General features: G+C 31.6%; 3 protein-coding genes, 3 long non-coding RNA genes and 1 pseudogene across 7 annotated transcripts; 3 read left to right on the top strand and 4 right to left on the bottom strand.

Moving 5' to 3' along the window:
• Positions 1-8,724: 8,724 nt before the first annotated feature.
• On the bottom strand, positions 8,725-16,963 carry LOC107934239 (LON peptidase N-terminal domain and RING finger protein 1). The gene is made up of 18 exons (XM_016866616.2): positions 16,689-16,963; positions 15,670-15,765; positions 14,788-14,870; positions 14,531-14,615; positions 14,355-14,441; positions 13,993-14,054; positions 13,712-13,905; positions 13,564-13,624; positions 13,110-13,287; positions 12,521-12,559; positions 12,353-12,414; positions 12,197-12,233; positions 10,851-10,900; positions 10,668-10,734; positions 9,911-9,983; positions 9,344-9,423; positions 9,186-9,254; positions 8,725-8,984 (listed from the first exon to the last, which is right to left on the bottom strand). The coding sequence occupies exons 1-18, from the start codon at positions 16,758-16,760 to the stop codon at positions 8,925-8,927; spliced, it is 1,455 nt and encodes a 484-aa protein (XP_016722105.1). The 5' UTR covers positions 16,761-16,963; the 3' UTR covers positions 8,725-8,924.
• Positions 16,964-31,654: 14,691 nt separating this feature from the next.
• On the top strand, positions 31,655-35,878 carry LOC107934223 (uncharacterized). Its single transcript, XR_001693830.2, has 3 exons — positions 31,655-31,711; positions 33,521-33,612; positions 35,639-35,878. It is a non-coding gene; the product is annotated as an uncharacterized lncRNA (long non-coding RNA).
• Positions 35,879-49,067: 13,189 nt separating this feature from the next.
• On the top strand, positions 49,068-50,491 carry LOC121232103 (uncharacterized). Its single transcript, XM_041117530.1, has one exon. The coding sequence runs from the start codon at positions 49,151-49,153 to the stop codon at positions 50,138-50,140; it is 990 nt and encodes a 329-aa protein (XP_040973464.1). The 5' UTR covers positions 49,068-49,150; the 3' UTR covers positions 50,141-50,491.
• Positions 50,492-56,441: 5,950 nt separating this feature from the next.
• Positions 56,442-57,568, bottom strand: LOC121232102 (uncharacterized). 2 transcript variants are annotated; one of them, XR_005930307.1, is made up of 2 exons: positions 56,919-57,568; positions 56,442-56,729 (listed from the first exon to the last, which is right to left on the bottom strand). It is a non-coding gene; the product is annotated as an uncharacterized lncRNA (long non-coding RNA). The 2 variants fall into 2 exon arrangements; XR_005930306.1 differs by having other exon boundaries at positions 57,017-57,568.
• Positions 57,569-71,135: 13,567 nt separating this feature from the next.
• On the bottom strand, positions 71,136-82,572 carry LOC107944033 (formin-like protein 20; annotated as a pseudogene).
• Positions 82,573-102,601: 20,029 nt separating this feature from the next.
• On the top strand, positions 102,602-103,449 carry LOC121232101 (uncharacterized). Its single transcript, XR_005930305.1, has 2 exons — positions 102,602-102,891; positions 103,152-103,449. It is a non-coding gene; the product is annotated as an uncharacterized lncRNA (long non-coding RNA).
• A 119-nt stretch (positions 103,450-103,568) lies between these two features.
• LOC107953462 (eukaryotic translation initiation factor 5A-2) lies at positions 103,569-105,576 on the bottom strand. The gene is made up of 5 exons (XM_016888777.2): positions 105,168-105,576; positions 104,629-104,751; positions 104,465-104,521; positions 104,307-104,381; positions 103,569-103,849 (listed from the first exon to the last, which is right to left on the bottom strand). Exons 1-5 carry the CDS (start codon positions 105,288-105,290, stop codon positions 103,748-103,750), a joined length of 480 nt encoding a protein of 159 aa, XP_016744266.2. The 5' UTR covers positions 105,291-105,576; the 3' UTR covers positions 103,569-103,747.
• Positions 105,577-119,493: the final 13,917 nt, after the last annotated feature.

Genomic DNA, 119,493 nt, shown 5'->3' with positions numbered 1-119,493 from the left:
TTTATGCTAAACAAGTCAAAACTTCTTTTTGTTTGTATTAAGATCAATACCATTGTGAAAAAAATAAAATAAAATAAAAATAAAAAAACACACATATTTTTACATGGAAACCCTTTCGGGAAAAAACCACGGGCAAAGGAGAAGAAAATTCACTATGTCAAATTCGAATTCCAATACAAGAGGAATAGACTATGTCTATTTATAGGCTTGTAAAGCCATATTCTAGTAAGACTGAAACACCTTATTCTAATCAATATCAAATAGATAGAATTTAATAAGGTTTGAAAAACCTTATTCTAAAATAAAATAAAAGAAGTGTAATTCTATGTGGATTCTTTTTTTATTTTATTTTACCACTGTATTTTACTTAAATAAGGATTCGAGTCACTTAATTCTAACAATCTCCACCTTGACATGAATTCTCAATGAACAAGTTCTTCATTGCGAACTCTCAACGAACAAGTTCTCCACCTCTTCTACAAAACCCCTTAAGGGTTTAACTTCAACAATGAACACCAACCAAGTCTAAACAATGCTTAAACTTGGTTATAGGAAGTGACTTAGTCAGCATATCTGCAGGATTTTCATGAGTACTAATTTTGCTCACAACAATATCACCACGAGCAATAATATCACGAACAAAATGATACCGAACATCAATGTGTTTTGTTCTCTCATGAAATATTTGATCTTTTGTAAGAAAGATGACACTCTGATTGTCACAGAATACTGTGCTGATTTGAAGGTCTTCATTGAGTTCACTAAAGAGTCCCTTCAACCAAATAGCTTCTTTACAAGCCTCAGTAATCGCCATGTACTCAGCTTCAGTGGTAGACAAAGCGACTGTAGTTTGCAAAGTGGCTTTCCAACTAACTGTATAACCTCCGATTGTAAAGACATAACCTGTGAGAGATCTTCTTTTATCAAGGTCTCCAGCAAAATTAGCATCAACATACCCAATAACTCCATCTCTAGTTCTTCCAAACTGTAAGCAAACATCAGTAGTACCTCGTAAGTATCTTAGACTCCACTGAATTGCTTTCCAGTGTTTTTTATCGGGATTTGCCATGTATCTGCTAACTGCACTGACTTCATATGATAAATCTGGATGTGAACAAACCATAGCATACATGAGAGATCCCACTGCACTAGAGTATGGAACATGTGACATATACTCAATCTCATCATCTGATTGTAGAGACAAAACCGATGAAAGTTTGAAATGGGCTGCTAAAGGAGTACTAACAGGCTTAGCACTCTGCATATTGAACCTGCAAAGAACTTTCTGAATGTACCCTTTCTGACTTAGGTACAATTTACTTGTTTTTCTATCTCTGAGAATCTCCATTCCAAGTATCTTCTTTACTGGTCCTAAATCTTTCATCTCAAATTCTTTACTTAGTTGGATTTTTACCTTTCTTATCTCTCATTTATCTTTTGCTACTATCAACATGTCATCAACATAAAGAAGTAGATACACAAAAGAACCATCACTGTTTTTCTTAAAGTAAACACAACTGTCAAAACAATTTCTTTTGAAATCATGAGAAGTCATAAATGAATCAAACCTCTTCTACCACTGTCTTGGTGACTGTTTCAAACCGTAAAGGGACTTTTTCAGCAAGCAAACATAGTCCTCTTTTTTTGAGACTATAAAACCCTCTGGTTGTTGCATGTAAATATCCTCTTCAAGTTTTTCATGCAGAAATGCAGTTTTTACATCTAATTGCTCAAGCTCCAAATCATGCATGGCCACAATACCAAGCAAAGCTCGAATCGAACTATGCTTAACAACTGGGGAGAACACATCTGTGAAGTCCACTCCTGGAATTTGACTGTAACCCTTTGCAACAAGCCTTGCTTTATATCTGGGTTCTTCAACTCCTGGAGTCCCTTCTTTCTTTTTAAACACTCATTTATAACGAACAGTCTTTTTACCTTTAAGAAGTTTCACAAGGTCCCATGTTCTGTTTTTGTGGAGTGATTCCATCTCTTCTTGCGTAGCAAACATCAACTTTTCTGAGTCTTCACAGCTAACCGCCTCAGAATAATTATATGGCTCTTGATTCACATCTATATCTTCAGCCATATTTAAAGCATAAGCAACTAGATCAGCCTCGGTATACTTCTTTGGAGGTTTAATTTCTCTTCTAGTTCTGTTTTTGGAGATAAAGTGTTGTGGTGAAGAAGCAACTCTATTCTCAATTTTTGTTCTGGCTTGAAGAGTTGACTCTGTATTAATCTGATGCTCCACCTGCTTTTGATTTTCTTTATTGGAAGAGTCTTTAAGAGATAAGTTAGGTAGCATAGCAGTTTCATCAAAAACAACATCTCTGCTAATCACAACTTTTCTATTTTCAGGACACCATAACTTATACCCTTTTACACCAGCTTTATAACCAAGAAAAATGCATTTAATGGATCTCGGTTCCGATTTTCCATTATCAACATGAGTATACGCAGGACACCTAAAGATCTTTAAATCAAAATAATTAGCAGGATTACCAGACCATACCTCTTGTGGAGTCTTTTTCTCAATGGCAACTGATAGAGATTAGTTGATCAAAAAACATGCAGTAGAGGCTGCTTCTGCCCAAAATGATTTTGGTAAGTTGGCATTTGACAACATACATCAAACCTTCTTCATGATCGTTCTGTTCATTCGTTCTGCAACGCCGTTTTGCTGTGGAGTATGACAAACTGTCAAGTGTCGCATGATCCCTTCTGGCTTGCACAATCTATTAAACTCATAAGAACAAAACTCTAAGTCATTGTCTGTGCGGAGATATTTTATCTATTTTCTCGTCTGTTTTTCAATCATAATTTTCCAAGACTTAAATGCGAAAAACACATCGCTTTTCTGCTTCAGGAAGAACGCCCAAACTTTTCTGGAAAAATAGCTCCACCTCTCGAAGGCACTCTATGGCCCCCACAGATCAAAATGAATATACTCTAATGTTCCCTTCGTGTTATGGATTCCTTTAGTGAATCGAACTCTCTTTTGCTTTCCAAAAACAAAGTGCTCACAGAAATTCAGTTTGCAAATTCCTTACCCATCAAGAAGTCCTCTTTTGCTCAATTCTACCATGCCATTCTCACTCATATGCCCTAGGCGCATATGCCAAAGTTTAGTAATATCATCATCTGATAAGGAAGAGGAAGTGATAGCTGCATCACCAGTAACAGTAGAACCCTGCAAAATATATAACTTGGCAATCTTTCTCTGCCCTTTCATCACAACAATGGACTCTTTGGAAATCTTTAAAACTCCACTTTTAGCTGTGTATCTGTACCCTTTTGAATCAAGAGTACTCAATGAAATTAAATTTCTTTTCAATTTTAGAACATGTCGTACGTCACTAAGTGTTTTGACAACTTCATTAAACATCTTAACTTTAATTGTTCCAATACTTGCGATTTTACACGAAACATTATTTCCTATCAAAACAACACCTTCAGACATTGTTTCGTAAGTTGTAAACCAATCCCGATTGGGACTCATGTGGAAGGTGCAGCCTGAATCAAGTATCCACTCCTCGCTTACTTTAGAATCATTGACAGAAGCGGCTAGAAGTTCACCATCGCTGTAGTCTTCTACAACATCAGCTTCACCGGAATTTTTTAGTTGTTTTCCCTTTTGATTTGCAGCCTCTCTTTTAATCTTATTTTGTAGCTTATAGCACTCAGATTTAATGTGCCCTTTATTCTTGCAAAAGTTACAAGTTTTACCTTTGTTGAAGATTTTGATCTACCCTTAGATTTACCGTGAGGATTCCGTTCCTGTGTCCTTCCACGATCATCATCAGCATTCCGATCTTGTCTCTCACGAACAATGAGACCCTCTCCTTGAGAGTCGAGTTTAACCACAAGATGCTTCATCTTATCATACGAGGTCAAAGAATCATAAACCTCATCAACTGTGAGAGACTCGCGGCTATATAAAATCGTGTCTCTAAAGGTTGAATAAGACGGGGGCAACGAACAAAGTAGAATCAACCTTAGATATTCCTTATCATACTGAACCTCCATGGCCTCCAAGTTTGAGAGAATTTCTTTAAACACTGTTAAGTGTTGGTGTACAGACGCACTTTCCTTCAAACGATGAGCATAAAGATGTTGCTTCATATGCAACTTGCTTGTTAGAGTTTTCGACATACATAATTGTTCTAGCCTCTTCTATAATGCAGCGGCGGTCTTCTCTTTCATCACATCCTGCAAAATTTCGTTGGACAAATACAGATGTAATTGTGTTAACGCCTTTCGATCATTACGCTTCTTCTCTTCATCTGTTAATGTCGAAGGGATTTTATCTATCCCTAGCAGGACATCCTCCAGATCCATCTGTACAAAAATAGCTTACATCTTAATTTGCCACAACGCAAATCTGGTGTTACAATCCAACAGCGGAATTTCATACTTCAAAGACGCCATTACCGTGATCGAGATGAACAACCCAGAAACTCTGTAACCAATTTGTGAAAAAATAAAATAAAATAAAAATAAAAAACACACAGATTTTTACGTGGAAACCCTTTCGGGAAAAAACCACGGGCAGAGGAGAAGAAAATTCACTATGTCGAATTCGAATTCCAATACAAGAGGAATAAACTATGTCTATTTATAGGCTTGTAAAGCCATATTCTAGTAAGACTGAAACACCTTATTCTAATCAATATTAAATAGATAGAATTTAATAAGGTTTAAAAAACCTTATTCTAAAATAAAATAAAAGAAGTGTAATTCTATATGGATTCTTCTTTTATTTTATTTTACCACTGTATTTTACTTAAATAAGGATTCGAGTCACTTAATTCTAACAATCACATAATCCAACACATGTACCAATCAACTTAAACCCATATAATACATATATTTATTAACAAATACTTTTTTAAATCATCATATAACAATTACTCACTTAATGTCCCGACAATACAAGAGGAATAAACTATGTCTATTTATAGGCTTGTAAAGCCATATTCTAGTAAGACTGAAACACCTTATTCTAATCAATATTAAATAGATAGAATTTAATAAGGTTTAAAAAACCTTATTCTAAAATAAAATAAAAGAAGTGTAATTCTATATGGATTCTTCTTTTATTTTATTTTACCACTGTATTTTACTTAAATAAGAATTTGAGTCACTTAATTCTAACAATCACATAATCCAACACATGTACCAATCAACTTAAACCCATATAATACATATATTTATTAACAAATACTTTTTTAAATCATCATATAACAATTACTCACTTAATGTCCCGACAATTTCATTTAAACTTCTCTTACATATTAGCAATTTCATCATTTATATCAACTTCTTAGCATTACAACTCTTCTATTATTTTCCTCCTCCTCCTCCTCCTTTCCATTTCACATCCTATATGTACATGTATATATATAAGAACATTTGGCTTCTAGTATAGCATACCTATATGTAATATTAATTATTCTTTAAATAATTACAAACATATTTATCTACTTGAGTAACAGTCACTAAATTATTTATATATTAGCCTATAGAATTCAAAATTAAGATTTGCTTATTGTTTTTTAAACTAGGCTCAACGAGATTTTTACCATAAAAATTTCAGAATTTTCACATATGCCAATTAATACAGTTCTTTTCTTCACTTCTTCCTCTGGTCTACTGCTAGGCAGCTCTGACTCTTCAACACTAAAAATTATTTATCTTTCAGTACATAATTCCTATAATGTTTCTGCTTGTTTCTCTTGAAAATAGTTTCATTAAGATTTTAAACATATAAATTTTATCTCCAAATTTCATCTCTTAAATATTTTTGTACAATTTTTACCAACTTTTCAAATCCAGAACAGGAGAACCCGAAATCAATTTGATATTATCTCACTTAAATTTATTTATCTCATAATCTACAATTCCATTGTTTACATTGTTTCTTCTATACAAAACTAGACTAAATAGGATTTTATTTCATATTTGGTTCAACCTCTAACTCAATTTTTGAAATTTTTAGTTAATTCTCAAAATTGAGCTACGGTTGTTATCCAAAAACTGTTTTAGTGAAAATATTTACTTATCCATGGTTCTTTGTATTAACTTTCAGTTGAATGTATATAATCATTATAGTTTTAATTATCACTCAATTTAGTCATATAAATTACTATGTTAGTAACATGGTCATTTCTTTACCTTAAAATTTCTCATGATACAAATCATCTCTCTTTTTTTCTCATATAACCTTAATGTCTTTATATATCATTCATTTTAAAAATATTTTCTATCTCTAGTATTTTGATTAAATCTACATATCATACATTCCAATCAACAACAAATCTAATTCAATTCTTTGAAATACAAATAAAGTTTATATGAAAGTTTACCTCTTTTATCAAGAATTTTCTTCCCTTTTTCTTTTCTTCCCTTTTCTTCCAATTTTTTTCACTCTCATCTACTAATTTCTTACTTTTAAATTGATGAACATATTTTCTAGAGTCTCTAATTCATTTTTCCTCTACTATGGAAATTTCCAAGAAATTTGAGAGAAAAAGTGGGATTACATGACAAGGAACCAAATTGTAAGAAAGACAAAGTTTCCTTTCTATTTATAATGATGGTGACGTTGGGATAAAGAAGAAAATTCTTCATGTTTCTATAAAAATATATTTATTAATTAAATAATAATAAAATACTCTAACAAATTATATTTTGATACCATTTTCACCAATTATTATTATGATAATTCATGCTAATTATCTTGATTGAGAAATGATTATTTGGTCCTTGTAATATCTCAATATTCACTTTTGTGTCATTTCTCACTTTTGGTAAAGTTGCAATTTAGTCCCTCTTATTTTTCTACTTATTCAATTTAGTCCTAATTCTCAAATTATTTTACCCTTTAGTCTTTCCCCTTATTTGGGGTATTTACACTCTTGGTATTTTAACTTTTCCATATTTATATTTTTACCCCATAAATTTTGAATATTTACAATAAGACCACAACACTTTTCATGTTTTTATGATTCGTCCCTATCTTAAATTAATGTGTCATGTCATACTTCTTGATTCCACTTCTTTTGGTATCCAACAACCTTCACTTTTATTAATCTTATACATTATTTCACTAAGAATCTATCACATTGTTTACAACCAAGGGATTTTGGAATGTTACAAAATATGCTTATAGTCTTTGTATTTTTAACATTTTACTTTTCAAATTTCAAAGTTCAAATCCAACTATTAATATTGTTAAAGTTTTTTTTTTTTGAACTTCGTGACGACTTTTGGACTTCTTAAACCTTAAAATCGGTTTTAGAAACCTTAAATTAGGTTGTCTGTTAGGCTTCCTAAAAGCTAATTAATTTAAAAGCTTAAACAAATCAAGATCAACTCGGTTAGTTAAGAATAATAAATATCAATAATTTAGTACCAGAATGTGTTTTGACCGAATTTTAGAAGTTGGAGTAGTTGATTTGTGATCAAAATCAAACTGTGTGTAAGAAATTACACTACTTTACGAAAATGATCATATCTCGAGCTACAAAATTTAGAATCTGACATCACGATGCTAGGAGGTGGTGTCTATGGATGCATGGAACACTTAAACTTGGGGGCAAAGGAACTCTTCATTTGTAGTAAGCTTCTACTTCTAAGACATTAAACCGAATCTATTTCGCATGAATTATTTAAACTAGTATAGTTGATGGTGTTACTAAATCAACAAAAATTTTAATGTAATCACCCATAGATTTTAATTTAATTTATAATTTTTATAATATAGAATATAATTTTATATTATATAAAAATATATTTTAAAAAATCTAAAACACCAATGAAAGAAATCAATTTCAACCAACAAAATCGAATTATGATGAATTTGAACCAACAATATTCCATATTAACTACATTTCTTCTTCTTCTTCTTTTCTATAACCCGAAAAAATTCAATTATGATAGCTTTAATTTTCTGAAAATTAAAAATTGACTCAATTAGTCATAGTTATGGAAATTGAATTGGATTCACTAGATGAATTAATTGAGCTGAGAATATATCAATATATTAATTTGGAATAAATGAAAGAATCAGTTGAACCATAAATCGGTATGAACCAATTGAATTGGGATAAAAATTGGTTGAATCGACCGATTGAACTGAATTTTATAATTTTTAAATAATTTTTTAATTTTTAAATTTATATAAATTTGTTTTGCAAAAGTTGTGAATTTAGTCTTTGAACTTTAATTTGACCATTTTTAGTCCCTATATACTTTTCAAAATTTTCAATATTAATGATAACTATTAAATTCATTCAGTTAAATTTTATTATTTCTAAAATCTGATACAACAAATATATTATTATAAATGTAATGCCATATGAGTTTATTATTTTCAAATTATTACTCAACTAAAAATTCAATTAACGAAATAACGACTATCATTTACATCAAAATTTAAATTTCAAAAATTCAAAAAGTAAAAGAATTTAAAGTGATCTATAGGAGAATATGAAATAAATCTACAACTATACACATAATATAAAACTAGTAATTGAACCGAACCGAACTACTATAGATAACATCATTTGTCGAATTCCAAAAAACATAATTATATCCAATTCTACGCATTCGATAATGAAGCAAAACCGCAGCGTAAGTGGTGTGAAGAAGATTGATGACAGTTTAGAGTTACATTCTCAACAGATACAAAATTAGAACTTATTGTTAAGAGTTTAAAAGTAGACAAATAATCATCATACTATTATTTTTAGTACAACTGATATTAGTGAAATTGGGTTCAAAATATAGTGATTTTACAACAAAAAAGAAGGGCTCCACACACCATCTTTTATTATGCGGCCCCAAAGAATATTGAATGGAATTTAAATTAATAAGGTAGAATATTGTGCGAAATGTATTGATAGAAAATTACAACTTACTTATTGTACTCTACAACCGGGTGATTCTGCTCCCAGGTATATTAGACCCCTCCTTATCCTCTGCAAGATTTAAAAGAATTTAACTGGTTAGCCCGTCTTAACAACTTCAAAGAAATTTAAATGTAAGGGAGCGGAACAACTAATTTACCAAAACCATCAGGCATCAATTTTTCAAATGCATATCCTCATTTTCCAAATATACAAAATTTAGTAAAGCAAACCTGGTTTTACCATATAAGATTTATAGTTGAAAATCATTACCTCTGCTGTGTCTCTGATTCGAAGGAGTTCTAATCTCTCTGAAGGCCTCCGATTAGACAAAGTCGCCAGCTGCACCAGTGGTATAAGTTACCTTAAATTGTAACTAAATCCTAAACCATAATTATCTAAAAGAATGTTTGATGGGAGAAAGAACTTACCCAGAAACTGAACCGCTCTGGATCTTGTGGATTGGGCATCATTGCTTCGACATTATAAATTGCCTCAAGCTTTCTTCGATCTGTGTCAAGTAATTCAAATCAACTTGCAGTAATAATAAAGAAAAATCTTTTAACCATAACATTTCAAACATCACTTAAAAACTCCGAAGAAAGTGGATTATCAACAAGGTGAAAACCTATGTCACTTCGATAAGGGTACTAAGATATGATCCTCAAGAACCCTCCAAATACATAGAAATCACGGAAAAGATTAAGCATATCCAAATCAGACACGCATTGCATAGATAAAAGCATCATTAAAAAAAAAAAAACTAAATCTTAATTTTGACACAAGTATTTGAACTTTTGCCCATCTTAATACATGATAAGAAGGTAAAAGATCGCATAAATTGCCACAAAAAACGGGGTAGAAAATGACAAAAGACCATAGCCCAATTTCCCATAAATTTGTATTTAAATGGATTGTACTGGAGAACTAACAATAATGAAATGACAAATTGATTTAGGATTTTTAATTCTAAAAATATTATATGAAAAGAGTTTTACCACGTGTTGATGCTTTTACTGTACTTAACCATGATCGAGCATGTGCTGCTGCATTATTTGTTAACTCCTGCAACTGCAAGTATCAAAGAACGTTTCACTGATTCTGAATATATACATAGTTTAAAATATAAATCCAATATGAATAACACAAGGTGAGTGTGTTTGTATCGAGACATTAAAGGTTATCATAATTTAATGCATAAAATGACATGACCTCATCCTAAAACCAATAGTAACAAATCAATATGAAAAATATATTTACTTTCAAATAGTGAAGAGTTAAAATAAGGCATCAAACAGTTATTAATTCATGTATCTAAAAGCTTTGCTAAGCAATACTCTATCCCCCAGCAGATGCTCTTCTATGTTACTTGGATTTGGGAGCAAATGTCATCTACCACTTTAATTCGGTATGTATAAGCATCAACCATTCCAAGCCCTAAACCAACCACTACCATGAACTAAGACCACAACTGTCTCACCATGAGGCTACTGAAAAGAAGATGGCGAACAATTGCACTGCTACCTTACTTACAAGCTCTATTAAATACAAATCCACACACCTTTGGAGGTAAAAAGTGGCTACTATTCCTCCCAAGATGCTTCCCTAATGTAAAAAGAGCAAACTGAAAAGAGGAAAATTTCACCTCTTGCAGTCTTGTTTTCTGTAATTTAATATTCTTTCTTCATTTTATCATTTCAGAAACTAATTAGATAAAATAATACAGGTGGGAAACAAGAACAGAGATAATATTACATCATCTCTATCAGTTGCGTCTCTTGGTGGAATGTCTTGTACCCACTCAACCTCTGCCATGCGATATCTGCATTTAAACATTGCAAACGTATGAAGTCTGACAACAAATTCAAGTAGGCATGAAAATTGGAAATTTTGATTAAAGGCATGCAATATACATGACCCAATGATGAGAAAACTAACCCATCTTGATCCCAGGATCTGAGGATGCGAAATCTCCGTCGACTTTCAATCTGCATACCATTTGGTTTATATAAATATGAATATGCTTGTATCATTTCTTTTTGCCAGAATATAATATGAACATTTATTAAGAGCAAGAAACTTCTAAAGAGTTCAGATCCAATCATCCAACATAAGCATGGAAGAGGAGACTGTTCTGTCACAAGACTGAACCATCAATCGTTTTGCAAAAGAACAAAAAGCTTAATTTTACAGGCTCAGCTACTACCTAAATAATCTAGAGAATCAGAAAGATACAAATATATTATTCGATCTATCTTTGGAACAAAAAAAGAATCACGATTTCTTTCTGATTCTCATCACTAAAAGACCTTAATGATCTAGTACGCCTAAATCTATAGTAGTAATGTGTTATAAAAATGAAAAGACAATTCTAGGAGACAAGTCTGCTGTTGTAGGACATGACTATCTAATCTAGCTGTCAAAAAGCAACATAGGAAGTGTTTTGACCTGCAAAAATTTCTAAAGCAGGCTGTAATATGTAAAACTCCATGTATTTCCTTGGTGAATATATCCATTAGAGCCAAACTAGAATATAGTTTATGCTTCCAAGCACCCTTCAAATAGAAGCAATCAAAATTTTTCACCCTTGTTGGGAAAGTTGTAGAGGCTACAGAAGTTTGTATCTAGTAAAACACAATTGTAGCTTAGCTTTCCAAAACAATCAGCAGATTCCATGATTCCCCACATAAATCCTGGCAAATGTGCAATGGCTAATTGGCTATGGTTATTGTTACATCAAATGAAAGGAAAGTGACTCGTAGAAAGCATCAAAAGGAAGGAAATGGCTTATCGTAATTATATAAGTAAATACTCTTATGAATTTAGAAGAAAAAAGTTTGTCACGATGCAGAAGTAAGAACTAAAAACAGAAGGAACTTCAATTTTAAGAACTTGATAACTGAACCAAAGCTAGTAAGCAGCCAATATACAAGCGCAGTCATCCGATTTGAAGTGATGCTCTCTTTTAGATGCATGAAAACTAATACAGCATTATTTGCTCATATATCCAAAAATTACTTGTCCACAATGAGGAGTCATGAAACATTTATTTAACAACTTTTAAACATTTCTCCTATTGTGGACAACATAAAACCCCATCTACAACCAAGCTAGAATTAACATCTTATTTATGGACTTAATTTTATTATTTTTAAAATTTATTCCTTACCAAGGTGAACAAGATTTTGGGATGGAGGAATGTACATAAATAAAAGTTGTATGTACACATAATGCAGAAAATATGTCTTTGAATCAAAGGCAAACAAAAGTTGAAAATGCTTCACCTCCAAAACAAAGCGTCCATCAGGAAGAGGTTCACACCTACATATTTAGAGCATGTGACAAGAGCATGAGGTTAAAAAAACAAAATATTCTCCAGCATAACGAATGTAGCAAGGGTCATTATAAAAAGAATAAAAAAGGGCCTACAAGCCACCTACTCTGTGATCTCCACTTCACAAGCAAAATCAGCAATTGCATCTGTAGCAGGATCACGGATGACCTACAAATATAATGGACCAACAAAACATAGGGAAAAAAATGTGAGGAAGTTTTGGCCATTCAACATGCCTTAACAACAAGAAAGAACCAAAAAGAAAAGAGCCCACCATTCCCATCCTGTGATTCCCTTCCATTATTCTCCTGACCTGTTTCCAAGCAAATAAAAGTAAATCCAAATCCAAAAGCAACCCCTAGGCACAGGAACTAAATCATCTTCAAATGACCTTGTGATTAAAATTGCTAACTTATACTTCCGCTAACCAAAACACGCATACAGCTTATTACTAAGTTGAGCATCTACCTAGACAGAAGGCTATTGCTTTCCTCCAGAGGAAACTAGAAAAACAGAACAATTAAATATATCATAAAGAAACTACTACCAGGCTAACTAGGCAGTAAGCCTTGCCATATTAAATATTATATAATTTTTGACAAATTTTTTCCTTCCAAATGGTTACATTCAGAGTTTTTCTCATATCTTTAAAATTGCCAAAACATGTTAAAAGGAAAGAGGCAATGGTTGTGAGACAGACAGAACTTGCTAGCAAACACAACACAACTTAAATTTAGAACAAAGGTAACTCTGCCAAATGGCTCATATGCATCAAAGACATTTTGCACTACCAACATGGTAACATGCCCATTTTTCTTGAAATTATAATGAACAGTTAAGATTAGAAAGTCTATGAAACTCACCATAAGTCTGTAGCGTGGTTCAAATATGTGAAGCGGAAACTTCTGACAAGGGATGACAACATCCATGACAAAAAGAGGAATCAGATCATTACCAAAATTTATCAGACTGTCCTGCTCTGACCTCCTTTCAGCATATTCTTGAGGGAAGATTCTTTGTATTATGTTGTTTAGTGTTACACTATAAAAAATTATTAATAATAGTCAAACAAATAGAAACTTTGGTAAAGCTGTATTGACACCTTATGCGGATATGACCAGTAATTAAATATATGAGAAGAACAGCAGCCTCCACATAAAAGGGAAATATTAAACTAGTCATTACATAGAAGCATTAATGGTTGCTTCTCAACAAATTACATGAGCTAGCTGCAAACAGCATCAGAAGGAGTTCATGGTTCCTTCTCATTATTCTAACAAAGGCACTTCAATCAATAACTGCAGGGGAGCAGCTTACCTGATAGCACATGTTCTAGGACTAATGAAGAGCACTGTTCGGCACAATGGACATTTGTTGCCTATCATTTTAGTACAACGTCAAGTAATATAGAATGGTCATAAAAAAAGTACTGATAGATTCATAATCAACAACTGCAAATACTCACTACGATCCATTGTCTGAAATAAACATGAACGACAGAAAGAATGCCCACAGGGTGTAGTTATAGGGTCATATAGTAACTTCAGACAAAGTGTGCAATCAAAGTCATCAGTACGTTCCAGCCGATCATGGCCTCTAGTCCGAATCAAACTGGATGGCATTCTCTCTAAGTTCCGAAGAGAAGCCTGGAGAATATTACTATGCATTACCAGGAAAATTTTCATTCAGAATCGCAAGTAAAATTTCTAGTCAATAGATGTCAAATTTAAATATATTGTAAACTACCTGGAAGGATCAACTTGAAGGCCAGAAAGAATAATATCCCGTGCCATCTCGTATCTTTCCAACTACATGGTAAAAACACCAATTGCTGAGAAAACATAGACAGCATAAGTTAAGCAAATTAGAAGAAAATATAGAGGCCCATAGGACTTTTAGCCTGGACATTCCCGTATGTGCATGTCTAAACTACATGGTCAAAACAAAAAATAAAATGCTGCAGAAACCAAGACAGAATAGGCATATATGTGTATGCATGTGTAAATTAAGTATAACGAGATGTAAAGAAGAGGCCCTTATGACTTTATCCTGGACACTTTTTTATACATCTTGTCCCCGAAAAAATAATAATGCAATCTATCAATTACCAAAATGAGAGCATTGGCCTTTAGGATGTAGGACCTCACTGCATCATTCTGCAAGCTCATTAGCTTCTCAGCATCCTTAAGAGCAAGCTGAAATACATGCCAAAAAGTTCCACTCTTTCAAACTGTCCGTAATAGTGATATAATCCAAAATACCAAAAGAAATGCAACAGGCATACTTCAGCTAGTGTGGTCATATCCAGCCCACTCAATGGTCTATATTCAGAAGCTGTCGGAGATCTGTGTTTCAGAAATAGACTAATCCTGCATTCTCAACCGTGATTGAGTAGGTAGGACACAACTTGTTAAAAGAATGCCAAACAATATCGGATAAAAATAAAAGGGAAATGTATATACATGCTTATTCTTGTATAATGTATCTATTTATGTAGACTTCTCTGGAACACAGTGATAATAACCATTGAAAAAACCTAACCTCATGTAGGCAGCACTTCTGTTACCAAGAATAATAGGATCACCAGGTTTCATGTTACTGGCCCTTGTGTAATTGTTGATTGCCTATATGAAGTGCACTATTGTCAGAAAAGGAATACTAATAATAATAACAACAACAACAACAACAACAACAATAAGAAGTAAAGAGAGATATAATTCTTATTAAAACTTAGCTATTGTTGTTTTAGTCAACAACACTGAGGGCACTTCATGAGCAAACTTTTAATGTCATATATATGCAGATTTTTATTCCAAATGATGATAAGAAAGAAGCCTAATGGAAGAAAAATAGAAGCCAACCCATGGTGCTTAACATATCTGCAGTTTATGTTACCAGAGATCTAAATGAAACTCAAATATAGGTTTTTTTATTTTTTTTGGGGGGGGGGAGGGTTATTGTAGGCAATGGGCTCACCCACCCCCCCCCCCCAAAAAAAAAATCCAACATAGAAATAACAATGGTAGATAGTCACAAGTTAAAGATTCTAGTCCAAGCAATTCTACAAATCTTCTTTATGAAAATTTAGAAAATCTATATTTTCTATAGCAGCAACTTGTAACTTTAGAGACGTGAGACATTCACAACAAGATACAGGCACAAGTCCATATTTCAACAATCATACCCAAAGACATGCAAAACTACATGAAAGCCCTTCAAAGTTCAAACTATTTGGTTTTGCATGTCCACTGTCAAGAACTGAAGAGATAAAAGTACCTTACTGGAGATATCTTTTAGTTTAAAATGCAAAGAAACTCAAAGAAGGAAACAACCATGCCAGATGAAATAAATTTAATTAACCATCAACAGGATGGAAGAAAGCAATTAAAATAAAATGAGTCATTAAGCAAAGAGAAATTTAACCTCTTCAAAACGATTCTCTCGGAATGCTTGATTTCCATTCTCCACATGATCATAAACATGACGATATCGGTCCCAAAACCCCACTCCTTCATTGGCCTACATGTCAGTCAATGTTAATTTAATTCGCAAATATAGTCCTAAAACCAAAAACTCTCTGCAAATATGCACAATACCTACAGTATAATTTTCATAAATTGTATGAGAACACATAGATAAAACTAAAACCTCAACTCCTATATTTATCAAGGTCTGCCAACCAAATGCAAACATCAAAGGAGCAGATCATCACTTTTTTTTTTTTGGCTATGGCGCAGTCATTACAGCCATTGTAACCTATAATAAACCTTTTTTTTTTACCAAAATTTAATGTGTTAATAATGTTAAAACATATTTCCAGTTGAAAGTAACATATTCATAGAGTAAATAAACGAAATTTCAATTACCATGCCAGTTTCATAGGAATTTTCAGCAACCAAACAGACAGTAAAAGAGGAAACAAATAAATAAGACAGATACAATTTGTGTTCTTTTCACATATAGTTGTCAAGCTACCAAACAAATCTAAGATAACCACAATCAAAACAAACAATTTTAACGGACTAAATGAAAAAGAAAAGAATACAACTGTTTGATCTCCAAGAAAATGGAGGAAACTAAAAGTTCATTATTTCTTTCACTCTTAGCTCTCTAATTTCTAAAAAGTAAAAGTATAAAAACTTTTAGAACAATAACACAACAGAAAATATACACGTAGATTTTCAGACCTCAAAAAAAGGGATCAACTTCGTTTAATACGCGCTGTTGTTCAAACTCAAAATAGTAAGTAAATTTTAACTTGCTTTGTAACCCTAAATTCAGTCCTTAATAAAGAAAGTAACTAAAAAATTTTCTGATTAGATCAAAATTAAATTAAATCATTGAAAAAACAAAAAAAAATGCAATGGTACTCAGTATTCATACTCTTTTTCCTACATTTTCTCAGCATCCAAACAATCATAAGAACTACAAAAAGTACTCACCCAAACGTAGTCCTCCACATCATCAATTCCTTCCAAGATGATTCCGGAAGACGATGCCGTTTCGCCGGACATTGTCACGAAACAAAAAGGAAATATACGGAAAAAAATTAAGTATCAACAGGGAAACTCAAATTTAACCGAATCCAAAGAGAAATTCCACTGCATCGCGTTTCGTTTTTCTAAGTATAAAATCTTCTCTGTTTTTTTTTTCTTTTTAAGAGGTTGAGAGTTCTTCAGTAACCCAGCCCCGGCATTTTTCATTTCAGAAAGAATCTTCTTGACTAAGGGCCGGCTTTTATATGTAAAGGAGATTCAATCCAGTGTTTTAGTCTTATCATTTGATTGGTGGATCCACAGAAGAATCAACTATGTATACTAAAAGGATTTGTACACTTGGGAGTATTTGATTGGGTAATTTTTTATTACTCTTGAGTTGATTGCGCTCTGTATATTGTGTGGACGCAAGTAGTAGGTGAGAGAGAGAAAACGCGATTCTGTAGCGCGTGATCTACACCCCTGATTTTTGTCAGTGGTGGCTGCACATGCACCACTTAGATCCGATTCAATTACACAAAAATGTAAAAAGTAAAGGTTTATGAAGGTCCAAAAGCCCATCCATCCAATTTCGGATGAAAATACCATCAATCATTTTTTATTTTTGTTGCAAGTAATTACCATTGGAAAGGTAGAAGAGGTTTATGACTACAAAGATGGAATCTTAAATTTTATACCCATTCATTTCAAATCCACTGTCGTGTAAGTGGCGTAATTCGCAAAATAAAATGGCGTAATTCTCCCTTTTTATTGAATTTGGTTTAATTTGTATTTAGATATTATGATTTATTTGTCCATTAATTTTATATTTTTTAAATTTACGATAGTTTCTCAAACCATTTAAAATGAATAGAGAAATTAATTTGTTAACTTTTTTTGACTCACATCAACAATTAATTAATTTTTTAATTTTTAAAAATTTAAAAACTTAAAAAGTATAATTTTTTTTATATTTTTAAACTTTTAAAAAGTTAATTAATTACAAACGTGGTATACAAGTGGACTGCCACATGGATGTACATTAGTAAAGTTAACGTTCTTTTCCATCCATTTTTGGTTTGATTTAACAAACAACGCAAGTTCAAAAACTAAAAAAAGGTAAAAAATTAAATGGATGGCTACAATAATTTTTTTGTAAAGTTGAAGGGCCAAATAAGTTATTATGTCTTATAATTAATATACTTCATTTGGTTTTGAAGTTAAATTATTATTATTTTGGTATAATCATAAATGTCATAATCTAATTTACAGTATAAGATTAATCTTACTTAAGCAGGAAATAGTATTCAGGTGAAAATCTTCTAACTATGATGATTTTAATATTCGAACTTGATTCAAATGACTAAGGAAAAAATCTACTACCATTTATTCCACCACTTGTTGAAAATTTATTAAAACGATTTGAATTGAACCAATATTTATTTTTTAATTTTCTATTTTTATAATAATAAAATAAATATCATTTTTTAAAATAATAAAGAGTTATTTAAAGATACTATAGTTAGCTCTCTCTATAACAGTCACCTGCTATCACAGCCAAGTTTTTAGAAGAACCATTTTTTTTATGTATTATTTAACCCTCTATAACAACTTTTCTCTTATAATAACAACATTAAGTATGTTCTTTATTAAATTAGTTTTTTTATAACCGTATAAGGTCTAAACTTTTAACTAAAATTATAGCTATTTCATATAAGTAAGCCTATTAATTATCATTTATTAAATGAAAATATTAATTAAAATATTTTTTCAATAAAATGATTAAATTCCACATGAAGAGATCTATTAACCATATTTTATTAAATGAAAATTATCTTCAATTAGTGGAATTAAAAATATCAATTCAATAATTCATCAAAAAAAATATCAATTTAATAGATTATTAAGTTATATGATTAAATATTCTACCATGAATTTAGAATATCATAAACTTATAAATTGATTACTTCAATTTATAACTCATGATAAATTGATTAATTTAATTTGATAACTCATATTGATTAATTTAACTTGTTAGATTTAAGGAGTTTATAATTAATCATATGAAATAATATAAAATAAAATATGCATAAAAGTAATAATATATTCACATGTTATACGTCTTTCAATTTTGTTGATTTCATTCCTTTCTTTTTTTTAATATAATTCTCACTTTATTTATTTGATAAAAATTCACGATATAAATTTTATTGTAAACTCACAACTATTATCTCTCTATAACAATATACTATTATAGATATATAATAATCACCTTTTTATAATAGAGAAAAACTAAGGAGATAAATAGGATTGTTAGAGAGAAAATTAACTGTATATATAATTATATTTTTAGACTTTAAAATTTTGATGAATCCAACCAATGGAATTTAGTTTGAATAGGATTTGTTTGATGTATATGCCGAAAGTTGAAAAGCTTCTTCTCTCGACAGTTGCTAATTATTTTTACTAGATTTTTTTGTTTTACAATAGTCAAATCTCTTTCTTATTTCCTCTATTATGTCTAATTTTGAATTTAATTTCGTTCATATATTATATTTTATAACATTAGCCCTAATAATTCAGGATAAAATGATTACGTGAAAATCTTCTCATCAAAATATTTCGATATGAGAAGTTAGAATAAATATTTTTAAGAAAAAAAATTCAATTTCAAAATATAATTAAAGATATTAAATTAAATTATATGTACTAAATCATAAATTTAAATATAACAAAGGAACATAACTAAAAAAATCTACGCATGCATAAACCAATTATTTGTCATTTGATTTAATAAAATATAAAAGGAAGGCTGGTATGATTTTTTTTTTTTAATTTTAGTTTCTATCCCTCTATTATACTTAAATTTGATATTTAATCATTATCTTTTAAATTTTAATATTATTAGTTAATTCAAATATTAATATCTTTAACTTTTTAATATAAAAGGATCTTAGAGACTAAAACGTCTTTTGAGTTATTGGTACATTAAAACAAAGTTAAATTTCAATTTTGACCGGTATACTAAATAAGTTTTGGTTTAATTTTAAAACAGATTATTCAAAATAATTATGGTATTTTTCTAAATTTATTTATTTTCTTATAATGCTAGTTTTAGGTGGAAATATTAATTAAAATATCGCATACACATTGGATCAACTTGTAATAATTAATTTCATATCTTAATTAAAAGATATATCTAATATATCGAAACTACTCACTAAATTTTGTTCTTGCTTATACAATTATAAGTTCCAAGATCAACAAAAATAATTAAAATCTATAATATTGAAATTAAATCTTTCACTATCATCTTTTCATTCAAATACTCATGAATTATTTATATTTGATCATAATTATGTTAATAACATATTATAAAATAAAAAAATTAGCAATAAATATAAAAAAGAACAAAAATTAATGGAGAAAAATAACTTTTGTTGTTATATTTTTCTTGTTGATCACTTAAATCACATGTTTATAGTATAAGTGTGGCGTAAAATATAATGATAAAACTTACAGAACCAAAGATACATAAATAAAAGAGATAAATGAATACATAATGATAAATAAGCTATTTATCTTGGATAAAGGAATTTAACTATCAAAATTAAAAGGTTCAAAAGACTAAAATTTCGCATTTATATCAACTACGTAAACTACCAAATTTTGTCTCAATTTATTAAAAAAATAATACCAATTAAGAATGTAACACATGACATATGATTATTAGATGCATATATTTTCTTGATAAAATGAAACAGAATTAATAATTTAAGTACTACCATTTACCAAAAAAAAAACTTCTGAACACCAATTCAAATTTTAAAATATATTAAGTTGATGTAACTAAAAAAAGGATATATCCTCTCATATATTTCAAAATATTAACTAATGAAACTAATTATGTTGACAAAAATTGATTATGGAATTTTAAGCGTATAGATTCAAATTTTATTATGTATCAATTATATATTGGTTCTCCTTTAAATTTATTTGGTTAGTTAATTTGGGTAAAAATATTAAAATTTTATGTTAATTTCTTACAAAATGTTTGGTGAAAAGGCCTCTCTATGGAGCAAATTGATTTCTTTCAAAAAAAATGAAAAAGAAAAAGAACAAAGCAATTTAATCCCTATCAATTTTGAAAATGAATAACTTAAAATAATTAATCACGACTTTAGTATTTTTTCATCAATTGTATATAATTTTGATTGGTATAATAACAAATTTAGCACTCAAAATTCACATATTCTATCAATTTGATTCAGATTTACCATAAGGTATAAATGTTACAGGTTAAATTTGTTAAATCATGACCAAATTAACAGAACATGTAAACATTAATGGCTAAATTTGTTATCATATAAATCAAAATTATATACAATTCATAGATAACATTAACATCGTGATTAATTATCCTTAATTGTTCACTTTTAAAATTGACAAGAATTAAACCGCTACGATCATTCTAAGAATGACCAACTTGCTCAATATTGAAATTAAGAGGGAGCAAAGAAGATTTTTACCAAAAAGTTGTAACATAAACAAAGCAAGGAAAGCGGGGTAATATTGGTGGAAAGAGGGAAAAAGTGTGAAGATCGGCAACCGTCGAGGCTAATAAGACCACCATTATAACAAACACCAAATGCCAAAACAAGAGCTTAAATAAATATGGCTTTTCGGCTTTTGCTTTTAATATGTTCCGCTTTCATATCTTCTTAAACAATACGTCGGTTGCTTATAAAAATAATTGGGGACTGATTAGTCGACGACTAAAGATTCTAAACTCAATCACTAAAACGAACTTCCTAACTATTTTATTAACTTATGTCATTTGTTTTTTTATTTGTACTCACAGCACGTAACCATGATCTACTCCCATCGTTTTTTCTTTTCTTTTTTTTTTTGTTAAAATTATAAACCAATCTTTTTTTACGGATTTGGATGTTAATATTTTATTTACTATTTGCATTTAAATATTCTTTATTTAAATTTTTTTTAAATAATGGGTTTGAATATTTGAAATTTCAAATCTATTTTTAAATTTCATTCTATTTTTTTCCAACATTAATCGCATTGTAGGTTCGTATCATATCTTTTTTTTTTGATAGAGTGCCTAGAAACTACCCATAGCCTCTTCCCACCCCTTGAACATGAGAATAATGCGCTTTAGCACATTTAAACTCACGTCCTCTTATACTAGCAATAATATCAATATCAATTAAATTAAGACTCAATCGATCATTTTAACCATTATTTTTTTATTACTTTAATAGATTAATATATTTAACAGAATGAAATATATAACAAGTTATATAATATATATCATATTTTTAAAGTAATGATACATATTCAAATTCAAAATTATAGAAATTATAAATATTCAATTTATTCTGATCCCTAAATCAAATCCCAATCGCCCTAGATTCAGGGTGACCCAAAGATAGTGCCATTAAACAAACATATTTATAAAAATTTGAGATAATGTCATTTTTGGTACTTGTGTTTTCATAAAATCTTCAATATAGTATTAATACTTCGAAAATATCTAATATGATACCTGAACTATCAAATTGTATATTATTTGGTACTTATACTTTCATAAAATGTCTAATATGATACCTGAACTATCAATTTGTATATTATTTGGTACTTATACTTTCATAAAATGTCTAATATAGTATTTGAACTATCAATTTGTATATTATTTGATACTTGTACTTTCATAAAATGTCTAATGTGACACTTATAATTTCAAAGAAATTTAATGTGATATCTAAAATATCAATATGTATATTATTATGGTATTTGAAGTTAACACATTTAGTAAATGTTAAACCAATCAATGAAGATTTGACATGTGAATTTTTTCCTGAATCATCATTCCACGTGAATAATATAACATTATGTAAAATAAAAAATAAAAAAAATGGAATAGAATTAAATTAAATTTTAAAAAATAACTAAACCTAAAAAAACATAAATAACTTTTAAAAAATCAATTTGTTTGGTTGAGATTTTCTTAAAAGGAGATTTAAAGAGCAAAATAGTATTAGGTTTAGCCTAGCAATTTTTAACTCAAACTTTCTTAAAAATTTTAAAAGCTTTAAATTTTCCAAAATTTCTCAAATTCATACAAGGTAAAGTTTCCTAAAATTTATGTCTCTTGTACAGGGCGAAGCTAGAATAAAATTTTAGGGGAGCCCAGATAAAATTTTAATTTTTTGTAGTATATATCTTTATAATTTGTAAAGGATTAAATCGAATTTTTATAATTTTAAGGGGGCAAAGTGTAATTTTACATTTACTAATTTAAAAATTTTAAAAAATTTTAAGGGCCAAAAGAGTAATTTTACATTTTAGGGGAGACCGGAGCCCATGCCAGCCCCTGGCTTCGCCCCTGCTCTTGTATGATTAATTGAGCTTGAATGAGAGGTTGAATAACTTGATTTTGATTATCATGAGATTTTTCAAATTTTGCATTTGAAATCTTTGGGTTCATTAAGTTAAGAAAGTAAAGTTTTGAAAGAAATTTTGAAGAAAATTAAGATCAAATTTCTACAATTAAGGTGTCATATGAAAGAAACTTGATTTCAAATGAGAAACTCTTTGGAGAATGATTTTAGCATTTACTTTAACGGAAAATATGACTTTTTACTTACATAAATTTAGTTTTGTTTTTTATTAACTATATGTGGTTTAGGTTTAATTATTTGTTTTTAAAAATTTAAATTTCGTTTAATCTTTTTGTTTTATTTAGTTTTTCACCTAAAGATATATTATCTATGTAGAATTGATGATTTAAAAAAAGAAAAGTTTCCACTTGTTGAATTTTAATTGGCTGGTTTAGAATTCACTAATGGTGTTGACTCCAATTACCATAATAATGTACAAATCTATAGTTAAGTTACCATATTAGATATTTTCAAAGTATAGGTATCTTATTGGACATTTTATGAAAGTATATGTACCAAATAATAAAAAAATTAATAGTTCAAGTATCACATTAAACATGTTATGAAAATATGGGTACAATATTTGATATTATCCCTAAAAATTTTATACTAAAAATAAATTACAGTTTGGTTGAATGGATAAAGTTAAGCTATTTTTTTGTCAAAAAGTTAAAGTTTTTTTTGTAAATTATAATGGCTTGTCTTTAAATTTCATTGTATGTTGATTTAAAATGTTTTTTTTAGATTTTATATGAAATATAAAAAGAAAAAAAACCACAAAAAATAGAGTAAACTATATTAGTAATTACCCCACTATGTTTTTTTTATAACCTAGCTATAAAAAGTTAAAAAATAGTCACTCAATTATGTTTTTTTTCTTTTTTGGTCTCTCAATTATGAAAAATTACAAAACGCTCATTCAACTATTTAATTTTATCTTTTTTAGTCACCTAATTATATTAGATTTTTCAGTGTTTCTATTTTTACGTCAACCAACTGGTGACCAAAAAAGGTAAAATTGAATAGTTAAATGATAATTTTGTAACTTTTCATAGTTAGATGATAAAAAAATATATAATAAGGTGATTACTAATATAGTTTACCCTAAAAATATTATTATTTTATAAAAAAGGATAGAGTTTTAACCATTACTTAATTAAGTTAGTATCTGGTTAATACGTGAGACTATATGTTATATATAATATAGACAATAAAATATTAAAAATTAAAATTAAAATTAAAATTGAATATGTAAGAAAATAATTTGAGTTCGGCGAAAGAATGAGTGGTTTGTAGGGGGTGTTGGCTGAATAATAAATAGGCAGGCACGTTCCATGGATAATATCCACATTTTAACTTGAAAGAGTTGAAGACTACTTTAGCTTCTACTCCTTTGTGCTCAGGATAAGGTCCATGCATCCATTAAATTTGGCTTTGATATAATATATAAAATAATTAAATAACATACCATCATAATAATTAGAATTGGATTGAATTGATTATGAGAAATAATTAGAACGAGAATCATTTAATATATCAATTTAAACAAGAGGATTGGATCGATTTTTGAACAAATCATTCAAAATTGATTAAATTGAGACAAAAAATTACTTGAACCAATATTTAAATTTCTTCAAATTTTTTTATAATTTTTAATAAATTATTTAATTGAAATTGGAACGATTTCCTTCTAAAAACATAAAAGCAAGGCATCAAATATACTATATAATATGCATCAATTAAATACGAGTTTGACCTCCCTTTTCTTTATATTTAATTTCTGGTTTAAGTTGGGATTATGTAAAATTAATCCCGATAGTTAATCAAATATTATTATTTTAATGGTAACGTAAATAATATATAAATATATAAATATAAAAACATTACCTTGTTGTTCCATTGTAATTCCAACTTTGACAACCGTAAGACAAGTAACCATGGAATTTGGTGGGATTCAAAGTTAGATTTGGATGGAGTTTAAGTATAATAACAACATCGTGTATATTTATTTAAACTTGGCTTAATTAAGTAAGGTAGTAATGGAATGAACAACTGAAAGAAAAAGGTTAAGGCAGTTTCTCTATCGACCTTATCATCATTGGCCGCCGATGGATTTTGAAATTTGAATTTTTATTTCCATTTTTCTAATATTATTTTATTAAGGATAAAGGGATCAAATTTGAGATTTCTTATACTCCATCCCTCTCAGGACATGTGGCAAGATAGAAGGACGCCCAAACAGTAAACCGAGAGGTCAGCCATAAGCCTTCCTTTCGAAGTAACCATCTAGATAAGTGCGAGTGATCTGTCACTCGAATCCCCTAACATTTATCGGGAATATGAAGTTCCTGGTCACCAAACACCGCATAGGCTTATTTGCCTTATTCCATCAAGCCAAACTGAATGACAAGGTCTATCCCATCACAGACATCCTCTTCCTATTGAAGACATCCCTCTACGTGTCCCGTAATGATGATTAAATGACAAGGTCTAACATGTTAACACCATCTTACACGTGACCCTTGCCTATAAATACCTCTAGGAACGATGAAGAAGGGATCAACTTTACCAAGCCTACACTTTGTCAACTTACCTTCAACTCTCAGCTTTTATACTCTCCTCACCTTCATTCTTCATAATATTCGGCTCTCAGCCCTGACTGGGTGAACTAACTTCTGTAGAACCACCACTCTCTTCTCCATACTCCCTCCTTGTTGCATCACAGTATCAACAATTTGTGTGGTAAACGTGGATAACATGGCTTCACAATCCCAAAGTGGCACCCTTACTGACCAAACCAACCAGTCAGATCAACTCCTCCACTCCATCCAACACTTTTATCCCACCCATTTCAAGAGTTTCCATTGGCTTGAATGCCACTCAAATTCTTTCCTCTTCCACCCTTGTAGAAACCCCTTTACAGTATACAAGCATCCTCCTCCCCACTTTGGAGTAGTTGGTGAAAGCTTTGAAAGATCCATTGGCTTCCAACCCTGTCATTCTCAATGCACTAATAGGAACTACCCCTTCAACTGCCTTGACTCCCCTAGTTTCGACAACAACTCAATAGTAGTCTAATGTAGCTCCCTTGGGCTTTTTGACAACATATCTTGTTGTTCGCAAGAGGTTGTAACTTGCCTCACAGCTACGCAACCTCCAACCATGATTCTTGTCCTAGTGGAACAAGGTTCTCACCAACAAGCATAAAATCCTCAACCCGATGACTCGGACACTTAAGAAAAGCTGCAACATTTGGAAGAGCAATTTTTTAGCAAGAATGCTGCTTCAAAATAAGTAGCTCACTGCTGAGTTAAGTCCCAATATGAGAAAAACTGAAACGTCAATAAAAAGAAAATCTAGAGAATATATAGATTTATCTCCCAAAACACATCATTTTGAAGAACAAAAGACATCCAATGGAAACTCGCCACTTGTTTCAAAAAGTTATTGTTCACAATTATCACAACTCCCAAGGAACATAGTCCTTAGAGTACATTCATGGAAAATCTGAAAGGTTTTGATATAATGTTTCACCACAAAACAAGACCACCATCTAGAGCTAACAGATAAAAACATCTCAAGGAAGGCCACTTTATAACCATTTCTTGACTTGAATGGGGGGAATATTGTTATATCTCTATCTGTGCCAGGACACGTGGCATGATGGAAGGAGCCTAAATAGTAAACCAATCACTAGTAAATCAGAATGACGTCTAAACAGTAAACCAACCACTAGCAAATCGAGAGGTTATCCATAAGTCTCCCTTCTAGAATGACTATCGAGACAAGTGCAAACCATCAGTCACCCGAGTCTCCTAAATTTCATCGGGAACACGAAGTTGTTGGTCACCAAACAACATGTGGGTTCAACAGCCTTATCCCATCAAGTCAATATAAGGTTATGTTGATTTATGTGCTACAAAACTTGTATATATTAAGCCATTAAGTTATAAATACTCCTCATTACAATTGGCTTTTGGTTAGGAGCTAAATATTTCCCATCTTAAAATTTTCATGTGTGCGATCTTTGTTCCAATTGCTCCACAACAATGCACAAAGATGAGTCATCATAGGAGGTTGAGAATGTACATTAATATGAGTCTTCTTATATTATTAAATATTGTTAAGCTATTAATCGGAGATTTAGTTATGACATTAATTGTCAATTATTATGAGATACATTTTCCAATATTAGAGGGAGAGAATAAAAAGTTGAATTAATAAAATGCTTGGAATGAATTATCATTATCTAACATCCTTGTACAAAGCAATGTGAACTAGAAGTTCAACAGATAATTTATTTTACAAATAAACTTCCAGATGCATTTACCAACCTGATTAGAATAATTAAATGTTATATACCAACTAGTGTTTTGATAGGAATTGAAGTCCCAGTAGGACAACTTATTAAAGTAAATGACAATAATGCATGCTTGAAGCATAGTAGATTGATTGGTTCCAAAAATAAAAATCCTCACAAAAAGAGAGGAGCAAAAATTCAAGATAGTCATATAGTGGAGAAGAGGGCTCCTGAAGAGATCCACGACATAACTAATTATAAAGTTCAAGAAAAAATTTAGGTACCTGAAAGTGAAAATAAAAATGATGAAATTAAAGAGATCTCGATAAGTTATGTTAATATGAGAAAATATGGAATTAAAATGAGAAAATTGTTGATAATGTTCTTGCTTATAATGTTGTTATTGAAATTGTTGGAAAATCCAGTTAAGAAAATGGTTTTTAGTTACAATGAAAGTTTAGAATTTTGAAAATCGAGTCGGTTTGTAATATTTATAGCAATAAGTTTTTTACCAAATAGTACTTGTGCTTTGTGCGACATGGATTAGAGTCGATCCTGGCTTTCAAGCGAACAACCTTCTCAACTATCTTTGTGCCTCGAATTGCGCTGAGTGTGGGCTTGAGCAACATGAACCAACATAAAACAAGAATCAATTTTATTATTTTCAGTAGGAAAGTAACTCCCTCTATAGAAACTGATAAGTATCATAATTCCTAGAAAGTATAATTTATTCCTAATTAATAAATTATCATTATTTTCTGGCAGAATAACGATGAAAATTTATAATTTCAGGTCAATTGTTGTCATCTATTTATAGGGAGAGATAAAAAAATCCTGGTTGAATGAGACTTAAATAAATATTATTATTTAAATCGAAAGTACTCCCCTAGTTTAACTAGGGGAGAGGTGGGCAACACACCCTAGTTAATAACACTAGTGTTGTTGCCCCTCACTTGTTTATGAGAGGAATTTGTGCCTCTCATGCATTGGGTCTATTTATATATGCTTACTGAAATTTTGACCCAACACTTTATAATTTAATTCAACACAATATTTGTTTTCTATTTTTTAAAATAAAATATTATTAATTTATTTTAATTAATTAAATTAAATAAATTAATTACTAATTAAATAATTTTCTCAAGCCAACTCTAATTCCATTAAAATTATGACGACTTGACCATAAAAGAATCTATGAGAAAATATATTTAATTTCCTTATTCAACATTTTCATAATGACTAATTAATTTAATTTAATTTTCGAATTTCAATTATTTAATTATAATTAATTAAATAATAAATTTAAAAAACTTAAATTAATTTTTAAGTCATTTTTGTATTTAGCGAGAAAATGTATTCATTTGTGAATATGACCCATTTCTCTTACTTCATCATTTCCATTTATTTTTATCGATTTGGTTCTATATGCAATTCATTTATGGTTTGAATGAGCTAGCGTGGGACCCATTGGACATATATAATTAAGGCTAAAATAATTTATAATTAAGTTCCAACTTTTCACATGTTAAATATAAATTATAATATTCTTTTGTAGTGGATGCAAACCTTTAGATATCTTATTAGTCTGGTAGTTCATAAAAGACTTGGTATGCATCTAATGTTTGTTGTTACAACCTATATATGAATCATTATACAGTAAAGTTTATATTAAAATCTTGAAGAATTTAGAATGATGGAAGCATATAGAAATTCTCGAAAAATTATTCAATACCTTTGCATAAATTGTAACACCCTAAACCCGTATTTGTCGTCGAAACAGGGTTACGAAGCATTACCAGACTTACAACTCAATCAATCGAACATTCATAAACATTCCTCATTCAATTAAAATTTGCATTAATAAACATTCATATAATCTCAATTACAAGCCCTCAAGACCCAAAATGATCATTAAAATTAGTTCGGGTTTAAACCGGATACTTAGGAAATTTTTCGGAAAACATGTAAATTTTTCAAAGGACCAGAGGACATATGCCCTTGTGGCCAGGCCGTGTGGACATTCGATGTGAGGCACACGGCCCGTGCCCTAGACCGTGTCCATACCGGTGTAACTCTCTGACTTGGGTCACACGGCCAACTACAGGCCCGTGTGTTAGGCCGTTTGAACAATATAAAATTCACAATTTAGGTGCAGAGGCCACACGGCCAAGTCACACGCCCATGTCATTGCCCGTGTGAAACTACCTGAGTATTCTATTTCTACATTCTAAGGATACAGAGGACACACGGCCAAACCACACTCCAGTGTGCATGACCATGTGTCACACACAGTTGAGACACACGTCTGTGTGGACAAAAATAGGCTATTTTCCAAGCATTATTTCTCATCCAATTAGATACCAACCTAATTTCAACTATATGCATAAGACCATGAAATAATAGATATTCAAACCAATCCAAAAATAGATTTAAAACATGTATTATCATCATATACAACATTAAATTTGCTAAATGCACATTCTTCATTTATCATTCATATTCAACTCATTTAAGCAAACATCACTTTTGACATGGTATAAAATGACAACAAGTATTTACAATTATAAACACTTGCAAAAAAAAAAAAGACTTTAGTGTTCATTAAACAAAAAGGACACTATCATTAAATTGCATCCTAAGTACATGCCAAAACACAAAAAAAAGAAGAAACGTCACCAACTTTGAGTATGGAATTCTCATTAGATGCCGAGTCCAATTCTACTATATATATATCTAACCTGCAACATGTAAATCAAATTATCATTAATAGGTTCCATTATTAGATAAACAACCTCTCTTAATATGAAATTTTAACTTAGTCAAATAAGATTTCAATTCTCTTAATAATTCAGGTAACTTTATCATGAAATCAATTAACGATGTGGCACCCAGTGCCTAGCGGTAAACTGCAAAAAGGGGTTGCGCCTAGCGCTAGCCGGATTAACAAACAGTAATGAAGATGAGCCTAACTCTAGTTGGATTAACCAACAATATTTGCACCCAGTGCTAGTTGGATATATCGACGATAATAATTATGAGCTCAGCTCTAGTTGGATAAACCAGCGATAATTGCACCCAACACTAGTAGGATTAGCCGACAGTTATGTGCCCAGCACTAGTCAGACAAGTTGACAAAGGTTGCGCCTAGCGCTAGTCGAACACATTGATGATTATACCATTGTTTACTTTAGCGTTTTTCATCACTTATTTTCTTAACTATTATTCAACAACACAGATACATTTTATATCATAAACAAATTTAACATTTCTTAATCTAAATAGTAATTAGAAGTAAAATCAAGTTCGAGTCTACGAACTTACCTTAACAAAATAGTCGTATTTGTGAGGCCGATAGCTACTCTGTTACCTTCGTTTTTTCTCGATTCACGTCTGATTGATTTGTTCCTTAACAAAGTTCATAATTTCATTCAATCAATGTTATTCCATCAATTTAATAATTACATTTATACAATCACATTATTCTACTATTATTATAAACATTGTCCCAACATTTAATCACTTGTTGAATTTGATCCTTAATACCAACATAGAATTTAACCACATTCAATCATCCCCATTTACATTTAACTTAAAAGTATTCCAACCAAATTTAACCCATCCAAATCAATCCACTATTTTTTTACCAAAAATCTTAACTATTTAACTATGTCTCTTTGAGTTTACTACATTTAAATCTCTAGGGACTATTACCAATAAAATCACTCACAATATGACCAACTTTGTGACACCCCTAATTTGACCCTAGTCGGAAAGTGGTTTCGGGACCACAAAATCGACTCACAAAAATAATTAATTGTTATATTATATGCTTATTATTTGTGAATAAGTATGTGTAAAAATTTCATGTTTTAATTTTGTCATTTGGATGTGAAATTAGCTAAAAAGGACATATTTGAGAAACTTTAAAAATATGATAGGCAAATGTCCAAGTGATTGAAATGTTAAATTACTAAAGTTGTGGACTTGCATGTCAAATGGCCCACTTTTAACATTAGTGGATGATAATGATGTTATGATTTTGGCATTATGTGTATATTATATTTAGTAAATAATATTTAATAGTTTATAATTTGAAAACATGAATTAAATAAAAAAGAATGGTGATAAAAACAAAGAAACTTTTCTCTTTGTTTTCTCTTATTGCCGTAACTAAGCAAGAAAGAAAGGAAAGAACACCAAAGGCACTCGGTCACTTGGTGTTGGGAATTAAGGTGAGATTTCATGTATTTTATTTTTAATTTTTGCGAAATGTTGTTAGTTTTGAAGCTCACAACATGACCCATATGTTAATTTTTGTGAATTTATTTCATAAAGCATTCGGTCATGGCTTCAAGGATTAGATTGTGGATGTTTTGATGATAAGTGTTTATGGATGAGGATAGACTAATTAAATTTGCTATGAGGGGCAAGTTTGAGTAAAATTTCATTCGGTTATTAAAGTGCAAAGTAAGGTTGTGCCAAGTTCTTGGAAATTATATTTTAAATGTTAGATTGTAATTATACGGATGCCGAATGAGGAATTGAATGGGGAGTTGAACTAAATTATTGTTTATTAAAATATTGATGCATTCGGCCGTGAATTTGCAATATGTTATAAATTGAGTGTTAATTGCCTTGATGAATAAAAAGGTGGTTAAATGAGTGCATGTGGTTTTAGCAATTTTGTTAAGTGAGGTTATAGGTGATTAAAATGAGCAAATAGTATGCGAAAATTAAAGTGAAGTATGAAACTTGTGCTTAATTGTGGAATGCTATAATTAAATTGCTAATATATGTTTATATACTTGCCGAATTTGAATTAAGGTGAAAGACGAGGTAAAGAATGAGTTTGAGTTGAAAATTTATAATTGTAATTAAATTGATAGCATATATTTATATATTAGCCGAATATGTGCTAAAATGAGAAATAAAATGAAGGATTAAGTTTGAATATTTATTTGAGTGGTCTCAAGTATTGAAGCAAGCCCATGGCAAGATCTAGTTAATGGAAAAAGATGACATTCGGCCAAGGAAGTTTTGTGATAGTATTTTTTTTGGCTAAGGATGCTTTGTATGTTATGCATGATGTGTTTAATGTCTTGATGAACAAGTAGTCATTAAATGAGGCTAAGCTTGTGAAATTATGAGTTTGGATGAATATATATATGTATTCGGCAATGTGTAAAATATTGATTGTTTTAAATGGTTCGTAGTTAAGTGGAAATGGAAGCTTGATAAAAAAAAATTCTGTTAAGGATGAGTAAGAGGTAAGTGCATTCGGCCATTAAACATGTGCTTAATTGTTGATGAATGGTTGTAAAGAAAATACATATAGGTCAAATATAGCCTTGGATAAGAAGATTTTTATGTATTGAATTTGTAACATGGTTATGCCGATTGTGAACATGTGATAAAGAATTATTCAAATGGTTGTTTAAATAATATTCAGTTTATTAGTATATGTATAATTAGTTAAAGTGTAAACTTTGTATATGTATTAAAGGTTTTTATGTGATATTCGGCCTTGGGAAATCTAAGCTTAAAAAGGTTTGAATGTTAATTGGGTTGTCTCTTTAATTGCCGAATGTGCTAAAAGCTAATGCATGATTTAGTTTAATCGATGTAATGATACAAATTATGATATTTACTTGTGGTTTTGAAGTATAGAAAATTTGTTAAGTTGATTAAGTGGTTGCCGAATGTCAAATTTAGGTAAGGAAATGTGTACAAATAATATTTGTATGGATAATTGGTTTAAAGGGGTCGGCATTATACATTGTTGATATGGTGTTATTAATGTAAAGCACTTTAGTATAGACGTATATACATATGGTCACTTAGAACTTATTGAGATGGCCGAATAAGGCTAACGACGAGTATGCTTTGATTTTCTATAATACTTAGTAATTTGTTTAAGGTGATTAAAGATGTGTACGATTATTTTATATTGAGCTAAAAGTAGTTATATGGCCTATTAAATTTCTTGTGGTATTCGGCCATAAGCAAGCACAATGGGATTTTAATAAGTTAATTTGTTTTAGATTAAGCTCAAGAGCTTAAGGAGCCTAATTCGGATAGGGGAAAAGCTAAACTAACCAAATAGCCGATCCGTAGTCGTTCGACGACATTCGAGGTAAGTCTCTAAGTAATTAAACCTATTTTGAGTTTTGATTAATGGATACTATTATAGAAATGGCTAAATTGAAAAATATGATGTGGCCATGATATGTTCTAAGGCCGAATGGAAAATTTTACGTATTTGAATCAATTTACTAATGTGATTTTGTACCTAAGACGAAATAAAATGACAAGGCGTAATATCTAGCTTAAGATCGAATGGCCAATGTGATGAATGTGAAAGTGTGTATATGTGATAAGGCCGAATGGCCAATGTGATGAATGTGAAAGTGCATACATGAGATAAGGCCGAATGGTTAATGTGATATATGTGTAATTGAATATGTGATAAGGCCGAATGACCAATTGTGAAAAGTGTGCAATATTAGATATTTAATGAGGCCAAAGTTAGTAAAAATATAAATATATATTAAATGAATTGTGCTGAGATTGTATCCGGGTTAGAGACCCGCTGGCTTCATGCTGGGATTGTATCCGGGTTTAAAGTCCCGCAGGCTTAATGCTGGTGAATTAAGTAAGATTATGATCTTGAATGTTCGCAGTGAGCTACCATCAAGTAAGTACTATACATTTAAGATGTTCAGATACATATTACCTCCTCATTTGTAAGTTTACCTCAAAGTGAATCACTAGCATTCAAGAAAAACGTATATGTGATTGATTATTATATTGCGAAAATGAGGATGACCTAATCAGTCTTGGTATGCTTGTATAATGTAGTATATACTAAGCTTTCATGTATGTACTCGTGTACATTCGGCCAACAATTCGGTGAATTATTAATATTAAAGAACGATACATCTGTGGGAATGATTATTATATCTTTGAATAAGGGAATAATCTATTCGGTCAATGGTTGTTAGTATGAAAAAGTATTTGATTTAAATTTATCGTATGAGCTTTAAGTAAAGAAAAGTATGTGCTGAGATTTATATATGTAATTGTGCATATTCGGCCAAAAAAGCCTTATAAATTGAGAATAAATTGTATTCAGCTAGATGTACAAATGCAAGGGAAGGATTGTATTTTGTCAACCTATGTATATGTGATAAGGTTTATGTTTGGTTCTTTGCGTACCCATACTGTAATTCAATACATGCCACGTTGAAATACTCGAAAGTTTTAATGCGATTATGAAATAAGGAATTAAGTTTATATATATATATATATATATTCATGTATGTGCATGAAACGAGTACGTTCGAGCAAGTGATTATGATTATTGAAAGAGTATATGTTATGCTAAATGAGTAGTGACTCTATGAATCTATTCATGAGAGATTATGATATTACTATGTGCTTCTAAATATGGAAACTAAACGTGGTAAAAGTATTATGTTTTAGTTTGATTGATTGAATTAGAAGTAGATATGAGGTTTCTAGATGCGAAAGACTATGTGAACCAAATTTGGAAGAAATAGATAAACTATATATGTGTGCATGAGGTTTGAACTATTTGACGGAATGGTGAGATCTCTTGATATTGTTAAAAGGGGTTTCTGCAAGGTTTAAGACGATGAGGCTTAGTAATGAAACGACAGTTAGAGATGTTCAGTACATTAAGTTGACCAAGTATGTATCAGGTACTTGTATGTGATTTTCAATTCGGATTAGATCAAGAGTATACAAAGCGATGCATATGTGAATAAGTGTATGAATGCAAATGTGACCACAGTCCATGTGACTATGATACATTTGGCCAATGTGTTATGCCATAAGAATGTATTCGATTAAACTATAATAGAGGCATTTAGATTGGAGTGTAATTATGAGCTAAGTGTGCCTTGTGAGCATACGAATATTTGACCATTTTGGTCATTATCATGAAATACTTTGTGGTAACTAAATGATGTGGTTATTGAAATTATAGTTCGTTATGGAGCTCTAGAGCGACTTCATTGATTAGAAAAAAATCGAGTGATAAATGATAATTGAATTTGATTCTGCAAAATTATCGTTTTACTTAAGATTACTAAGCTTATGTAAGCTTACTCCGTTTGTCTTTTGTCTTTGTTTTATAGATTGTGGACTCTGATTACCAGCTCGGGGATCGTCAGCACTTCATCACACTATCTACTATTATGGAAACCTTGTGATTTGGATTTAGCTTATGGCATGTATAGGATAGATTATACTAGAATGATATCATAATTATTGTTTATAAGCCATGCGAATATGGCATCCTTTGGAAGTCTACTTTTATAAGTTATAAGTTTGATCTTTGTTTGTGTTTAGAAATTTAATTAAATGAATAATCTTTATTCACGAAAAAAAAATGTTCAAAATTTTACTGTTTTGATCTGCTTCCAAATTTTCTGGTAACGCCTCGTCCTATTCCGGCGACGGTTACGGGATAGGGGTGTTACAAACTTAGTCTACAAAATTTATACTCAAATCTTCATATAAAAAACATTTATTATTCAACAAAATAACCTCAAACCTTCACTTTTCTCATCCATGGCAACTCTCAAAATCTCTATTCACTCACAAAATTTCCACATGGGTAAACTCACTCATAACATTATACCTTCAAAAACATAACTTGATGCAAAAATAACCAAAACTTACAATTTTACACAAATATTAAACCCCCATGGCTGAGCACATTTTTGCTTTTATTCCTCAAATATTCGGCAGCAAAATGAATTGAAAACTTTTACCCTACTTTTCTCCTTATTTTCACCTACTCTCCCTTTATTTCTATTATTATTATTATATTCATTACTTTATTTTCTTTCCTTTTATTTATTATTTCTTTTACACACATATATAAATATTAGCTATCCTATTATAATTATTAGTGATATCATCCATAGGTCAAATTAGTTTCATACATATCCACTAACTCTCTTTGTCTAACATAAAAATTAGATTATTTACTCAATTAGTCCTTGTAGTTATTTCTTTCTCATAATTAATTTAGTCCCTATCAATTAGAATTACTACTTTACTATTAAATTAACTTATAAAAAGAACTCCAATCATTATAATATTAAACAATATATATATTTTAAAAACCCGACACACTAAGGTGGGGTCCCAGGAGTATGTTTTTCAACAACCCCGACTTTCGGGTCGTTACATAAATATTTATTGATTTGGTTTGGACATATATGTATTGTTATACTATACGTTGATAATGGCAATAGGAATGATCGCAAAGCAATAAAAAAGAAAAATAATAACACAACTTTTACGTGGAAAACCCTTATCGGGAAAAATCACAAGTAGAGGAGGAGAAATTCACTAATGTTGAAAAATAATAATACAAGAAGTTTTCAGCTACGCGTAATTTTTAAGGTTAAACGAACTTTTTTTTAATCAACGTCTGTATTGCGAGTAGTGGTGGAATTCAGCCTTCGGACTTTTGCCCCCACAAATCCCTAATTTTGCATTTTTATTTTATTTCTTTAACAAGCAAGTCGCACCTTGAACTTTTCACGCCAATCAAACGGGATTTGGATCACATAGCTCTAACATGTATTATTATAGAAAGACTATGTTCAAAGTTTGCTATGATTAATTAATTATTGTTAGAACTCCTAAAGAGATAAAAATATATTTCACAAGATTCTTTCTCATTCATGACTTCTAAAAGAATGACGATTCACACATTTAGCAAATTCGTTCAAGTGATCATTTGAACAACTAGTATTCAAGATTGAATATAGAGAATGTGATATATTATGGGATATTGTCATGAGGGGAAGTAAATACACGTTGTACTCTTTTTCCCCTTAACCAAAGTTTTGCTCCATTGGGCTTTCTTGATAAAGTTTCTAAAGAACCAGCATGATATGCATATTATAGATATTTAAATTCTTTTTTCTTCACAAAAATTTTTTTCCCGCAAATTTTTTTTTTATCTTAATCAAGTTTTAACAAGTCACATTATCTATTTATAGATATCCGAAAGAGTGTTTAAATATTTTATTATTATGAAGTGGATGTCTATTAAGATAATAAGTTTGACATACTTTAGGACTCTAATGTTTATTAGAAGTAGAATTTTATTTCATTTATATTTTTTATATCTATAAATATAGGTTTGAAAAAAACACTGTAAATAAATCTATTTCTCTTGTTGTATACTCTATTCTTTATTTTATAACAAAAAGTCTTTTAAAATTGTATTTTAATTTTTTATTTCCAAAAATTATATAATTAATACATGTGACTAATAATAACAACTAATAGAGAGTAAGCTAAAAATCCAAGGAAACCAAAGGCATAGGTAGTGCGGCTGATATATCATAGAAAAGAATCCAATCTAAAACATGGAAACTTGAGGCTCAATGTGGACGACCTTGAACCTAAATTAGATTTGGGCTGTACTTGTGGCCTGAAAGTTGGAGCAGCGGGCATTGGAGTTGAAATCGCGGCACATTTTCAGCAAATTCAATATAGTACCTAAATAAAATGTTTAAAATTCGATTTAATTCTTAAAAATGAAATGAAAAATCAAATTTGGTCTTAGAATTAAATAAATAAAAAATTCAGTTGAATCTAATATAAAAGTCGAATATTGTCAAATTCGAAATTCAATCATCCAAGTGGTTATAGTTACCTCTAGTTTAGGGGTGTATCAACAAAACAGTATGTCATGCTTCTCCACACTCATGAGATATAAAATTTTGAAAAATAAATTTCTGCTCCACGTATTAAAAGCTTGTTCATGCCAATACTATGCTTGTGAGAGGCTTTTAAAATTATGTTGGTGCCAGACTTTCAAAAATTCGTGCTCATGCCAGGATCTTAAAAACTTAAGCTCATGCAAGTCTTTCAAAACTTGTGTTCATGCCAAAGGGCCCCTTGGACTTTTCTTTGGAAAAGTACAACTAATCAAGATTTTTTTCAAAAAGAAAATCCCTAGAAATGACAAGTAAACACTAATTTTAGATATTTTTCAGATTTTTCATTAAAGTGGATATGTGGATAACTTTTTTCAATACGATTTTGAAGAATTGTTCACTTTTTTTAATAAAATATGAGAGGCCGAAAAATAGATTTCTTAAAAATTGAAAGTGAATAAATTTTCACGAAAATGTTCCCACAAGAAATGTTTCTAAAAAGTAGGGAAATATATCAAAATTTACTAGAAATAATAACAAAATAAAAAATAAAAGTTGTGAGAATGTAAAAGTTTTGCCCCAAATTGAAAGTTTTCATCCAATAAACTTCCTTCTTGTATATTTAGAGCCAAGTTAAATTAGTTAGAAATGAAGGCTTTAACAAAAAGATTTCATTTGATGCGTCTTGCTTCTAATAATTCGGTCAGCAAATAAAATAATCCTTATGGATCACTAATTAATTTTCATGGTTTGTATCAACTTTCATGTTATATGGCTCTTCTCAAGTTCTTTATCCTCACAAGCTAGGGACTTCTCTTCTTTTCATCTTATTGTTGTCACCTTTTGTTGCAACAAATTTTCATATACATTTTTAAAGGAGAGAGACTGACTTACAGTAGTGTTCGTGACATGCTTTTACAACTCTTTGTACTATTAATATTTGAAAATTTCAAATATTTATTAATATAATTATACTTATCATGCATATACAATTTTTTCTATTTTGTCAATCTAAAATATTGTCTATATCAATATATATTTTTAATGCTTGAATTTCTTTTTACCTAAATCAAATGGATACAAAATTTTAATTTACTCCAAACATAAAATACATTATCTACAAGAATGGGCATGAATTATGAAGGCTAGACTCTTCAAATATTATTAGTACAAAGAATTATGAAAGTGTCAGTTTTATACAGGTGTAAGTGAATCCTCCCATTTTGAAATTTTAAACTTTTTTTAGTTCACAAATACATTTTTTATTTTTTAAAAAATTGAACAACACATTTAATAAATAAAAATAAAAATTTTTCTTCAATAATGAAAACATAAACTATGTTTGGTATCTATTTTCCTATAATATAAATATGATAAATAAAATAAAAATTTCTTACATTTATATAATTTTGAACTAAGGTAACTGTGTTTTGCTATTTAAAAGTAGGTTTTTTTTTACCTTTATATGAGTTTGATTTAAAAGCTCAATAAATAAAAAATATTTAGTTTTTAACTTTTTTTTCTTTTTATAAAACATTTTTAGTGAGAACAATGAAATCTAATTTACACGTATTTTAATTTCTGTTTAAAAAATTATTTTTAAAATTTTAAACTAAATTGTTTTATTTTTTATTTAAAAAATAAAAAAATGGTCTCTAGTTTCTGAAACCAAACTGAGCTTTATATTTTAATTATTTATATAAATAAATAAAAAAATAAAACTTGGTTGTTCAATTATTTAATAAAATATTTGAAGCAAAAGACATCGTGAATCCGTACAAAAGAATGAAAGGATTTAGATGGTTGATGCCCCTTTTCTTTAACTAATTGTACAAATAAATTTATTAAATTGCTACAATTCAATTGAAAACTCTTTCTCGGTTTTCAACGAATCTCTTACTTTGGCATTGTTGTAATAAAAATTATGGTAAAATTTTAAGGAAAATTTCCATATTTCAAGACATTATTTATAAGTCCACTCTCAAACTAGTTGAGTAACAAACCCAAATTTTCAACTTATAAAAAAAGTCAATCTATTTGAAGGATAATTGCAACAAATAAATTCTAAGTTTGAAAAAATTGATTCAACTTTTATTAAATAGTTTTGGCAAAAGTGATGTCTTGATACTCTATTATCTATTATCACATTTCTTGCTTTATTTTAGAGTTATGTATCTTTTAGAGGTTAATTTGAGCCCATAGCTTAACTTCATCTATCGAGTAATTTCCAACTAATCTCATTCACTTTTCAACATTTTAACAGAAAGGTGTAATGATTTTTTTGCCCTTAACTTTATAAAAAAATTATTTTTTTAGCAAACAAAATCATGTAAAGATACATGTAATACCCTAAAAATTTAGGTGTTGTAAATTCCTTGAGGCATAATAATAAATTTAGCCCTGAATGTTTACATTTTTTTTTATCAATTTGACCATTATTTTTGAGTTAAATTTGGCCTTTAATCTTTCAAAAAGGAGTCAATTTATTTATTTTTTAACAAAAATGTTGACTAAAACATTAATTTTTAAAGTTGTTGGCGTGACAAATCACATGACAGTCCATGTGCACATCATGCTAACATAACATCATTTGTCTTATATGTCACGTGAACAAATAATTCAAAAATTATAAAAATAAAATAAATAAAAACAAAAATTTCATAAAAATTCCAAAAATTAGCATGGAATGCATGTGAATTGTTATGCAGACTACTATGTTTTAAAATTTAACATTTTGATTAGCATTCTTGTTAAAAAATATTATGTTGACTATTTTTCAAAAAGTTGATGTCAAAATTGACACTTTTTAAGAGGTTAAAGGCCAAATTTAGCTAAAAAAAATTAAGGGCCGAATTGACAAAAAATGTAAAAAAATAAGAGCTAAATTTGACATTATGTCATCCCCTAAAAAGTAGATAATTGTTTTTGTTAATTAAAAATTCATGGAGTAGAAATAAACAGTTAAGGAATTAAAGGTGATAAAAGGATATTGTTAATTAATTTGTTGAAGCAAAGAATTACAACTGCATTTAACATTGCGCATGACTTACCTTATTTAGAATAGACAAACTTTTGAAACAAAGCATTTGGGGCATGATGGGTGAAAATAAAGTGGCAAAAGTGGGAAATGATTCTTAAGCAACATAGTTTAACATTGGGTGTGCCGCCGTATGTGTTTGTAGTATTGTTTGGATCTCATGCAAGGAGCCAAATTGTACTAAATTATTATCATGAAATCATAGAAAAGGTTTGTTATTTAATGTTAAAAAAAAATAGATATCATTTGAACAAACATAATTAGATATTATGTAGCTTAATTTCCTAATTGTGTTTTGTTTTCTTATTTAAATTTTATACTCAAAAAATAGGGATTGCTACATAACCTACATAGATTGTTACCCTGAAATCCTTGAATTTTATATCAACTAGAAAAGTGAAGATCTGTTGAATATATATTATTTAAAATATGCTATAAATTAATTTCTATACTTTTAAATTTTTGAAATTTAATCTACTTTTCTCAAAATTACCTCCGAGGAGTTGCATTACTATTCAATGATAGTAAACTTTATTTTTATTATGTGTGAGATTCAACAGGGTTTTGATTTATGATGATTTGTGATAAAACATGATTCTCAAAAATTATTCGATTTAATTTATATATTATTATGTTTTATTTTCATAATCATTAGTCTTAAAAAATAAAAATAAATTATAAGGTAATTATATAATATAATTGAGTGATACATACAATTAGTATATGCATCGCAAGGGTGTAGCTAGTCGCTAGACCCCTAAATGGAAAATTTTCTATTTAAGTCTTTTTAAAATTTAAAAATTTTTATATTAGTAAAAGTAAAATTACACTTTGACCCCTTCTAAAAATAATAAAAATTTGATTTAATCTTTTAAAAATTATAATGATATAGGTTATTAAAATGGTGGAATTACAATTTTACTAACGTAAAAATTATAATTTAATTTTGACACCTCCTAAAAATATTTTCTGGATTCGCCCTTAAATGAAAAGTTGAAAACTGAATTTTCTTTTATTTTAATTTTATGATTAAGAAATGGACTTCATAACCAATGCTTATATAAGTTTGTAGTTAGAAAGTCACTTAATACTTCTCCTTTCAATATATATTCCTTCCAACTTAAAACAGCTACTCTTTTAAGCTTAAAATCTTAAATAATTAATACCAATACCAATAATAATAATAATAATAATAAATGATTGTTATTATTTGAATTGTGAGGATATGAATCCTTCCTAACTAACCAACAGTCAAAACGACAGCGCACCAACCTCAACAGCTTGGGACCCATGGACCTAAGCCGAATCGTCGGTTCCAAACCCACCTCAACCTTGTCTTCCCTTATTACGTTAAATTCATTATAATTATGACACATAATAACACATTTATAATTACATAATAAATATATTTATAAAAATTATAATGTCTTTAGTTAAAATAATAAAGTTGAGATGTTAAAAATTAAATCTTATTATGTTTATATTATTTTTTTAATTTTATATAAAAAGATAAAAACATTTTTATAGTATTTCTTATTTAAGTAAATAATTGAAGTTCAAAAATTAAATTAAATTAATTGGTCATTGTGAATCCGTTGGATGTCGAAATCATATATATTTTCTTATAGATTCTTTACGATAAAGTTGTCATGACTTTAACGAAATTAGAATTGGTTCAAAAAATTATTTAATTGAAAAAATTAATTTATTTAGTAAATAATATTTATTTTGAGAAATAGAAAAACATGTATGGAGTTGAATTAAACCATAAAGTGTTGGGTTACAAGATTAGGAAGGCCCAAAACCCCTTATAATAAGTACGAGGGGTAACAACCTTAGTATAATTAACTATGGTTAACTGTCACTCTCTCTTAGTAGAACTAGGAGACTTATTTTTCTATCAAATAAGTATTATTCAGTATTCTACTAATTCAACCAGGATTCTCCAACCTCTCCCTATAAATAAATGACACTGGTAGAGTTAAAAATATACAACTTTGAGATAATGCTATTTTGCCCAAAAATATTCAGAATTTATTTCTTAGTATAAATTCTAATTTCTGGAAATAACAATTCTACTAGTTACTATAGAAAGAGATTTACTTTCCTACTAAAAGTAATAAAATTATTTTTGGTTCTATGTTTGATTCGTGATTGTTCGAGTCAAAAGTCGAAGCAATTTGTGATACAAGAATAGCAAAGAAGATCGTGCAGTTGAAAGCCGAAAACATCTAGGATCCGTCTCGTACAAAGCACATGTACTTTTTAGAAAAAGTTTATAGCTAAAAATGTCACAAACTAACTCAATTTTCAAATTTTTATTTTTTTCGTTGTGATAGAAAATCATTTTCAAACATGATATTTTCCAACGATTACGTTTAGTGGTACTAGAGCAACAACTTTAATTGACTCTCAAACTAAATCACTCGAAATTGAATCTAGAGGTACATGCCAAGGTCAGGTCGAGTTTGAGTATAGGTTTGGATGCTGATTTATAGCTGATTTATAGCTGAAAATGTCTTAGGAATCGAGAAATGCTGTTGAAGAAGGAATCAACAGCAGTGATCACTCCATTGAGGGTGAGAATCGGGTAGAGATCGAGGCACACGTTGTAATGACCCGATAGTCACGGGTATCGGAAAATGTATTTTCGGGTCTCCATTTTCGAAAAACGAATTCGTAAATATTTATTTAAAAATATTTACGATAATTAGTAGTGTAGTTAATTAGGCTTTAGTTAGGTGAATTTGTTTAAATTAAGGTTAATTAGGTATAAGGATTAAATTGAAAAAAGTGTGAAAGCTTAATAATAGAATAGAGAAAAGTAAAGGGACTAATTAAGCAAATAAACTATAAAATTTACAATTGTATGGCTATAGTAAATTACATGTGTAACAATATTATACATAGAATAATTATATATACTTACTTATTATTTAAGAAAATATTATTATATTATAATTAAAGTATAAAATAAATCATAAGTTTTGAGTAATAGGGACTAAATTGAAAGAATTTCAAAATTAGGGTTTATGGTGAAATTTGAAGGTTGAAATTAGTCTAAAGTGGGAGTTGAATGAAAATATGAAATTAGTTTTAAATAAAATAAAGTTAGTTTTGATTAAGGATTAAATTAAAATGTGAGCAAAAGTTGAATAAAAATTTAAATATTCAATGTGAAATTGTGTGTATTAATGATTTTAAATTGTTTTAATTTCTGTAGCTAATGTTGTGCCGGAGACCTTGATTAAGAAAGGAAAAGACAATATTAACGAGGAGTAGCTCGAGAATTACGGTTTGTATTTCTATAATCCGAATTTAGAAATTTTTTATTTGTTGTATTTTAAATTAATGCGTATGGTAAGTAATTAAGGTGAGTGTTGTTTATTATTATCTTGATATTGAATTGAGATTATATGAATTTGTGATTGATGAAATTATTGAATAGTATTGAAATGTGAATTTTGTGACAATGGAATACTGAATATTGGTTGTGTCTGAAAAGTGAATTGGAGACCCTATTAACTGTATCGGGTTGAGTCGGATATAGTTAGCATGCCATAGGATTGGAAGAGTTCAGGGATACTTCGACTATGAGTCGATGAGACACTGGGTGTATTACTTCGGATAAATTTGATAAGGTATTGGGTACCAACTTACTTTGGCATGGTCGATGAGACATTGGGTGTCAATCATTACTTCGAATTATCCGATGAGGCACTGGGTGCAAAACTGGTGTGTTTTGGTTGGATCCGTGTATCCGTCCAAGTCTGAGTCTTATTAATAGGGGTAAATGAATAATAAAGTTTTACAATTGATATTGAAATGAAATGATATGAGAAATGGAAGTGATATAGTGAATTGAAAATAGAATGTGAAACATGTTGACAATACATGAAATATATATAAGTTATATACTCATGAATTAAGTATGATATGAAATGATGTATTCATGAATTGAGTACTACTTGACTGATGCCGTTGTACGAATAAATATGGTTGATATGTGAATAATCATTTATATAGCAATTGTGTGAATTAGGATATTATTTAATAAATGCAAAATGATAGTTATGATATGATACTAGACATTAATATGTCCTTATAAATTTATTTGTGCCTATTATTATATTATATATATATTTTTAAATTTGGATTATAGAAATAACACTGAGTTTTTGCTTAGCGTATGGTTTGTTCTCTGTGCGCAGATTAGGTACAGTGATTTTGAAGAGTTGTAATAGATGTTGTGAGCATTCATCTCATCACATCTCTAAGTGCCAAAAGGGTATGTTTCAATATTTTGAATAGAATGAAATGTACTTAGGAAGATCAAGTATGTTCCAAGTAGTAGGGACTAAAATATAAATTATAATTTTTTTTAATGTTCAAATATATTAGTGTTTAGCAAAAATCACTTTGGCACCAAATGTAATATTCCTATATCAGGTTCCTTGGGTCGAGCAAGGCATAAGGGTGTTACACACGATGTTGATAAAGTCGGTGCTAGATGAAATAGAGATAATAGACCTCACCATGAGAGTTGAAGTGATGAGGATTTACTCTGCATTATAGCAGAAGTGCTCCCACTACTTCGCAAACTGCACCGATAGCTACAACTCAACAAACCTCGATAAAAGAGGGCGTAATTATAGAGCAATGAAATTCAAAGGATTGAAAGGTGTCAATCCTTCCTTAGTTGAAATATAGGTCCAATTGTGAGCATCCCGAATTGTGAGCATTGTGGGAAGAAGCACATAAGTGAATACTGGAAAAATATAAAAGCATGCTTCCGATGCCGATCCCTATAACATTTAGTTCGGGATTGCCCAAAAAATAATAGTGATGCTCTTGTCGCAACTTAGAGATCTACTTTTGCAGCTAGAGGTCAAGGAATTACCCATGGTGGCTCAGTTACAAGGGGTAGTTAAGGAAAAGAAGCTGATTCTGTGGCACAACATTTTGAAGCTAGAGCTCCTACACAAGCCTATATGGTCCGAACTAGAAAGGAGTTCGGAGGGTGATGCTACCAATGTAACAAGTATACTTTTTTTAATTTGAACTAGAGAGGAGGGCATACTGTCTCCATTTAGAATGATGCATGGTTTTCGGACAATGATAAATGCAAAATAAAAGAATCAATGGTTACAGATGAGGTGAATATGATAGCTAGTCTTATTGATCATCATACTCATATGTGGAGGGAGGATTGGATACTCAACCTCTTTATTGAAAGGGAAGCATATAGAATTTTGTGTGCTTATTGTGTGACATTGGATTGAGGATTGCTTGGTGTGGAAAAGGGAATGTATATCGGAGAGTATAGTGGGCAGAGCGGATACAAGCTTTTTTTTCAAGGGGGTATATCTACACCTCTACTACTACTCAAGCAAATTATTATAGGCCTTTTTATAGAAAATTATGGCAAATACCTATTCCTACAGTTTGGCATTTCTTTCACAATTATGTTCCTTCTTTGGCTAATCTCCATGCCAAGAGGTTGGTATATTCATCAATTTGTCTGCAATGTCTCTCATGTGGTCGCAAAGTGTAATACTGCATTAGAAGTGTGGAGATCATTGGATATTAGCTGGCCTACTAAAGTATCAAACTATGCGGTACAGGATTGGCTTATGCTCATATTTGCTAACAATAATATATCAAAATGCAAGAATATATCAATTGGAATCTGGGCAATTTGGTCATCGGGAAGTAAGTTAGTTCACGATGGTGTTCCGAAGGATGCGCAACACATTGTGACCACGGTGAAGTCATATGAAAGGGAGTTAGAATGTTCGAAGGAGAAATTACCCGGGACTGAGAATCAATGAGTAGAGAGACCGCCGCAAGACTGTTTAATAAAAATCAATTTTGATGCGGGTTTCAAAGAATCCTTGAAACAAGCAAGTGCAGGTATAGTGATTAGAGATATTGGGACATTTGTGTTGCACTCAAGTGTACAAGTTTTCAAGGATGTACCTGATTGTTTGGCAGCTAAAGATAATGGCATGCCTCCAAGCAGTTCTCATTGGGTTTTCGCAAGGTGATAGTGAAAGGAGATTCGAAACCTTAGCTCAAATAACTAAGATCATTCAACCATCAGTAATATTATTGCTGATGCAAAAAATAAATAAAAATAAAAATCAAATTCTCTAAAATTTGAAATTTGTAAATTCATGCATGTGGATAGAGGGAGTAACAAAGTGGCTCATTTAGAAGAAATGAAGTAACTTATTGGATAGAGGAGGTTCATGATTGTGCAACGACGCCGGCTTAAATACTTTGGCTACTTTGTAGGTAGGGAAACAATATTTTCTTATTCCTTACACTAAATGTTTAGGTGATTTCATTTTCTTTGTATAGTTATTATTATTATTTATTTTATCAAAAAAAAGAAGAAGAGAAAATTATCAATCTCTTGACAGCAAATTCAATAAACATGACCACCACAGTTTTTTATTTTTGTGGGAGAATATTTAATCTCATTCATTGTTGATAAATAATACATAATACCTCACCATTAAATAAAATAAAAGGTAGTAGAGGACTTATATATAAATATTAATAACTTTATTTAAACATGATTAAATAATAATTAATTATAAATAAATGCTAAAACTCTAAACACTAAAACTTAAATTCTAAATTCAAAACTCAATATCCTAAATGCTAGAGTTATTAATATTTATCTTTAATAGTTACGATTAGTGTTTAATTATGTTTAAATAGAATTATTAGTATTTATTTACAAGTCCTCCATTTTTTTATTTAATTTAATGATAATGTATCATGTTATTATTCATTAATGGTATGGTGTATAAGATTTATGCATCAACAATGTATCAAATATTATTCCTATTTTCATTTAAATTCATCTCAAGTTAGGTTTGAACTAGTTTAAAAGGATATTATTATTTTAAAAAGTAATAAAATATTAAATTAATCTTAATATTTAAATTTTTTTTATAATTATAAATAAATAAAAATAAAATTTAGTAATAAATTTTTTTAGATAAATTATCGAAAATTTAAAATAAAAACCTAAATGTTGTTTAATAAACCGAAAAATTAAGTGTAAGATTTTTAATACTAAATTTTACAAGTACTTATTTATATTAGACACAATCTATAGAACCAAACCAATAATTAATCTTCCTAAAGTAAGGTACTACTTTTTATTACTTTAAATTTCTCAAACCCTTTCCTATATTTGACAAATTTATATTTGCTTAATATTTTTTTTATTAATTTTGAAAATGGCAGAAATCTTAATAATTGTTAAGAAATTATTGGTTGATTGAGGAATTGAGAGCACATGAAAGGAATGAAATATCATATGATTGAAGATTGTATAAATAAGAAGAAGACTTGCATTGATGCATAGAGTGATGAGTTTTAAATAAGCAGTCAACACTTTTTCTTTAACAAGGGAGTAAAAACCAAGCTATATATATATATATGTTTACATTTGATTTGGTTATATATATATTATCAACGCCCCACAAATATTTATGAATGGTACGTATAATTTAAGATTAATTTTATATTAAGAAAAATAGTCAATCAAACATGTGATGTTTCTGATAAAATGAAATCAAGTTAAACTTGCAATTAAAAAAAGGTCCCATGAAAACTTCTAATTTCAACCAAATTTTTATATTTTATTTTTTTTCACATGAGTTGTTTTATTAGGTGATTGAGATTACAAAGGTAAAAAATAAAACCCAATGAGTCCAAAGAATCTCATTGTTATAAACAATGTCCAAACAACTTACCCTCTATAATAATAATAATAATAATAATAATGTCTCTCCCCCTCTACAAATTGATTTGGTGTTTAGGGGTTGGCCAATCTTATTCATTTCTATTAACACCCAACTTGAATAAAAGGGGGCATAGTTGAGGCTACGTTTGCATATACTTTCATGTTTTCTTCATCCCTCATCATTCAAATGGAGAAATCAACCAAGATTATGAGAAGATCAATCTTCACATTCCTTCAAAATTATCATTATTTCACTTTAACTCCTGCACTTCTTGCTTTCCCTTACTCACTTTCTCTTCTTCTCTCCCAAATCTTTGTTCCATCTTCTTCCTTGTTTCAATCAATCCATGGCCGTCTCAGTGTTGTTTTCCAGGCCTCTGGGTTCCCTTATTCATCAGATTCCTTTACATTTCTCAGTTCCAAACTTTCCCAAACCATCTGTTTCTCTGTCTTTGCACTCCCTTTCACCTTCTCTTTCTTCCTCTTATCCAAAGCCTCCGTAATCAGTTGTTTTCGCCATGGGAAAAGCTTCAAACAACCTTCTTTCTCTTGGGTTCTTTCACTTTACAAACCTCTCCTCGAAACTCTAATCTGCAATTTCTTCTTAATCATCTCAGCCAACGCCACAGCTTTCTCTGTTTTGTTGTTTGGGTTCAATTTCCTTGATGGGTTGGGATTTTCATCCCCAAATTGGATTCTTTTGATGTCAGCTTTTGGGGCTGTTCTTTATTCGGTTCTTGTGGCCAATACCATTTTAATTTCCAATTTTGCATTGGTTTCATCTGGAATCCAAGGATCTGGTGGATATTTGTCCATTCTAAAAGTTTGTGTTCTTATAAAAGGAAGAACTTCAACCGCTTTGACATTGGCTTTACCTCTGAATCTAACCATGGCAGCCATTGAAGCACTGTTCCATTACCGTGTTGTGAGAGCTTATAGTAATGGTGGTGATTTCAACTGCTTTTCAATGGCTTTGGAAGCGATTTTCATTGCTTTTTTATATTCCATAATCGTTGTTCTTGATACTGTTGTGAGTTGCTTCTTCTTCAATAGCTGCAAAACCAACCAGGAAGGTAAATGTTCTTACGGGATTGAAATTGCAGAGGAAGATGATTGTGTGAAGCTGAAGAATATTGAAGGACTGCCATAGAAATTGATCCAAAAACCAAACTAAAGACTGCACATAATACACAAAAATATGTTCATACAGATAATAATTTGTATTCAAGAATCAAGATTCATTCATGTTGCTTGAATTGAAAACCAAGCAACTTCCGAGAGATAAAGGTACATACATGCATACATGGGGTACAGATCAAGCTTTTCTTTTTCCTTTTTACAGTGTAATCAAATTCTCTGTCAGGTACTTCATTTTTCTTTTTCGTTTTATTCTAAAATCCTAATGTTTTGTATTGGGATCTAGAAACTACTGTTCATGTTCATGTATGTAAGTTCTGAAAACAAAATTAAATACCAGAAAAGGAAGAATGAAAATTGCATATTGCAATGACTTGGTAATCCTTTTTCTTCTATTATGTTACTTTTTTTTTCTTTTTTACAAATAATTGTATTTAAAATATCGGATATACCAAAACATCCCGTGGCAAAATTAGGGGTACTGACAGGGGCTGGCATTAGGGGTGTTCATTCGCTTAACCGACCGGTTAACCGACCCGAAATTACTATAACCGAATTAACCGACCTTCCAAAAATTTTAACCGTTAATCGAACCGATTTTTTTTAAAAAAAATTTAACCGAACCGAAATTTTTTCGGTTAATAAGGTCGGTTAACCGAATTAACCGAAAATTATGTATTTTTTATTTTTGGTTAAAAATTACCCGAATTACCCGAATTACCCGAATTAACCGAATTAACCGAATTACCGAAAAATACCCGAATTTTTTTTATTTTTATTTTTAAAATTTAAAAAATTTATAAATTATTAAAGTAAATTGGGTTTTAGACTTTAGTAAATTGGGTTGTCTTTTAGTTTTAGTTTTATTTGATTGGGTAATTGGGTAAACTTTAGTTTTAGTTTTATTGGGTTGGGTAATTGAGTTTGGGTTGGGTTGGATAATTTTATTTATTAATTTTTTCGGTTAACCGAAAATTTTCGGTTAACCGACCGGTTTCGAACCGAATTAACCGTTAACCGAAAAATCATAAAAAAATTAACCGACCCCCGACCGAAAAAATTCGGTTAACCGACCGATTAACCGAATTCGGTCGGTTAACCGAATTTTTTCGATTTTACCCGAATTATGCACACCCCTAGCTGGCATCCTAAAATAAAAAAAATTAAAATTTTTAAAATTTTAAATTAATAAAGTTAAAATTATATTTTGACCCTTTTAAAAATATAAAAATTTAATTTAATTTTTTAAAAATTATAAAAATATAATTTTTAAAATAATAAAATTATATATCTTCTATTATAAAAATTATAATTTAATTTTAACTCCCTAAAATAATTTTCTGATTTCACCCATGAATACATTATATTATAAAAATTTTCTTACATATATATTTGTTACACTTACCACTTTAAGAAGATCTTGTAAACTCGATCGCTTTGTCAAAAAAGACCATGCTTATATGTGGGCAGACAATTCCTATGTGCTTCTCACATGATTTTACCCTAGCATAGCACTACGTGATTTTACTCTAGCACTCTTCAACTCTTCTAGACGACAAAACATCTAAAGGGGCCACACCAAATTCAGCATCTGCCTATATTCAAGAAGTCTCCGATTTAATTTATAATTAGGATAAATTATACCAATAGTCACCCAATTTTAATTTTAACAATGAAATAATTACTTAACTTTCAACTCACTCACTAAACTTTAAAAAAATAATAAACTAGTTATTAACATTACAAAAAGTGACAAATCAACTACCTATTAATATTTTTTATTACAAGCTTAACGGAGTAAGTAAGTGACTCATTAACTAGTTGGCATGGTCAATTAACTTGCCACGTTAGATCTATTAGGTTCCTTTCCTTAATCATCTTTAATCAAATTAAAAAAAAAAACAAAAAAGCCCTCGTTCTTCTAGCATTCTCTCAACCTTTCAGGTTTTCCTCCTTTCACTTTTTACACTATTCTAATTCCACTATATTTTCCCCTCCCAGTTTCTCAGTAACCAAATAGAGCACAAAATACCAAAAAAAAAAAACACAATAAAAGTACCATATTTTTTTTCCTTTCATTTTTTTGTTATTTTAATCTTGTTGAATTTTCAATCTTTTGAGTTATCTCCATATATTAATCCACTAGATGACTGACGCTTCTGAGTAAGCCAAGCAAATCGAGAAGCGTCGCCTCGAAGACCTTTGTCGTTCTAACAACACCGCCAACATTGCCTCTAATTCCCATTCTGCTAAGCGCTCCTCCGAAATCCTGTTCCAAAAATCAAAATCTCCTCCTGCATTTGTGTTACTACCTTGGCACATCCCAAAACAAGAATTTGTTATAACAAGCAACCCAAGAACCGCTGTTATCTGCATCGCACCAAACTCCCTCACGAGGTACAACTTTTGTTTGGCCGAGAGTTTAGGGCTGGAATGGATTGCAGGGAATAGAAAAAGCTGGCTGCCAAAAATGAGGAGATGAGAGAAGAGATTAGGAAAAAAGAAGTGGTTGAAGAGAAACCAGAGGAAGCCGCGGCGTAGAGGGCTAAACTTTCCATTGTTTAGATGCTGAGAAAATCAACAGAGAAAATGAAAGAAAAAATTGAAATCAACAGTGGATATCTTCATTTCTTCTCTTCTTCTTTTTCTTCGAGCAGCTAGGGTTCTTACTTGGGGTTCCATCGCAGCTAGTTAACGTCTGTTACTTCTATAACGGAAAATCTCTATTAGTGATTGATTTGTCATTTTCATAATAAAGTTTAGTGATTAAATTGAAAGTTGAGTAATTATGTTGTTATTAGCACTAAAATTAAATAATTATTGGTGTACTTTATACTTAAAACTATCAAAGCTATACCCGAATATCTCTATAACTCTCCAAATACTCTCAACTCTTGAGATTATTGTGTGAACCTCTTTCGACCACATCAATTATTGACATTTGTGAAAATCAAAGTAGAAACCATATCTATATCCAATCAAACAAGCCTAACCAAGGGTTAGAAGCCAGACCACCTTATGGTCAGAGTATGGTTTTTTTTTTTATGGTTATTCTGCTAATAATGACCCTTGTTATGTTGGTTACCAATGGTGTAGTCAAAGGAGTAGGCAGAGATTGTAATTTTGACCACCTTTTAAAATACTATTCAAGTAACTTTAACACAAAAAATTTTAACTTTTGTCTTTCAAAACTTTTTAGTTTTATGTCAACTTTTTCATTGCATAATTCTTAACTTTGCCCTAATTACTTCCAGTATTCCCCACAAATTTACATACAGCTCCGTCTTCACTATTATCCCAAATATCATAACTTTTCATGTTGAAATTATTTTTATATAATATGATTATATTTAAAATATTAAAATATTAAAAAAATCATATTATGATATATTCATATCAAAGTTACAAAAATCAATTTAATTGTGTTATAAATATTAATCGACCTTCTCCATTGGACAACCACAGGAGGCTTTGGACTCGGTTATCGAACAAAGTTTTGTTGGAATTTGGCATAGCAAGGTAAAAGAGGCTTAAAAAAAAAAAAAACAATCGTTGCTGACTTTCGTACAAAGATGAGCTGTTTACCGTTGGCGCGACCACACACTGGCTGTGTCTTTAGCTTTGGCTTCGGCTTCACCAATCATTTGACCTTCATCAATTCGCCCATTGTCTTTGCCGTTCGCTTAAACAACTTGGTAAACAACCTTAACAAGGATTTAAGGGGGAGAAAACTACTCTTTATTAAATTACCTTTTATAGAAGGAGTGAATCCATATATTGTTATACTTTGAGTAGTCAATTTTGCGGACCTCACAAAGTACTTATAAAAGAGTTTTGACACGTATTTTTCAATGATAATAAATGATAACACGAATTCAGAGTTAATCCGCGAATCTCAAGTCTAGTTTGTGAACATCAACTTGACGAACTTCAGAACAAGGCATCTCCACTGAGACTATATGGGGAGCTAAAATAATTGATTATCCATCGCCTTAAGACATCTTATCTTAAGACGTTACATCACAATCATTGCCAAGAGTATTAAATTAGACTTTTACGTCAGTGATTTTATGACACGTATCTAGCCCCACTTTTTACCATAAAAAGCTATACAAACAACTCAAACACTCACGTAGACACTCTCTCTTCCTTATCTCTTAACTCTCTCAAAAGTTTAAATCCTTACCAGCCTTCACTTTATTCTCCTCCATTCTACCACCATCTTCTTCTCCTTATATACCTCAATGGTCAACATATAGATTAGTTTGAAAAATATTTGCCAATTAGTCAAGTTAGTAAATTATTTATTGAAATATGGAGGAGTCGACTATACAGTTGGTATCCCTTAAGAGAAAACGGCACCTTCACATGCCGACTTCCCCAATTTTCAGTTTCATGCCTGCTCCATCTTATAAAAAGATGATATATTGTATAAATAATCCTTGAAAGTTCATAAATTCAATATAGTCTATCCATTTTGTAGGTTTAAAAGTAAATCATAAAATTCATCTTAAAAATTGTACTTCTTTAACAAGTAAATATTAGATTTTCATATTTTATAAATAATCGTATTCCGTTGCTTTAATTTTTAAAGTGTTATAATAATTATTAATTAAAAATAACAGTTTTTAAATATAATTTTAAATTGAAGGGAACATATAAAAAATTTGATAATTACCAGGGACTGAATTGAAAATTTTAAGATGAAGCTAATAAAATTTTCAAGATAATTTTGAAGTGAATGGGCTAAATTGAAAAGTTAATGAATTTTCAATGATCAAGTATGATGTTATTCCCTTTTTTATTCATAAAAATGAAATTTGGTGGTTGAGGAACTGACTTCCCTCCATAGTCTAAAAATTGAAGAATATTATAAATGATCACTAACAATTCATCAACTTTTCGATTTAGGTCATCCAGTTCAAAATTATATTTAAAATTTTATTAGTTTCATCTTAAAATTTTCAATATGGTCCTTAAAATTTATCAAATTTCTATACGTTCCCTTCAATTTAAAGTTATATTTCAAAAACTGTTGTTTTTGACTTAAAAATTTAAACTATATCTTCATTTAAATTAAAATTTATTATAAGACATTAAAAATTAAAGTAATGAAATACAGTTATTTATAAAACATGGAAATCTAAGATTTACTAGTATTATTTTTAAGATAATGTTATGATTTACTTTTAAACCTACAAAATGGATAGACTATATTGAAATTTTGATGAACTTTCAAGGATTATTTATGACAATATATCATCTTTTATAAGATGGAGCAGGCATGAAACTGAAAATTAAGGGAAGGGGAAGTGGGCATTTAGAGATGACGTTTTCTCTAGGCTCCTCCAATTTCCACTATTTCAATAAATAATTTCCTAATTCCACTAATTTATTAAATATTTTTTTCAAACTAATATATATGATTAAAAAATTTTCAATTGTATTCTAATTTTCATTTCTCATATCGAATCATTTCATATTTCAAAAAATATTAAAAGAGGCTATTGCCTGGCTATTTTCTTTCCCATCAACCTTTTTTTTTCTTTTATCTTTTCATTCATTCTCTCTTTTTAGTTTGTAGATCTATTTTATGAATATCTTTGTTATCTTTACAAGTTGTGACGGACAAATGATGGTGCCTGTCGTTCGTTAAAACTCCATCAGCCACCAGTAGTTTTTCTTGGAAAGTGGATGGCTGTTCGTCAACTTCTTAATTTGTTTTTGGTTTGAAAGTATTTAAGAAAAAAAATAATTTCACGTGTCGATTTGGACTCGTGTTGTCTCAAGTTTTATATTTTTTTATTTGTTTTTTTATTGTTTAACAAGTCTTCAGTTTTAAAAGTTTTTGTCTGCTCTTGTAGCACGTTTTTTAGTCTTGCTTATGCAGGTAGTCTTAGTTTTACAAGTGATTTTAGAGATGGTTTTATTGTCGTCCTCTCTTATTTAGTGAATGCTCGATTCTTTTGTCGATTTTTGCTCGCTACTTTGGACCAACCGAGACTGATTTTTTTTTATCATATTAAGTGCTTGCAATCACTCCAGATATGTCGTACTTGAGTTGTGACAAAGCCAATTATCAATGTGTCATAATGTTCTATTGATGCTGAGGCTAAAACCTTTATTGTATTAATAGAGCTTATCCTTTACTATCTATGATGAGTGTTTACTATTTTTTTTTCTTTGTGAATTATATGGTTCCGTTCATAGAATGAATTAACCTTTAAAAAAATACTAAAAGAATTTCAATTAAAATTTTAAATTTTCCAATTAAAATTTAGTTTGTAAGGCGTTGTTGGTTGGGCAATCGTCAATTAATTAAAAAAGTTTGATCTTATTAAATTGGAAATTTTCAAATTATTATTTTAAAACAAGATGTAAGACCTGAATTTTACCCGGCCCAAAAATACAGACTCAAATCACTAAATTAAACAGGCCCGATTACACAAGCCTAATGGCCCAAATCTTTTTTCAGAAACAGCAAACCATAGACTACCCCTTTGCGCCGCAATCTCCGTTCGTCCCACGTCGACACGCCAAGCACGACCCCAGGCCGCGCGTCGCGCGCCCCATGTCCGTGCACCCCTCCACGTCTTCACGACCTGCGATTTGAGCAAAAGAATAGCAAGAAATTACTTGTATTTGGCTATAAAGTCTTCAAGTTTCGATTGTAAACGAACCTTTTTTTTTTGGACCCTTTTATTTCAGAGAAATAGAATACGGATTAAAATACAAAGCGTACAATATCAATAGAGAGAAACCAAAAGAATATTTCGAATGTGATTACTTACTGTAATTTTATTCTGTTTTCCTCTTTTTCATTTTTTTCTCCCTTTTCATTCGAATCCACGACACATACTAAAGATAGGAGAGAGGAGAAGAGGCTTACAGAGCATTGTGCTTGCACTGCCGGAGGGCCTTGCTTCGCTGGTCGCAAGCCGGCGGTTGAAGGCTTGGGGCATTAGCCTTTCGGCGAAGAACATAGGGGAGAGTGAGGGGGATCTCAAAATTTTAGGGTTCCTTTTAAAAAAACAAGGGGTGCAATGTTTTTAAGTGATAAGAGTGGAACGAAGCCGTATGGTGGGGGGAGGACCCGCGCATTTACCTGACCCGCAGGAAGGGTCCGTGTGTATGCTTTCTTTAATTCTTTTAAATTATCCCTGAAATTTGCACGTATGCTCATTTCAGTCCGCGCTGAGATGATCCGTTTTGGGATTTGGTTTATTTGCTTTTTTGATCCCTATTGGTTTATGCACCTCGCATTTTAGTCTTAACAGTTTTTTTTTGTTTACAAATTATCCTTTTGATTTTAAATTTTTTTCAATTAAGTTTTAATTCATATTTTATATTCTTTATAATTTATTTACTATTCATCTTTTTTTTCCATATATTACTTTAACATGTTATTTTGTACCGTAGTAATTAATTATATATTGTTAAGTTTTTTTATTTCCTTTTGGTATATTTTTACATTGATTCATTATATGATTGACTGATTTTAAAATTCTCTCTTGTAATTCTATACTTTAGAGATTTATATGTTATTTCTTTTCGTACATAAATATATATACATACATTTATTTTTTTCAAACACTTTCATATATTATTAATATTGTTTTTTTGTATATATTGTTTATATTAAGTTCTCTCATTTCATGTATATTATTTATTTAGATTGACATATTATTTTGTATATCACTTACCTTTTTTTTATATTCATTATTTATTTTAAAATTTCATTTATAAAATATTATTTCATACATTACTTATTTTATTTTATTTTCTTGGTCTGTTTCAAACTTTCATGTAAATTGCTTTCTTCAAGATTTATATAAATGATTGATTGTTTGCATGTTGATGTTTCTAAATTGCATTTCCTTTATATCATTGTTTAGTTGTTTTAAAAATTGGCCACATGTTATTTGTGTTAGTATGTCTTTAAATTTGCTTTTAATTCATTAGCTTTCAAATGTTAATATTAGTATTTGTACAATGTAATATTATTGCCATGTATTTTCATCTCATGTTTAATATTATGCTTGTATGTTTGTTATTTCATTGAATTTTAAATTTCAAATTTTCGCCCAATATCGATTGCTTTTTACCCTAAAGTAAACCAAACGAATATATTTTGAGCTGGTCTTATAATTGTTTATTTGGAAACTCCTCAAAACAAGGTAACATTTCGTGTTTAGAAATTCGAGAAATCATGCCCTAACGTGCTGGGTTTTGATTTATAGTTGGACCAAATAACCGAATACCTTTTTCAAAATTTCGTTGCGTGTTTTGAAAATCATGGGATGATCTCAGTTTTTGGAGGCTTAAAATATCGTATCCTAACATGCTGGACGTGGTATTTTATTCTTTTGAGACAAGGGAATCCTAAAAGTCTACTCGAATTGTTCATACATTTTTAAAGGGATCGTATTTTAACATTTTTTCAAATTTTCAACGTTAGGACATTAATTAGTCAATTGGTAACAATTTTGGGCGTTACGAGGGTGCTAACCCTTCCTCGTGCGTAACTGACTCCCAAACCTTCTTTTTTTCCTCGAATTTCGTAGACCCAAAATCATTGTTTTAATAAATTAAAATGTTTTATTAAAATGATCAATCTCAAGGTGATCCGATTACACCTCGAAAAAGATCGCTGGCGACTCAATTTTTGTTTTTAAGTCAACTTCCGTTTTTCAAATTAAAAATGGTTTCGATAGCTTGGCGACTCCACTGGGACCAATAAGCGAGTCAAGCCGTAAAATTGATTATTTTTTGTCCTTTTGTCGAAAATTAAAATTTTGGTTTTTAACATACGATCCTTTCATTACATTTCATTGGTATTATGGTTTTCATTATTTTATTCATGTTTTTGTGTCTTGAGTTTTTATATCCCTTTGCAATGCATTGCATGACCGTTGTGGTCACACCTTTTAAGTGGGAGTGAGAAACTATGCTTTCGTGAGGTTTTCACCTCCGCATGGCCATAGGGAAATGTATTCCCCTGAACTGAACTCGATCCACATGAGCCTATAATGGGTGAGGGTTGAGGAATCTGTAGGTTCAGATACCCTTTCTTAGAACCGAGCCACATATAGTGAACTCTAAGAGCCTGCCCTAGATAGAGCTATGTTGAACCCTAGCGATTACCCAGATAGGTGTTTGATTATTTTCTATTTGCTTTGATTTTTATTATTCGATACTAACTTGTTGTGTTTTGTTGTGGTTATGATTGATGTCATTTCATATTAAAGAGGTGTCGATTCCTGTTCAGTTACTAAATTAGAAAGCTTGTCATGGAAAGTGAATTCCTTGATAAAGTGGAGGATAATGCGGCTCTCCGTATGTGGTCAGAGAAGATGCAACTTGAGAAAGGGGATAACCTAGCTGAAGGATATACGTCGGAGTTGTGGGACTTCACTCGTATCAGTGTGACACAAAATGAGTTTCGAGAGTTGAAGGATATATGGGCCCGTTGGGATGATGTGACTAAGTAACTGTTCTATCAAAATTTCGATGACTTACTCTAACTGCTCAATATCAAGGCAGACAAGCACTTGTTCCGGGGTATGGCTCAATTTTGGAACCCTGCATATAGTTGTTTCACTTTCGGGAAGGTGGACTTGGTGCCTATTGTGGAGGAGTACACAGCTTTGCTTCGTTGTCCAAAGGTTCAAGTCAACAAAGCTTATTCTAAGGCTGCTAATGCTCCAACTTTTGTAAAGAAATTAATGAGTATCATCGGGATGAGTGAACAGTGGGTTACAGCCTGAATTCAGCAGAAATGTGATGGTAAATGCATTCCTTGGGTGAGTTTGAGGGACTTGATTGTAGCACATCCAGACATAAAGAAGAAAGTTGATGTCTTCGCCTTAAGTATTTATGGTTTGGTAATTTTCCCCAAAGCTTTAAGGCATATAGATGAAGCAGTTGCTCACTTATTTGATCGACTTGACAAATAGGTCACACTGGTGTCGGAAATTCTAGCGGAGACGTTTAGATCTTTAAGTGCATGTCGGAGGCAAGTGAAGGTAGATTTATAGGGTGTGGGCAGTTACTGGCGGCTTGGTTCCATAGCTATTTCTAGAAGGTAGATAAAGTTTTCTTATCGGGTTTTCTCTGAGAATTACTCTCTGTTAAAGGAGATAAAGTCACGCCCTACAGAGATGACATATCAAAAGAGAATTGGATCGCGCTCCTTCAAAATTTCCAGGAAGAGGATGTTGAGTGGAGTGCTTCTTGGTTGGTTTTCGATGAGATCCTCTATCGGTGTGGGAGTTTTGATTGGGTACCTCTGCCTGAAATTTGAGGAGCCATTGAAAATATTCCTTTGCTTGTTTTAAGATAGTACAGATCAAGACAATTTATACCGATAACACATGGGCTAGCTCAGTGTGAGTTCTCGTATGGGGAGGACAATTACAAGAAAAAGGTTTGAGAGATTTCTAATGCGTGGAAGAAAATACGTCGAATGAAGAGATTGCTGTAGGTTCAAGACGACTCTTGAATACAATGGGTGGTTGAATAAAATGATTAATGATAATATCCCTGAGCTGAGTTTAGAGGGCATTCGACTGATGGAAGAATATTTGCAAGTAATCCCCTCTGAGCTAGAAATCATAAAACAGGACTTCGAAAAGAGAAATCCGGAGTTAGGGAAAAAATAGAACGATTGAAGGAGGAAAAGATGCATTTGAGGTTAGATGCCGATGTCTAGAAACTTGAGGCCGAGAATCTTAGACGGAGAGATCCTGTATAAAAGGAGGAGGGATCAGGTGCTGCTAAGATGTGTTGACGCTGTTGAGGCTAAGAAAATCCTAGAAGAAGTACATGAAGGTATCTGTGAGACTCATACCAATGGGTTCACAATGGCCAGGCAAATCATGAGATTCGGGTATTACTGGTCCACAATGGAAGGAGATTGCATCAGTTACGCCAAGAAATGTCATATGTGCCAAATTTATGGAGATAAGATTCATGTGCCTCTATCATCTGTTCATGTTATGTCTTCTCCGTGGCCTTTCTCAATATGGGGATGGACGTCATTGGGCCGATTTTGCCGATGGCTTCTGACAGACATCGTTTCATCTTTGTAGTTATCGATTACTTCACCAAGTGGGTGGAGGCTGCTTCATATGCCAACGTCACAAAGTCGGCTATCAGCAAGTTCTTGAAGAAAGAGATCATATGTCGATATGACATACCAGAGAGGATCATATCTAACAATGTGTTAAATTTGAATAACAACGTGATAGTAGAGGTCTGCAGACAGTTTAAAATTAAGCACCACAACTCGTCACCATATCGCCCAAAAATGAATGGTGCAGTTAAGACAACTAATAAAAATATCAAAAAGATTGTGGGGAAAATGACTGAGACCTACAAGGATTGGTATGAAAGGTTACCATTTGCACTCTATACCTATCAGACATCTGTTAGAACTTCTACCGAGGCAACACCTTACTCGTTTGTCTATAGGATGGAGGCAGATTTGCCCATTGAAGTCAAAATTCCTTCTCTCTGGGTTTTATTAGAGTTGAAGCTAGACGAAGCAGAATGGATCCAGTTCCGGTATAATCAGCTAAACTTGATTGAAAAAAGAGGTTGAAGGCTATTCGTCATGGACAAATGTACCAGAAGCGAATGATGCGAGTTTACAACAAAAATGTTCACTCTAGAGTATTCCGTGAGGGGGACTTGGTATTGAAACAGATCCTCCCTATGCAAAAAGATTTCAGAGGGAAATAGATGCCAAACTGGGAAGGACTTGATGTGGTAAAGAAGGCTTTTTCTAGAGGAGCATTGATATTAATTGAGATGGACGGCAAGAGCCTGTCTAACCCAGTGAATTCGAATTTACTTAAGAGGTATTTCGCTTAAAAGAAGAGGCTAAGGTGAAAACCCGCAAAGGGTGCATTGAAACCAAAGTATTTTTAAATTGAAAACCCAAAAAAAATAGTTCAAATTTCGATCGAAAATGAGACATGTGGTAGTCTTGCTCTGCTTGAATTAACGAAGAGGAAGTATGCTACGTTTTGAAGCATCAACAAAGTACTTTAGATCTTCATGCACATGATAAGCTCAAAATGGTCCTCAAAGAGTTCGTACGAAGAAGCTCAGGCTGCGATATCTAGGGATCTTATTTGTTTCATTTTCCTATTTTTGTATTTCGGCAATATTTGCTTTCTTTGATTAATCCATTCTTTTCGAATTTTGTTCTTAATAAATTTCAATTTTGTCTATCTTTATAATCTTTCTCAAGTGCTCGTATTGAAATAAGGATTAATGGATTAATAACACTTTCACAAAAGGAATTTTGCATATTACTCTAGAAGTTTCTAAACAGTGTAGGAACCTGAAATAGGACTATTGTTTAGAACTTACCCAACTTAAGGGTTGAAAATATTTGAGTCCAAATTGAGATTATCTTTTCGAATTTTTAGTCAAAGATATCGGTTGAACAAGAAGACAAGATATACCGTCAATAACAGAAACGAGCAAGGTCAACCCAAGCATAAAAGGGATTATTCTTGAGAAAAGAGAAATGATATTCCTTTTTCATGCAAATATCGGGTGTACACATCTGGTCATGACACTCGGGGAATGGTGAAATAGACCAAATTGATGGAAATATTCAAATCCTATACCCCTGAGTTGCAGTGGGATGGATTGGAGAAGATGATTTTCTGTCGAAGATACTAGCTGAGTAAAGAAGGCAACATAATACGTCAGTGATAAAACTCTGATGAATAACGAGTGATGACACCTTAAGCATTTAAAAAGGAATCATTCTCATGAAATTTCTACATTCATATCATTCATAACGCATTTTGGTTAGGAGCATCTGATTCATTCTGATCATAGTATCCTAATCATTTGGCATAAACATAGGCATATGAAACTGAGTCTACAGGACATGTCCCCCAGAGGACGGTGTAGCAACACCGGTAAAAATTGCAGATCTTATCTCCCTAAGCAGTAGTAGAGCAGATCGAAGATGGCGAATCTTATCTTCCCAAGGTAGTAGGAAAGCAGATTTAAACTACTAGTCTTATCTCCCTAAGCAGTAGTGAAGCAGGCTGAAGATTGCAGATCTTATCTCCCTAAGCAGTAGTGGAACAGATCGAAGATGGCGAATCTTATCTTCCCGAGGTAGTAGGGAAGTAGATTTAAACCACTAGCCTTATCTCCCTAAGCAGCAGTGGAGCAGACTGATGATTTTAGATATTATCTCTCTAAGCAGTAGTGAAGCAGATCGAAGACGGCGAATCTTATCTTCCCGAGGTAGTAGGGAAGCAGATTTAAGCCACTAGCCTTATCTTCCTAAGCAGTAGTAGAACAGGCTGATGATTGCAGATCTTATCTCCCTAAGCAATAGTGGAGCAGATCGAAGACGGCAAATCTTATCTCCATGTAGCGGCAATGAAGCAGATTTAAGCCACAAGCCTTATCTCCTTGAAGTTGCAGTGGAGTAGGTTCAAGATACAAGTCGTATCTCCCTAAAGTTACAGTGGAGCAGACTGAAAATTACAGATCTTATCTCCTTAAGCAGTAGTGAAGTAGATCGAAGACAGCAAATCTTATCTCCATGTAGTGGCAATAGAGCAGATTTAAGCCACCAGCTTTATCTCCCTGAAGTTACAGTGGAGCATACTGAAAATTGCAGATTTTATCTCCCTAAGAAGTAGTAGAGCAGATCGAAGACGACAAATCTTATCTCCATGTATCGGCAATGGAGCAGATTTAAGCCACCAGCCTTATCTTCCTGAAGTTGCAGTGGAGCAGGTTCAAGATACAAGTCTTATCTCCCTAAAGTTGCAGCGGAGCAGACTGAAGATTACGGATCTTATCTCCCTAAGCAGTAGTGGGACAGATCAAAGACGGTGAATCTTATCTCCATGTATCGGCAATAGGGTAAATTTTAGCCACCAGTCTTATCTCTCTGAGGTAGCAAGAGAGTAGGTTGAAGATACAAGTCTTATCTTCCTAAGATAGCAAGGAAGTAGACTGAAAATTACAGATCTTATCTCTCTAAGCAATAGTGGAGCAGATTGAAGACAGTGAATCTTATCTCCATGTATCGGCAATGGAGCAGATTTTAGTCACCAGCCATATTTCCTTGAGATAGAGTGGAGCAGATCAAATATAACGAATCTTGTTTCCCAAAATGTGGAGCAGGTTGAAATTACAAGTTTTATCTCCCTAAAGTCGCAATAGAGTAGACCGAGGATGTATAGTGGATTGAAAGCGCAATTCCTATACCCTTGAAGATGCAATGGGTTGGAATGGGGCTACTTGAAGAAGATGAGCATAAAAAGGTCGAGATGTGGCAAGACCAGGCAAAATTGGCCTTTTGTGGTATTTGCTTCATTCTCGTTACACAACAACGAGCAAAGAGGGGCAGCCGTAAGACCCAAATTTTGCCCGACCCAAAAATACAGACCCAAATCACTAAAATTAAACAGGCCCGATTACACAAGCCCAATGGCCCAAATCTTTTTTTAGAAACAACAAACCTTAGACTACCCTTTTGCACCGCAGTCTCCATTCGTCCCACTTTGGCACGCCAAGCACGACCTTAGGCTCGAGCGTCGCATGCCTCACGTCGGTGCGCCCCTTCACGCCTTCACGACCTGCAATTTGAGCAAAAGAATAGCAAGAAACTGCTTGTATTTGGCTATAAAGTCTTCAAGTTTCGATTATAAACGAACCTTTTTTTTACCTTTTTACTTCAGAGAAATAAAATACGGATTAAAAGACGAAGTGTAAAAAATCAATAAAGAGCAACTAAAAGAATATTTTGAATGTGAATTACTTACTGTAATTTTATTCCGTTTTCTTCTTTTTCATTTTTTTCTCCCTTTTCATTCGAATCCACGACACATACTAAAGATAGGAGAGAGGAGAAGAGGCTTACCATGCATCATGCTTGCACCGTCGGAGGGCCTTGTGTCACTAGTCGCAAGCGGGCGATTGAAGGCTTGGGGCATTAGCCTTTCGGCGAAGAACAGAGAGGAGAGTGAGGGGGATCTCAAAATTTTAGGGTTTCTTTTGAAAAACAAGGGGTGCAATGTTTTTAAGTGATAAGAGTGGAACGACGCCGTATGGTGGGGGCAGGACCCGCGTTTTGGCTCTAAATGGGAAATTTACGCAATCAGTCCCCCTCCTTCGCGCTAGCGTTCGATCGAGCCATGTTTATGCTTTCTTTAATCTTTTAAATTATCCCTGGAATTTACATGTATGCTCATTTCAGTCCGCGCTGAGATGATCCGTTTTTGGGGTTTGGTTTATTTTCTTTTTTGATCCCTATTGGTTTATACACTTCGCATTTTAGTCTTAACAGTTTTTTTTTTGGTTTACAAATTATCCTTTTGATTTTAACTTTTTTTCAATTAAGTTTTAATTCATATTTTATATTCTTTATAATTTATTTACTATTCATCTTTTTTCCATATATTATTTTAACATGTTATTTTGTACCGTTTTAATTAATTATATATTGTTAAGTTTTTTATTTCCTTTTGGTATATATTTATATTGATTCGTTATATGATTGACTGATTTTAAAATTCTCTCTTGTAATTCTATACTTTAGAGATTTATTTGTTATTTCTTTTCGTACATAAATATATATACATACATTTGTTTTTTTCAAACACTTTCATAAATTATTAATATATATATTTTGTATATATTGTTTATATTAAGTTATCTCATTTCATGTATATTATTTATTTAGATTGACATATTATTTTGTATATCATTTACCTTTTTTTATATTCATTATTTATTTTAAAATTTCATTTATACATTATTATTTCATACATTACTTATTTTATTTTATTTTCTTGGTCTGTTTCAAACTTTCATGTAAATTACTTTCTTCAAGATTTATATATATGATTGATTGTTTGCATATTGATGTTTCTAAATTGCATTTCCTTTATATCATTGTTTAGTTGTTTTAAAAACTGGCCACATGTTATTTGTGTTAGTATGTCTTTAAATTTGCTTTTAATTCATTAGCCTTTAAATGTTAATATTAGTATTTGCACAATGTAATATTATTGCCACATATTTTCATCTCATGTTCAATACTATGCTTGTATGTTTGTTATTTCATTGAATTTTAAATTCCAAATTTTCGCACAATATCGATTGCTTTTTACCCTTAAGTAAACCAAACGAATATATTTTGAGCCCGTTTTATAATTGTTTATTTGGAAACTCCTCAAAACAAGGCAACGTTTCGTGTTTGGAAATTCGAGGAATCGTGCCCTAACGTACTGGGTTTCGATTTATCGTTGAACCAAATAACCAAATACCCTTTTCGAAATTTCGTTGCGTGTTTTGGAAATAATGGGATGATCTCAGTTTTTGGAGGCTTAAAATATCGTATACTAACGTGCTGTACGTGGTATTTTATTCCTTTGAGACGAGGGAATCCTAAAAATTCAACTCGAATTGTTCATACATTTTTAAAGGGATCGTATTTTAACATTTTTTTTCAAATTTTCAACGTTAGGACATTAATTAGTCAATTGGTAACAATTTTGGGTGTTACGATGGTGCTAACCCTTCCTCGTGCATAACCGACTCTTGAACCTTCTTTTTTTTCCTCAAATTTCGTAGACCCAAAATCATTGTTTTAATAAATCAAAATATTTTATTAAAATAATCAATTTCAAGGTGATCCGATTACACCTTGAAAAAGATCAGTGACAACTCCATTTTTGTTTTTAGGTCGACTTCAATTTTTCAAATTAAAAATAGTTTCGACACAAGAAATAGAGTAAAAGAAGGGGAGAGAACTAACCAATGTTAGTATACTGATTGGATTAAGAATCAAAACTATTAATCCATCAATTGAAAGTCTATCTTTATGTTACAATGCCAAATTCCAAGAAAACTTTGTTCAAAGTCTCCTTGGTATATTTTACTTACAAATTTGGCACTCAAAAGACACTTCCAAATTGCTCTCTAACTCTCACCTCCAACTTAAACAAGTTCTACAATATATAACACAAAAAAGGCAATCACTAATCTCTCTAAAATAACCACTTAAAAAGGTTTTTAATTATACTTCATACTCGTAAACATCTTCTCAAAGTCAAATTACTTAAATCATTAGATATTTAAATTGATGTAATTTTAATTGTTTTTAAAGTCCAAATTTGATCGTTGCTTCATTTGATTCTTCCACATGAAGTCTTCACTAATATATTTTTTAACAATCTTTAAAAACCAACAATTAATGGTCCTAGCAAATTTGGTCAAAATGTGTCAATTAAATAAGGCAACTTATATCGTTCGATCAGCTTTTCTTTTAAGTTGCAATTGATGATATGACTAATAGTTATAACTAGCACTAACAATCTCTCATTTTGATTATTTAAAAAAAAAAAACTTAATAGCAGTAAGAATAGTCAACTCAATATTCTCTATTAATTCATACACTCAACTATGAATTCAAACCATAGAATCAATTGTTAATGCAAGATAAATAAAGCATTAACAATTAAAACGCAGGGTATTAAAAGTATCATAGTAAATTTGGGGAAATATTAAGAAACAAACTAAGGACAATTCAAAAAAATCTATAAAAACAGCTTCAATTCAAGTGCAATGGTAGAAACAAAATTTCCATCAGCATCCCCAAGCAACAATAGCAAATCCTGCGGATCTCATTAACCCCCCCCCCTTTTTCAAAAATGGCAAAGGCATTTATTGTTGTTGAGCAAGTAGGTCCATCTTATGCCAATGAGCTTTAATCTTTTGCGTTGAAGTATTTTGAGTTGATTCTCAATGTATTAGTTTTATTAAGAAAGGTCTGTTGGCTTTGATGTCTTAAATTTTTTACATAACAATGTTTAAAATAAATTTGATTTGTATTATATTTCCTAAGTCATTTAGTGAAAATATGGTTAAAATTTTTATCAAATATTTTCATAGATTTGCAATATACCAAAAAATATCTTTTAATTTATTTAAATAATTTTGAGTTAATACTAAAGTGTTCTAAGATGTTTAAAATTTTTTTAAGGGACTTTGGTATGTAAGACTCGAGACATCTACATGTCTCGAGACATGAAAACTTCGAAGTAAAATTCTACTTCAAGGGCTGCATGTCTAGAGACATTAGCTAGCAAGTCTACAGACATATCTCGAGACATAAGTTAGTTTGTCTATGTCTCGAGACATAGCTTGTCAAAGACTGTGTAATGGCTATTTTTCAACCATGTCTTGAGCAATTTTGTCAAGTTTTGAGACATACGTTACAGTGACAATTTTTAAGCCCGAAATTAATTCTTTCAACAAATAGAATTCATCCTCGATGACCATAAACGTTCATAAACTTATTCCTTGATATAAATACGTTCCATGAACATTTCAAAACTCAAGAGAGAGATATCTGAGCATCAATATCAAGAGAAAAATATTTAAATTTTTTTTTATTTCTCTTGTAAATATTCTCTAGAAACTTATTGTTAGATCTTTTATGTTGAGACTTCCTAGATGATGATATCCTAATACCCATGTCAATATATGCAACAAACATGATTGACCACGAATGCTTTTGAGAAAAATAAAAAGTTAGGTGCAACACAAGTGATCACTATAAAAGGAAACAACAAACCAAGGATTTTCATTGTATAAAACACCAATTATATAGTTGAGACAGTCAAGACAACAACAAAAAGTCCCTCAGATCTCATTGCTAAGAAGAATTGGTTATCACTTTTATTTTCATTTTTTGGAGAGTTTAATTTTGTAAACACATACTATAAAATTCTAATGAGAGGATACCATTTATTTTATATTCAAGTTATAAATTCGCTATTGCAAGTGATGTCATGCCATGCACAAGTCATGTACAAAACATACCAACTTTTGGCTTACTATCACAACAACTCAAATTTTCAGCACATCAAAGTACATGAATTATACATACATGGTCTATCAGTTACTTAGTAAGTCAAACTATAAATGTCACAAGTGAATAAATTCATAAATCAATCTAAGATAAATTCTACTTGAATCCAATTCAATGTATTATCAATCCAAACAATCACATCTACCTCGTAATTTCTTAGAGTCATCCACTTTGATAACCAAGATAAACTATTTTCCTAATTGGGCTTATAGACGACATAATTTTCCCTAATAATTTGAATCATTTGCTCAATCTGATTCTATAGACTATGGACAATTTAGATTACCTATTCATATATGTTGTCTTATCACATTATAATACAACTTATTATTAGTTAAACTTTAGGTAATCAAAGAGTGTATAATAGGTTTCTAAGAATGGGTATCGAGTTATTTTTAAGACTTGGTATAATTGAATTTCATTAATTATATTAAATTAGATGAGAAATTGGGTTAATGATTATTTTGTAAGAATTTAGAAATTTGTGAGGCAAATGCTTCAGAGTAAAATTTAATATTAGAATTAGGACGTCTTAAATTGTTAAAAGCTCAAGAGTAAGAGAGCAATTAGATCATTAGCTTAAAATTAGGGATGGCAATGGAGTGAAGTGAGGGTAAATATTACTAAATTCACTACTCTTCACAATTGGCACACTCTACTCCACCACCCACCTTGCTCCATAATGGGTGTATAATCTTGAAAACCATTACCACCTCTATGGATGTTGAGTGCATCCATCGCTGCCTCACCCTACTCCGCTTCGCTTCATTTCAATTCAATTTTTGCTTATTATGTTTAATATTTTTAAAGTTAAGTAAATATTTAGACATAATTATTCAAAAAATATTTAAACATAAAATATATGAATGTTTTTTATAATTACCTTTTTACCTTTTTACCTTTTTAATAGTTTATATGTAAGGATAGAATAATAATTTTATATAGTGGAGCGGGTCGGGATAGGGCAAACAATTACTATAACTGCTCAGTACTCACTATTCAAAAGAAAAAAAATCCACCTTCCATGTCCCGCATCCACTTTTCAAACAAAAAAAAATCTACTCTATTCAGAATAGATCAGTTCATAATCCGTCAAGCGGTTCGAATTTTACCATCCCTATTTAAATCCATTGAAGGGAATGGTTACGTAGTTTTCTTTCCATGCAACTAAGAAAAACTACAGATTGAGTTTTCCTCTCAAATTCTCTCAATCAGAATCAAATCAATCAAATTCAACAAGGTAAACTTGTTTTTCTCATCGATTTTTTTATCAATTCAATCTTTGAAGTCATGATTTCACCATATTCACCTTTTCTTCATTTTCAGGTTGATTTAAGGATGAGTGAGGGAGCTTGATTCTTGTTACTTTCTTGATGATTTGGGGGTATACTTTAAGTGGTTATAAGTTTAGTATAACATAAGAACGTTGAATTTCTTATTTAGATAGGTTTTGAATGGGTTTTTGAAGATTGAGTTAGTTTGGGAAAGAGAAAGAGTGATGAGATTGTTAATGTTTTTTTTATGGATTTTAATGAAGTATGGAGTGTTTTTAAGTTTTAGGTTTTAGTTCAATGTCTTCAATTATACTTTCAGAAATTCTAAAGTTGAACTCATGCAAAAAAAACGTTATTTTTTATTGAAAATTTGAATTCGATTCTTATTTAACTTGATTTTTTCACATAAAATTTTCATTAATAGGTTAAGTGCTTAAATTAGGTGATTTACATAAAAGGCTAAATCTTTTTAAAAGTACTTAAAAGAAAGTTTTTCAAATGTCATATATCAAATTTCAAATTATGTTTTTATATTTTCTCTCTTTATTTTTTCAAATAATATTGGACTTAATTGTAATGTGTTTTATTCAAAACAAGTCAATTTTCACCTAATTTTTTCTATAAATTAAAGTACTTGAAAAGTCTTTAGTTGAGCACTTCCGTAAAAATTGAAAATTTATATGACTATTTTAAAAGATTTAACTTATGTAAATAACTTTTAAAATGTTTGAGGGTTTAACCTCACAAATATGCTACTAACAATTAAAGGTTGAAGTAAATTGGGTCAAAAAATTATGAGAATCAAATACAGCTATAACTGGCACTACAAAGTTTCATTGATATAATTATAACCCAATTAAATTGATTTTTTGGGGGATTTCGTAGAACTGGTAACCTTGGATATGATAAGAATAGAACATGAATGTTTCGCTATTTCTAATGCTTGTATATTACAATTACACCAAGAAAACCCATCTTCTAATTTCTCTCATTTTATACGATGGGTTACTTTATCTTAATTATGAAAGAAAAAGACTTATGTTACAACATAAAGAAAACAAATCTACTATAAACATGGATTGTAAATTACTCGTTTTAATGGTATGATGGAATTTTCGGGTCTACAATCCCACCGCCATCTGCTTAGGTGCTGGAAAAAAATATGCCAAACTTAATGGCAGATGCTGAAAAGATCTCGCTTATCATAATGAAGTGCTTGTCTTCTCATTCTGAAATAAAGCTAGAAGAAGGGTCATAGCTGTTACCTCAACAACTTGCATTCGGAAGCTCAGCTACTTGGTCAATCTGATCATCGATGGGATTGAAAATCTTCCCTTAAAAAATGTCTACTGACGCCCATAGCCGTGGCCTTCAAACCTCCAGGACAAGGCCCCTGCCTCATTCGTCTGTGAGGGCTTAAAATTACACAGATACCAGAGAATGGGAGGGTATCTGGACAGCCCCGAAAAGCAGCATCATTGTCATTCAATCGAACTCTTGGGCACAAACATCTGCTGCTTGGTAGGAGCATATTATCTTGTATGAAAAGAGAAACTGATCCTCAGACTAATTTGCACCCTTTTTTGTAAGATTAGTTCCCTTAGCCTTCTCCTTCTCAGCTTTCTTCTTCTCCAAGTCAACCTGTTTCATATTCTCTTCGTGTGCTTTCCAAAACAACCTCACAAAATTTAAGAGAGTTGCAGTAACTGCATTGAACAAAATACAGCATCAGGTGTGATCAATTCAACTTTAAATCACCATTTCAAAACCAGTATACTATGATGCTATGTTACTCAGGTTCAGGTGTGAGTGCCAAATACAGGTATATTTTATTGTATTTAAGTTCTTCCATGTATGAGGGTACTTGGAGGATCCTCCAAAAAGTGTGAGACATGGGTGTTGGAAACCAGTAATGCACGAAAATTGAGTCAAAGCAACATATTTATGATGGAAGATTGAAATAAATAGAACCCTAACTAGGATATAGAATATAATACATGAAAATTTTACAAAATCTTAATTTTGATAAAATTAGGTTCTTTTTGCTTTTAGAAGCCACACTATATACTTCCGGAGGTACAAAACAAAAGATGAGTCTTGATGAAAAACAAGGATATTTTGAAGATTGAAAATTGTAACAGCTAAATTTTATGAATAATTTATTTCAAATAGAACCATGATGTCACCATTTACTTACTAACAATATTTACTTTTGAATTTTGATCACCAACTTCAGCTTTATAGCAAAAACTGGAGAAGAAATAAAGAATTAAATAGAGCCTTGGAAAATAGAAAAACCCTAGAGACAAATATTTTAGGAAAATGTTGTTCCATTTTGCAATTACAGTTTTATATAATATGATAGAAGCTTGAAAGCCCTAAATTTCTAATTTTCTAAAATAACAACGCAACTTTTTAAATTCTCTCTTTATTAATTACCAAGTTCCAAAACCCTTTTCTCCCTTTCTCTAATTTGGTCATTTACCATGTATTCATCATACTTAGAGTCAATGTGGAGATGGAAAATGGAAAATATTTCCCAAAACTAAAAAGGCCTTTACTTCACTATATCTTTTCTTGTCTCGGCTATCCTGTCTTCACCTTTGTCCATAATTTAACAAGTATTTTAGTTTCCTAAGAATAAAAAATCACACTGAATTCAATCACAAAATCACCCTTATCCATCTCTAGTTAAGATGTTCATCCTCATATTTATTTTTCTTAACTTCAGGTAGATTTTCCTCTTCTTTTGGGACTAACATGACTACATCCTGAAACATTTGGCCCTTTAACCTTGTGATAACCTATTTGATGGGCGAAAGGAAAATGAGGGTTGAATGGGAGCTATAGTGGGTCAATAAAATGTCTTTCTCTAACATTCTCATTATGCACATTTAGACAACTACTCAAAGAAACTAGGTACAGAATGCAATCTACCTTGCTCAAAGGGGCATCGAGCAGGATCCTACCAAAATAGAGTGCAAGTACATCTGCATTTCTACCCTGTCCATCAAAAAGGTAAAACCAATAATTAAAGAAAGACAAAATCAAAAGAATTGGACAACATTAGATGATGCATAAAAGAGAGTGTCAATAGTTGGCAAATTACCACCACAGAATATAGATTTGTTACGGATGTCACCTCTCCTTCAGCAACAGAAAGGAATCCCTTTAATGTCTAAATTAAATTTAAAAAAAAAATGTTAGAACAAGGAAAGTATTCTCTAGACGAATAAAAAGCAGTTGACAGTGTTTGGTGTAGGTGACAAAGCCATAACAAATGCTCACTCTATTGCATCAGAATATTATATAAGACCTAATGGTGTTTCAATCAGAAAGAACTACCATGTAAGATGAAGATGATTATCTGAAGGAACTTTCAAATAGGAATTTATTGTTTCTAACCATATTCTTTTATTAATAAAAAGCAGTTGACAGTGTTTGGTGTAGGTGACAAAGCCATAACAAATGCTCACTCTATTGCATCAGAATATTATATAAGACCTAATGGTGTTTCAATCAGAAAGAACTACCATGTAAGATGAAGATGATTATCTGAAGGAACTTTCAAATAGGAATTTATTGTTTCTAACCATATTCTTTTATTAATATTCCACTATACTAGTTATAATCACTTGTGCATCAAAGTTAGTGTCTTGGCATTACAAACTTGTACGAGTACCCATTCTTTATTTACTGACCCCAACTTTTAGGGGTATGCCATAACATTTCTCTTATTCTAACTTATAAAATAACTTACATGGGCAAAGGTAAAAACAAAAAGCTAGTAGCCAATCAGGAACTTTTCACAAACGAATGCAGTTGAATAAAATATTTGAGTAGTAAACTATAAATTACAAGTGTAGACCATGCAACAAAATTTTTACATGTATGCTGAAGAACAAAAAGCAATGAAATAACTATGTACCCCCCGGAAAACTTCAGACACAGGACCATCATTTTCAGAGGCAGCTAGCTCCTGCTTAACCTTTTCTAATCCTTTAGTTATAGCTTGCATTTCTTCTGCTAAAGATTTTAATTGTATCTGCAAGGACACAAGGCTTCAAATAGTGTTACCAAACCATAAACCTCAAACACTAAGACTAATGAGAAACCTTAGTTGCAGCCTCAAGGCTGACAAATTCTTGGTGAAAATCTAAAAGTGCTGGTTTCTTGGCAGCTAGGACCTGAACCACAATAAAACAGGGTTTAGACAATAAAAAAGACAGACAGTTGCTGTTTGCATAAAAAACAAGTGTCCAGTAGTAACGTAACATATAAACTAGGTGTAGAATATAAGTCAGGCAAATATTACAAGAAACAGAATGACCTTAATAACACCACAACAGAGAAAAACAAAATTAGTAACCAAACCTTGCAAAGATAATGCATGAGTGTCATCTTGCTGTTAGAAGCGCGTGTATCTATGAGCTTTAGAAGACTGTCCAACTTAAAGCCAACAGCAGAACCTGTAATAAGAATGATTTGAAACTTCATATTGAAGGAGCATGCGAGCAGTTAAAACGTCCTCACCAACTCTAATCTAAAATGTTTATCAGCTTTAAATCAAACCCGGATCTAGTAATTTGGCTAAGAAAAAAAGTAAAATCTGAACTAGTGTAGACAGGGGATAATGAATTTATTTATGGCAACATTGTGCAAAAGTTCGAAACAGTAGACATAAATGCAGAAATTGGACATTAGAGGACATAAATGTATAAACCACGTAAACCTCTAGCTATTGACAAGAACGTGTTGAGCACTATCAAGAGTACACTTAACCAGACATCTATCAAATTATAACCCAGAAAAATGACTCTGATAAACCCACCCACTTCCAAAATTAAGAGACAAACAAAGCACAAACATGCGAAGTTCAGAAGAAAATGCTTCACTATTTTTCTGACATCCAAATAATATACGGCATTCCTTCTAAGAATAGAAGTTAGCACATGAGGTCATAAAGAAAGTCCCAGTAGCATCTCATAGCATGTAACAGAAGCAATAAGAAGACTTTCAACTACCACAGAGTACGCCCCCTAGAATTACACAGGCCAACTAGTTTTCCAGTTTAAGATGCAGAATGCTGCTTAAAATAGTGTAACTTATCGTCAGTTGCAACAGTGCAGGAAAATATCAAAGCAAGTATTAGTCACATGCATGTGAATCCAAACAAACATAAATTACAAGCAGTTTAGCTAGTAAAGACCCTCTACATAATCTTTTACTAGTAGCAGTTCTAGAATCAATGATTGTATCCAAAAAGAAAATTGAACACGTCCCTTACCCCTAGCAGTTCCTTGGTTCAAAGTATTCCCCAGATAGAGAATTTTCTTCATTATCTCCTTTAGTTTAAGGGAATTTCGAACCTCACAACCAAAAAATAAGTGGTAAGACAATGAATGAGAAATTACAGTCAATTCCACTCAGCAATATTAAAGATATACCTCATCACAAGCAGAATTTACAGTGCTTAAGCTCTTTTTGAATTCAGAAATCTGCATGTAGTAAAAAGTGTCTGAATACAGGTAAAACAGGGGATTCCAATAAATAAAAATAATGAAATAAAAAGAGGGAGAAAGTGAATAAGAGACTGATTAGTAATAGTAAACTTATTATCAAATCAGATTAATTATGGAGATACCGCCGAACCTGAGAGCCGAACTGAATTTTGAAAGAAAACACTCTTAATTTGGACTCTACCCTTGGCACTTTCATCAGTTCCAAAAAGTACTGAACATGAAATATCAAATACCAGTTAGAGTTTAGAATTTTGGCAAAGATAGATCATATGAAACATGGAATTGGAAAAGCATATAGGAACTTGATTTAGCAAGAGTTTCTTCATAAAAGAAAATCAAGGATATCCTTATCTTGTACTTGATTCAATGGTGTTTTAACTTATAGGTCTCTAGCACTTAATGTATCTTTTTAATGTTTGATTGACCAAATTTGAGTAACATAATAACATAACATAGTAAAACTTTATCTGGCCTTTCATTCTTACCCTTTCTTGAATAAAAATGTTAATAAGAATCATCCTTTGAATAGGCCAGGATATCGTATTTAATTATCATATGAAAGCATCTCAATTTTAAAAGAAAAAAATCTTAGGCCAGATTGTATAAGAACTTTTTCTTTAAATATAGGAGTTCTTTTTCTTTTCTTTTTTTGTTTGGGGGGGGGGGCAGCATGCACCAACCATTGAGCCAAATGATGTTGTCAGAAACAAGAAGAATATAAAGAAGAAGACGAACCAAATTACAGTTCCAGAAAAGTGCATTTCTGACAGATCAATGGCAATGCAATCATCTATCAATCTACTAATAAAAGAAAGCAAGTCTAAGGATTTGAAGAAGAAGATAGAGGAAAAACTGCAGACCTGTTCACACTTCCCCAAACTCTCTTTGTCACCAGTGTAGCCCTAAAAAATCACAACCAAAGAAAACAAACTTGCAATGGTAAATGAATTCCTATATTAAACAAAGAATCTGTTCTGAATAGCTTAAAGTCCTATACAAAATCAAGATATGTTAGAACTTCACCTTGAGAAGTTCCATTTCCTCTTTGGTTGGACAAAACTTTATGAGATTTTCCACTTGATCAACATCCAATACTACATCATCCATTGCTAGCACTGCTGCCTGAGAAAAAACGTATATCTGTACATGATTAGCCAAAAACTAAACCGACAAGCTTCAATTAAAACTAAGGGGAAACAGGAAATGAAAGAACTGAGAGGGCATCAATTCAATGAAATCTTATTTTCCCCTGTTTCCAATAATTCAATCAGAAAAAGAATTGGAATCGTAAGATAGGAATTTGTGTTACACCAAGACAGTATCTTTTGAAGAAGCCAATTGACGTAAGTACACCAAACTTCAGGGAAATTAAATGTAATCACTAGAAAAAAACAAGAATCTTGTTGTCCTGTTTGTACATACTACAAGGAAAACAGCCATACTCCAAGTTCACATCTATACAAGTGAGAATACCCATACACTTCCTCTAGTTATGTAAAAAACACTAATAAATGCAATATCACGTCCGTGTCCTGCTTACCATCATATCAGAAAGTGGCATCTTAACTTTAGTGAGCATAATTTCAGTGTTGTTGGCCCTCCTCAAGTCAATCTAGATTGGCAAAAATAAAGGTTAGTGATGACATTGGTGAACAGGAAAGTAATCATCATTATGATGATTTTATAAAGTTTCATACAGGCAATAAATGCATCATTTAATAAATTTCCAGAAAGGCATCCTCTACCTACAGTGGAGAAGGGGGGAAATAATAATCATTATGATGGTTTTATAAAGTTACATGGTAATAAACACAAATTATTTAATAAATGTCCAGAAAGGCATCTTTTTACCCTCAATTCCATGACCCAAAGAAAAATTCATGAAAGAAAAGCACAAAATGAGAACATCATGGATATAAATCATAAAGAATGAGACAGTCCCAAGAGGACATCCTAGCAGTTAGAACTTAGAACCTTGAGAATTCATCTTGGAGGTCTTAGATTCAGATCTTGGGAGGGGTAGGATAGGAGGGATGGGAGAAGGCTACCTCCCATAGTATAGCTCAGAATACTTGTATATCAAAATATTAAGGATGCATATAGAATAAAACCTTCATTAATTACTTAAACTTCCAGCTTTATGGAAATCTTCCTAGACACAGACAGAGAAGCATTTATCATTAACTAAAAGCACCAAACAAAGATTAGAATGCCCCTTTCCCATTACAAAGTAAAACCGTCCACTGTATGCTTAAAATTACAAGCTCTTCAATTTCTAAGAGTGAAACCTTTTACTTATTCTAAGCCTATAAGGAGGTTCAAGTAGCAGTTCCACAGTCACCTATGAAAAACATAGATGTACGGATTTATTAAGAAAAATGAAATTCCAGATTACCAGGTGGACTTTGTCAGGTTTTGATCCAACTGACTTGCGTCGCACTCCAGATCTATTAACTGAACCAGCAGGTTTAGGAACAACTGCAGAGAAAAGAGTCTCAAGCTCTGACACATCAAATTCTGGCATACTAGTACAAAGAAGGCCATGTCAGCAAATGCAAAATGGAAATTAATAAACGTAAAAGATTATCGTGAACATATGATGCATGGAATCTAGCATGAATACTTAGTAAATTTTATCACTTATGGAAGCTCGCTGTATTAAAAAACAAAATCAGTAAAAGAAGACACAATACATTTGAGCCTCATGTCTTTGTAATTCTTCCCACAAGCTTCCTTGTATTGCCCTTGTGACCTTGCTCCAGTGCAAAGGCTTTAAAGAAGACCTCCTAGGTGCTGTGCCAGCTGCTGGAGACGATAGCCCACACTCTCTTCCTCTACCATCAACTACTCTAGCACCCAATGATGGGGCTAGAGGAGCACCGGGAGCTCTAGGTGGAGGTGGAGGGCCTAGAGCTCGGCCTCCAGGAGGTGGAGGTGGAGGGCCTGGAGCTCGGCCTCCAGGAGGTGGAGGTGGAGGTGGAGGTGGTGCTCCACCTATAGGTCGTGATGCGCCATGCATAGGAGGTGGGCATGGTGCTGGCGCTCCAGGAACAGGTGGAGGTGGTGGGGGTGGTGCTCCATGTCGAGCAGGCACGGATGGCACTCCACGCAAAGGGGGAGTTGCTGGAGGAATGGCTCCCAATTTTGGTGGTGGAGCACCATTCATCAATGGAGGTGAAGGAGGAAGTGGCATACCGGACGTCGGTGGGGGTGCAAGTGGAGGTGGAGGTGGAGTTCCTCGTAAAAGAGGTTGGGGTGCAGGAGGAGGAGAAACTCCATGACCAGGAGGAGGTGGTGGTGGTGGTGGAGAGGAAGCTTTGTGAAGTGGTGGTGGAGGGGGAGGAGGAGGACGAGAAGCGCTTGGAAGTGGTGGAGTTGTAGGCAACAAAGCTTCATACCGAGGAGGAGGAGGAGGAGGTGGTGGTGGTGGTGGTGGTGGTGGTGGAGAATTTAGTACAATAGAAGTTGCATTTTCTTGAAATGATGATGAAACCAACAAAGAAAAACTAGGTGGAGGTGGGGGAGGAGGAGGTGGTGGTGGTGGTGTTGATGACGGTTAGAATGGAGGTGGAGGGCTAGGTGGAATGGGCGCCGATTGTTGCGGAAGAGGAGATGATGTTAAAATTATTGGAACGCTAGAAATTTCTTTTGGAGAGTTAGACAGCTCCACAAGGTCAGCCTTCACACTTTTTGGCTTGGACGAAACATCCTTTGAAATTGAAACTCCATTAGAGCCCTTTTGATTGGCACTTGAATAAGAATCCTTCAAAGCCACACTATTGGATAATAATGCAACCGGTGCACTATTATATCGTGATGGTGGATATGATACATGCATTGAATTGGTATAAGAGCCTTTGTTAGGAGGGATCCACCGAGATATGGCATTTGGCTTTGCTTGTCTTCCAGGAGGACCCTGAGCTTCTTGTTGTTTGCTCTTTGATTTTACCAAAAGAGAATCTAAAGCTGGTTTTGGGCCCATCCCAGCATGTTTCTTTGAAGCAGGCAGTGTTCTCTCAGGTTTAGGTTTGGAAACATCACTTTTCAACCTTTGGTGCAACATCTTAGATTCTGAATTCTTTAGTTGGACACAGTCTTTTCTATTGCCCTTATCCTCCATTTCTTCCAATTTTCCAAGCACACCTTCTGTGACTTCAGTGGTTTCTCTCACCCTCAGCACATCAACAGTAAATGCCACTGGTTCAACTTTGATGTCTCCATCATCAACAGCAATGTCTTTTACTGCATTAATGTCAGAAACATCCTCTTATCTAAGTTATAATTCACATCATCAACAGCAATGTCCTTAACTGCATCCATACTAAAGTCAACCTCGACATCCTACTTGTAATTCCCATCATTTGACGCACAATCTTGAAATTTAAAAGGATCCACGTTCTCCCTCCAGACTTCTTTTTGCTCTACCTTGTTGTCAAGAACTATGAGACTCTTGTCATTCACCTTTCCTTCGAGCGCATTCACTGTATTGCTGAAGATCTCTTCCACCTCAAAAAATTCCTCCGGTGCAGCACTTTCCATCTCATTCCCATTTTCACTTTCCATGACTTCAAGGAGATCAGGGACAACAGCATCAGGGTCAGTAAAAAGTACCTGATACAGATAAAAAAAGTATGCATTCAACTCCCACAACTTCAGAAGAGAAAAAAACATCCACATAATAATAATTTTAACCTACCTCCGCTCTAAAGTCCTTTGGAAATTGATCCTTCCCATCCCACAACACATCAATCTCATCACGGTTGAGCATCAAAATATTTGCTTGGACAAATGCTGTGTGAAACATAACTCTGAATATCATCTCTTCACGTACCAAATCTTCATTTAAATGGATGCACTCAAGCACAACATCTCCTTGAACACGGCAATGAATATCCATTTTTACCAATATACACTCTTCCTGCAGATAAACCATATTAGAACATACCAAATTTTGGTCAATTTATCTTGTCAGTTTCAATTTTGTGACTTAGGCTTTAGGCATCACCTTTAGGAAGTGACGAACTTGGTTTTTTTCCTTTAAAGTTGAAAACAGAAGTTTAGAACTTCTAGTGGCTGGTGTTTTGGGGTCCTGTCCATAAACACGTACAACTGGCCTGCACCCTTCTTCCCCTCCAAAGGTTGGAATAACTCTAAGAATTAAACAATCCAAAAACAGAGGTGTATCTGATGGAGGCCAGTCAGAACCCAAATTTCTTCTAGAAATATACTGAAGATATCTTAACTGGGAAGGTTGAGGGTTCAAAGGTGACAGAAGCTGGAGAAGTTCCCTAGGAGCTTGCCTGTAGACCATTTCAAGAGTCTTCTGCTCACCATTGTACTGCTTTCGATATAACAGAAGACCAGCAAGCATGAATGCGAGTACAGGCCATCCTCCTCTTTCACAATGCATCAAAAGCACATTCTGCTGCCCTTCCAATGACAACCAGCTTTCACTTGATCGAAGGAAATGACGAATCATTTCAAGTGGCAGCAACTGACATCCTCCATGTTGCCGTGGGTAATCCATAACAGTCATGTCATACTGAGATAAAATGTCTGAAATTAGGCTCCTCCTCTCCCCTTCTCTGAAATTAAACACCATAAAAGAAGCATCAGGAAAGTAGTCTTGTAGCTGCGCCACAATGCCACCCATATACACTTTGTACTCATCTTCTTCCAGTACATCCACGGAGAAACAACAGTCAAATACTGCAAAACAATCAACAAGAAAACTGAATAAAATAAACAATACTTGGTGACCATATGCCTCCTAAAACCAAAATATAATATGGTAAGTTTCTAATTGTTGAGTTCATTAGGAATGCCCACAAAAAGGGAATTTATTAACTTTATTAAGAAAGAGAAAAGTAAATATTCTTCAAAACAAAAAAAATGTGTAGAAAATGGTACGAAAACCTTCAATGCTCCAAGTGATGACGTACCAGTTTCTAAGCTTCAAATGATTTTGTTACAAAGTACAAAAGTGAATCAGTCCAGTAACTCTACTTTAAAATAACTACGCCGTCCTATTTCAGCTTATCTCCTAATAATCAAGGAAACCAACATGCTAAAAATCCTTAAGAGTTGCTTAACCGCACCAAAACCCTGAAGAAAAACGAAATTAAATGAATATAAAATAAAATATCAAGCTAAGAATTTTGAATAAGAAATATGCCCAAACAGAATCAGAGAATTCAAAGAACTTGTCCCCAGTGGCATTTCCCTTGGTAAGGTAAAATGAAGATAATTTCGACACTTTGAAGCTAAACTGAACCACACATTAAGTAGGAATGAAGAAAAAGATTACCGTAGACACGTTCGGATATCTCCAGAAGCCGATCCGGCGGCTTTCGGTAAAAGAACCGTCTAAACAGCGCCATTTGTTACTTACCTGATTGGATCCAAAGCCCTTTTCTTTCAAGCACTACCAATTAGATAGCGCTTCAGTTCGATCCTCCTCTCTCTTTCAGTAAAACCAATGAGAGGTCCTCGTTTCCGGATTTCAAATTCAGTTACAACTTACTCAAAATTTCGACTTAAAATAATCACAATTCCCCGTCAATACCCTCTCCAAAACACACGAAATTGTTCGAAAGGAAACAAACAGAAGCTCTATCATCAAAGAACTATTAAAAATTATCAATTCCTTAAATGAAGGTAAGAAGTAAGAAACAACAATAGGGGAAGACGTGGGGACTATGAGTAGAAAAGAAAAGAAAAAGAAAGTTTTGAGATTACGCTGTAACGGAAACTAGTAATGTTTTGAAAAAAAAAAGTCAAATTTTTTGTTTTCTTTCTTTATTTTCTAAAAAATAAGAGGTTAAATTTTTGTTATTAGTCCCTTTACTTTGCAAAGTTATGAATTTAAACCCTTTACTTCAATTTGATCATTTTAGTCCTTTTACTTTCCAAAATTTAAAATTTCAGTCATCATCAAACAATAATTGTTAAATTTATTAACTTCTACTATTTTCAAAAGCTGATGCGCCAAACATATTATTATATGTGTAATGACATGTCAACTTATTATTTTCACATATTACGCCCTAAATATCCAATTAATGGATTAACAATTGTCATTTGCGTTAATATTGAAATTTCAAAATTTGAAAAGTATAGGGACTTAGAATGATCTAATTTCACAATATGAACAAAAAATCTACAACTATACAAATAGTACTAATAATTGAATCTAACCAAATGAATTTAACTGCTATTGTTTCGGTCAGGGCTAAAATTTTAAATTTTGAAAAGTATAAGGACTAAAATTGATCAATTTTAAAAGTCCAAGGGCCAAAATTGATCAAATTAAGTACAATGACTAAAATTGACCAATTTTAAAAATCCAAGGGCTACAATTGATCAAATTAAGTATAATGACTAAATCCATAATTTTTGCAAAATGTAGACTTATTTATCAGTAAAAATACTATGGAGGTCCTTATACTAGAAGCCAAATTACATTTTGTCGCCTTACTCAAAAAATTGGCAAATTAATTCTTGTACGTTAGATCAAAGAGTAAATGGATCTTTTTGTTAAAAATTTCATCCATTCTACTATTAAAAATCAATCCCTATACGTTAAAATGAGGTACATGTGGTACACCACGTGTAACTATTTGGTTATTCCGTCAGCCGCATTAATTTTTAAAAGTAGAAATGGATAAAATTTTAACAAAAATGTCCAGTTTACTCTTAAGCTAATGTACAAAGATTAATTTGCCCTTTAAAAGGGCAAAATGCAATATGCTCCTAGTACAAAGGCTTCTATGGACTTTTACCTTCTTCTTTTTAATTACTTATTTCTTTATCTATATCCATGTCTATAATATATATACATAAAAATTTTTGAATCGACGAGAATACATTTTATTATCATTATATTATTAAATTAACATTATATAAAAAATTTAAAATAATAGAGTTCTATTCAACTACGCAGTTAAGTTGAAGTAAAATTTAACGTATTAAGAATAAATAATATTAATTAATTATTAATTAGAGATAAAATTATATCAATAATTTTTTTTTGCATAGAATTTTTATTGGATTGAATAATATAATTGAGTATACTAATTAATTATTAATAATATATATTGTTTTAAATTAATTATTATTTAATTAGTGTTACAATTATAAATCAATTAAAATTAAGATTTATCATTATAAATAGCAATCGACATTTAAGCATTTTTAAACAAATAACATCTAAATAATATCACAAAAAAAAGATATTATTGCTCTTGGTAAATTTGTAGCGTCTAAAACATAATAGAGTATTAAAGTATTAAAATGAGTATTAAAGTATTGGTTTTTCTAAAAAGGAAATTTCAATTCATATTCGGATGACAATATCACCGGTGAGAAATGAAAGATTGTTTTAATAGATGATGAGACAAATGTTTGATTTTTTTCATTAGACATTTATTTATTTTATTATACACGTTATACTAAATTTATTTTAAACTCAACCTTATTCACTTTCCCGTGTCATTCTATTGTTTGGTGTGAAAGTTTCACTTTATAATTGTGTGTTCTTATTAATTTTAATTTTACTTTATGTTGTTTTTCTAATTACTGTTATAACTATAATTATAATTTTACATAAACATTTAATTTTAAAAAATAAATTATTATTATTTGTTATTATAACTTTATAATTGTTTAGTTTATTTACAACTCCAAAGTAATTAATTACATTAGAAGTTCAATGTTGATCGAATATGATGACGAGGATGATAGATTGAAGAAAAAGAAAAAAAGATCAAGATAGAATTTGATGAAAATAATGATATATTGAAGCAGAAGATTAATATAAAAAATTAAAATATAAATATACTTTTGTGTTTTTTTAGACTATTTTTTAGTAGTACGTCGACTATCCTAACAGGTTATGCCACTGTCTGCTCAGAAAACTTGTCATGTTTAAGTTAGCAAATTTTGATAATAAAAATCCTTCAACTTTGGAACTTCGCACTTTGGCCCAGTATCCAACGAAGAAGAACTTCGAGCCAATCTTGACCTTCTTAAGGAAACACGAGAATAAGAAAAAATTAGATTAGTCACAAAGAACCAATAAGTAGCAAGCTATTATAATATGAAACTGAGGAACAAACAATTCCAAGTTGGAGATTTGGCAATGCAAAATGCAGAAGCAAGCGTCCCCTAGGCACGAAAAGGTAAAACGACCCCCAATTGGAAGGGTACATTTAAAGTGGTTAAGAAGCTGCAATTCGGAGCTTACAAACTAGCAAACTCGAAAGGTAAAATTGTCCCAAGAATATGGAATGCTAGGCATCTCAAAATGATTATGTATAACGTGATTTCAAACCGCATTTTGTAATGAAAGTGGAGAACTATCATGTGACTAAGTTTAATAGCAAATGAACTACTAAATTGTTAAGGCACTTAGAAAAATTCACAAGTTATAAAGCAAACACCTTAGGAGGTAAACTAGTCACTAAGTTTAATAGTAGATGAATTGCTATCCTCTTAAGGCACTTAGACAAATTCATATGTTATAAAGCAGACATTTCAAAAGGTAAATTACTCACTAAGTTTGCTAGCAGATAAACTACTAGCCTTTTAAGACGCTCAGCAAAATTCACAAGTTATAAAACAGACACTCTAAGAGATAAACTATTCACTATGTTTAATAGCAGATGAACTACTAGCCACTCAAGGCGCTTAGCAAAATTCAAAAGTTATAAAATAGACACCCTAAAAGGTAAACTGCTCGGTAAGTTTAATAGTAAGTGATGTAAGTAGAAACCCCAAAAGATAAATGCACATAAAATATGATAAAAAAAATTAATATGACTTTGTGCAATAAAGGTTAAAAGACAAAGATAATTACAAATAACAAACAATCCTTTAGAACAAACTTTTAAACAAATAACATAGTTCATACAGAAGTTCAAAAGAAAACCAAAAAAAAAAAACATGAATGCTTATTAGTAGTATCACTCTCATCTATGGCAATAGGGGGATCATTTACTTCACAAGTAGTGTAAGTCTCTACCCCATCACAAATCCCACTCTGCACCTCATCCTTATGCTGCAACTCTTCTCCTCTACTGAAAGACACTTTAGTCTAAAGAATGCTAGCAATGAGATAAAGCCCGTCCTGCGTAGCTTCACAAAATATGGTAAACTCCTCTTCTGAAAGGTTTGTAGCGTTAATACCTAACCCACTCTTCATAGCCCCCGACAAGCAGCAAATATAACTCCTTCCAAGTTTAAGGCCTGTTTAACACTTAGACAATGACCAAAATACTATCTCTAAAAGTTTCTCAATAGTTAGAGTAGCCCAAGATAGTTTCTTATGCCCTCTCCAAAGAATCTTAACATTTGAGCAACTTTTGACTCTTCACTGACAACTTCTCACCTCTATGGTTGCACTTTTCACCTTGAGTGGCTAACTGCACTTTTTAATTTAAGCTCAATATCCTCTTTCTCCTTAAGCATATTTTGAAGATGTCGAATTCGAGAAGCAACTTATTGATACTTCTTTTCTACATCATCCTTCTTAGTATCTAATTCCACCTTCTCATCGTATAATAATTTCTTTTCCTCCATCAAATAAGCCACTTTTCCACAAGTAATTATAGCTTCACTTTGAGCATTTGAGCTCTTTTCTCATGCTTAAATAGCCACATGCTCCAAATGGGTTTTGCAGCTTCCACAGAGTGAATCCACTTTCCAACTCTGCACCAAATTGTTGAATCTAGTGCCCTAAATGTAGTATATTCGCTTGTAAACTTGTAACTTTTTCGAACAAATTAGTTAATAAAATTATTCTTGAGTCACATTAATATATTTTGTATATTTTCCTCAATGGTTTTCACATGCAAAACAAAATGGAAGCAAATATTAGCTCACTGGTTGTCTAATATTTAACTAATACTAAGCGGTATTACGTGGTCGGATCGTAATACTGAAAGATAACTTATATTAGTAGATGAACCTAAACATGCCCTTGGTCTAATCGGAAATGAGCAAATCGATTAAAAGACTAATATATCATGTAACAGTCCGTTTTCAGTGAAACTAGAACAATGGTTTTGGAACCATAAATCTGAGTCCGGAAGGAAATTTATTTTAATATTATTTAATAATCTGTATTATGATAGGAATATTGTATGAAAAATTCGTAAAGAAATTTTACAGATTACATGTTTAATTTAATAGAAAAGACTAAAGTGCATAAAGTGCAAAAGTTGGATTCTAGTAACTATAGGTAGCAACTAGCTATGGAATTCAAAATTGGAGGTCCTTACAGGGCAAATAGACTATTAAGATGAGTTAGTAGATAAGTATGATGATTCATCAATAGAAAATTAAATAAAGAAAATGAATAAATTGGAAAGATGAAATAATAAAAGATGATATTTTAATTAAATAAGAAAATATCATCATTTTCATCATCTTTCTCAAATAAAAAGACATGGAAACCCTAGTTTTGAGAGCTTGAAGTTAGCAAGCTTACTTGGCTCAATTGGATGAGTATTCTTGTCTCATTTTTAGTAATTTTCATATTTTCGAGATCGTAATAGCTTAATCTAGCTATCTCGAGGATTAATTTGTAAAGTTATCAAAGTACTAGGGTTTTTTCATGGATGAGTATGCATGAATTATGATGTTTTATGGTAGAAAATAAAAGGTTGTTGATAGATAAACAACTTTTGTAAAAAGAATTTTGATGAAATTATGATTTAGGGACTAAATTAAAAATATGTTAAATTTATGGAAAAAATCTAATTTTTGTGAGATTCATAGACTGTTATTGTAAAATGTAAAAATTTACTAGACTTGGAATAATGATTAAATTGCATGAATTTTATTTTCCGAGCCTAGGGATGAAATCGAAATTAATTAAAAGTTTAGGGGTAAAATGATAATTTTACCTAAGATGTGAAATGGACTAAATTGAATATGAATTGTATTGAATTGATGTTAAATTCATTCGTATAGATCCGGATAGATCAAAAATGGAGTTAGATCATGGAAAAGAAAAAGTGTCAGATTAGTAGATTTTGCGTACACAAACAATTGTCGAGGTAAGTTTGTGTAACTAAATTATGTATATTTATATGTTTGAATTGAATGTTGTATATATGTGAATTGTCTAAATTCCGTATGTATGAAATTGATCACATATTCGATAAAACCTGATATATAATAAGTCTCGTTTGGATAAATGAGATTCGATGGATATAGGGTTCCCGAATTTGTTGTGGTCTTGCATATGTTGAGGACACACCACAGCTCGAAAGAGCGTCCTGTTATTAGCTCTAATGAGTATTCTGATATATGGCCCTCTCGAGCTTCCCGTTATATGGTTCTTGTGAGCTTCTCGTTAATAGCTCTTCTGAGCATCCTGATTAGTTGTGATTCTACATATGTTGTAGACACACCACAACTCTTATGAGCGTCCTGATTAAAGGCTCTCCAGAGCTTATCGATATGCTTGAACTTCTCGATATATGGCTATCTAGAGCTTTCTGATTAATAGCTCTTCGGAGCTACCCGTTATTGGCTCGCATGAGCTTCCTGATTATGGCTCTAATGAGCTTCTCGTTATACAGCCCAGACAAGCTTCCCGTTACATGGCTCACATGAGCTTCTCGTTATATGGCTCGAGAGAGAGCTTCCCGTTTATGTGTTCATATGAGCATTCCCCGAATATGAATTGACTGTTTACAGTTTTGTACACTTCATGTGTACTACCCTTGTATCCATCGATATTTTATATGATTCAACGAGTAAAGTTCCGATATAAGATTATATGAATTCAAGATGAATTATTATGAGAAATACTTGAAATACAAAGATATGATATGTACATGTTCATAGACACTTGAAGTGATAAATACATGTATGTGGAAATTGAATATTGATGAGATCATTCATGTTTCTTGGTATTTATGTGAATTACATAACTAACAAGCTTGATGTGGATATGTGTTTAGGCAATTAAATATGAATTAATTGGTAAGTTAATTTCCTGTTATACGAACTTACTAAGCATTAAACGATTACTCTGTTTTATTTCATCTATTTTATAGTAACCTGGAAGCTTGTTAAGGTTGGAAGCTGGTCAGAGCCATATCACACTATCAATCGCCCTTTTTCAGTATATTTATTAATTCAAATTTAGTATAATGGCATGTATAGGTTAATTTGGCCATTGATGGCATGTAAATGTTTTGTTGTAATTAGCCATTTGAATGGCTTATGTTTGATACATTTTGATATATATAATTATATGGCCTTATCGCTGTTAACATGTGTTTTGGTCTAATTGATTGATGGTTAACTAAAAGGCAAATTGTAACATGGTTTGAATTGGTATAGTTGGTACAGATATGAATATATATGTAAGTGATAAAATTGTTAAGTATGGATACTTGGTTATATATGATGATATGATATGCATAAGACTTGGTTTGGGCTTGATTCAAATGTTTTATATTGGTTTAGGAATGTATTTAAGTGTTATTGTAGGTGGAAGACAAGTTTGGGTGAGAAATATGGCTAGGAAATGGCCTTATTTTGTCCGCACGGGCAGAGACACGGGCGTGTGTCTCAGCCGTGTGTGACACACGGCCTAGCACATGGGTGTATGTTTTGGTCGTGTGTCCCCTGCATCTTAAAAATTTCAAAACAGAATGCTCAAAATTGATCATAGGGCCTGGCACATGGGCGTGTGGTTTAGCCGTGTGACATCTACACCTATTTAATGCAAATTTTCATGTTTACACGACCTAGCACACGAGCATGTAGCTTGGCCGTGTGACCCAAGTCAGAGAGTTACACGGGTATGCACACTGGCTGAGACACGACCATGTGCCCTATTTCGAATACCCACACGGCTCGAGACACGGGCACATATCTCCTGTACCTTGGAAAAATTTTGAGATTTTGCGAAAAATTCTCTGAGTACCCTGTTTAGTCTCGACTCGTTTCTAATGTATGTTGTGGGCCTTGAGGGCTCATATAAAGGACTTTATGAATAATATCTTACATGAATGTTAAATAATATGAAATGTCTGTATTTGATTTGTTTATTTCGGTAATGCTCTGTAACCCTGTTCCGAATACAGATATGGGTTAGGGGTGTTACATGTCGTCTATCAAGTCTAATTGGGGTGATGTTTTGTCTTAGGCATCGGAGCTGGTAACTCCTAGAAGATAAAGACATAGTTGTGACTGATTGGACTGGCAGTACAACAGATAAGGCACAAGTAGAATAGATCCTAAATCCGTTTATGGATTATTCACTTTTGACATTCATAGTATGGCATACATTAATCCTAAGTGGATAATGGACAATGTATGCGTGATTTACATACTTTGATGTAAGTAAAAGCCTGAGTTTGAATAGATAAAGAACCAAAACCTAGTGCATTGAGTATACGACTTCTCCAGTATACAGCATCATTCACAATAGTGGAATTCATAACTCACGACATGAGTAAACGATATCCTCTCATTTGCATTACATGATAGATTAAAAGTAAAAGTAGTTACGAGTCATTTGTCTTTGTGATGAACGACTTAATTACTATATGATAGTAATTAACTTTTCATGAAAGAAAATGTAACATAAGCAACACTGATGTTAGTAGTAGAGGTAGTTATAACAGTGCTCAAACTAGAAATAGTAGCAGTGTTACTAATGTTGGAGAAATAGTAGTAGGAACCACTATGAAACTACTAAAATTGGCAAAAGTAGTAGTTGCAACACCACTTGAATGAGCAGCCATCTCACCTGCAAGAAATCAATAAAAACAAGTTAACTATCAAGAAATAGTAATGAACAATAATATAAGCTAAAACACAAAACGTACTATAACTTAGTGTGCCTAAAGGGTGGTCCTTCACATACTTATTAAACCACTCTTGTCTCCCTTAGGCACACCCCCTTAACTTAAAGATATCATACCAATGTTCAGAGGAAGGAGTTCCTTTTCGTCTGAAGACAACACAATAAGGAAATCCTCTTCAATAGTCACCCCCTCACTTGTAACAGTTATGTCCTCTACTCATGAAATCACTCCACACCTCTTACATCACATAGAAGATCATCATTAGTACACACATAAGCACAAACAAAGATAGGCTCGGAACTATCCTCATTATTAATAAACTCTTTACTACTAGGAAATTCTATCTCCCTAGTTTCAAGAATCCCCCTATTCTTATTAGCCTCCACCCCATCAGAACCAACTCTCCCTCTACACTACACTAAAGGCTCCACATATTCTTAAGGCTTCTACGAGGGCTCCTTACGAGTAGGTACTAAAGTGCCAATAATGTCAGTGGTCAAGGGTGCTACTAAAGTGCCCGTGGCCTTAGTAATCCAAGGTGTTGATTAACTTTCCATAAATTGATATGGTAAATTAAGCCATTTTTTACATTTAATGAACTTGTATTTAAGTATTTTAGGGCTTTATGTTATACTTTTCAATATTTATTAGACTTTTACTTTAAAATTCAACTTTATTCATTTTTAGCAAAATCATACCTTTGGGAATTTAACAACTAAATTGAGCTTGTGTAGAAGGTGAGTAAGGCAAAATCATGAAGAGATCTTAATGTTATCCTCTAGGTCACAACACTAGATCCTTGATGTTACGACATTTAAGAATTCTATCACGTTGGGGGCTTGAATTTCAACAATTATCACACTGTAGGTAAATTGGTGATTAAGTCGTGACATTGAATGGTGCAAGTCGTGACATTGAGCTTTACAGTCATTACATTAAGATCCTAAGATCGTGACATTGAGGGCAATCACCACGGTTGAGGAATCTGAGCTATCAAAGGAGCCAGAATTATGACATTGGTGCTACCAAACGCACCTGGGAGCAATCTGTTGGCAAGGTCACGACACCAATGTCTGGGTGTTGCGACATCGAAGTTTGACGGGCTAAAATCTACAAGGATATTCCTCAATCAAAATAGGTTAGATTAATTGTTTAGTAAGGGGCAATTTTGTCCATCTTAGGTTAAACTGTCAGTAATATATAAGTAATTGTATAAAACACTATGAGAGAGATTTTAAGATAGTTTTAGATTAAGTGCGTGCTGTGTTTTAGATTATTTTCTACAACTTTTGTCTTTCTCAACTCAGAGGTATAAGGACCTTTTGTAGCTTTGAGTTTTTACCTTCAATTTAAATAGATTTTTAATTAGTTTATTAATCCAATCTTGCCATTAAGTAATCGGAATAGTGAATTCTTCTTTTTGCATTTTTTTCAACAAACAACTTAATGACTACAGCGTAAAATTTTAAGCAATTCTAAACTCTTTCAATTTTTGTATTATTTGATTGTTTAAATGAATATAAAAATTATTGGGTATTGTTTGTTAAACATGGGCATGAACCAAATCCTTTAAGTAGTAGGTTAATTAAACTGTTAAATAATTAATTTAAAGATTAGGGACTAAATTGAAATAATTTAAACTAAATTGAAATGATATAGAAACTTAGAATTGACACTCTAGGTGAACACATAAATAAGTGAAACTGAAAGGATACCTTATCGCATATAAATTTTATTGTCCTCATTAAGTCTAAGTGAGATCGAGAGATTAATTGGACTAAATCGTAATTGGGTAATTTATAGACCTAGACGTGAGAATTAATCCAATTAGAAAATTATTCAATCCAATCCATTAATCCGAGAATTAATTATTACCATGGATATTAATCAACTATTATTTTTGTCTTTGATTATCTTTATTGCAATTTCAGTCCTTTAACTATTATTGTAATTCAGTCCTTCCAATTTATGATTTAATGTACTATATTGTGTTAAATATGAGCTAATTAGACTTTCTAGTTTTTCATGCTTATTGCAATTAATTCGTCTTTATCGTCCAATCTCTTGTAGATTCGGTCATTGGAATACTCTAAGAGAGTTTCATTGTACACTTAAAAATATTACAACTAGACTTGTGATACTTGCAAAACACTGTATGTTTTATTCTTTATTTGCAATTTTCTTTGCTCGAAGTATGTACGTCGAGACGCGGTCATTGAGAAGTTACCAACATCTTCAATGGTTCAAAGTGTTGTTGAAGACATTCTCTGCTTTCACTTACCTTGCTTATTTGTGCTCCAGCACGATGAGGGCATAACCCGAACTCTGTAAGAAATTTCTTCAACTCAAGCTACAAGTCTAAAAGTATCTGAACAATACACTCATTGCCACCCATGAGCCACACCTCCAAATAGTGGGGCAATTCCCCATTATTCTAAAAACCCTTTGAATATCCACTAGCTTGTACCCATTATGACTCACACCCATCAAAAAATATTGGTAAACGTTCCTTATACTTATAATCTTTGGAAATCTAAGGGGTCATCCTTCTAAAGAGCTTCAAACTGGTCATTCCTAAACTAATCAACCAATTTTGGTTTAGCCACACATACCTTGTAGGGAGGTAGAGACTGAGTGATGGGGAAGGGAAACTTTAAAACAAATTTATGTTCCACAAAAATGTATTTCACTTTATCCAAACCAAGGTTGCTCGCCTTCCCGAGTAGTAAATGCTCAACATCTTGACCTTGCCTCTTACAAAAGCTAAGCATCCTAAGCAATTGAGTCTGGTTCAAAATGGATAAGGAAAACAAATTTTGAAACACCTCGATAAAAGAAATCTCATCCTTTTAGCAATACAAAATAAAAAATCAAATGGAAATGCACCATGAAGCTCCCAAAAGCAGCCCAAGAGCCACCCCGTAAAAAATCAACACCTTACATATAAAGTCATGAGCTAGCAAGTGGAACGCTGCCTCCAAAGTATACAACGGAAGATAAAACCTTAGTCTCCTACCACCAAGCTTTGGACCACTAATATTACTCAATTCATTCAAGCCACTAAGAATGCTAAATTAAGATTCAAAGTTATTTCTTTAAATTCCCTTACACATCAACAACCTTGTTAACTCATTGATCCTGGTAGTGCATTGGGTCGCACCCCCAACACAAGGAATCCTTACTGACCTGCTATTTTCCCCTTTTTCTTACCCCGATGATAACCATTATCACCAACACTCAAACTATAACTACCACCACCATTTTCCTACCACAAAATAGAAGTAAAAAAATAATTATCAAAGCATGGAAACTAACCAAATAAACAAAGGCAGTAGACTGAATGAGAGTAAAACCAAGCTCTCACATTGAAAGAAAGAAGAGAAAACTTGCCAAAGTCTCACAAGATAAAAATCCTCTAATTGATAAATCCCTTTTTCAATTAAAATATCTAAAATAGTGAAAATTCAAAAATTATATAGGCATTACAAACCCTAGGAAGCTTCTAGAACAAGCTTAACCCACAGCCAATATGAAACAAACATTTAACACACGCCAAATGACACAAAACTACAAAAAGCTAGGAACACTCCCCTAGGATGAGCTGTAAACCACAACCGTAAATGCAGGTACATACACGCACAAAAAGAAAAGCAACTTGGTCCACACGTGCTTCTCATGTGCAGAACACCCAACGATTCAACTTTAGAAGAAATAACAATCCTTCGTTCAGTAAGACATATGGCAAAGCCTGAAGGAAGATCACTTTATAACCTCCCTCTCAACTAGGGGGCAGTTATTACAACCTTACACTTTGAGAAGACTCATCAAACTTCTACTCCTCATGACAAATCCCAAGAACTACTCCTAGTGGTCAACCTTTCATTATAACTCCTCGAGGAAACTCCTCTTAAGAGAACCTTTTTAGATCCCAAATTGCACAAGGGTCTCACCTAATCGCTAATTATGATACCAACTATCACATCCCATTTGAAATGATTGACAGCTTGTCCAATAGCCACCCTAAATGCATCACCTAGGTTTGCCCCAACAGACTGTTTGACATGTCTACTCTTAGTCACCTATGGTCTGATTACATGTGACACCTTGAGTCTCTCTCAGACCTTCACAACCCACCATCTCGAACAGCTCTCTACCTCGCCTTAAACCAAGTGAACCGCCAATAACCACCATAATCTCCACTTTGTGTGATCATAGCATCAAAAATATTCAACATAAAACCAATGTTAGAGAGATTGTATTGGATGTGAAGATAGACTTAGATTTCATATTTTATTTTTTGTAATTTTAAATTGATAATAAATTTGAAAACAAAAATTAGAATTTTAAATTGAAAAAAAAAAATTAATCCCGCATGGGGATTATATTCCTAATAATAAGAAAGAAGCAAGACACATCCATTTGCTACCTTTTGACGAAGACACAATGGCCCATTGGTCACTTTCGTCACTGCACTGATAAAGGAGGCTTTCCCTCCCCATTCTATTCAAATACCAAAAACACTCCATTCCCTCAATTCAAATTATCTCATGCCTTTGCTTTTTTTCTTTTTATATTTGATATCGATTGAATGTGATATTTGTGTCATCGCATTCTGTTTGGTGCCTACTTAACCTTTTTTAAATTTCAAGATAATTAATGTATATGTGTTGGAAACATTTACTTATTCTTACATTTTGATTGCATGTATGCGATTTTTGAATAAACCAAAATTATTGTAGAATCTAAGAGGAGGGGACAAAGCTTGGGGTGGGATGTGACTTCCCGGCTAAGGGAGGGTGAAACATGCACACTACAATTTTGATTTCATTTATTCCAATTTTTCCAAACATAGGTATAGACTAGCTCTATTATTTGTTTATCTTGTCGTCTCTTGATATTTTTAAATACTATTTTATTTTTAACTAAATTATAAAAGTAATCACTTAATTTTCGTTAAAATTTTTTTATAACTCATCTATTAATTGTTACATTTTAGTTATTAATGTTATTGGATCATAATATTTTTAATCATTCATCTGTTAACTGTTATTACCCCCGTGATGAAATAATGATGTGGTACATTAATTTTAAGGTTAACTTTTAATTTGGTCATTAAACTTTAGTTAAAATATTTAATTTAGTATTGTTACATTTTTTTACTATATTTTTAATTTTTTTTAAATTATAAATTTATAAAAAATTGAAAAAAATCATAATATTTTCTTTGAAATTTAAAAAATAGTTTTAAAATTATATCATGTAAAAAGCATTAGAAATCACAAAACTAAAACTTAAAAAAAAAAAAACCTAAAATGCGTCGAAGCTAGAGCTGTTTATAGGTTGGGACGAGAACTGATTCTAAAAAAATTTCAAGACAAAACTCATTTTCAGGCCTGCTTGGCTCACCTAAAAAACTCATTTCATGGTTCAAAAAATTTATATAAAATTAAAAATAATTTTAATTGATATTTTATATATTTTCATAATTTAAAAAACATATTTTTATTATTTAAATAAAAAATCTTTATTTAAGCTGAACCTAAACCGTGGCTAGCCTATTGGATGCAACGAGGTACCTTGGGCAAGTCTAGACAACACATTGATGTATTGACAATGATGTGTTAGTGGCTTTCTACTAAAAAGAGAAATGAAAGAAATTGGAAATACAAAATCAGATTAAATTGGTGACATAATCATTATTTTATCCTGATGAGGATAATGGATGACTTTCTCTTTTATTATTATTAAAAGGAAGATGGATACAATTATGAGGAATTTTTATGTATCACTACAAAAGCTCGAGTGTTACCCTCCAAAATAAACATTTATATGATAAATTGTATCATTATTCATTTAATTATTAATGTGCTTTTTTTCACTCAATTAAAAAAATTTCTATTTCATCACATATATTTTCAATCAGTTTTATTTTGATGATGATATAACTTTTTTCTTAATTTATATATTAATATATTTAATTTTTAATATTTATATATTCTATAAATTTATTTATAACTCTAAATAATTAATTAAATTTACAAAGTCTATTAATTATAAATTGGTATGTGATTGTACAGGAACTGTTTACTATAGCGTTTAGGAAATTTCATGTTTTTGTAGTTTTATTGAAATATCGTGTTTATGGTTTACATTTTTACATTTTAGAGGCTTCCACGATGCAATAAATGGATTCAAGCTAGAGCTTGAACAACACTTTCAATCCTGTCAATGCCCACTTCCCTTCTTTCTTTTTCAAGTTTAAATTTTAAGTGTTTATATTTTTTATTTAAAAATTTTAATCCCTTCGTGTACTTTATTGTTAGAATTGTTGCTGTCATAAAATAAAAAAAATAAAAAAACTCTCAATATTTATATTTTTTTAAATTCCATCTTTATTCTTCAAAACGATATTTTTAATTTTAAAATTAATATTTTTTCATATTTTAAATAAATAAAAACATAACAATTTAAAATATACATTTTAAAAAATTCAAAAATTATGAAAAAAATAAAAATAATTTTAAAAATTTTAAAATTATTAAAAATATAAAAAAATTCTAAGATTTCAAATAAAATATATGTTATTTACTCATTGAATGGTAATAAGAGATCTTCACGAGTCGTGTAACTTAAGCAACTCGATCAGTCTAACTTATTTTAAACCAGGCTTGAACTTATATTTTTAACCTTGGGTTGCCTAACTTGGTATGCTTTATTGTTTAAAATAATAAGATAATAAAAAAATTATATTAATATTAATTTTTATAATTAAATTTAAATATAAAATAATTTGTTATTACTTTTTAAAAAGTAAAATAATCCATTTGCGCAAAGTAAACTCGCTTTCCCAAGTTTGAGCTATTCACTCAATTCATATTAAATTATATTTGAGCAAGTATTTTTTTTTAATTGAGTTCAAATATTTTATAAATCAAAATTATTTTTAATCAAACTTAATTATAAAGTACATGAAATATTAGTGTAAAATAATTTTTAAATAATGATACAAGTTTTAAATCAACTCTGTTTGTTTGTGATCATAAATGGTCTTGAAGCTTTTAATGGTACCAAACTTAATTATAAATTTACATACTTCATTTTAGTTTCACAATTCATGTTTGTGATTTAAGTTTATCACTTCCAACAATGTTATCTTTAAGGTTTGAACTTGGATCTTCCCTTTGAGAGTGTAATGTGCCTTACCATTACACTTAACCACTAGTTGATACATAATTGTAATTTAAAACTATTTTTACAATATTTAAAAAATAAAATGTCTATACGTAAAATGCTTATTACAAATATTAAAAACTCTATTACACGTTTCCACACGTATTTAGAATATAATAAATTTGTGTTTTAAAAACATATAATGAAATGTATGGTTTAAAGTTAAAACACATTAAATATGTACGATACTAAAATAAAAAAAAAATAGATTAAATTATAAGTAAACATATGAATACATTAGACTAAATGAATACAATTATTTATCATAGTGTTGCCATCAATCCTAAGTTGGTGTCAAGTTAATTTGTGACATCATCTCAATCAATAACATGACACAATTGATGGAGGAAATATAATTAAAATGTATAAAAATTGAAATAAAACTTTGGTTGAGTGGTAAATTTAAGATTTTATTAATCGATTGGCATGAGTTCAAATTTCACCATAAATATTTTTTATTTTTTTAAATAAAAAAAACTAAAGTACCATTGAATAATATAACTCTTTTAAATACAAAAAAAAAATTCTCAAATTAAATAAATGTCCAATTAATCGTAACACCAATTCTATCAAGAGACTAAATAATAGTATAAATTATAAATAACTAATGAATATCAAACATATTTTAATAAAAAGTGTTTCCGTTCTTTATTAATTTACATTTGATTTAAGGAAAATTATTTCAAGTGTTGTATAGGGGTATAGTAATTTATTTTAAAAAAATGAATATTAATTTTTTAAAAGTTATTTGTGGAATTTTTAAAATTTAAAATATCAAACTTTGAAAGGAAATTTCTAAAAACAAAGATTTATGTTTGTAGAGTTGCAAAGAAGGTTCTAAAAACAATTATTTATGTTTGTATTTTTTACTTATATTTGATTTAATTGTCTTTATTAAAGTTTAAAAAGAAATGCATTTTAATGGAGTTTCTACTTTTTAATTTGTGCAAGTAGATGATTAGGTTTAATGTGGCTTAAGGAATGATATTTGCAACAATTATTATGTCCATAAACCGTGTCTTAATTTCTATTACTCTATTTTAATTGTTAAAGTTATGATAATTTGATAACACTAAATTAATCCTGTACTCCTATTTGGAAGATTTATTGTGCAACATGATTTAACAATTTAAATTGGTATTTTTTATGTTGAAATCTTACCCAAAACTACTTAAGCTTTTCACTTTCATGGTGCAAATTATACAAGTATGGAAGCAAAATCATCTTTTCTCTACTTGAATGTATCATTTATTTTGGTGAAAAAGAGACCCAATTAAAAAAATACTTTAAACAATGATTGAGGAAGAAAGATTTGAGCATTAAAAAAATTGAAAAAATATATATATGGGAGAATGATCATCACCACTGTGCAATAAACATTTTAATGACATTGTCCCAGAAAATTCTGATATCAAATATTTAAATTGTTCCGAGGTTATCTTAAAAATATTAATTTTGTAGTTGGTTCCGCATGCGTTCTAGTTGCACTGGTCAATATGCAACGTTCCAGTAATAAATCGGAACAATCACTTCTCTTTTTCGTACAGGTATAGATTCTGGTTTGTACTAGTTACACCGGCTCATTCCGGTCAATTTTGGTTGCACCGGTTGAAACATTGTGCACTGGACGATGTATGAATAATGTTAAAAATAGATAAACTTATTATTATTTTACCAACTTTAAAAAATTTTATTAATCAAATTTAAACTTTAACCAAAGTAAATAGCAACTTTATATTTTAAAGTAAAAAATTAATAAATAATAAAAAGTAAATAAATTATATAACAAACAAGCTAAAAGAAAATTCTAAAAGCTTCATATATAAGTATGAGATGATTTATATAGATTTTTAAATAATGTCGTGAATAATTTTGTTGTTTAATGTGTGGGATTTTTTTTTCATATTTATTTTAAATTTTGTTAAATGGTGAAATTTTATTTGTGAACTTTATTTATGAGTATTTTATATAATTAATTAATATTTTATATTTAAAATTATTTAATTCATTTAATATATTTAAATATTTTTCAAAAATATTGGTAAATTGAAACAACACAGTGAAATAGATCAATATGTATCAATTCTAATAAAAAAATGGTGTGCGCACAAATATAATACTGACTACCTTAGGTAACACAATTTTAAACTTGTGCCAAACTAACCATCATTTCATTCAAGTCAAAAAATATTATACTTAATCTAAATACTTTTAATAATGTCATTAAATTTTATACACTTGTTTTATTGTTTTTAAAAAAGTTCATGTTAATAGATTTTTTACATTTATTAACTTTAAAAGCACATCATGTACTTCACAAATTTTATTTATTTTATGTTATCTCAATAGATATATAATATGATTTATCATTACATTCAACACTTATAAATGAATTTTATTATTGTGAAATAAAATTAATGGATTTCAAACTAAAAGTGCAAACATGTTCACAATAATAGATCTTCCAAAAATTACAGAGGAGATCAAAAACGACCTATTACTATTAGTTATTTCCTCGGTTCACACAAAAATTATTTTATAAACTCTTCACCACATGATCCATAATCTCTTTTCAATTATTTAAATGATATTTTAATAAATTTTTCCATGTCATTTACATATAATTTTAATAATTTTCTTATCCTGAATTATATTTCAAGGTTTACTTTAGATTATATTTCAACTTCTAATCTATTAGACGAGTTAGATTCAAATATTTTTAATTCATTGTATTTTCTATTGCGTGCTAATTATAAATTGTACTTTTATCAAAAAAAAATACTTGTGATATTGTCGAGACCATTTTTATTTTAAAAAACGGGGATCAACTTTTAAACGAGGTATGGAGTCGCCACCAATCATTTTTATTTAGGTGTGATCAGGTCACCCTATGGTTGGTCATTTTAATAAAGCATTTTGGTTTATTAAAACAACGTTTTTGGTCTACGAAAAACTAGAAGACGGATTCAGGAGTCGGTTACGCGCAAGAAAGAATTAGCACCCTCGTAACGTCCAAAATTGGTATCGTATTGATCAATTAACGTCCTAATGTTGAAAACTTGAAAAGATTTTTAAATACAATCTTTCAAAAATGTTTGGATAACTTGAATTAGATGTCGAGATTCTCTCGTTCAAAAGAAATAAAATATCATGTCCAGCACGATTAGATACAATATTTCAAACCCTCAATCCAAGATCATTTCGTAATTTTCAAAACTCATGCATTTGAAATTTCAAAAGGATATTTAGTTATTTGGCCAAACGGTAAATCGCAACCCAGCACAATTGGGCACGATTTATCGAATTCCCAAATGCGAAACATTGCCTCATTTTAATTTAAGAACACATGGATGAAATGACAAAAGGATATTTCGTATCTTAGTCGAATGAAAAATCGAAACCCAGCACGATTGGGCACGATCTCTCAAACCTCCAAACACGAAATATTGCATCGCTTTAGTTTAAGAAAACATGGATAAAATTAAAAAAAAAGGGATATTCCATATTTTAGTCGAATGAAAAAAAAATTGAAACCCAACACGATTGGGCATGATCTCTCAAACTCCCCAAATACGAAATATTACCTCATTTTAATTTTAAAAAGCATGGACGAAATTTCCAAAGGATATTACGTACTTTAGTTGAACGAAAAAATTAAAACCCAGCAAGATTTGGCACAATTTCTTGAACCTCTAAACACGAAACAATTCCTTAAGTTGAGAGGGTTCCAATTAACAATGATAAAAGCTAAGTCAAAATATACTTATTTGGTTGGAACATTGAAATTTGAGTCACGATGCGATAATGTAAAAACAAAGTTCCAAGCATGGAACGTGAATAGAATATTATAAAAATGAGCAGCCATAATATAAGATTTGAAAAGAACGAATTTGAGTCCATGCAATGAAGACATATCATGCATTATACCAATAGTAACACCAACATTTGAGGACCAATGAATTAAGAGCAAATACCAAATAAATTAACACAAATAATATGTGGTGAGCTTGTTAAAGCATATAAACGGACAAATGATATAAGGAAATGGTATTTAGAAATATGAAACAAACAATTTACATTGAAATTTGGAATAGTCCAAGAAGATGAAAATGATGATAATATATAAAGTAATGATATATAAATGAAGCTTTAAAGTAAACAATGTATATACAAAAAGGGTAATACAAAAGTACATGCGTCAATTTAAATAAGCAATATGCATTAAATGGAATTGTATATAAAAAAAGTTTGGAATAAACGAACATGTGTAATTATATATTTATGGATTAAAAGAAATAACGTGTAAAATTTTAAAGTATAGTGCTATAAGAGAAAATTTTGAAATCAATATATCGTATAACCAATTAATGTTAAAAAAAAATCGAAAGATAGCAAAAACTTAACAATGTACGATTAATTAAAATGGTACAAAATAACATGTTAAAATAATATACGGGAAAATAAGAATAGTACATAATCTATGAAGGATATAAAATATGAATTCAGACTTAATTTGGAAAAAAAAATCAAAGGATAATTTATAAACCCCAAAAAAATGTTAAGACTAAAATGCGAGGAGCAATAATCAACAGGGCTCAAAAAAACAAATAAACCAAACCTCAGAACGGTTCAATTTGGCACGGACTGCAATGGGTGTTCGCACAAATTTTAGGGATAATTTGAAAGCATTCAAAGAAAAGAAAACAAGGCTTAATTGTACGCAGGGGCAGAGGAAAGGGACTGGTCGCGAAAATAGACCATTAGGGGGGAAAAGGTGCGGATCTGGACCATTTAAACTGCCGTACAAATTTTCAATTTGTGGGCAAAATTCCCTTAGGCCATTCAGCTCCTTTTTTAAAAAAAAAAAAAAAAAGGCTCTCCTATCCTTCTGCTAGGGTTTTTGCTTTGGGGAGCCACATAGGAGGGTCATCGGCGCCTCAACGCCTCCACCTCTGGCCCCGGACCACGAGATATACTAGGTAAGTCTCCTTTCCTTTGACTTTTTTCTTTTAAAAAACAATTTGCAGAAAGAAAACAAAAAGAAACAAGCGAAAAAGAGAAAGAAAGAAGGGAAAAAAACCTCTTGAATCTTTAATCTGACTTTTATTGATAAGGCTCGTTTTCGTATATTCTCTGCTGTTGTATGAGTAAAAAAATTCGGGAAAAAAAAACCTCCCTTTTACATTTGATTCAATTTGGCTTTATAGCCGATTTTACAACCTCTTTTGCTTGTTTGCAGGTGCTTGGTGGGTGTGGACTCTGACGTGAAGGTGGAGTGGCGCACGACTCGGAGGAGGGGCGCTATTGGCTGCGGCGCTAGGGCAGTCTGCTTAGGGTTTGGCTGAAAATTGTTTTAGCTTTTGGGCTATGGGATTGGTATGTTGGGTTAGTTTGGGTTTCAATTTTGTATTGGGCCGCCCGCATTTTGGGCCATGGTTTGAAACTGTTTATTTTGATTATTTATTTATGGGCCCCGGGCTGAATTGGGCCATAACAGATATTATACTTCTATACAAAAAAGCTATATAATTTAAATATATTTAAATTTAAATTGACAACCAAATTGGCAGAGAGATATGTGACTCAGCCATTCAAAAATATCAACAAAGAAGAAGGCCTTGAAAAGATAAAATCAGTTAACCATGGCACAACAAGAAACTAGTAAAGGTGTTTTTTTCCTTTTATCTTTAGCATCCAAACCAAACAAAAGAAACCCATTCAAACAACATTTATACCCTACCCCAAGTCTTGGAAAGGCAAGATATTAAAAGCCACTTATAAAAATAATTCCATTTAAGATTTGTAATAACATACTTAGAATCATCAAATCTCAAACTATTTCGGACCGATGTCCTTGAGAGCACAGATCTGCTCCTCTCCCATAGCCGACATAACAGACACCACCAGGTCTTTTCCCTCACCAAACCCATCCTTGATCTGCAATCAAGAAATGATACCATTATTGTCAGCAAGTCCTCATGAAACCAAATTATAACAATCATCAATTAATCATGATGATATGGAAATGGTCTTGGTTTTAGCATATAAAAAATGAGCAATGCAGTGCTGTGTAGCATCGAATGTAACTGCTTTAAACATGTGAAAACAACCATATTCCCCCCATACAATTAGGATTCTCAAGCCAAGAGGACAGGATCAAAATAGAAAACAAAACATAAACCCCTCTTGAGCACAAGTTTCACTTGTTTTCTTCTTTAAAGAAGAGGCTGCAATGTGCGCAAGGGTAATTTGGCCGAAGGGGCCAAATTGCTCCACACAAGCATCCAGCATTGCAACTCAAATATCATTAAATTAAATAACATAAAGGACTTCTCACTGGCTAAAGAGTAATTAGTCAAAACATAAGATGATGAAAATTTGACAGTTAAATGACCTGTTTCAACAAGTTCTCATCAGTTGGGAGCCTCAGATCGTCCTTAGTGTCACCACTCTCAGTCAGCAAACTCACCTGAAACATTTAATTTAACTAATCAGAAGAAACACACACAAGCACACACACACATCAAGCAAAAGTGAAGCAAAAGAACTTACAAATCCATCCTCAGAAATGTCAATCAATTGGTAGTCAGTACGATTGACATGCGGAACCTGTTAAAACAGAAAGCATCATTTAGTAATGCCGAACATTTACATTGACAGATTAAACATTAAAACCGAGAATGACCATAAACGATAGGTTTGTTCATATATCATACATCACAGTTATGGGAGGAGGGAACAATATCTTCCAACTTCTTGCCAGTGAAGATATCGATCCCAACGAAGTGACACTTAGCATGACCGTGCTTCCCCGTCTTGGAGGTGGAAACTTCCACAACCTGACGCAAGCAGCCGCAAAAGAACGATCAAGTTAGCTAAAATTGCAAATCATAGAGTGCAAATCAACAGTCAACCCATCAAGCACTAATTGATCACATGCCAATAACTATTATCAGCTTGCCCTAACTTTTAATTTCGCTGATTGGTTTGTTTTTTTGTAAAAAATAATATCCGATTCTCAATTTTTCAACAAGTACTTAGAGCTACTTACGGAAACAACCAAGTTATGTATATAAATAAATCGATCATCAAAAGTCGATACCACACGAAATATTTAGATCTAAAATTTACAAAACTTTAACATTATTCTTAACATAAATAACCTAAACCATCAAATTCAAATTATGGAGCTCACTCCATCAATAAAATAAACAAAATTTTGAGAAAAATAACGAAAACATATTCCAACGGCAACCTTGCAGGGACGGCCTTTAATGACGATATAGCCGTTCTTACGGATAGTACCGGCTTGCTGAGGATAGGTTTTGGATGCGCCGGCATCAGCCTTGGATTCGAAATGATGATCGTCGTCCGACATTTCCGGGTTTTTGTTGTTAGTAAGGGAGCAATTGGGAGCGGCGCAGAGGAGGAAGGCGTGGGCGTATTATATTTATAGAAATTGGGGTAATCTTTAAGAAATCTTAGGGTTTTCAATTTTTATTCGTTGTTATCCAGTGAGTCCGGTGAGTGAAGGGTAGCCGTTGATCTCCAATAATGATTGATTTGAAGGAAGGTAATTAGAAAAATATGCTGCGTTTTCTAAACGCTACCATTTTAAATTGTATTTGAAGTGTGCTCAGATTCATCTTCTTTATACAATTCCACTTGTAAGTCAATGCATAACCCAAAGTGAATGTTTTATTTTAGAATTATAAATTAAAATATTCAAATCACATATCATTAAATCTTTTATAAAAATAATAATTATTAAAAAAATTGTAAATTAAAACTCTAATATCATATTTATAATATAATTTCAGAAATTAAAATTTTAAATTTAATTAAATGAGTTTTTCAAAAAAATATATAAATAACTAAAATTTAAAAATAATATCTTTTAAATACAATCTTAATAAATAATTAAAAAATAATTTATTTTCATAAATTTAACAACATAAAAAATTTAACACTTTTAAAAAAAATACTCAATAAATAAAAAATAAATTAACATATATTACCTTAAAATAGTATCTTAATATTTTATTTCAAAGCTGTAAAAATTTGAAATTATAATAAATAAATTAAGATGTATTATCTTTAATGTTATATTAATAAATTATAAAATATCAATAAGTGCAATCCCAACGGGAAATATAAATTTGAATTTTGAAGATAACATTGTTGAGAGAAATAGTCATGAACCTTGAACCTAAACTGTAAAAAAAAATTATAAAATTATTTATTAACTTACTTTAATTAAAATGGATTAACTTCGTCAAAACAATAGAAATATCAATAAATTTTTAATTAAAATTTGACCAAAAAAAATCAAAACAATGACAATAACCATGTTTTAGTAATTTATAAGATGCTAGTAATTCGTAATATATGTATATCCCTTAATCAAAACATAAAAAATGAAAATTTGAAAAGGAAAAAGAAAAAAATTATTTTTTTAATCAAAACTGTAATGGCGTAAATTCAATGTTATCGGAACAGTGGTTTCGTAACCACAAATCCGATTTAAAGAGAAATTTATTTCAATATTTTTGCTTGAAAATTTATATGATAGGAAAATCGTATAAAAATATTGATAGGAAAATTTTATCAATTTAGTGATTAGTTAGAAAAAGAAATTATTGAAGAAATTGGGTAAAATAAGGTATCGGGACCTCTATTTCGTAAAACCGAGTCAAAAATAATTTTATAAATATTTATGAAATGTTATTAATGTGGTATTAAAATTTCGTTAGGAAATTTTAATGTTTGGGTAGTTAATTAAATGAAAAGGACTGAATTGTAATAGGTGTAAAAGTTGCTAGAGTGATTAAATAGCTTATTAGTCTAATGAGAAAGGATATAAAAGGCAATTAGACCCAAAATTTATTTGGGCTGGACGGCAAGGGTATGAAATCAGTAGAAAAATTGATAAATTAAGGGTAAAATTGGAATATTGCAAAATTAACTAAATAAAACTAGGACTAAATAGGAAATATCTAGATTTCTCTTCATTTCTCTTCAATTCCAGCAGCTAAAAACGCCATAGGAGGGTTCTCTAAGCTGGTATTTCATAATTTTTGCACCAAATCCAGAAGATTCAAATACGAAGCTAGATCGAGGAAAGGAAAAAGTTCGGGATTAATAGATTTTTACTGTTTACAAACAAGTATCAAGGTAAGTTCGTGTAACTTGAATTATATTCTTAAATGCTTGAAATGCATGTTTTTGATATGAATATGATTTGAATGTTCATTATATGGAAATTTATGAAACATTGATATATTTGATAAAATGGGAAGAAATCTCGTTTGAATGAAAGGAAAATTCGATGGATCTCTGAAAAGGAATTGACGGTAAAAAGGATCTAGCCCGGACGGGTGATCCTATCCTGATATAGCCCTCCCGAAGAATATGTGTAAAATGGAATTAGCCCGGACGGGTAATCCGAATTAGGGTCTGAATTTAGCCTGGACTGGTAAGTCAGATCCAAGCTCATTAGAGTAATTGTCGTTTCAGGGGATTTAGCCTGGACTGGTAATCCCGACAATACTCTATGAGTTTATATTGCAGGGGATTTAGCCTGGACTGGTAATCCCGCCGCAAGGTTGAGGTTCGCAGGAGTGTGCTCTCTGAAATGGAAATGTGCGCACATGAATATGAATTGACGGACCCGGAATTGTACACTAAAAGTGTACCTCTGAAAATCCATCGAAATTCCGATAAATTCAACGGGATAAATATGAAAAATAATAAGGGAATGAAAATCATGGTATTGATGAGTACATCAATCATGGTATATATATTATTGATACATGGAAATTATTGTACTAACTTGAATGTTGAGTTTGTGCATGTTAGGGTAATAATGCATTGAATGGATATATGAATGTTTATTATATTGTATTGAAAATATTAGGTAAGTATAATTCTTGTTACATGAGCTTACTAAGCACAAAGTGCTTACCCCGTTTCCTTTTTCCCTGTTTTGTAGTGTTAAGAGCTCGGAGGTCAGATTTGGTCGGAGACACATCACACTGTCAACCTCAGGATTTCGGTATATAAAGAAACTTTATTTTGGAAATCAATAGCATGTATAAGCTAACAAAGTAAATGTTAACGTGAAATGAATGTAAAGTTAGCCATTAGTATGGTTAACAAACCTGGTTATAGATATGTGATGACGTTATCTTATATAAATGCATGAATCTATCATGAAAATATGTTGAATTGAAAAAAAAAAATTTAATTCGTAAACTCCGGTAATGCCTCGTACCCTATTCCGGCAATGAATACGGGTAGGGTATTACATTTATTGGTATCAGAGCTACGGTTTAGCCGGTTCTAGGACCGATGTAGCAAATACGGGATTAGCTATACATGCCATTTAAATTATTATTGATAGTGTGATATCTCCTGACCATTTAAAATGTGTTTTTCTTATAGTAATGTCATCCGACCGAGCTCAATCTGAGGAAGCTGGGAGTCATGCTCCGGCTTCAGTACAAAGAGAAGAAACTAGCAGTAGAAGGCCCGAGACAGAGGGTCGAGGGGAGGAGGCAAAAACAGCCTTCTTTCAAATGATGAATGAATGGTTTAATCAATACTTAAGAACTAACCCTGTAGTGCAGCAAGTTCAAGCTCCCCCTCCTGCTCCTTCACCGGTTCCCGAGATCCCACAAGGTACAGGTACTGAATCTGTCAGAAAAGGGAAAGCTCCAGTAGATAAAATTCGAAAATATGGGGCCGAAGAATTTCGAGCAGCAGTTGATGATGATTCTGAACGGGCTGAATTCTGGTTAGAAAATACTACTCGGGTTCTGGAAGAATTATCTTGTACACCAGAAGAATGTCTGAAATGTGCCGTCTCACTGCTAAAAGATACAGCTTACCATTGGTGGAATACTAAAGCTTCAGTTGTTCCGAAAGAAGAAATTACATGGGAATTCTTTCAGACCGAGTTCAGAAAAAAAAATATCAGCCAGAGGTTCCTTGACCAGAAAAGAAAAGAATTTCTTGAGCTAAAACAGGGCAATAGATCAGTATCTGAATATGAAAGAGAATTTGTTCGATTGAGTAAATATGCTCGAGAATGGGTACAGTCAGAAGTTGAAATGTGTAAACGATTCGAAGAAGGGTTGAATGAAGACATTAAGTTACTGATCGGAATTCTTGAAATTCGAGAGTTTGCTACATTGGCAGAGAGAGCTTATAAAGCAGAAGAATTGAGCAAAGAAAAGAAACAGGCTGAGAGGGAAGCTCGAATTTTTAGTAAAAGACCGATGGGAAAATCCCAGTTTTCTGCTTCAAAGAAATTGAAGAAATATCAGGATCGTTCTACTTCAGCCATTGGGTATTCGAGCAAAGAACGAGGTTCTCAACGCACTAATCCAAGGCCTTCTACTCCATCAGTGACCAGTGTTGGCAGTGTTGGCACTCCTAAACCGAGATGCCAGTACTGTAATAAAGCTCATTTTGGTGAATGCCGATTTAAGAGTGGGGTTTGTTACCGATGTGGTTCTTTTGACCATTTCCTCAGAGATTGTCCAGAAAGGGTTGAAAAAGAAGTTGAACATATATCGAAGCCGAGTAATCTAGTTTCGAGGGGCAGACCACCTCGACCATCCGGTAATGTCAGTGGTAGTCGAGGAGCTACAAAAGATACTATAGGTAGGCCTGAGGTACGAGCACCTGCTAGGACATATGCCATTCGTGCCAGAGAAGATGCTTCAGCACCCGATGTTATTACTGGTACATTTTCTTTACTTGATACTGATATTACTGCATTGATTGATCCTGGTTCTACGCATTCATATATATGTGTTAAACTTGTAATTGTTAAAAATTTATCTGTTGAACCTACTGAATTTGTGGTTAAAGTCTCGAACCCCCTGGGCCAGTCTGTGTCAGTGGATAAAATTTGTAAAAATTGTCCACTGATGGTAAGAGGTTATTGTTTCCCGGTTGATTTGATGTTACTACCATTTGATGAATTTGACGTGATATTGGGTATGGATTGGTTAACCCAACATGATGCGGTAGTAAATTGTAAACAAAAATATATTGTGTTAAAATGTCAGAATGGTGAGTTGCTCCAGGTTAAATCTGATCAGACAGATGGGTTATCTGATATGATTTCAGTAATGGCAGCACAGAGGTATGTCAAAAAGGGGTATGATGCTTACTTGGCTTATGTACTCGACACCAAGGTATCTGAGTCAAAGATACAGGCAGTTCCAGTGGTATGTGAATTTTCTGATGTGTTTCCAGAAGAATTACCAGGATTGCCACCAGAAAGAGAAGTGGAATTTTCTATAGATTTGATTCCGGGAACTACTCCGATCTCCATAGCTCCGTACCGGATGGCTCCTATAGAATTAAAAGAGTTAAAGACACAATTGCAAGAGCTTGTTGACAGGGGTTTTGTTCAACCGAGTCATTCACCTTGGGGTGTTCCAGTTCTGTTTGTGAAAAAGAAATATGGGTCTTTGAGATTGTGTATCGACTACCGGCAGCTTAATAAAGTAACCATAAAGAATAAGTACCCGTTACCCCGGATTGATGATTTATTTGATCAGCTGAAAGGTGCTACTATGTTTTCAAAGATTGATCTTCGATCAGGTTATTATCAGTTACGGGTAAATGAGTCAGATGTGCCAAAAACAGCCTTTAGAACCAGGTACGGGCATTATGAGTTTCTAGTTACGCCGTTTGGGCTAACTAATGCACCTGCAGTATTCATGGATTTGATGAACCGGATATTTAGACCGTACTTAGACAGATTTGTAGTAGTATTCATTGATGATATTTTGGTTTATTCTCGGGATGAAGAAGAACATACAGAACATTTGAGAATTGTGTTGCAAATTCTACGAGAAAAGCAGTTGTATGCTAAATTCAGTAAATGTGAATTTTGGCTTCGAGAAGTGAGTTTTCTTGGACACATTGTATCTGCCGAAGGCATCAGGGTAGATCCAAGTAAAATCTCAGCTATTGTCAATTGGAGTCCACCGAAGAATGTATCTGAAGTTAGAAGTTTCTTGGGTTTAGCTGGTTATTATCGGAGATTTGTACAGGGATTCTCTATGATAGCTTCTCCAATGACTCGATTATTGCAGAAAGATGTAAAGTTCGAGTGGACTGATGAATGTCAACAAAGTTTCAACCGATTGAAAGACCTATTAACGAAAGCACCTGTATTAGTGTAGCCTGAACCGGGTAAGGAATTTGTTATTTACAATGATACCTCATTAAATGGTTTAGGTTGTGTTTTGATGCAAGAAGGTAAAGTAATAGCCTATGCTTCAAAACAACTTAAACCACATGAAAGAAATTACCCAGTACATGATCTTGAATTAGCTGCTATTGTATTTGCGCTGAAGATATGGCGGCATTACTTGTACGGTGAGAAATGTCATATTTATACTGATCATAAAAGCTTGAAATATTTGATGACACAGAAAGATTTGAATTTGAGACAGCGCAGGTGGCTTGAACTGATAAAGGACTATGATTTGATTATTGATTACCATCCGGGTAAGGCTAATGTTGTAGCTGATGCTTTGAGCCGGAAATCTCTGTTTGCTTTACGAGCTATGAATACCCGGTTATCATTGACTGATGATGGTTCAATCCTAGCTGAATTGAGAGCTAAACCGACATTTTTACAGCAAATATGTGAAGCTCAGAAGAATGATGAGAAGTTACAGGTTAAACGGACACAGTGTGAGTCAGGTAATGATTCTGAATTTCAGATTGGTTCTGATGATTGTTTATTATTCAGAGGTAGGGTATGTGTACCTCAGAATTCAGAGCTCATACAGAAGATTCTACGCGAGGCCCACAGTAGTACTATGTCTGTACATCTGAGGAGTAATAAAATGTATAATGATCTGAAAAAGATGTACTGGTGGTCGGGAATGAAACGTGATATCTCTGAGTTTGTATCAAGGTGTTTAATATGTCAACAAGTTAAAGCTGAACATCAGGTACCTTCAGGGTTACTTTAGCTAATTACTATACCGGAATGGAAATGGGAAAGAATCACTATGGGTTTTGTATCGGGGCTACCTTTGTCTCCGAGGAAAAAGATGGTATTTGGGTGATTGTAGACCGATTGACAAAGTCAGCTCACTTTATTCCGGTACGTATGGATTATTCTTTAGATAAACTAGCTGAACTGTACATATCTGAGATTGGCAGGTTACATGGAGTGCCTGTCTCCATTATATTAGATAGAGATCCCCGATTTACGTCTCGTTTCTGGGACAAATTGTAAGAAGCATTGGGTACTCAGTTGTATTTCAGCACTGCATTTCATCCTCAGACAGATGGTCAATCTGAGCGTGTAATTCAAGTATTGGAAGATATGCTCCGATGTTGTATACTAGAGTTTGAAGGTAATTGGGAGAGGTATCTACCTTTGATTGAATTTGCTTACAATAACAGTTATCAGTCTAGTATTAAAATGGCTCCGTATGAAGCTTTGTATGGTAGAAAATGTAGAACACCGTTATATTGGACAGAGCTCAGTGAAAGGAAGATACATGGGGTTGATTTGATCCAGGAAACAGAAGAAAAAGTAAAGGTTATTCGAGATAGTCTAAAAGCAGCTTCCGATCGTCAAAAATCATATGTCGACCTTAAGCGAAAAGAGATTAAATTTCAAGTCGGTGACAAGGTATTTCTGAAAGTGTCTCCTTGGAAGAAAGTTCTTCGATTCGGTCGAAAGGATAAATTGAGTCCAAGATTTATCGGGCCCTATGAAATCATAGAAAGAATTGGACCGGTCGCTTATCGATTGGCATTACCACCGGAACTTGATAGAATCCATAATGTTTTTCATGTATCTATGTTACGACGATATCGATCAGATCCTTCACATGTTATTTCTCCGACAGAAGTAGAGATTCAATCGGATATGACTTACAGTGAAGAACCGGTCAAGATATTGGCACGGGAGACAAAAGAGCTTAGAAATAAAAAGATAAATTTGGTGAAAGTATTGTGGCAAAAGCACGGGATTGAGGAAGCAACATGGGAACCGGAGGAGGCAATGAGGAAACAATACCCAAACCTCTTTACTGGTAAGATTTTCGATGACGAAAATCCTTAAAAGAGGGGGAGAGTTGTAATGGCGTAAATTCAATGTTATCGGAACAGTGGTTTCGTAACCACAAATCCGATTTAAAGAGAAATTTATTTCAATATTTTTGCTTGAAAATTTATATGATAGGAAAATCGTATGAAAATATTGATAGGAAAATTTTATCAATTTAGTGATTAGTTAGAAAAAGAAATTATTGAAGAAATTGGGTAAAATAAGGTATCGGGACCTCTATCTCGTAAAACCAAGTCAAAAATAATTTTATAAATATTTATGAAATGTTATTAATGTGGTATTAAAATTTCGTTAGGAAATTTTAATGTTTGGGTAGTCAATTAAATGAAAAGGACTGAATTGTAATAGGTGTAAAAGTTGCTAGAGTGATTAAATAGCTTATTAGTCTAATGAGAAAGGATATAAAAGGAAATTAGACCCAAAAGTTATTTGGGCTGGACGGCAAGGGTATGAAATCAGCAGAAAAATTGATAAATTAAGGGTAAAATTGGAATATTGCAAAATTAACTAAATAAAACTAGGACTAAATAGGAAATATCTAGATTTCTCTTCATTTCTCTTCAATTCCAGCAACTAAAAACGCCATAGGAGGGTTCTCTAAGCTGGTATTTCATAATTTTTGCACCAAATCCAGAAGATTCAAATACGAAGCTAGATCGAGGAAAGGAAAAAGTTCGGGATTAATAGATTTTTACTGTTTACAAACAAGTATCAAGGTAAGTTCGTGTAACTTGAATTATATTCTTAAATGCTTGAAATGCATGTTTTTGATATGAATATGATTTGAATGTTCATTATATGGAAATTTATGAAACATTGATATATTTGATAAAATGGGAAGAAATCCCGTTTGAATGAAAGGAAAATTCGATGGATCTCTGAAAAGGAATTGACGGTAAAAAGGATCTAGCCCGGACGGGTGATCCTATCCTGATATAGCCCTCCCGAAGAATATGTGTAAAATGGAATTAGCCCGGACGGGTAATCCGAATTAGGGTCTGAATTTAGCCTGGACTGGTAAGTCAGATCCAAGCTCATTAGAGTAATTATCGTTTCAGGGGATTTAGCCTGGACTGGTAATCCCGACAATACTCTATGAGTTTATATTGCAGGGGATTTAGCCTGGGCTGGTAATCCCGCCGCAAGGTTGAGGTTCGCGGGAGTGTGCTCTCTGAAATGGAAATGTGCGCACATGAATATGAATTGACGGACCCGGAATTGTACACTAAAAGTGTACCTCTGAAAATCCATCGAAATTCCGATAAATTCAACGGGATAAATATGAAAAATAATAAGGGAATTAAAATCATGGTATTGATGAGTACATCAATCATGGTATATATATATTATTGATACATGGAAATTATTGTACTAACTTGAATGTTGAGTTTGTGCATGTTAGGGTAATAATGCATTGAATGGATATATGAATGTTTATTATATTGTATTGAAAATATTAGGTAAGTATAATTCTTGTTACATGAGCTTACTAAGCACAAAGTGCTTACCCCGTTTCCTTTTTCCCTGTTTTGTAGTGTTAAGAGCTCGGAGGTCGGATTTGGTCGGAGACACATCACACTGTCAACCTCAGGATTTCGGTATATAAAGAAACTTTATTTTGGAAATCAATGGCATGTATAAGCTAACAAAGTAAATGTTAATGTGAAATGAATGTAAAGTTAGCCATTAGTATGGTTAACAAACCTGGTTATAGATATGTGATGACGTTATCTTATATAAATGCATGAATCTATCATGAAAATATGTTGAATTGAAAAAAAAAATAATTCGTAAACTCCGGTAATGCCTCGTACCCTATTCCGGCAATGAATACGGGTAGGGTATTACAAAAACACCAATGATACCGAGAATTTAGGGGGAATAAAAACAACAATAAAGAAGAGATATTATCAATGATGTTAGCTCATCCTAAAAATTCAGTTTAATAAATTGTTAATTCCCTAAATATAGAAATAGACAAATCTGTTACAATTGGTAAGGAAGTGGACACTTCCTTAAACACATATCATTTATTTCATATTTTTCAACAATCTTCTCATTTGACAATTTATTGAATAAAACTCATACAATATAGGAATCTATATCATCAAATAAACCTTAGCTCCCCCATACCATATTCCCCCCTTACTTCCAAAAACTTAATTTAGATAATAATCAAGTAAATCAAACATTAATGCCAAGTTTGAAATTTCATCAATAATTAACCAATAACAATATCCACCGAATAAAAAAAATATAATAATGTAACACTTCTCACTTGTCTCCTACATTAGATTAGAGTTATGAAATGCTATAGCAATAACCAAAACATGATTATGCAAATTCAATTCAAAAGTTCCCTTTTTTTTTATTATGAAAAACACAAAAATATAATTACATCAAAATAATTTGAACAAAAGCATCATTAGCCTTATATTGTTGAACGAGCTCTAAAACTTCAATCTGGGTGCTATAAAAAACCTAAAGACTTGATTTTCCCATTAAACTTAGCTTAGCCAAACAATCAGCAACTTGGTTTAAAAATTTAGGAACATAACTGATGCACCACTACCCTTTAGTTCTCATAATTCTTCGATCCCTCCTGAGCACAGTAATACCAGAGTCTGTCTTCAAATTTTCTTATAGAGCCCTAGTAACCTCTAGATTATTCGTGGCCCTTTTAAATCATTTACTGAGTATCACAAATAAACCATCTAAGATTCCCTATAGTTCCACTTCGAAAACTGAACATCGTCCTAAGAAATGACTAAACCCCAAGATCCAATTCCCATGCTGGTAACGTAGAACACCCTTAGCAATAGCACTTCCATCACCACTAGCAAATGCACAATTAATAAACAAATTAACCCATGTATTAGCCATGTGTGCTCAGGAAACAATTGTTTGAGGGGGGTGTTGGATGTCTCTATAACTGAAATCAAATTGTTGCGCCCAATTAAAGGAAGCTTTAACAATCTCAAAAGCCGTCCAAGTGATATCTTGAACAATGAACAAGTTACTGTTTTTTCCAAATAAGTCATGCAATTAGGCCAAAAAAACAAGACCAAGTTACCCCTCGTCCAGACAGTTGCACATGATAGCCAATATTAAAAGTCAACCAATCATGTAAGGATCTAGAGAAGAAATGACGTTGCCTATTGATAAGAATGACATGCAACCAAACTTCCTTCGCTGTTGAGCAATCTCGAAGTACATGAAGAGTATTCTCAATTTCGTAACTGCAAATAGTGTAACACCCCCTACTCGAATCCATTGCCGGAATAAGGTACGAGGCATTACCGGAGTTTACTAAATATTTTCAGATAATTCTAAGTCATTTATTATTCATATTTTAGAAATAATCATAACGTCTCTCTGTTGGGCCCTCGAAGCCCCAACATACATTAGAAACCAACCGGAATTAAATCGGGATTATAAAAAAAAATTTCGCAAAATCTTAAATTTTATTTTCATCTAAGTACTTACTATTTCAATTGCTCCTTATAATTGAACATGTTACCGTTCAATCAATAGTTTGGCACTTGTCTAAGCGTCAAACAACATCATTGTAAGTATACTTGCACACATTTCATCTAAATTCAACATTGATATACTTGTTTTCTCTACATATCGCACTTGAGTTTAATAATAGTCTCAACTTACATAATTTCCTTGTATCAACATATCAAAGTTAATCATATATGTACATGTCATGAAACATATCATGCTCTTACCGTTTCTTCATAAGCATATATCATTCATTTCATTATATCAATATTTCATGCTCCATCATTTCCATATATTTTATGTATATTTATTCCGGTAATAGTTTATATCAAACTTGACATAAATTATATTCCATGTACTTATACTTATTTCGTTTATTTATCTTCATAATTATTTCATACAACTATTTTGTACATATATTTCCATATGACCAGTTCTTGTAAACATTTCACACAACCATTTCATATAACCATTCGTTATCTGATAAGTATTACCTGAATATCAATTGTTCAATAGATGTCATAGCGTCTCCCATCCACGGTCTTATTTATTTTTGACATGATGCCATAGTGTCTTTCAACTATGGTCTTACTCATTCACTTCCTGTCATGTTGCCATGGTATCTTTCAACCATGGTCTTATTCTTTTCATGTCACGTTGCCATGGTATCTTTCAACCATGGTCTTATTCATTTCATATCAGGTTGCCATGGTATCTTTCAACCATGGTCTTACACATTTCATATCAGGTTGCCATGGTATTTTTCAACCATGGTCTTATTCTTTTCATGTCACGTTGCCATGGTATCTTTCAACCATGGTCTTATTCATTTCATATCACGTTGCCATGGTATCTTTCAACCATGGTCTTACACATTTCATATCAGAGAGCACACTCCCGCGAACCTCATCCTTGCAGTGGGATTACCAGTCCAGGCTAAATCCCCCGTAATATAAACTCATAGAGTATTGTCGGGATTACCAGTCCAGGCTAAATCCCCTGCAATGACAATTACTCTAATGAGCTTGGATCTGAATTACTAGTCCAGGCTAAATTCAGACCTTAATTCGGATTACCCGTCCGGGCTAAATCCATTTTACACGTATTCTTCGGGAGGGCTGTATCAGAATAGGATCACCCGTCCGAGCTAGATCCTTTTTACCGTCAATTCCTTTTCAAAGATCCATCGAATTTTCCTTTCATTCAACCGGGCTTTATTTTCAATTTATATCGAGTATTAGTAATATTTCATCAATTATCATGAATTGAACATTCAAATCATTTTTTCATCACATAACCACATATTTCAAGAATTTAAAATACAATTCAAGTTACACAAACTTACCTCATTGCTTGTTTGTGTTTATAATTTCATTAATCCGATATCTTTTATTTTCCACGATCAAGTCTCATTTTTGAGTCGTCCGGATCTTTATAAATAAATTTGATCATCATTTTCATTCATTTCATATTCTAATGCATTTAATTAATGCTCTAGGAAAAATTACCATTTTGCCCCTAAACTTTTAATTAATGACGATTTCATCCTTAGGGTCAGGAAAATAAAATTCTTGCAATTTAATCCTTATTTCTAGATATTATTCTCATACATATTGATAAAAATTCATGAATTCTACATATATTATTTATTTCAAACTATTATACCTTATTTATTTTGAAACTATTTATATACTTTAAACTTTTATATATTATTTATTTTAGATTATTCATGTACATATATTTTTCTATTTAGACAGTTTTTATACATTATTTATTTCAAATTTCTTTTTTCATATTATTTATTCTAAATATTTTTATACGTTATTTATGTTAAACCATTTTATATATATTATCTATTTTAAGTTTTTATATGTTATTTTGTCATACTATTTTATATGTAAACTATTTTAAATTCTTTTATTATTTATTGTAAACCTTTTATCAATATTTATTTTAAGATTTCATATATTACTTATATTAAATCGTTTTATATATTTTTTATATATTATTTACTTTAAATTTATTTTTTACATATTATTTATTTTAGCCTTTCTATGTTTTCTTTCAAATTGTTATATATATTATTCATTTTATGTTGCATTATTTTATTTTAAATTAAGTTGCGTATTAATTATTTTAGATTGTATTATACTATTCCCTTTAAATTGTTTTTTTTATAGTATCTATTTTAAAACTTATTTTTTATGTATTACTTATTTAAAATTGTTTCATTATTTATTTTAAATGGCTTTATGTTATTATTTCATCCTTTGATTATTATTGTGGGTATCTAAATAATAAGTGTTGTGTGATTTTTGCCATTGTGTATTATAATTCGTTCATTCGTATTTTCATATTATTGACATTCGCTTGTATAATATTGTATTCGTGTTATATTATTCATATGCTCTATGTTATATTTTTTGTTTTATCTAGTTTAAATCATATCATACATTAAGCTCCAACGTTTTTATTCAATATAGATCGCTTCATTTTATTCCAAACAAAATAATGTATGTTGTTAAATATCATACTCACTATATTTCAAAAAGAAAATTTTCTAAATAAGGCAATATTTCGCGTTTTAGGAAATTCGAGGAATTGTGCCCTAACTTACAGGATTTAGGTTTTCTCGTTAAACCTAAATGGCCTAATATCCTTTTAAGTTCCAAAACACAGGAAATTTCAATTCAAATTAAAGATAAACTTGCGCTCTGAAGTTCAAGGCATCGCGTCCTAACTTACGGGATGTGATACTCCAATATCTCGAGACAAAGAAATCTTTAGCAATCGTTTTGATCTAATTCAAGAGTTTTTGAAATCGACATTAATAAAAAAAATATCGTATTTTAAATCTGTTCTCGACTTCAACTTTCAACATTAAGACATTAACTAATCAATTCAGTACCAATTTTGAGCGTGACGAGGGTGCTAACCATTTCTCGCACGTAACCGA

The sequence above is a fragment of the Gossypium hirsutum genome, chromosome A07, assembly GCF_007990345.1.
Source record: "Gossypium hirsutum isolate 1008001.06 chromosome A07, Gossypium_hirsutum_v2.1, whole genome shotgun sequence".
NCBI lineage: Eukaryota > Viridiplantae > Streptophyta > Magnoliopsida > Malvales > Malvaceae > Gossypium > Gossypium hirsutum.
This window is presented reverse-complemented; position numbering and strand designations above follow the sequence as displayed.

Excerpts from the sequence above, each read along its gene's own strand:
- LOC107934239 (XM_016866616.2), bottom strand. The coding sequence starts at position 16,760 with ATGTCCGGCGAAACGGCATCGTCTTCCGGAATCATCTTGGAAGGAATT. Across the intron at positions 13,288-13,563 it reads CCTAGAACATGTGCTATCAG|TGTAACACTAAACAACATAA; the intron begins GTAAGCTGCTCC and ends AATTTTTTATAG. Across the intron at positions 12,415-12,520 it reads GGAATCACAGGATGGGAATG|GTCATCCGTGATCCTGCTAC; the intron begins GTGGGCTCTTTT and ends TTATATTTGTAG.
- LOC121232103 (XM_041117530.1), top strand. The coding sequence starts at position 49,151 with ATGTTTTCTTCATCCCTCATCATTCAAATGGAGAAATCAACCAAGATT.
- LOC107953462 (XM_016888777.2), bottom strand. The coding sequence starts at position 105,290 with ATGTCGGACGACGATCATCATTTCGAATCCAAGGCTGATGCCGGCGCA. Across the intron at positions 104,522-104,628 it reads CCTCCTCCCATAACTGTGAT|GTTCCGCATGTCAATCGTAC; the intron begins GTATGATATATG and ends CTGTTTTAACAG. Across the intron at positions 103,850-104,306 it reads ATGAGAACTTGTTGAAACAG|ATCAAGGATGGGTTTGGTGA; the intron begins GTCATTTAACTG and ends TCTTGATTGCAG.